We start from the raw sequence: 126478 nt of genomic DNA, 5'->3' as shown, positions 1-126478 counted from the left end.
CCTCAGGAATCGTCAAAGGATTTGCAGTCATTCAAGATAGAATCCTATGAAGAAGGTCGAGGCGGTGTGAGACCTCCCTCTTAACGTATGAGATTGAAACGGATCAATGAATTCAGTAAAAGTCCCATACACAAAAATTCCTGTTATTTCGAGAATAGAGATGAGTTGTTCTATAGACGGAAAAACGCAAGTTTGTACGCAACTACAGGTGACACACGACACTACCGTGGCTAAGGGGACAGCAGTGAGACGGTTCTTCTTCGAGTTTGTTCAACATGAAAGAACGGTCCAATATTTAAGTAAAGTGATGGTAAATTACTCCAACTAAAAGAAAACACAAAAGCGGATAGTATGGCTTCCAACGACCACCACAACTATTACAAGAAACATCCCTTGCACAAATTCCCTTAAAGTTCGAGAGACATCAACTTGGATATTAGCAAGGTCAATTGAGAAGTACTTTAAAAAACCATGCAAATGCTATCAGAAGTAGCATACAGAAGTAGGAAATAAAAATACTTCCAGGAATAATTAAACAGTAGAAAAAAACTACAGGATTTGTCGTTTAGGAAGATGAACTTAAACATAATGATATTCCCAATTATGAGCGTGATAATTCCTTTATCTTCGAATACACGCAGAAAAAAGTGTAAAGGAAATATAACGAAGAAAAAACAGAAAGAGAAGTCGACAGTGTATGCTATCAATTAATGTCGTCTGGATTATATTTTAAAGCACTAATTTGCATTTTCATTCTGAACAAACTCAGAAGAAACTCTACACGAGTGTTCGAACATGTCCTGATTCAGCAGCTAAAGAAGTAATAAAAAAAATAGAAGAAAAGAAAAAAAAACTGAACTGGGCTACTAGGCCATGACAAGGAATGTGTTTGAACTTTATCTTTTGTGTAGTTTATCTTATGATAAATTAAAATATTCATTGAGAAGTCTAGCTTCTAGGTACAAAAAAAACCTGAGAAGTGAGTATCAGATAAGTGACCATACATGCGCTAGTCGGAACCGGTGCTCCGATCACTTTCACTTTTGGACGGTTGGCGAAGGAATCTTCATCACATGAACTGCACTCCATGAGCGAGACCTCTACACATGAGGAGGGTCCGGCTCCTCCCTATTTCACCTATGTAAGTGACATCTTTTTAACTTAAAAAAATATTATGGCGCACTGGTGCTCAACTGCGCATGCATGGCAGAGCATGATCTAACCGACTTTTCCCAATCCCCGCAGAATATCCCTAGAGAATTTGGGTGATAAGAATACTCTACTACAACTCTTAATCGTACCAATTTCTCACATAGCTTCAGTCAAAGGAAGCACAACTCGTAGCAAAATCTAATCGCAACGACATACTAGAAAAAATGTTGTGACAACAGATGCACATTGTTGTATTGCTCCAATTTGTTCGCGTCTTGTGTTATGGATGTTCAATAAATCCTGAAACGATTCGTTTGAGAAAAAAAAATGAAAACATGAAGAACCGAGTGTTGTGGTAGAAATCTCGGCAGAACTCAAGGAAATCCAAGCTCGCTGTACGAAGAAAATATCACTTCGGATATCGCTGGATAGTCACAGCCGAGCGTGAAAATTAAAGACATTATCCCACGAATCTGAGGTGGTGCAGATTCCAGGTGGAGTATTCGTATACAGGATTGGAGACTACGGAGAGGGGGGTGATTCCGTCCATTTCTTCCTAATTGCCGTAAAAAACGGCCCGGAAGATACGGCTTCATTCGTTTTGGCGCACCATTTTGTACAAGAGGTTCGATTGGAGCGCGTCAGTCTTGTGCGGCGCCGCATCTTCCGGGCCGTTTTTTACGGCAATTAGCAAGAAATGGACGGAATCACTTCCCTCTCCGTAGTCTCCCATCACGTATACGAATACTCCACCTGAAATCTGCACCACCTCAGATTCGTGGGGTGATGCCTTTAAGCAACCTGTTAGCCTAAATCGAAGCGTAGTCAGACGATCATCGTTGACTAGAGTTAGCATTTATAGTCAGTACCAAAACTCTATGCCTGCAAATACTCAGTTTAAAAAAGGTGTAATTATCCAAATCTAATGCAATTTCTGCCGAATATAAATACGTAGCTGTGAAGAACGCATCTTCACACCTCCGAATACTGACTGTGCTGAAGTGGAATTAGGAAAACACAGCACATTCGCCCGAAAACGATTCGTGGACAGTCCTGTATGTCTTCAATTCGGCTGGTTTAATTGAACATTACAGTGGTTGATGTTACAACAACATCCTTCTTTATTGATTATTCCCTATCATCATCGATCTTGTCACCGCGTTGCGGTGCTGACAGCTTAACGAAATTCCTTCGAGGAGACTTCTAGAGCATTCCATGCTGAATTATAATATTTCTGGTTAAAATTCGTAGTCTTTTTTTCGCTCCAAGAAGGAAAAAACGGAGAAAGCTCTCAGACGGAAGAAAATGTATATTCGCAGTTTTGTTTATGTACGGATACACGTACTTGAGTCATATTTTGTTGTACAACAAAAGAACACAAACTGCTACAAATATGGGACATAATAACATGAATGTGTGGAACCGCAGTAGAAAATGACCGAATTGAATCATCCACAAGGGGACAAGATTGGCAGATGCAAATGATCAATAGCTTAATCCTTCTAGAACGCAACGTTAAAAAAGTGAAATGCTAAGGAGGATCTTCATACACGGAAAATAGGTTATAACAAAGAGACTGTAATCCAGAGTCACAATAAACTCGCTCTAAAGAATTGTAGAAGAACAACAGTGACTAACGAGCCTAATAGGAACCCAGCTGAGGCCAACCAGGACACGTGACAGTCCCTTAGAAATCGACGGCTGACCCTTTAAAGAATCATTCGCATACGTGCCCATTCATTGGGTACAGTAGAATCAGATGAGCTCAAGGAAGGTCCCCAGTCATTCTTAGAAAAAAATAATTCCGAGAATAAAATACTAGAGAGAGGAATCAAGAGCGAAATAGTAGTCAGAAGAGACGGCTCGAAGTCCACCTAACGACCGTAGCATATCGTAGCCGACTGCGAAGTGCTATTCTAACAGTTGTCACACGGAAAACGATCGATATTAAAATCATCTGCTGTGGTCCCATCGATCGCCGAGGGTTAGATCCGCAGGTGGCCATATGCCAAGCGTGACCGGCGCGACGCGGCTGTCGGCGCTAGTTTCAAATTCCCATGAGCATCGGTGACCTCAACGAGGGCGGCGTTGATGGGGCATTAGGAGCTCCAAGAGCTGCACCAGATAGCGGGGAAACGTAATAGAATCCTATGAGGTTTCTGATTTTAAAGGAATTATCTATCTAAGAAGTAAAAACAAGAGGTTGGTTCTCTTGCTTTTATTTCTTGTTTGCTACTTTTTTGTATACTGTTGGGAAGTACCACCCAGCGATGGTGGTCACTTATCGTGACCTCACTGCAACTCAAGTAGTTTGTGGGCGTGGCCCACTTATTCTAGTTGTTGCCTGGTGTGCTTTAAAGGCATCACCCCACGAATCTGAGGTGGTGCAGATTTCAGGTGGAGCATTCGTATACGGGATGGTAGACTACGGAGAGGGGGGTGATTCCGCCCATTTCTTCCTAATTGCCGTAAAAAACGGCCCGGAAGATACGGCTTCAGGCGTTTTGGCGCACTATTTTCTACAAGGGGTTCGACTGGAGCGCGCCAGCCTTGTGCGGCGCCGCATCTTCCGGGCCGTCTTTTACGGCAATTAGGAAGAAATGGACGGAATCACCCCCTCTCCGTAGTCCCCCATCCCGTATACGAATACTCCATCTGAAGTCTGCACCATCTCAGATTCGTGGGGTGATGCCTTTAACATAGTTTTGCTTTGGTTGGTACGGTGTGGTCGTCTCTATAATAAATATATTCCACTGAACCACCGACTCGGTTTGTTCAATTCGGGTACTAAAACCCTAAGTCTCTAGTCACCTAATTTATACGACGAAGATGTGTTTCCTTAGGAAATTCTAGTTAAAGGTTGCTCCATAGGTTTCTTTTCACGGTCGTCAACACTTTGATTTACAACAACCTCAGCTTCAGACCAAAAGAACCTATCACATCGATGGGCGAAGACTATTGACTTTTTCGCTAAATATATGTATTCTTGATTGGAAGATCTTTCTTGTGGAAGAAAAAAATAAAAATATTAGAAAAAGTACGAACGAAACATGGGAAAGCCTATCTTTTATTCTCATTAATTGTGCTACTGTCCAGCTGTCAAAGTGTTGCGGGAATGTAATTCATACCAGCTTCTACACCAAGGGCAAAAAACAGAGTTCACCTAAGGGTTGTAGGAGGTAGTGACGTTTTTTTTTTTTGGCAAGGTTATACATAATCTTTTCTGTGTCATTGGTGACGATGTTCATGGAAAGTGGATAAGGAGCTAGATAACCATACTGCGTTAAAAAAAAGTGCATTTAGAACTTGATATTTCAAACTATAACTATAACTTCTGCTAAGCTGCTTCTGCTACTTATAACTTATGCTCAAGTACATAAATTAGTCTTACTACAGACTATCTAAGGTTATCAGGCTCTCCTATATATTTCGAAGCAATCTACACATTTCCTGTGCACGAAAGTTTCACATAGAAATATACTTCAAACAATGTGTATTCATATCTTTCCTCTCGTGTTGGATCTGCTCAACTTTTTTTTTAAATCGAAGTTGAGGAAAATCTTGTTGGGGGAAGGGAACACTCAGGAGTGCCTTTTTTTCTGGACACTATCTTACTTTTTTCTCTTAGTAACTTTAGCTTGCATCCTCTAAGACCAATGCTTAGGTCATAGAGCCCTCGAAATCGTTATCCATCCAATCCGTTTGCCTATCTGTTGCGGGAGCTCTTTCCCCTAAAGAATACGAGAAAGGAACCATAAGATGAAAGGCGCAATCACGGCGTTCACTATCACTTACTGGTTACAATGTTACCTTAGGTTTCTCATAACTTGGGAAAATCCTTGAAACTGTCCCAGTGCCCACAACTGAAGCACATGCTCCATTGTTACGCTTCCTTCGATAGTGTGGCGTATTCAAAGTGCTACCTACAACTACTCCAAAATGGTACAACTAAGACGACCATCTTCGTTGCGGGACGGTCACTTGCATTTTGCACTCCTCTCGCAGCCCAGATGCCGCAGACGCTCGACAACGGAACTTGACAATGGAGCGTTTGGTTATTTCCAATTGGTTATTTCCACCCGACTTTAACTTTTTAGCAGCTGAGTAGATTTGTTAACTCAAACCCCCTATTTCTGGAATTTGATTATGATATTGCGCTGGATTGAAGCGTATTTTACAAGAATACTTTTAGTAGGCGCAGAAATGCATTTGCTTGCTGTGCTCGTCGTCACTGCAACTGTCATCTGATCTTAAGACCAGTTACATGAACTGCTCCTCCACTCAGAAGTCGACGCGGTGTGTAATGAATTTGAAAATTACCTGACTGACTACAAACAAGATGAATTTAAGAAGTTCCTGTCGAGTTCCCGTTGTGACCACAATTTTCCTCATATCTGGATCGGTACCTCCAATTCTAGTCATATTACCCTTTGTGCACAATTGCATACAATCTTTCCTTTATGTACACATCTGTTCGGCATTGTAAATAACAATTGTGACATGGCGGCATCTTATGATGATGATATATGCCGCACACGAAGCTTCTCTCTTGATGACCGCCCACTACGGGCATTCCTGGTTTTGTGGCTCCTAGTGAGCACACTGTCATCGTTTGTCTGCTAATAAATATTTGACCACTGAACCACACTGATGCTCAGCGAAGGAAGAACCTCTATCGTACAATCTGCTTGAAACAACTTGTGGAGGTGGAACCATCGCGAATTGCAGCGGTGACTGTTGCTAACAAAGGTCCCTCTCGATCATAATGGTCACCCTCCACCGTTTCGATTCGAACTCACTCCCCCTCCCACAGCGGCTGGAATCGAGGTGGGACCACCGCGAACTTCAGCGAAGTGTGGTACAGTGTGATATGTACTAGCAGAGCTCCTTCCTCGATTCCAATCGCTACGCTCTACCACACCACTTTAAGCGCAGCCACTTACGCAGCTGCACCGAGCTTCAGCTCATTTTGAGCCGACTATCTGCTACAATATCACCGTAGGGCTGGTATAGGTACCTAGGTTTGAACCCGCCCTAGTGCTCACCAAGCCTTTCATCCCTCCGGCATCGATAAATTGGTACCAGACTTGTCTGGGAGGAAAAAACACTGACCTGACACATCGCAAGTCATTTTATGGGCCAGTTACGTTCGTAAACCTCAACCGATTCTAAATTGAAGTGGACGTGGGGGAGGGGGGTGCATCCCAAGCGGATTGATTAACGCTAGAAATCTTATCCTTCATTCTTTTAATATCACCGTAGCTAAGAGACAGCGCACCAGCTAACCTCAATTCTCTTGAGATCCCTTTGCAGTAGTATTTTTTATTCGTATCGAGAAAGGCGATGTTACAGATAAACTTACCGCTTGCACTGTATTCACATAGCGCCATATGACCTTGGAGAGTAGATGCCCATACTTCCGGTCTTTCGGTTACTTCCTGTACTTCCTCATTATTTTTATCTATGACCTCAATATGTCAAGGTTCAGATCATTCACGATTTGCATCGAAATGGGTGAGAGTAAATAATACTGAGGAGTGCACCGGACAGACAGAACACAAAGCGCGGAATTCCAGCGGGTGCGTTGCAGCCAGCTGAGTCTCCACACTGTTCTCTGTTCAAAGGAACAAAACACCAGAAGCTACTTAAAACAGGAAGTGTGTTTGTCTTGAAGGCGGACTACCACGCACTTGGTGCAGTAACCACGGGGAAAATGTAGAATTCAGGTTGATAATTACGGGAACAAGCGTGACACTGCTTAATTCCCCCTAGTCGTTCTAGAAAAGCAGCTCGAGAGCCGCTTTAGTCCGTGCGAGGTACTTTAGAACGCGCCCCTTTCCTTTCGCTCCGTTTCCTGCAGTTGCGGTTTACTCGTTGGCTTTACTTGAATAAGTTGCTGAGGAGACCTCATTGGTCCTCGATCGCTCGCACGTGGATGCGGCGCGAGCGCAAAGTTGGGGAGTTGCAACTGATTTCGTAGGAGAGGACACCGTTTCTCACGGCGATTGGGGAAATCTGAACAGACCCGGTGGTTTCCATAATATACAACCCGAACTCTACGTTACCCTAGGGTTTTCGTACCACGCCAATTTCGTGATACCGCCGCCTTTGAAACAAAGCGAAGCAAATCCACCTTGGTTGCCCCAATAAGTGACAGTGTGTGTTTCTATTCATACACGCTATTGTGTTTCCATTATTCGAAGCAACTTGTGTAGTGCATAGCATATTTTTTTTGTGTGCAAACTATTCACATATCCATGTGAATAGTTCGCACAAAAAAAAACAAGCAAAATCACCCTATTCTTCCAGTCACTATCTACTTCTTCATTCATGTTATCTCTAACTTTGATTAAGCCTCCATCTAATTATTTTTGTACAATAAATGCTCATTTACTCCTTGCAGTTACCGATTTCTACGGTAGCTTTGTTATAATTAGCGTAGGAACTGAGCTAATTATATTAGGGTCAAAATCACATGAAGCACGGTGCAGTTGCGCATCAAGCGGTGCGGTGGAGAAAGCTGCTGGAATCGAAATGGGACCATCGCCAACTCCAGCGAAGTATAGTCTTAGCAAGAGTCCTTCTTCGATTCTAAAAGCTACGCTCCAATCATTTCAAGCGGAGCCGTTTACGCCACTACACTGTCCTTCATTTCGTTTTGAACCCACTACAGTTTTGAACTCAGTGAATGCAACGTTAACTATTTCAAAAATTTCATCCGTTGCACATAAACAACAACAACAATAACTCATTGCAAAAATGACAGAACTAGAACAGAGTCGGCAACAAATCCGTCAAACCAAATGCATCCACAGCAACTCACTCCACTTCTTTTGCTCGGATTAATACATTCGCTGCCGAATGATCATCTGAGTATCATCTCGAGTAAACTCTACAAAATGACAAACAAATTGTTTATTTTGTTATAAGAAATCGAATTCACAGCAATGTAGTCCAACACTATGAGATTTTTTAAAACCAATCTACTAAAGAAGTAAGAATATACGTGGTTCTGACTTACAAACATCTTTCATTTTCATAGACCATGAGGATATGTAAAAGTGATGAATAAAAGTCAATTGAATACAATGTAACAATAAGAACAGTGCTTTCTTTCGAGTATTTCACACCGCACTCATACTTTCAGCAGCATATAAATAGATATTAACAATTATGTAGTACAGTTGAACCTGACAGAGAACATCATAAATTAAAACAACGTAGTTCTTACAAAAGAATGAAAAAACAGTTTTGATTACAAGACTATAAGTAATCTTAACAAAATTATTATGAAGAAAATGTTTCAGCAAATGCACACGAGATCAGCAAATTTCCGTTCAAAGGAGTAAGCAACAGGAAAGAAAAATCAAGGTGTTCCGTATTTCTGGTCACGGAACACTTTGAGTTGTTCAATGGCAAGATGTAATTTCTTCGCTGGGCCAAATGTGAACGAAAGGTGACTACGTAAATCATCGAAACCCATCATTAGCATTGCGTCGCCGTCAACTTCCTCCCGTCGGAAAGTGGCCGCACATGTTTCAGAACCAGTGACTGCTTGCGCCCAACGAGCTGCTACATCAGGCTGTAAACATGGCAATTACTGCAGAGAAATGAGAATACCAAGCACATCATTGTTCAATGAAATTTCCATTATTAAGGTCATGACATCTCATCAGTTGAACTTTTCGGAAAATTTCTCGGAAGTAGTTGAACACTCAAAGACCCTATATCACGAAATTGACGATGTTGGGGTCTCTGTGGGACAATATAGAGTTCGGGGTGTAAATCACGAGTATGAGCCTAGCAACGCGCTGTTCCCCTAATGTCTTAAAAGCGGCGTGGAAAGCGTCTCAGTTCCCACGAGAAACGTTAGAAAGTGCCACCCTTGTACAAGCTCCGATTCCCTCAGCAACCTATCCATTGGTTCTACTTTAATAGACTGCCGAGGAGACCTCACTGAATTCGGTCCGTTCACTCGTGGACGAGATTGGCAGGTCCTGCGCATCTCGTAGGAACTAGGGCCATTTCCCATGCCGTTTCCCAGAAGATTAATGGGAATTGAATCTGGGCATGCCCACATCTACAACTCCAACTCTTTGTTTTCTCCCAGAAACTCTAACATCGCTAATTTTGTGACATGCTGTTTTTAAGTATTATTTTTGTGGCTCTCTACCGGAATCCTTCAAGATCTATGAAACTGTCACTTGTAATTTATGTACTCCGACCTATAAAACTAAACCACTGAAAGTTATCAAACTGCTGTTGGTAGTTTAAACCTGAGTGTCATTACAAACACAACAGTAGTAAACATTTAATCTACTTCTTATCATTTAATCTATTCTACTTAAGCAGTAATCAACCAGGAATACTTACTAGCTCTGCCTAAATAGCTTTCGAATTGTTTATACGTGCTTCTTTTTAAATTCGTTCTTTTCGAGTCACATAAAAGCATTTCAACTTTCTATTCCTCAAACTTGTGGGGCAAAACACTTCAGCGCTAGCTATAGATAGTGGACCCCGAAAACCTCAAAACAAACCGTCCACAGCTTCGGATCAACGTCATAGTCAACTCCAGGGACGCAAAGTGGTCCACATGACGCTGCTACAGGAGTTGTCGTGCCAACTGTGGGTTCCGTTAGTGGGGAGTGACCATTCGATGTTGGCGAAGTCATCGATGCAAGCAAAGTGGAAGGCTAAACATATGTTTCAAAATTTCTGTAGAAATCCAATACAAAAGGAAAGAAGTAGGCGATAATCTGTTGCTGTGTGGATGAAAAGAGTATGGTCAACCATGGTCAGTTGTTTGGATCGTGTCAAAAGTTTGACATGACTATTTCGTATTAAGAGATAATTTCCGCCTTTGAAAGGAAAATAAAATAATGAAATAAAAATATGATTAAAAATAAATAAATAATGGAAATATTGATGACTCACAAGAAAATCAAATAGAAAAGCAACCGCTGTTAACCTCACCTGCACCGATGCCGGCGAAACTACTCCACGTGGTGGAACAATCATTGCAACTTGTGGGGGATCTATATAGGCACTGTAACCTTTCTTTGAATAAGAAGAATCCTCAGTCCTCTTTCCACTTGAAGATGAAGATGGTGGAGTGGTCTCATCCTCAAATTTATGTCGCACTGGAATGAATTTCTGTATTGTGAGTTTTGTGAATTTAATTGATCAATATAGTTGTGAGCCAAAACAAAAGCAGATTCCGAACGCACTATCGTTGAAACTTGAGGAAGACGATAGCGTACCTTCCGAACCACCAGACACTCGTTTTATGGATTCCGCTGAAATTAATAAGCTGAGAAAGATAGTAGTGGCAAGGTTGAACAGGATAGTGGGAATAGAACACTTGAATAGGACTTATTTCGAATATGGAAAGTCATAATGGCACTAGCTTTAAATTTTTATTTCCTTGGCATATGTACAAGTAAATTTAGATGGTACAATATTGGAAATGTTTGAGCTGCATTCTTTAACAATCGGAAAAAAAAACCACCTTGATATATTTCTTGTACAGTTCTTGATAAGTGCATTTCAAAGTAGCTAGCAATTCCTACTCTCCAATTGCGTCCTTAATTCGTCAAAGAAAATATTTAACTTACAAAACTTTCGACCCATTTTTTCGCTAGCGATCATTGATTGATATGAACGACGACATTTTGTTGAACAGTATTGTGGTGTTGAAACTGACCGTTCCTTCTTAAGCAATAAATAAAACTAGACGGGAACTTAAAAAAAGACTTATGAAAAACTCACCTCTTTAAAAGAGACCTGACAAAACAAACACCGGTCCTCGGGTGAGTCCTCCGATGAAGGCAAAAGGCGCATACTTATTGTTGGAGTGCTAAGCACCGAAGATTCCTTCTCTCTTTCCTTTTCTTTTTCTTTATCTCTTGGTCTATCGTGCCTTCCACTACCTGACAATATCGATAGCTCAACATATTTGAATTCATCGAAATCGAGAGGAGTCCCTAGACAACGTAAAATTGTTGAGTCCTGTCAGGTTCATAGTTGCATGATTTTTTCTTCGAATTGTCACTTTACTTCGACGGATTTAACTCTTCAGCGCTGGGATCTACTTACTGCGCCTTTAACGTCCAATACAAAATCTTTTTTAACACCGACAAAAAAGCCTATTTGATCTCAAAAGATTGTTGCTTATGTATATTTAAAAATAGTGTGAAGATGTGCAGTAAAACGCTTAAGAATATACATAATTTGATATATCCCTCGGATCTGGGCATCGCGGTCACAATTATGAGCCTAAGATGTCCTATAGGATAGAGGCTACTATACATGGTTCGCAATCGCTCATGTTGGTAAAGAATGAAGATCAGCTAAGTATACTGTAACCTAAAAGAACTACCACTTCAGTGAGAGGTAGATTTATTCCAAAAGCTGATAATAGATTGTGACCGATCCGAAATAACGAAAGAAGAAAAGGAACAAAACTGGGCTTTCTCTGTTTTCTCCTAAGTTGTTATACCCAATAAACACTCGTGACACTCACTTCTTTTGGAGGAACGACTATGTGTATCTGAGGAATCCACTGAGGAACGAGAGCGTTCAAGTTTCGTCGGACTGTCAGTAGCTGACGACTGTGTGCTACGTCGCTTTTGCTTCGATTTCACCTTATCCGCTGACTCCGCTTTGTCGTGTTCGTCGCCAGTTTCTGATGAAAGACGTTTTTCCTTGTCAAGTACACTTTTTCGCTTCTCCGTATCGAGGATACGCCTTCCACAATCTTTTGGTCCAAAATCCATACTTAATAGTAGTTCTAATTCATTAGTCCTTCTTCTTGGTGGATGATGTACTGGTGCTGGTTGGCGACGGTTCTGAACAAAATGCCAATTTTACACTGCTATGCACAAAGCAAAACTAAAGGTAAACATAAATAAGTAAATGTTTCAAAACCTTGGACTGTTTACGTTCTTCGACGCGATCTTCACGAGAGTGATCGGATTCTTCCTTCTTCACCTTATTAATATGAGCTTCGCTCTGAGTTGTTGATCGTCTGGTCCGAGCCGGTACTTTTCTTTTATTTTCATTTTCAGAATCCGCTGCAGTAGGAGTGGCTGCCTTGGTGGGCTTTACAGGAGTATTTTTTTCCTTCATTGCTGAAATTTTCGATAGCAACACCAAATTCTTTCCATAATGCAAAATAAAGTCTTTGGCGAACGCTCACGCTTCTCTTCCACTTTATTTTTCACATCAATATCGGCGATTAGAGGCATTATGTCATCAAGTACCTCTGAAGAGACTAACTCCGTAATTTTATCGTACTGAGCAAGTGGGAATGGAACATCCGATTCCTGTAAAGAACGGTGAGGAACGTCAAAAAAGAGAAAGAAAGCGGAACGATTCCTCAATAAATATGAAAGAATCTAGCTCTAAAAATAAAAGCTATTTTGGAAATTAAAAACCCATTTTGAAGTATGGTACGCTTCCTCAATGTTTCCTGCTGATCCAAAATACAAACCTCGATAGTGAAACCATCCATATAATGGACCAGTGGTTTTCCACATCCTCCGCCTCTTGCTCTAAAGGCCATCGCTTCTCTAACAAATATAGACTCTAAAGATTTTGCGGAATCCGTGACCGACTGAGGCGACGAGTCATCCAATGAATCTCCTGTAATAGAGCGTCGATGGGTCCTTGGAATTTGTGAGATATTTCAAAACGAGGTTGGAGTAAGCTATTCTCAATATGGTCAGCAACCTCTATCCAGCGCCGGCGGGGCATCCCCTGCTGTATCTGGACTGTCTGTGCCACACGATCCGCTATCAGCTCTTCCTTTCTCATCCATTCCCAAAGCAAGATATTCTCCGACACTCATTTCTCCTGATCCGCTCTCGGGACGCCGTTTCTTGCACCGACTCGCCATTGTTTTCTAAAGAATGGCTTCAAGAATCGATGTTACAGTGGGATCAAAATGACATGAAGCTCGACGCAGTTGAAAGAGCTGCGAGGAGGAGCGTAGCGATTAGGATCGAAGGGGCCCACGCTAGCATCACTCATCGCTGCAAATCACGACGGTCCACTTCTATTCCAACCACAATCCTACCTCGAACGCACCGCTTACGCGACAGCACCTAGCTTCATGTCGTTTTTCCCTACTATCCATCTCGTATTACACCATGCAATACATAACCCTTAGAAGTCGGTTGTCGCCGTACGTGCGACATTAAAAATGAACTAATGTAGTTTAAATTCACTGTCACGGTAGCCGCGACACACTTGTTTAACTAATTTCAGCAAATCTAGATCTTAAGAAAATGAAATTCGACCGTTCCTGAGGTTTTCTTGCATTTTTACTTTTTACTTCTTTTTTCACTTCTCATACTGCGGTATAGGAGAGAAAAGAGACTGTGTCATATGTTCAAACAGGCAAGAAAAGTGGAAAGTGGACGCGAGACTAGCGAGTTTTGTGATACTTGTCTTCTGGGAAGGTTCGAATGCATATGGGTGTTTGCTTTCAAAAATATTATACTTTCAGAAATTTCGGAAAAGAATTAATTTTGTCACTATTTTATAAACTAAAATTAGTTAGTAATAGTGTTTACAACAAATAGTGTTGCAACAACAGTATTTTCTGCTTTATAAAACATGTGACTTAGGATTAGGATAGCATGTGTAACGAAAAAGTGTTGGAGTTGCTGGTGTTCAATGTGCCTGACTAGACTGGATGCAAACGGTTAACATAACAACATCGTCTTATAGTGAATTTAACCTTCGAAACGATTCTTGAAAAATAATAGTTTGACTATTGCCGAGAAAAAAGCATTGCAAAAAATGGAAATGTGCTCCTTTATACTTGAAACTGAAAGGGATGTTCCGCTTGTTCATTTAGCAGAGAATCAGAAATTTGCAAGTTTGGCTAATTACACTTCAACGGTAGAACTATTATGTAGTTCTCAGTTCAAAAATGCCAGTGCACAGTATTCAGTAAACCATCGAATATTGTTATTTGCTAACTCAAATAATTCGAACCTAAAGTACTACAAGTCAAACAATGATTTTAAATACAAATTGAGTATAAAGCGAGTAAAAAGAAGCTGCAACAATTTGTCAACACTTCTCCAACAAGAAAGGTTTTTAATCATACCATAATGTGTTATTTCATACGTATCAAGCAAGTTTTTCAATAAAACATCGCGTTCATTCGTACCAGCTGGATATGCTAATAATTTCATTTTTGAATCGTAAATGAGAGTAGAACAAAACAGTTTGGTCTTTTCCAACTTCTTTGTCCTATAAATAACAAAAAGTGACGGATACCCCACTCCTGAAGTGAATAAAAGCTCAAGAGAATTCCATAATGAAGAACTGCGCTCCAAAACAGTTTTCATGAGTTTACATGCGGCAATGAGAGCTTCTGCTGACGTCATGGCAGCCCAGTTTCACAATACACGCTTTTATCGCTGACAAAGGACTGACGCTTGTTTGCCTCATATGAACATTATTAATTTTACAGTCTTTTTTGTAATGAAGGACACAGATAAATTGAAGAAGGTCGTCACTAAGCCGAATCCAATGCTGTAGTTCTTTAAGCGAAAGGGCGAGATCAAAAAGAATAATCAATCTAATTTGTTGACATTTTGGGGGTACAAACCAAAACCAGGAGCATTTTTCGACGAATCCGAAATGTAACATTATTAGTTGTGAACTCACTGCATGTTGTTGTATCTGTTGTTGATGTTGTTGTTGTCTTTGTACGTTCGACATAGTCTGCATACCTTGAATTCCTTGTGCAATTCCGACTGGGACGAGATTTTGCGGTATCATACCAGCTGAAAGTCGGTATCATTTCCTTAAAATGGACGCATGGATCGTTTCCATCCATGTTAGAAATTTGACTAAATTAGTTCTTTTTAGTGAAAGAGAAAGATAGTATAACGACGAAATAGCTTCTGTTGTTTTTTTTTTCTAAGTCCCCAATCAATAATACAACTTTCAAGACTTATGTAATGCCCAAGTGCAATTCACGCGTTTCCGATAAAAAAAAGCGCAATCATGCAATTAGCAAGTCACGAGCAAAACCCTGTGTTCATCCAAGAGAATTGATTTGTGCCGCAGAATGGCGACGGCCGAAACGGATATTAGTCATCGACGTGAAGCGGTACACGGCATTAATCTGTATTGTAAAGAAATCTTGTGATTTCTATAACAACATAGTTTAAGTGGAAAAGAGAACTGGTGCGATGTCACGTGTACGCGGTTAAACTACACTCACACTTCAACACGTCACAGACTGGCAAACAGTTGCAGGGTTTTCTACTTGTTTTGCGACGAGAAAAGGACAACTTATTCAGCAACTCACGGTGCATTGCTGACGTGTTCAGAACCATCGGTCCATTTGGCCCTTGAACAACCATTAAAGCAGCGTTGCCAGGTCGAAGTGCACTCTAAATTATTTTAAAAATTGAGGAGAAATAGCAGTCATAAACATTTCTATAGCACAGGATCATCAATTAAACATTAAAAATTTCTTACTACCATTGCAGCTTGCTGTGAGGCCACATTATGAGTGTTTGAAGCATCGTTCGGATCTGAAAGAAAAGAAACGATCAATAAAGAAAGATGTTGGTTTAGCAAGCAGATTAACACCTAGTTATTTACAGTAATTGAGACTATATGTAATCATCGCAATCTTCAGAACATTGTCAAATTAAATGACCATCAAGGGCGCAAATGGATAGGAAACAACAGGAAGATATCAAGTGTTTGAGATTGTTTCCAGAAGAAAGTGAAAAAAGCAGGCAAAAGATCACTAAAAATAGCTTCAAGTGGAATAAAATAGCTCCTAAGAGTTTTACGATCAACTTGAATCAAGGATAAGCAGAGGTCATCAAAGCAGAATTGTTTGAATCTTTGAAGGCAGTAAAGGGAAATCCTATGTTAGATCCTTAAATTAGAACTGCAATTGTTAGTAATCTTGTGGAGTAAATAGAAAAGCGAATAAAGCTGCTAAACTGAAACAAAAAAACCATCCCACCGCAAACAATTCAGAAAGAAGAATAAATAAATAGTAGGAATAATATAATAATAATAATAATAATAATAATAATAATAATAATAATAATAATAATAATAATAATAATAATAATAATAATAATAATAATATTATTATTATTATTATTATTATTATTATTATTATTATTATTATCATTATTATTATATAATAATAACAATAATAATAATAGAATAGGAAATAGTCAAGGCAAGAAAAAAGAAATGATTAACGGTATTTAGTATTGAGTTGAGTTGTGAACTGAATTAAAGATAGTAAAGCCAGCTGAAAACTAATGAAAGTTTGCGGGTAGCAAGAAACACACTGCTAGAAAGAGAAAACAAATATATAACGCTAAAAAACGAATATCCACACATCGAAAGAAGAGCGTAAAATGAGGCAGAGGAAAGTAAAAAACACACATAAATCACTAAATAAAATGAGAAGGTAATAAAAGGATACTTTTATTACCTTCTCATTTTATGAGAACTGCTAGGACTGCTGAGAGCTCCTGATATTGAGAGTTTTCAGAAAAAGGACAAAAAAGAAGAAGTGATGAAGATGTATGAAAAGAACTTACGTGGCATGAACCTTATATTTTGTCCAATACGAGCATTTGCGGGAAGGAACTGCGGCATCAGTTGGATTGAATCTGTAGTGAGAAATTTTGAATTACTTCCAAAATACAGTCGGACGATCTAAACACTTTTGCAATTTTAAAGTCAAACTAAGTTTTGTATTTTACATAATTTTCAATCGACTGGTTACCAACATTTCGGAGAATAAACAGGTTTGTACGAAGTGAAAGTTTTTATTAAAATATACCTTAATATTGACGACATTTTCACCAGTACAATCTTTCTGGACATAACGACTGACTTTTTTGCATGTATTTTTCTTGTCAAAGCGACGATGCTCATGGTGTCTGCAACGCTCCGGAGGAAGTAAATGAAAGGACTATAGGCAACTATGCTTACGTCCTCGAATGTCGCATACGACGCATCGTGTACTCAGAAGGAAAGTAATACGTAACGTAGTATTGCACAAAATCAAACGATTCATCTTCTGTACTACGCGGTGATGCAAAAATGGTTTCCATTTAAAGGTATCACCCCACGAATCTGAGGTGGTGCAGATTTCAGGTAGAATATAAGGGATAGTAGATTATAGAGAGGAGGGTGATTCCGTCCATTTCTTCCTAATTACCGTAAAAAACGGTCCGGAAGATTCGGCGCCGCACAAGATTGGCGCGCTCCAGTCGAACTCCTTGTGGAAAATAATGCGCCAGAACGCCTGAAGCCGTATCTTCCGCTAAAATCTGCACCACCTCAGATTCGTGGAGTGATGCCTTTAAGAACAGCTCCGATACTTCCACACGTTAACACCAGCGCAAACTATTATGCGAAAGCAAGCATGAGTTTACATTTTTATGGGTGCAGTTTAGACATACTTAACCAAAACTATGTTTTAAAAAAATTGCAAGTAGCAGGATAAATGGGTGATCCTCTTTATCACTGCCTTTTCTATCACAAAATTGAAGAGGTTTTCAAAGTTTTACTTGGTAAAAGAATAAGAACCTCTATAATATAGAAGAAACATCAGATGCAAAAACCTTCAAATATTATCATAACATAGAACGAACTTTTTCTCTAAAATAAAGCAGAACTGTCTGAGAAGTTCCGAAGAACGCTCAAAACCTGTATAGGCCATTTAGGTCGTCAGTTCGGAAGACAGATCATTTAGGAGAAGAACGTTCCACAAAGAGTCCTCTTGCGGTATCAAGGAACTGATCTTTGGAACATAACAATCAAATTAATGAATTAAAACACAAACTGGGAGTCTGTTGTCCATCACCCAACGTTGCACCATTGGAAACCATGCGCATGGGAACAGGAATAAGTTGCTGCGGGGCCTTGGAACGGAAAGGATTAGTGGAAATCAAAGCATTAAGAAAGAAGGAAGATTACCTGCATTGAATTCATGGTAATTACACGTCCTGTCACTGGAACTTGTTGAACCTGGTGTAGCTGGACCATTTGAGGAGTTCCTTGAGAGCCTCTCATGCTTGCTTGTGACTGTGTTTGTAGCTGACGAGGAAGAGTTGCACCTAGAAGGGAACGTTAGGAATTCTAGCTTTTACCCTAACGTTATTACAAATCTTACAACAAAAATGAAAGACGCAAAAAAGTGCATCCCAAACGCTGAGTTAGGAAAAGCAGATACACCGTCTAAAAATCCCACATAATGTTTTTTAAGTGATTTATACAGTGCAAATTAACCGAACATTAGCATATTATTTACTCCCTGAGCTCTAATATTGGTTCTTTTACTTTGGTTTATTTTGCGAAATAAAAGAAAAATTCTGACGGTTCACTTTAGTGCTAGCCGGATGTGTAGTTCAAGATCTCTTCTGAGATTCCTACATACGCAGAACCCAAAGGGCTACAATCAATACTGTACATATAAGAGGAGAAAATGTTAGAGAGGGTTTTTTTTTTAGCTAAAGAAATATATAGGCAAGGAAAAAAAACTGTAAAAACTAAGTGCAAATGGTATGTAAATGTGGCACGCAAAGATGAAGAATAGAAATCAAAAATAAGAAAAAGGAGAATGTAAAGAAAAACCTACAGACTTTGTGTATTGCAAAATATGAGCAGAAGAACAAAAAAGAAAGAGTAATTAGCAGGAGAATTCATAAAATGTAGTCGACATCGAAGATATTTCGCCTCCGTCGAAACGACTATGCCGTCGGCGAAATTGGTTAAAAATAAAACACAGCTACTACCTCAAAACATTCAGTGAGAAAAATGAGTGATGTTGGAAGTGTCAGAATGCGAAATAGGCCGTGGAATTTCCCAGCACGCTTTATAAAAACATGTTTGCAATTAGGATCTCACCTAGAACCACATTTGGATGGTCTCCCATAGTGCCAATAATTCGAAATCATAGGTGCGATAGGAAGTCGGACCTCCTCAGGTGAAGGGGGTTAGCTCATGGGTTCAGCTCAAGCGAAGCGGGTCCTTTCGCCAACAGTCCAAAGTGGAGGGGGTAATTTCGCGAAACGTTTGACAGTTGAGGAGGTTCCCTCCACAACTGTACAAAAGTGAAGGGAGTCAGAGCACCGGCTCCGACTATCGCCTCTATGTTGGAAATTGTTATCTCATTCAAGTGAAAAAAGCGGTCCTTCCTAATATCTCGATGTGATTATCTTTGTGAAACACTACTTATATACAATATTCATTTATTTACCTCAAATGCGTGCCAAAAGAACGCCAAGTACCCAAAACGAAGGGAAATTTAACAAGAACGGACAAAAACGAATACAGTAACCAAGCAGTGAGAAGACGAAAACAGACGAGAAGAATACAGCAAGCATAATTTCGTGTACGATTTACCATTTACCGTGTATTGTTTACTTACATACACAATTTAGCATTTATACACATCTCACATAAAAGGAAACATTCTTCGAGTGTTCCCTTTGCTCCAGGGTTACACGAAGTGCCCTTATGGAAAGAGATGCAGACATAACAATCTCGAATCGATCATCTCTCTCATATAAGAAAGATCCATTCTCCCTGCAGGTTTAAAATCAACTCATCCAGAGAAGCAAATTGTTGACTTATTGTTATTGTTGTTGTGGAAAACAAACTCTCCGAAACATAATATCAAAACGAATCTTTTCAAACAAAGTCGTGAGTGATATAACGCATCAAAAAGTTAACGAATGCTTTCAGTTTAGCCACTTGTCTTTGAGAGAGTGTAAATTGGTGTTTCATTTAAATCTGCTAGATATCAACCGGTAGCTAGCATAATTTGAAGATGGCGTTTCTATCTTCCTTACCGCTATTCATAAAAAATGGCAGAAGCATGTCTATGCCGGAACGGCTACTCATACTTATAACCACTCTAAGGCTGGCTGTTGTTGAAAACAACAGCAATCAATCTCACAAGAACATGCAATGCATAAACAAAAATCTATGCAGCTACATCTGGAAGAAAACACACCCTGAGGGATTGTTCCAACCATACGCATCATATCCGTTGTTGAACATTGCTGTCTGGGTGCGAGATTCCGTAGACCTGCCGAGCCGTTAGATGAGCGACTTTGCTACAAGTATATTTTGCTTATATTTAAAGAAGCAAAAAGATCCAAATATGTATTAGAATAAACCGGCTTCAATATGAACTCCTTATTCATTTATGATAAAAGTATGTAAATGGATGGCTACCTGCTTAGCCTCTTGGGAAGCGGTGGAAGCGTTCGAAGTGAGCTTGGGAGGGCCATCGTCTGACATTTGTGGGGATGTTGTAAGCTCAAACGCCCATCCAACGCAACTCTGGAACAGGATTAAAGAGTGAGATAAATAACTGTGGAAGAGTATCATGAAAGCAAATATTTCTCAGGGCATATAGAAATGAGCTTCATACTACTGCGATCAACGGATATAAAACTTTTGCCCCACTCTCTATAGAATTTCACTCGGTTGATTCAGCGAAATCACAGAAAAAGAGTTTGATGAAAGAGAAATTCTTAATCTGATGCTAGCAATAAATAAACTTGCTTCATTTTCCCAGCGTGAGGTCCCATGTAACATATGTAATGTGCACTTGATCTTACGTGATTATGCACCAATCATCGTTGCTGGCTATTCGACCTCGTTGTATCAATGTTTCCCAATTTTTTTTCTGAAAGGCTCTGTGTAGTTGTCCGATAGTGTCGATTTCTACTTAGTTCTTTGCAAACGTGCTTCCTTTTCGTCCTTTCTGTCTCGTCGGTGTATTTTTGTATCCTTATATTTTTGGTTGTTGGAAGAGGACGTACATCACATACAACATTTCGAATTATCAGATATGGCCGCCTCTTTTGGTATCCCATACGATGCGAAGGCCGATCCGCTCCGAGAGATGAAGGCTTTCAAGGCAGCAATGGTTGATGCTAAAGCGAATCCCGACTGGCGTACTGCTCGTTTCATCGAACGTCAGCGATGGAATCCGTACTCTTTCGAGGGAGGGTGAGAATGCCTCAAAATTGCTGTCTAGACATAAAATGTGGAATGAGGAGTTCATAGATAGGTCTCATAGACTAGAACATGAATTCAAAAATCATGGAAGCTGGATCAGGCCAGCAATGGCTGGGATTCTATGTGTTCTATGTGCTCGCACGGTTTGTTCGCAATTTGTAAACCAAGGAACTTCAGGGGAATAGATGTAATATTTTTCTTATGGTGCTTTTTGAGTGCAACAGCAGATTTTCTGTCAAGATGAATCCAAGTCGCCGCCGAGAGTCAAAATATTTTAAATAACAGAAAGAGAGGGTTGTGTTTCAATAACAGAAAGGGTGAGTCGAAGCAAACGCGTCACGTTCAGCCGGTTGAATACATCTGGCTATGTAAGTTGAGCAATTCGTTGTGAGCAAAAACGCTGAATCTCTTCTGTTAACTTTGGTCGAGGATCCTACTGTAGACGTGAGGGATGAAGATTGTTGCTTAAGGTCAACTTGTGCCATAGCCGGTGATAACTTCGCCATCGTGGCTAGCGACTCCCGCATGTCTCAAATGGAAATCAATATCCTTACTAGAGATGCCGAAAAGGTTCATGTGCTGTAAGTTTGATATTAACTTTATTTGCTGCCAATACTATTGTTTCATTTACTTTTTTTCAACATCAGGAATGACTCTGTCATTCTGGCGACTTCTGGATTCTACGGTGACGTGTTGCAACTGAAGCGAGTACTGCAGGTGAAGAAATGAAGCACTAAAAAATGAACGACTTTATACAAAGGGAAATTCTGGGACTGTTAGGCACAATTGCTCGTGGATTTTGGAATTATTGGGGATTTTTGTAAAGATTATGTATCCTTATCCGTCTTCGTTTGCAGTCTCGTCTTCATAAGTACCGCTTTGATTATCGTACTGACATGAGCGTTGATTTGATGGCAGAACTTCTTGCTAGAAACCTGTACTATAGACGTTTCTTTCCCTACTACACTGGTGCAATTTTAGCTGGCATTGATGAAAACGGTATGTCAATGTACACGTTACTTATCAATGGTACACAATAAACACTACTAACTGCTAAATAATAAACACTACTGTCGTGCATACTTCCAGGAAAAGGCGCAGTATTCAGTTACGATCCTATCGGTTGCATAGAACGAATTGCATATGCTGCAACAGGTGCTGCTGAACCGATGATGATACCGTTCCTCGACTGTCAAGTAACCTGCACTTTGACCTTTAACTCTTGCATCCTTAAAAAAGAAACTTGCTGACAGGTCGGTCATGTCACGCTTGCCGAGGAAGCTGAACGTCCACCGCTCAATCTGCAGCGTGCAGTTTCTCTCATGAAGGTATGTGCTTTGTGTATAAGCTGGTGCCAGTCTAGCCGGCGAGAGGAGAGTAGTTAGGACTTTTTGAGCATTAAATTGTAGGACTGACCTTTGAGAAAGTAACGCCACTTATATTCGCAAAAGATCTCGTCTTCAGGTTTGAATTCAGTAACGAAGTTGAGCCTAAGCACAGGTCATGGAGGGAATTACTGGTTATAAGTCGAAAAAGGCTCTCTGTGATTGCACCTTCTACTGTCCTCCCTCCTCATAGACAAGCTCTAGACTTTCGTAGATTTTCTCCTTAAAGTGAACAAAGCTGTTACTGAACAGGATGCATTTCGTACTGCTGCCGAGCGAGAAATTTCCACTGGTGACAAAATTCACCTGGTTATTGCTGAGGCTGGGAAACCTATTCAACAGCTGCATCTCCCCCTCCGTGAGGATTGAAAAAGAAGTCGTGTGAACCCAATTCCTGTTGTATTATGTTTAATTAATTCTTTAATAAATGTCTTCGTAATTTTTCGTAATAACTCTAATTTGTACACTTGTTTAGAAGTGATGTGCATGTAATCAGTTCTCACAAACTTGATTATACCGATTCATGCAAGCTACTCAAACTAAACAGTTCTTGGGTCGGACTTTCTAAAATTACTTGATGTTGGCACTTCTTACAGGACAGAAGTATTTAATTGCGGCTGTGATCTACAAACTCCTGAATAAATGACAGGTGATCGCAGCAATAAGGTGCGAGCATCATTTCCCACAACAGGAGTACTGTTTACACTAATAGCACTGACGGAATAAAACCTTATGGAGATTTCACTGCATTATGGGTGGATTGACTTGCTTTACTGGAGAATTACACCTTAGTCCAGTTTACGCAGATTCATGTAGTCAAGACTATTGGTATATGAATAGCTACCCTGTAGCGTAGACGTAGACATAGGTGCCTAGATGATCTTGGAGACTCTTCTAGAAGCTTTTAAGAGGTGCAAAATGTCTTTTGTGTCTTCGCTGTGTTCTTTGCAGACCATTTCCGGAACTCTACTTACTAGTGGGGAAAATAGAAAATCTCCTCGAACATTACCTTTGAATTTTACTCTATACACTTCCGGCTTGTCATAAAAAAAAAGTCAGCCAAAGTTCATTATGAAGGAACTAAAGTGGACCCTTGACAGCATTTTCCTTCGTTCACAAAATATTTCAAAAAAGAAAAAAAAAACGTTTGTCATATGCAATTATCGGAGAGTTCGTCTTACGACTGCAAAAAAAAAACAACGAAACGCACGCCCGTTTTGAAAACCTGTCAGAAACATTATTCTCAAATATATCTTCGGTTCTCCAAGAGTCCAGTTTAAAATTTCCTTTTTTATCTCTTTTGGGTACATGGGTACACAGTCACTACAATTGTTTTTGATCCGCCGCTTTCTTACGACCGCACTGTTCGATGGGTGTATTCGGATCAAAAGGATAAGAAGCTAGGTACGAGTACGTAACCGGCTGCGCTCAAAACAGCGCGTTGAAGCGCAGCACTGAGCGTCGAAGAGTCTCTCTTGCTAGCACCGCTATCAGTGCAGTCCGAGTGAAGCTACCGACGGTCCTACCCCGATCCAAATCGCTCGCTGCACCACTCCGCTTCGAGAGCAGTCGCTTACGCAGCTGCAGGAGACCTAAGGTCCTACTTATTAGACTTCACGACTACACTATGTGTCAATAGTTTATAATGGATGTAAAGGCGTGAATTCTGAAACCTAAAAATGGGTAGCGAATCGCTGGGATTAGAATTCAGTGGTTGGTTCACCCCTCTCGTCAATAGTACGGTAATCGATGGGATGATGACAACGATGACGACAAGAAAACAATTGTGGAACAACTACAACTACTAGAAAAAACCTTAGTCATGCACAATTACATTAAAAAAAAAACTAAAACAAGAAAAGAGCACGGCGGGGTTCATTCCAGCCATCGTCCTTCGACCATCGTCCCACCGACTGAAGGAGAGAGTGTCCACCCCCAAGGAAGACGTAACGCTACAGCACGTTCCAATGTATTCTAGTTATAATTACCCGATGAATGAGTAGTCCATCAGAGCAAATCAAACTGTGAATTTATTTCACACGCTGTTGGGAAACGAAGTTTGTTTGCTGTTTAGACAGAAAGATAGAGATATCGTTTTAGCCATTTTTTATGGGGAAAATTCTCATTTAATCTAACCCATTTTCTTCCAAAACTTCGGATTCTAGGAAGCTGTTATTTATCTCTCCCTATTCCTGATAGTAACAGTATAGCGAAGTTTAGTTCTTAACAGAAGAGAACAATGTCTTCCTGCTGCAAATCCTACCTCACGCCTCAAAGCGGCGCAGCGGTGGCCCTGGCCAGCTATGGTGGCGAGACTTCGTCTCGGCAGGTTCAACCATGCCACAAAGGTGTCCCGCTAGTAGCCCGGTCCTTGGGCTAAGGCTACAGGTTAGCTAAGTGAGGGGGTAGTACGACGATTCCGGTGCCAGGCTGCTAGCTTGCTAGTGCTACAAGCCGACCGAGGACAACACCCCCGTCGCGTCATACTGCTAATGTCTACTATGTGTTCTTCAGAAGCTAGGGCGTACCCCAGAAACGACGCGCATTGCCCTCGCCCGGACAATGTGGCAAATATGCGAGGGTTACCGGCTAGAGGACGGAGCCAACCAAAGAAGCTAGTTCGCCATCGGCAGCAACAACCAGTGCGCTTGGCAACACTTAACGTTGGAACGCTTACTGGAAGAAGTCGTGAACTGGCAGACAGTTTCAGAAAACGCCGTGTTGACATTTGTTGTGTACAGGAGACTCGCTGGAAAGGTTCCAAGTCAAGGGAATTAGGCGATGACTACAAGCTCATCTACCACGGCACATCAAATCGCAATGGCATTGGTATCATATTGAACGAGTCGTTTAGAAATAGCGTCACAGCGTTGTATCGACTATCGGATCGCTTGATGGCTCTAAAAGTAAATACAGGAAAAGTGGAATTGCGAGTCGTCTCTGCTTATGCGCCACAGATGGGCTGTAGTGAAGAAGAGAAGGCGTGCTTTTGGGAAGATCTGGAGCAGTACGTCCAATCCCTGGAAGGCGAAGAAGTACTTCTAATCGGAGGAGACTTCAACGGACATGTCGGTTCTCGGAAAGACGGGTTCGAGAGTTGTCATGGTAGATACGGTTTTGGAGCTGGCAACGACGACGGGTTGCGACTCCTGGATTATGCTGTTGCAAGTGACTTGATCATTGCTAACATGCATCGGAAAAAAAATCGCATTTGATCACGTACACCAGCGGCGGTCGTGAAACACAAATAGATTTCTGGATATTACGCCGACGAGATCGCCGACTTCTGCAGGATTCAAAAGTCATCCCTACAGACCATGTCGCTGCCCAACACCATCTGCTCGTTATGGACTTGAAAATCCCCCGTCCAAGGAAGAGACATCCAAGGACTGAAACACAGCGCATCAAATGGTGGAATCTGAAGGATCAAAAGGAGGTATTTTTCGCGTCCGTGGCTCCATCTACACTTCCCCACCCTACTCGTAGTGTGGAGGAAATGTGGTCGTCTACTTCCAGCGTCATACGCTTGACCGCGGAGAACACTCTGGGAAAGACGACTCCCTGTAAGCCCAAAGTACAGTAAAAGGCTACGTGGTTTTGGAACGAGGAAGTTCAGGCGGCAATTCGTGAGAAGAAGTCCAAGTATAAGCTCTGGTGGAGGACACGTCAGCCTGAAGATCGGGATGCTTACCTAGCGGCGAAGAGGGAGGCTAAGAAGGCAGTTTCCAAGGCGAAGTCGGACCGCTACAACGCTGTGTACGACATGCTTGATACCAGAGAAGGGGAGCGGGCAGTGTATCGTTTGGTCAGAGCGCGACATCGCTCAACGTTGGATATGGAACACACCAAGATCGTTAAGGGAGCTGATGGAGCCGTTCTGCGCCGCCCTGGTCAGATCCTGGAGAGGTGGCGAGAGCACTACAACCACTTGTGTAACGAAGAGTTCTGTCATCCTCCGATCCCAACTGTTCCCAGCGTCGAGGGTCCTGTTCTACCAATTACCGCCGTCGAAGTCAGTGCTGCCCTCGCAAAAATGAAGTCGAACAAGGCAACCGGTCCTGATGACATACCTTCTGATGTCTGGAAGCTGCCAGGAGATCGAGGTTCCGCAACCCTATTTAACAAGATCGTTGCAGAAGGACGGACTCCAGACGTTTGGCAAACTTCCGTGACCGTGCCTGTCTGGAAAGGGAAAGGAGACATTGCTGACTGCACTTCGTACAGGCCTACACGACTGCTGTGCCATACGATGAAGGTTTTTGAGCGTATCCTGGAGGCTCATCTGAGGAAAATTGTCGGCGTTTCACTCAACCAGTGCGGTTTTGTGAAAGACTGCAGCACTATAGATGCTATCTGTCCGTATCCTTCTGGAGAAACATCGAGAGAAGAACCGCAGTGTGCATCTTGCTTTTCTCTATCTCGAGAAAGCTTTCGACCGTGTCCCACATGAGCTGTTATGGATGTCCATGAGGTCGCATAGAGTACCAGAACAATATGTGCGGGGGACAAAGCTGCTTTATGCGAAGAACGCCAGCGTTGTCCGATGTGCTGCTGGAATAAGCAGGCCATTCCCTGTAGAAGTAGGGGTTCACCAGGGTTCATCCCTCTCACCCCTACTGTTCATACTGTGCATGGACACAATAACGAAGGAAATCCAGAAGCAGCACCCGTGGACTCTACTCTTTGCCGATGATGTCATGCTCGCGTCGGGGTCTCGAGGTGATCTTCAGAAACAAGTACGGTCTTGGAAGGATCGGCTGCAGAAATATGAATTGCGCCTCAACACATCAAAAACTGAGTACGTGGAGTGCGGACCAAGGATAGAGGATGGTTCAATTCCTGTCGATGGCACCGAATTAAACAAGGTGAGCTGTTTCAAGTACCTTGGATCCAAAGTGACTTCCACAGGCTACATTGATCAAGAAGGTCGAGCACGTGTTAATGCGGCATGGATGAAATGAAAAATGGCAACAGGGGTACTGTGCGACGAGAAAGTCCCTGTTCGACTGAAGTCGAAGATCTACAGGACGGTTGTGCGTCCTGTTGCCCTTTACGGATGCGAGTGCTGGCCAACTACGAAAGCCTTGGAAAGAGTGCTGCACGCTATGGAGATGCGGATGTTGAGGTGGACGATAGGTGTAACGCTAAAAGAGAAAGTATCCAACGACACTGTACGTTCCATTTTCGGCGTCGTCCCGATAACTGAGAAGATGAAGGAGGCCCGACTGAGATGGTTCGGTCACGTCTTGCAGCGAGAGGAAGATTCTGTGGCCAAAACAGCACTGAAGCTCGACGTTTCAGGAGTGAAGCCCAAAGATTCGCTGGTTAGACCGTGTGAAGCTGGATATGATAGATGCGCGTTTATGTACGGCTGATGCAATGGATAGAACCAAATGGAAGACAAGAAGCAGAAAGAAGAAGAAGAAGAAGAAGAGAACAATGTCTTCACTTTATTGGCCAATCATATGTTCTATCAAAATCTAGTGATGTAAAGGTGGTTCAGCATACAATCGAACATTTGTGAAGTAGAAAGGGTTTGAGTACTTCAGGGTGTGGGGATGCCGTAGGGAGATCACTTGAATAGTGTCTGTTGTAAACAAGGCTTTGTATATTGGCATCGTTTCGACGCGCCCAGATATTCGACCAGTAATCAAATCCTTTTCACCGTATTATTTCTTGATTTCTCTTCGAATTCTCCAGTTTACCATCGATCACGGAGGTCATCAGCTCCAATCTGTCCTTTTCTCTCCACTAAGAGGTCAGGTTTTGAAGAAGGAGTAAAGAACAACTGCCAATATCCAACGACAGAAGTCCATCTCCATACTAAAACCAACTAATATGCACATCCTAAAGAAAAATCCAGCTCTTCTTTGATGTCACAACTGCAAAGGCAGTCCTCAGCCTTCAACCAGAGGAAAGACATGCAACGCGAAACTTCGGACAACAGAACGTTCCCAAAGTGCTCCCTCTACCTCCAATTCTTTGGTACGAACTCTCATCACAACAGCCTACATTTTAGCAACGCTGGACACAGTTTGCAATTTGTTGCTTCGTCAGAAAAGTTGAAATTGATTAAATGCCGGCAGTCGTATCTCAGTGATGCAGTTTCGTTTGTTGCGGATCATAGTTTTTCTTCTTTTGATGATTTCTTCTAGTGCGAGAGATGCGTTCATGTGATGCGCTTGTACCGTCGGTCTTCCATCGGTCTTGTTTCGCAACCGTAAAATGATCGATAATTTGGGGACCTCATTTGCGTTCATTGCCTGTATGAACTAATGTCTTTACTAGGTTCTCATTCGATGTTCTCTCTCCCTCTTTGATTGTTATGAGCCTATTCACAACTTGTTCGCAAATGGTCGTCTTTTCATTTTTAGGCTATTTATGTGCCTCTCAAAGTTAATTTTTATCAGATTTTATGCCCTCGATCAGTCATTGTTAACGAGAAAAGTAGTTCATCTTAAGTGTGTGCGTGAATTTGGTAGGAGAAGCCGAATGAAACTAGAGTAGAAACTTCTGAAATGTGCACACCGATCGCAGCAAAAGCTCTCACAGAATTCCAAGGTTTACCGTTAGAATATATGACTAACATTTGCAAATTATTATGAAATTCATGTCGGGCTAATTTAGAATTCGTTGGATTCTGTATTTGTTTGCTTCCGTGTAACTGTGAAGAGGATTTTGTTTTTTTTTTCTTAAAATTGCCCCATTTCTGTTCTCTCCAAATTCGTACCTGATTAGTTCTATCAGAACTAGTGCTTCATCTCTTGAATCTTACTGTGACCTGCTAGACGACTTAAAAATTGATCTCAAGATCTCCCCCATCTTCCTCTGCGCTTGTCTAATTAAATCCAGCTTGAGCAAGCTTAATGTTCCTGATTGCTAGCAAAACCTTTTTGTGAGGTTTAGTTCACAAACGTAATGCTTCGCACACCAAAATCAGAACAATTTGTTCGGTTACCTTTTCTTCCCTTGCTTTTCACTGCTGTGGTCCTCTTGCCGTCAGGATTTTACGGCACCAACAATTCGGCGTATCCATATTCATGGATGTGATAGGATGTGCGGAATATTTTTGTGTTGGATACATTCCCTTTAGTATTGGCGGATTTGCTCAATCTCAGGGATAATCTTGCTGCAGGCTTCTCATGTGTGTTATCTGGAGCGTTGACATCTATGTAGAATGGACAAAAGCCTCATGGATAATTTTTTTTTAAATTATTCCACATTTTTCGCTATTCGGAAACATTTCGAGCTAAATTAATTGCATAGCATTAATTTTGGGTGACACGTTGAATGTGCGACGTTTATTCGAACCCATTTTTTAGCTTTTATATTATTATAACATTTTCAAACATATTCTGTGAGATCACATTCCCAGGTAGTTATTATCCTCCATGAAATACACTTTTGCTGTTTATCTTCCTCTATTTACTTCACTCAGGGTAATTTAAATAAATGACAATGTTTCGAAAACAAAATGTAAAGTACAGGTTATTTTATGCTATATTTTTAATGCATTCTCATTTATTTGATTCATCAGCCGTCCGCTGTACTCCATAAACGTTGGGAATAGCTATCAACATCGCCGTTGGTGACTTCATTTCCCATAGTTATGGATTGTGGGTGGAGCGTTCGTAGCGATCGCTACGAACCTAATCAGTAGCTATCAAAAGTGAAATCGCAAACAATGGAGAGTAGCGGTGGGGTTGAGCGAATGAGTTGCTGCTCATTCGAAGGTGTTCTAGTTAACCGTCCTTTCCCGAAGTTACCCTATCAAAACTAGAAGTCGCAGATTTCTCCAGGATCTTAGCATCAGACTAAGAATTGATGAAGCACAATTTTTCATATCTCAGAATTATCGATCATTTTGGAGGTATCTATTGAACTAGTATTCATGAGATTTCGGACCAAATACCTTGACTGCATTAGACCATATTTATCCCATGATGAATGATTCATGGTTTTTTTTTTCTTTGGAGAGGCTCTGAAAGTTAGCAAAGAATTCATTCCCCTTTCTCAAATAGAATTTAGTTTCATCAGATGAGAACTTTGATATTAGGGAAGGCTTTGTGTTTCTGTGCGATGATGAAAGTTCTCCTTTTGATTTGAAAATCAGGTGATTCGCGTTCTTTTTTTCGTTCGCGATGAAAAGGTGTTGCAAAATCAAATCTTGTCCTTCTTAAAGGCTGTTGTTGTCAATGTAAATTTCATCGGCTTATAATTTATTTAAGAAAAACTGATCCGCTTAGAGTATAGGGTTGTTGGGTTCTATATGACTGTCGATATATTGCTGCATGAAGTACAGGCAAGCCCATGGTGCTGTGTCAGGCGCACCCAGTTGCTTTGAATAACAACAGAATAGCAACAGTCATATTGCCTAACGGTTGTCATTGCAATTTTCTGCTATTTTACTATTCTTATGCAACTTAGTTAGAGTTAGTTCGCCAATAGAATCCTCTACTCAACTCTTAATTAGACAACACTTCTAGTCACCAAAGATTACCAACTAAACACCAATAGTTTACATCAGAAAACCACTTTATGCTATCGCTAGTGAACAAAGTCGCTAGACATGATTTCTAATTAGAGGGGGAATGAGAAAGAAGAATTGAAAATGGTTTCATTTCCCACCACACGTTTTTATTTTCTTGCCGTAAACGAAAAGAAAGAAGAAGGTGTAATCATTTGCAAGACGTGCATATTACAAAAAAAGAATATAAGGAAAATTGTGAAATGTCATCTACTAGCTAAACATGAATAATTCTTGTAAACACACCAAATAACAGCAGATCATTAGATGGATACTATGGCAATTTCAATTTATGGTGCAAGCGTCTAAACAGAGAAGTGATTGGAATGTGTATCATGTTTCAAGTCATTCGTCTTTGTACACAGAAAGATTATCGCACAAAGATGTGGTGTGGTGATCATGCGAAATCCCGTTCCAGCGCCGACTCTCGTCCAGAGACACCCCACGCAGTGTTTCTGAAGCTAGAGATACTCCTCAGTCGGCAAGAGTTGAGATCCCAGACCGGAAAAGGTGTTTATACGACCTGTGGAAGCGGTGAGAGTAGGAGCAGTACAGAGACCGCACAGCCGCTATATTAAATTAAATAAAAAGGACAAAGTCACTGGCGTATCAATCCGCTTAGAGTGCGCCAACGCGTTTCACTGCAATTCGTAATCGTTTCTTCGAAGGTTGAGGTTTTGGAAGGCGTGTTGACCTGTACAATGACTTGAGGTGGCCAGCCAATGTTCAAGTCAGCGTTTGACCGCCCCATCAGATTAAATAGATTAGACTAAATTGTTGCCTTGTGCTAAATTTCTGACTCTCAAGAATTCTAAGCCATGGTAAATGCTTAATTGGAAATTATCTCGGCCTTCTTTTCTTTTTTCATTGAGTCCTTTTCTTTATCCCACTTTATTTGAGGCAAGATATAAGATATCAATTTTTCTCGATGTGGGTTTAAGCGATGTTACTTAAATGGAATTGCTTTAGTAGATCTTAGTAGTAGACAAAAACATAGTTATCAAGGAAAGGTGTCCTCTCTCCTCTTGATATCTTTTACTTTTTTCCTCTTATGCAAGAATATCTCCTCCGTCTTCCAGTGCAGTGTGACCTGTTTAAGGATGAACTCTAGAGTGGAAGTGCACAGCGGCATAGATTTTTTGAAGAAACCCTTCAAAGCGGTTGTAGCGAAGAGGGACCTCTGAATGTTGACTCAGATTAAAACATGGGTGTTTACTGTTCTTGTTTTCCGGGTATATTTCTGACGTATATGATCGATTTGTAATGGATATCCTGAAACGGAAACTGGTATACTTTGAGGTGAATATCAGTATTGAGCAAATATTCGAAAAAACCGTACACCCGTACATTCAGAAAAACGATTTGTAAATGAACCTCATATGTTCGGATGTCTTAGCTTGGTTTACTGTTAAATGCTGGTCGTTGCGCAGTGATAAGAGGTCACTAGTCTGCGCAGGGGACTCGATAGTTTGAAACCATTCCAGACCAACTGAATTTTTTCCTTCTCCCTGGTCGATAAATTGGTGTCAGACTAAGAGGTTAGTGACTGGACACATCGGTCAATCCCGCAGGTCATTCTATAGGTTTTATGACCATTCGTAAACCTCTGCTATTTGGGCTCCCTCATTCCGAACAGATTGACCACTGTCGAGCACTTTATCCTCTATCGCTTTCATTCGGATGAAGAAACGTCATCATCGTGTCGAGATTTCTCAGGTTCTGAGAAACTTAGAGAAGTCTAGCAAGAGGAATCAGAAACTATCTGAGAAGGAACAAGAACAAACTTTTTGTCGCAATATTTCGGAAGTTTAAAAAGACTTTTAATGCACGAAAAATGTGTAAATCATGCGATTGGATGCGGTGTTCCGACCCCTTTCACTTTTGAACGGTTGACTAAGGGATCCTCATCACTTGAGCTGCACCCACAGGTGCTCCTTCATCTGAGGAAGGTCCGGCTCCTTCTTATCGCACCTATAGTGCAAATCGTTTCCTATTGCTGGAGTCACTCTTCCAAGCATTGACAGCTTTGTTTCAAGCTGCAGTTCAGTTTGCTCTAATATGGAGTGCTGTTGTAGTGACACTTTCCTTATTTTATAATTCTGCTCAACTAAATGTTCAAGCAGATACTGGTGATATATTCTACTATTCATTGCTATAACAAAAGCCCATACACTTACATGTATTTGGTTGCACAAATGATAAAAAGTGAATAAGTTAGTGATGATGTAAGTATTCTATTATGTTTTATCGCAACCACACGACATGCATGTTTACATCACCAGTTTGTTGTTATGTTTGTTAAAACGGCTTTGCTCCACCTCGAGCGACACCATGAGAAGGTCCAGTTACTGTTGCATTTCTACACAGATAATTCTCTTAAAATGCTTGCGTGAAGTCCCCATATCCTCGTCTTATTCCTCTCAGGCTTGTCTTTTTTCTTCTCAAAAGGAAGATATAACACACAGTTGTATTGCTTGTTTGTTCAGTTCTATACTATGCTCACTACGCATATTTTTGAAAGGCACAAAAAATGTAACTGCTTTTCTCTTGCAGTGTTTGCTCATCCAATGGCTATTTTTATTATCTTCCATTTACTCGAGTTTCTAATCGCGATGTAGCCCTTTCCCTTTTGGTCTTGTTTACTACTTTCAAATGCATGTGTTAAGAAAGTCCCCGGGAAAATGTAAGAAGGGGGCGGTAGTGCCCTTATTTTTTATTTTTCTATCTTACCTTTTTTCTCTTAGTACCTTTAGCTTACATGTAATAGATACTCTATGAGTAGTGCTTAGTGCTTAGGTCTTAGAGCCTCGGCTGGTTTAGTTATTTACTTCCAGAAACAAGGGTATCACTATGTGCTTCCCTTTTTTAGCTACATTTTATCCAAGGCTTCTTGAAGTGAATTTAGTTTGCCTTGTTCTCTCATTCACAGTGTGTCATTTTTCCGCATATTTTGTGGATTTTCGACTACTAATCTGTTGTAATTATTTTTTATCTGTCTGATATCGTGCCCATTACTGTACCCATTGAATGACAAACTAGGTCAAAAAAGGCGTGAATCTTGTGATTACCGTGAGATTCATTGACTTTCTATGAAATGTCTTCCTTTCCTTTGTTTTCCTTTCCTCTCCATCGTAGGAAAATCGTACTCTTTTCTTTTTTTTCTGCTCCGTATTTACAATTGAACTAATTTGTGTTCAACTAAACACAACAATACGTGTATAATTGTAGGAGAAGTCTCAAACTTCGGCTCGCATTTGCGACTTGTTTCTTTGATGGAAAGAGGATATTGCGATAATGACAGCGGTAGAAATGCTGCTGTGAACGACTCTGTAGGTGACCGCTACGTGCCTCCGCATAGGCGCAATCGCGGCGGGGGCACTAGCGATGCGCCGCGTCAGCCGCAACCACGCTACGAGGATAATGATCGCTCGTACGGAAGCGGTGGAGGTAGAATGGGAGGAGGGTGCGTTCATATATGTCGGGAAATACTCAGTTCCAGTTGTTAAAATTTGCTTGTTTAGCTACCGCGACGGGGGGAATCGTCGTGGGAATTACGGTGGAAGAGACTCCTTCGAAAGAAATGATCGGGGCAGCGAAGGTAGGAAAAGCGCTTGAACATTATATCCTTTTTACATGTCTCCTTCTTCTTCTTCTTCTTTAAAATCTGTTATGAAAAGTGAAATCTGCTCACCAGCAAAAATTTGATTATTTCCGACTTTCAAGTATTCGATAATTCTTCTCCGACTGCTCTAATTTCGATTACTCGAAGAATACCATTCTTTTTTATCTTTTTTTTTCTATTTTGGTTAGGCTGTTTGGTTTGCGTTTCTTCAACACTCGATTTTCACTACAAAAGAGTTATTTTCGAATCTATTCGACAATTTTCCACTGTACTGGAAGATCAATTATGGATTGATTGTTGTATTCACTCCGCTCAAAAATAAACTTTGCTCCAAAATATTGGGTTAGATATGTAAAAATGAAAGTAAGTATGTTGACATTCTCCTTTACAATAGGATTTCGAAAAATGTCCTTGATGTCTGTCTGTCTGTAGACACAGCTGAAATCATATGCAAATTTCCTTTCGTTACTGAAAACTATTCATTGTCGGGAAAACGAGCCAGAATTCTGGTTCTGTTTCGAACTGATTGTGTGACAGAGGCGAATAGGAAGGAGAACTGAAAAATGAAGGGTATTGATCTCATAAACGTATCTCTTACCTCGACTGTACCTTATCCTTGAGTTCAAGAGGTTATGATGCCAATTTAACATCTTACGTCGTGTATGGTGCTTCAGTATTCCATAGTTCATCATTTTGGAGGATACCATTTACTTCTGGAGAAGAATCACTGTTAATTTCATAAATCTATCCTTATTTCTAGAACGTTGTGTCTAAAATTGAGAAAGAACTGTAAATTGGAAAAGCGGTTTAAAAACAACACTTAAAAATAAATAAAAGTGGTACTATGCGTAACGTAATGTATGGTATTTTTTCCTGTTTTTTCGACATTGTTCAGAGTTCCATTCTATTAGAATTTTTGTTCTTCAGGTCGTGGAGGTTTTGACCAAGATCGTGGCTACAGTGGTCGTAACAGTGGACGTTTCTCTGATCGTGGCTATGGCCAACGTAATGGTGGTTCGTACGGTGCTGGTCGTGACGACTATCAAAATTCTGGTGGACGCGGTTTCAGCCAGAGGTGAGTGTTAATGTTTAATTTCTTGTTGTGGGCTGGTCCTTCATGACATTTTTAGGTCATTCGACTCTCAACCAGTGCGCAGAGATAACGGCGATCGCGAAGATGCCAAGTGGGTATTTGACTTGAAACTAGGAGCATACACGTGTTTTATTTGCGCTGAGCGAAAAATGGGGGCAGCAAAAATTAGAGTTAACACAGTTACAAAACAGTTCTATGCTTTGGACTGGGTTGGTGGGGAAATGTAAAATGTTACTAACTCAGTTGATTCTGGATTTGCTGTTGTGTTCTTCTTGTGTTTCTCTTATTAGTATTATTGTTTCGAATATTTCCCGTTGTACAGTTAATTTGGCTGAATCGACTCTAGCACTACTGTTCCAACACAAACATCCTTTTTCTCTCCTTTATTAAATTGTAGCTTTTTTACAGACAGAATAATGATCTAAGGAAGATTTCATTATCATTCTAAATTGTCTTTGTAAAATTGTACATTGTAAATCAGCCTCTGTAGAGCACAATCAGTCCAGTAGTAAGCAACTGATTATCGACCTTTAAAAATATGCATTTTCGTTAGGGGTTTAGAGGGTTGAGACAGTTTCCATAAGAAGTTGAGGCGACCTTCGCAGTCATTCCTGAAGTAGTGCTCATATTTTTGATTGACTAACTTTGTTGTGATAGCATTTTTCTAATTCATTCGAAGATTTACCAATTACCCTGACGAACAAATTTACGAGATAGTTTCATTCTTATTTCACAGGACACTCTTAGAAGCATGCCAAAGGCGTCTGGATTAAACACCTATGACAAGTACTTCTAAAAGATCTTGGATTTTTTCCTACCGAACTAGAGAGTAGAGGATCCTTTTTTCAAATTAAAAAAATAGGATTACAAAGTTGAGAGAGGAACATTAAGCGAGTATTGGATTTAATTCCTTTCGCAGTATTTGTTGTTGGTTATGACACATTAGGGTTTCCCAGAATCATATTGTGTTGATTTTGAATTGCACACAGGTTGTCAAAGGGAACGTTTGCTTTTCCATGTTTGTTTCTTGCCATTGGAAAAAGACTAGGTGGAACTATGGTTTCAGGAAGTTTGCGTAAATGTACAACTTTTCGAATTTCAGAGGACGTTGGGCAGGCCTCCGTGAAGATGGTCCTCCGCCCGGAAAGTGGGAACGCCAGCAACCACGCGACGAGCGCTTGGAAGCAGAGCTATTCGCAGGCCAGTTGTCGGGAATTAACTTCGACAAGTACGAGGAGATCCCTGTAGAGGCAACAGGAGAGGATGTGCCCCCGCCGATCTCATTGTTCTCTGATTTGAAACTTCACCCTTGGATTGAGGAGAATATTCTACGTTCTGGTTACAATCGTCCCACACCAGTGCAGAAGTATTCGATTCCGGCGCTTATGGCCGGACGCGACCTAATGTCGTGTGCCCAGACAGGATCAGGAAAAACGGCCGCTTTCCTTGTCCCTCTCATCAATGCTATTCTGCAAGTGAGTTCACTTGATTTCTGTGTGAAAGATTTTAACTTTTTTCTTTTTCCTTGCCATTCTCCATCGCAGGTATAAATTTCAGTAGTTTTTACATCTGACTTGCACCGGATTTCTAAAACTTTTTTTTGTGATGTCAAAGACAAACACGTGCAAGAAATTGAGTCGAATATAACATTCGAAGGAGCGTGTTACGTATTTCACTCAGACTTTTCGCTTATTTTTCAAATTCGAGAGTAGTGTAATTCGGGCGTTCACTCCTGTTAAAATTCCAGAAAACCGGAACTGCCGCGAATTTCACTGTAGATAAATACTGAAATAAAACTGTTTAAATAGTAAACGAGTACTGTTTATCTTACTCTCACCTTTTGTTTGCCTAGAGACAGTTTGTGGTTAATAATGTTATCTAGCCTAAGAACCTTGTTTGTGAAAGTCATTCATCTACACTTTTTTGATCTATTTCGATTTTCAGGATGGTCCTGGGGCGCAGCACCCTCCAACCATGTCACACCATGGCCGTAAGAAGCAGTATCCGTCTGCATTGGTGCTCTCTCCAACGAGGGAACTCTCTTTACAAGTTTGTCCACTGACTGGATCATAACACAATTGGATTTACGTGTTGTTGTTCAGATCTACAACGAATCACGCAAATTCGGTTATCGTACGCCGATCACCTCTGCGTTACTTTACGGTGGAAGAGAGAACTATCGAGATCAGATCAATAAACTGCGTGTATGTTTATCTTAGAATTATTGACAATACCATTTTCTTCTTGCGCTTATTTCTGTTATTCTGAAGATATTAAAGGACAGTAGCAATTAGGGACACAATCATGCTCGTTTGATATTACATCACCGAAACCAACTTACTTAACATTGGTGCTGGAAGTACCAGCAGTAGTGTAACTTCTTTATCTGCGGGTAGATGATGAGAAATATTTTAATAAAATCAGTGAATTTCATGGAATTACAAATTTATTCTTTCATTTGTTAATTTTAGCTCGGTTGTCATATTCTTATTGCAACACCTGGCCGTTTGATTGATGTGATGGAACAGGAATACATTGGTTTAAAGGGATGCCGCTACTTAGTGCTCGATGAAGCCGATCGTATGCTTGACATGGGTTTCGAACCGCAGATTCGTCAGGTTTGGTTGAGAAGCTTGAGGAAGGTTGGTGGTTCTCAAATCACTGTAATGTATGTAGATAGTGGATATGTCGACGATGCCACGTAGAGGAGATCGAGTTACGGCAATGTTTTCAGCGACATTCCCAAAAGAGATTCAGGTGGGTTAAACTAAGGACAGGGTTTCGTAGCAGTTCGCAAAGTACTCATTTATAGATTCTTGCACAAGATTTCCTTATGCCTAATTATGTCTTCTTGGCTGTGGGCAGAGTCGGGTCAACCTCTGAGAATATTATGCAGAAGGTGGGTGCAGAATTCTCCTGTGGAGAAATTTGAAAGCGTTGAACTTTACTAACTAAAACTGTAACATTAATAACTAATTAACAACGTGAACGTCACTTTGTTAAGTAGTTATCAAAATTTCTTCTTGGAAGAGAATGTTGTAGCGCAAATTGAAGTGTGTTTACAAAACTAATGCAACAAAATCTCGGTTTTATGTCATTTTTGCTCATAACTTCAGTATGAAACAGACTGCAAGATCAAAATTTTAAGTATTCTGCCTTATAATAGAAATTCGATAGTGTACTTCGTATAAAATTACAAGAAATATTGAGAGGAAAGCGCATTTAGGCTATTGGATCAGTCGGTTTTTTCCGATGTTATTAGTGTTCCAATGGAAGGAACAGGTGACGGTTGGAAAGGGCTATGTCGTCCACTTGGGCGAGTCGACCGTCGATTGTTGACCAGATGACAAACAGAAGTTGAACAAGTGGAACAAATTAAGTAAAGCGGCTGAGCTCATCCTCCTACGTGATGGATTGCTGCTTCAGTCTTTTTAATCACTGAAATCAATGTTTCCTAATTTGGAGAGCAGCGATGAATTGTCTCGCGTGATACCACTTCCTCTATAGCAGAGTACTTGCCTAGGTTTTCGATTCGGTTGGGTTGGTGCCGCGAATGAAATCGTAATAAATCACTGACGGAAGCTGGCAGTCGCTAATCAGAACTATTTTAGCTTGTGTTCAGAATAGTCGGGTGCATTTACTTTGGAAATATCTCTCCACTTGACGGGAAGCTAATTTTTTTTCCAACCGCTAGCTCCATATCGTCGCTTCGAGCGCAGCCGCTTACGCACTGCACCGCAACTTCTTGTCATTTGAACCGACTACAGCGTTTTTTGTGCGGATCTTGCGCGGATTTTTTTTGTCCTCACAGTAATGCTGTTCAGGTCGTATGGGTTGAAGAACACGAAAAACGTTCGTATCTCATGGACTTACTGGATGCTGGAGGTCAAAATTCACTGACGTTGGTGTTCGTCGAAACGAAGCGAGGAGCTTCTGATCTCTCATATTATCTCCAAAACTCCGGTTATGAAGTGGTGGCGATCCATGGAGATCTTAAACAATTTGAGAGGGAGAAACATTTGGACTCCTTCAGGTTCGTTCAGTCGTTTGTGGATATTTTGAAGTCGAATAACCAGTGTGGGCTTGTTCCAGGTCAGGTGCCACTCCAGTGATGGTGGCCACAGCGGTGGCAGCCCGAGGTCTTGATATTCCGAATGTTAAACACGTGATAAATTATGACCTGCCTGCAGAGGTAGATGAGTATGTGCACCGTATCGGACGCACGGGACGTGTAGGAAACATAGGTATTGGTTGCAAGCGACAATAATTTCGAGAAATAAAAATGTATCAAAATGTATGTTAAGGTCTTGCAACATCTTTCTTCAATGAGAAGAACAGAAATATTGCGAGGGATCTCATGGACCTCATTGTCGAAGCTAATCAAGTACAGTACAAAGCATTTTGTTGCTTTAAAATAGCGAAATATTAAGTTCTTTAGGAGTTGCCTGATTGGTTGGAGCGCGTCGCGGGCGATGTTGCTCGTTATGGCACTCGTAGTGGAGGTGGTCGTGGAGGTCGCGGCGGTGGTGGAAATAAGTTTGGAGGTTTGTTTAGTCTATTTCGAGCATCTATTTCGAGTGAACAATTGTTAAATTGCTAGAAACCGACCAATGAGTTGGCAAGCAAAAGGGATTTCAATGCATTCTGCTTTTTCTATTTTTTCTTTTGGCGAGTAACGAAGCAAAATGTCTTTGTTTTTCTGCTTTGGAATAATGATGGTACGTTCTTACACGGGACACTATAGAATTTATAGTCTTGATTTTCAGGTCGCGATCACCGTATTCAGTACAGCGGTGGTGGTGGTCAGGGTCCTGGTTTTGGTGGTCAACGCGGCTACCAAAGTGGCGGCGGCGGTGGTTTCGGTGGTTCTACACAACGTCAGAATAATCGTGCTCCTCCACAAGAGGATTGGTTTGGCAACTAACCAGGTGTTGTTCAATTCTTGGAAACTAATCGATTTCTACTCTACTTCATTCTCGATTTATCGTCAAGTCTTTGTGCTGCATACATTGGATTTTCTCACGTACCTTAAGTAGCTAGAGTTTTCACGTTTTGTTCACCCTCTGTGTGTGTGTGCGTTGTCATGAAGAGGCCCGTGTTCGGTGGGCGGTACGCGTCGCGTTTTGTGGAACGACGGATCACTGTATTTCGTCCCGTTGGAACCCCAAGAATTCGCTGCTCGACACCAGAAGCTCTTACGTCTGTCTCCACCACCAGCAGTGTGGCTAGTGAGACGCGACGTTGGCGCTTTGTCGGCTCGACTATCTGTGTGAAATGGCTCTGTCTCTACTTTTGTTCCTCCTCTCCGTCTCATGGTGTGCTATGGATTCGGCTGGCCCTCCCAAAAATAATGCTGATAATAATCCTTGGTTGTCAATTCTGTTCTATGTGAACAATAGATTCTCTCGATTGATTTGTTTGTTGAATGTGTTGCAATCATTCGTTGTCATTGTAATGATTATTATTATTTTTTTCTGTGAACTGACAAATATGTTTCTTAAGATTAGCCATTTGTTTACCTTCGCGCGACGCGTTTTGATCCCATTGACAACGGGTCTGCTTGTGTAATCTTAATTCTTATTGAACATTCTCCTTTATTTGAAAATTGTGGTCCCTGTAGACATTTTTGTAATAAAGTGTCCGATATTGTGCGCACTTGAACTAACACTTTACTTGAAAACGTTGTGTCGATATTGAAAAGGTTTAATCTGTTCAGTGATATATCTAAAACTTAGGCATCTAAACCACTGTGGGTAAGGTGTCGAAGATAATTGATGTCGACTAAAAGTAAAACTAGAAAAAAGTGATTCTAAGTGAGATAATCAAGCTGACCAATCGGATTGATACGCCAGTGACTTTTTTACTTTAATGACGCAGCTCTAAGCAATATCTCATGCTGCACTTCTATTACAGGACTTTTTTCATAGAATAAGAGTTTGATTTAAAAAAAAAGTAAGAATTATTACGTATATAACACAGCAGAAGAAGTTCGGACTTTTCTATATTTGCAGCAATTAAAGGAGTGCTATTGCATTTAGAAACAATTCACGAGAATATGGTGGTGTTATATCATTGGGCTGAGAGGTTTTCAAACTCAAGAATGTACATGCAAAAAATCAGAAAATCGACAAATTTCATGTACTCTTTAATAAAGATGTTTTCGCTCTACAAGATAACGGTGTTAATCAGCTAACCCATTCTGGCATTCATAGAAATCTTGTTCTAGTAGTTATCCGTGCTTCACCTTCGACTCGCGAATTTAAATCACTAAAGGAAATATCTGCATTCAATAAAAATAAAAATATTGGAAACACGAGTATGGCTAATGGAAATGGTTGAGTGTCTTGCCGTGACACCAAGACAACCGATGAAGACCATCGGCAATGAAAACCTGGTGCTGATAGTCAATGATAATTGGTTTGAGTGTAAATTCCTATATTAAAGCTAGCGGTACTAGTGGTGCGCTAAGTTATGCTGAAAATAACGACTGCATCACAAAACCAAAGTAGTAATAAGCAAAACTAGCGAAATAGGTGAAACAATTCATACCCGTATGATGAAACAAATGATAATTCTTCTTCCAGAGCATGGTCGAAGATATTCATGATTGTGAGGCATCAAATGTCACTGATTAACAGAAATTAAACCAACAAATATACAAAACATCATATAAGTGTTCTGTTAACTGGCAACATAGATGGATCTCGTAGCAACCGTGAAATCACTGTGATAAGGTCCACCGTCGCTGTAAGAACAGAAAGTACACTGAAGAAATACATATTTAACCATGTGGTTACCTCTTGCTTTTTCTGGTGAAGATTCGGGAACAGTCTTTACCACTCGGTAATCCAACACGAATCCTCTTGGTGATTCCCCTGAAGCGAAAAAAATCTGTTTTTGATATAACAGCCAGAGTTGTTTGATACATATTGAGGACCTATTTGCGTACAATATTTTAACGAATGCTCTAAAGCGTTTTATAGTTAAAAAAATTATGAAAAACTATGCAAAAATATGAAAAAGTAAAGAGAAATAGCTGGGTCTTTCGATCATAAAAGTAAAATGAAACCACTGATCTATCCCTTTAGAATGCAACTACCTATCCCACTTTAACTCGAAATCGTTTGAGATTTGTATCGCACGCGAAGGGATGGTTGGCTCTGGGGCAGTTTCAAACCATCCTTGCAGTCCAAGTCAAAGCTTCTATCAACTGCGCTATGCGCTTATTAAACGGCCAGTTTGCTATTCAAATGCATTTCAAAGAAGAATTAACCCAAACGTTGATTATGGTTCCTCTGTGCGAATGTCGCACAGTTGGTAATCGGTTCCCTGCGAGTGCACCGTGGACGGTTCGAAGCCACCCTACGCCAGCCAGGTCTTACATTATTCTCAGTCGGTGATACATTGGCACCAGTATTGTCTGAGCGGCTAGAAACATGATACATGACTTGTCCTTCCAAGTCATCGAGAAATCTATTTGCATACCTTTATCCTCATGTTCAGGGGATGCGTCATCAAATTTTAGTGTTGTGGTTGTTTGATTCCTAAACGAATGTTTTTTTTTCCAATGACAATAGGCAGCACATAAGAAAGTAAGGAAAAAAGTTATGATAGAAAAGACAAAGACCGTGAATCTTTACGGAGTTTATTTTTATGACGCGCTTCAAAGTGTGAGGTCTCACGAAAAATAACTACGTCAAGCATAAGAAACTGGAAAACTGTGAAAGCATGTGAATAGAACGAAGATGTCGACTCAGGTTAGGATGAGCACACATCGAACAAAGAACCCTTTGAAGGCATCACCCCACGAATCCGAAATAGTACGGATTTCCGGTGGAGTATTCGTATACGGGATTGTAGATTATGGGAAGGAGGGTGATTCCGTTCATTTCTTCCTAATTGCCGTAGAAAATGGTCCGGAAAATACGGCTTCGAGCGTTCCGGCGCACTTTTTTCCACAAGCAGTTCGATTGGAGCGCGCCAGCCCTGTGCGGCACTGCATCTTCCGGGCTGCTTTTTACGGCAATTAGGAAGAAATGGACGGAACCACACCTCTCTCCATAATCTACTATCCCGTTTACGAATACTCCACCTGAAATCCGGACCACCTCAGATTTGTGGTATGCTACCTTTAAATCTGGCTGAAGCAAAAAGATGCTTTTAAGAACATAATTTACGTACATGAAATCAATTGTTGCTATTGTATCTTGGCGTAATTAAAAATATTAGATTGTATTCTCAAACTCTATTCAGAAAAAATGAACTATACAAATAAAACGTAAAATGAAGGCCAATTCGGATCGAAAATGAAGAACAGAAAAGTAAACATTAAACGTTTGCGAAAGTAAATCTGGGAAGTCGATCGTGATCGCGATTTGAAATGGAGGAACATTTCGACGCGATCGAAAAAAAAAATCAAAAAGTGGAAAGTGATATTCTGAGAAGCTGCAGTAGCCGATTTTACATTCGAAGACAACGATTATTTTTGATTCTAAGGAAAGTAGTAGTAACTCACAGAGAGGAAAGTAATAAATAAAGTGTGAGGACATAGTCATAGGGAAGGAGCCACAACGAACATTGCACCAAAAACAAGAGAGAAAAAAAAAGTAGAGTAAAGAAACGAAAACAAACCAAATCCGAAGACTAAAAGTCAAAAAAACTAACCTCTTAAAAAAAACTTACTTCACAGGAGTACGATCACATTCATCTTGGAAACCACCTATGTCTACAATTTCGGAGGAATGGATATCAGCGTTGTAAAAGACACGAAAATTAGCCAAATCGCCAGACAAACATAAAGTGCAGATGCTATCACTGAAATCATAGGAACATATTAGAGATAATACAACGTCTAACTTCAAGATGATGGTGAAATTGGGAAACTGCGAAAACATGTGACTGGAATTAAAGAGCCGACTTACATTAGAATATCAATTTTCGCAACAGCACAGAGTTGTCGTGATGGATGATTTGGTGCTCTGTTTGCATGATAGCTACAACATATGCACGTTTCCCTCAAACGCTGGAAAATAAAAATGCCATGGGAGGCATATTAACAGCAATAAAAGCACAAAAGATAGCAACATTGCTGGTATTTATTATCGGTGACCAGGACTACTTACTAGCCAATGAATGTAGTTGAACACCGGAAAATCCGCTAGAGAAACGAAAATAAGATTTTCGAATGTGCGATTTGTATTCGTGCGCATAATATTAAGAAAATGTATACATCCATGCGCTTTGCGGTGTTCCAGGAGTGCTATGTCTCACACATGCATTTCGTTTAAGTGTTAACTAGTAGAATTGCTGAGTTATACCATAAAAACTTTACTTTTCGTTTTAACTGTGTTTTTGTTTAATACACGCTTTTGCCGAGACAACAAGTGCATCCAGCCAACTAGTGCAATTTCTAGTAGCTAACATTGATGATCGTTGCTTCTTTTCTGTCTCCCCTAGATCACCTTATCGTCTCACCTTGAATTCTTTTTCTATAGAATCATCAGTGAGGATTTCGGGGACTGGATTATGAGCCTTTTTTGCTTTGTGCAATGCTAAGACAGCAACAAGGTCTTGAGCAGTGACCATGGTAGATACTAACTCTGGAAGCAACTCTCACTATAACAACAATAGGAACATGAATTTCCTTTAAAAAAACCTTCATGAAGAGGTAGCTGCGCTTCTCCTGCAGTGCAGGCCAAAAAGAATAACGCTCTGTCCACCATTAACATTTGGTTAGCATCACAGACCGTAATAGCACGTGCACTTCGTCGCTCGCATAACATCTTCCACACCTGCTGTGGTGCTGTACCGATGGATTCTTTCAAAGGAACATCAAGTGAAGTAGCTAAATATAAAATATTGACCTACGAGACCCATCCTCACCTAGAATCACTCTCATTTTCTACAAAAGTAATTTTTGTACGTTGATGTTCCACTTCAGTGAATATGTAAGCTGCACGAATACTCTTTTTAAATGATTCGTGATGACTTCTAGGTACGAAGTAGGAATTTTGGCTTATTGATAGACTTATACCGTTATGAACGATGTTGTTCTGATCCCAAACAGGAATTCCTCCTCCATAGAACACGTTAGAATGAAAGCTGATTAGCTTAGACCAACATGCACTCTTCCCTTAATTTGTTTAATCATCCATAATACCTGCAATAAGTACATCACATCTGAAAAGTCTTCTTAGCTACGCACCGCTTGCAAGCGTGAAATGAGCAACGGCAACTTCAGCGGGATAAACGAGGATGTCTCCAACAGACGAGAGAGCAGCAGTGTATGGATAGACAGCAATAAACTGGAGCACTTCAGATGAGAAGTCCACTGGAAAGGCAGGTTCAAGACGTGGTGAATATAAACTGCAGAGAAGCAACCTTTCCGAGCATCAAAAAATCTTAATTTATCCATCAAATCACGTTTCCCACACTCTCGCCTCGCGCGAATATCGTACTGTTCCTGAGATGAGACTTGAAAAAAGAAACAATATGTCGGTAAGAAAAGAAAAGATTACGCTCACAATAGATTCACACCGACAGATCGGTAGTGGGAAGTTGGGCGGCCGCTGGCTCGTTGACCTTCTCTTCACCACAGACTGATTGGCCATCTAAAAACAAAATTAAAAACATAATTTCAACAAATAAGACATCCCCTTGAAAAAAAAGACAAAAATACTACTTGCCCTGTCATCCACATGAAACTGACGAATGACTCCTCTCATATCTCCACTTTTGTTCTTTATTTTATTTTCCCATGCCTCTTTAACAGGCTAAAATGATGAATTAAATAGTGAGGACAACAAAGAGGAAAGTACACGTTTACTGCTTTTCTGACATGTACACACTAATATGTAATTCCAAACCACCTGTTACAAGAATGCATGGGAATCGCGGTCCTCGAATCGAGCAGTGATATATTTTATTTTTTCTTCAACAGAGGAAACGATAAACGTCAAAAATAGTGATTAGAAAGATTTCGAAGATTTTTGTGTCAAAAGCGTAGTGAAACTACCATCTTTAGTTTAATCTTCTTTAATATTTAGAATAGGAAAACAAGATTGACAGAAACTAAGACAGATAAGAAATGGGAAGCAACAATACTAATACCACAGAATAAGAAGCACCAGTGCCAGAGTGAAGAGCAATTGTGTATTCGGCCATTGACGCACGTAACGCTCATTTTTTATAAGGCACTCAATTGAAAAAAAAAATTAAAAATGCAGTCTGGAATATATCCTTAAGTGTTTTTGCTGACTTCCAATCTCTTATACAAGCGTGCTATTCTGTATGGTCATGTTTGATGATACCTACACCTTCTTTTCATAAAATCGAGGTAAAGCAACTTAAATTATTGTTTCGAGCTGCTTCAAATCGTCGAAATAAATAAATTTTGGTTTTGGAGAGGCATCCTAAGGTACATGTAGTCAACGCCAAATTCGTTAAAGTCGGTGCCCACGACTCCGCCGCAGTGCACAGACTCTCTCTACTTGGCAAAAAGTCATCCCTTCCTCCTCCACACTCCAATCACTATCATCCGGTTCAACGTTCAGCAGAGACTATAAGTGGCACCCGGTACTTTTGGTTTGTCAGAGAGAAATAATGTATCAAAGTTGACAGGATGCTTGGTATGGTCAAAACGACATGAAGGTCGGTGCAGTTACGTAGGCGTCTACGTTCAAAGCGGCGCGGTTGGGATCGAGGTGAGACCATAGCAAACTATAGTCGGGTCAAAACGTCATGAATCACGAGTGTAGTTGCGGTGCATTTGCGTACGCGCTCGAAACGGCGCGGTGGAGGCAACAGGTGGAACCGAGGTGGGACCGTCGCAGACTGCAGCGATGGGTGGTGTCAGTAAGGCTGCCCGCAGAGTTCAGAACGCGGTTTGGCGGCTCAGTGGTTTTGGCGATTACTGACTGACCACAACAGTGCTCTCAATAACCATCAAGTGCAGACCTGCACGTACGGCGCCGACCGCGCGGCTGTGAACTCTGCGGGCGCCTAAGGGTTCCAGTAAGCTCGTAACCGCCACGCCCCATTGCACCTCCTCGAGAGAAGACGCGTACGCAATTGCACAGTGCTTCATGTCGCTTTCATCCCACTATACATCGCGATGAATGGTGCTAGCAGAAATCTCTCCCTCGATTCTCACCGCCATCCACCACCGCAGCACTAAAACTATAAACTAAACCAAAGTAAAATAAACTACTAACGTAAGAGCTTAAAAGCTCTCGACAATATTTAAAAGTGAAGTGAGGTCGGTTAGAGATTGCGATTAAGAAATTCATGAAAAGGATAACGAAATAGTCAACGCAAAAGTTGCAGGATGAGTAGAGAACGAAGCATTTGTGCATGAGTGGGCACTGGTATTAGTACACCAACAGAGGTGGGACCTAGACTTAAATGCGAATGTACAAGACTCAAGGAAGAAGATGGAACCTACATCCCAAAGCTCCGTGATGAGTGCTTTGTCATCATCACAATCCTGGTTGTATGCTCTCCCGTATTTTCGATAGAACTGACTCCTTCCTATCTCGAGATACCAACACCAGTATGGACTCATGTTTTTGTTTGACTTCTTCGCTTTTCTGAAATAGCAGAATGAAGTCGATTGGAGCAGTACAAGTTCTAGCGCAAGCAGAAGAAAAATAAAAACCGAACATGCAGTACTAAAAAACAAAGAAAACCAGCTTTAACATCGAGACATAATAATTAGGGTTAAAAGTCTGCGCTGGTAAAAAGCTTCAAAAAATCTACCACCTACATCCTTTCCTTTCTTTGAAATGTCTGCTTAGATGGACCATATCCAAAAGAACATCCGCTCATTGATCGACTCGAATGTTTGGAACGACGTCTACAAACACAAATATGTACTTGTACGTATACGTATTTCAAAGATTCTGACGGAACCAGCAGAGTGCGAAGAATAAATGTACATGAAAATAAAGGAATAATTAGGGAATGACAATATCACAAAATCAAAGGAAAACAGACAATGAATGATTCGCGTATTCACTACACGTGCATATGACGAGCTCCAACCTGGAAAACCTGCGCCATTGTGACATCCACAAGTCGTCTATTCAAACACCAATGGCCAGGACTTGCTCTTGTTGTTATTTCAGCTCCTATTATTTCGTGTAGTTCTTGGTACAATGGATTGAAGGGGATTTCTTAGCAGGAATGGTTTGTGATGACTTACGCATCATGTGTCACGGAAACCAGTGGAATTGTAGGTCTTTTCACTGTTTTTATGAGAGCTTTTCGTGATCTTTGGTGAGACATGCTTTTGTTTTTTTTTTTACTTTTTTCTTCCACATTCTGAGCAGCACAAAGTCACCTTGTGGAATTCTGAGCTGAACTGCAGATAAAATACAGTGAGGTTCTGCTAGCCGGTTTTAAGTTTTGTTCAAATATGAATACTGAAGGAATCTTTACTTTTGCCCTTTGGCGCTCCTGCACCTGGCGAGCATCAAAGCCAACTCTCTACCATAGTTGTTCATTGACTATAAACGAAACTGGACTGAATTAATTGAATTTAAGCTGCTTTGTGCTAGGCGGACTACTTCTTTGTTCGTAATTCGACGGGGTTTTTTGTGCCAAAGTACGAAATGCATATTGAAAAATTTTCTGGCGTTCGAACGCCCACCTAGTGGTCCTGTTCCTTCACAAAGTCTTTCGAAGAGAGAGGTAATGGTCTTGTGATCTCCGTCGCAAACGAACAAGCAGCAAGGAACATTTACACATGATCGGTACAGCTGTAAGTTTTGCTGGTGCCCACTCGAGCACATCAACGACCAAATGTGGTTGATAGAGGCAGCAGGAACTTCTGTTTTAGTACAGGGCTTTGTCACATCGGAAGAGAAGCAGGAGAGCGCTCTGCTCAGGCATATTTTTACTAGAATTGCCAGAGCTTTAGTTGACCCTGACTACTGAGGGATACTCCAGCAAACCCGAGGGCATGAAATGGCTATATAGTCGGCTCATAACGACTTGAAGTTCGGTGCAGTAGCGTGGACGGGTGAGCGGCGCAGTAGACCGAGAGATTAGGATCGAATCGGACCCTCAATAGCTCCACTCATTGCTGTAGTCCCAATGAACTCAGCGAGAGTCCCATCTCAATCCTCAATCCTAAGTTGCATAAACAGCGCAACCGCTTATGCAACTGCACGAAGTTTCAGGTCGTTTTGATCCGATTATACCACATCGATGTATCTTTTGTGTACTTGACAGATGTTAGAGTTCCGAGCTATTTAAGACAGTTTTCCTAAGACAAGCAGAATATATCAAGGGGTTCAGTGGTGCTTTTTTTTACAAATGTGCTTTTTGTTGCGGTTAAAACCTAGAGAAGACCTTGCAGACACCGCTGTAGTTCGCGATGGAGCTCCATCTCGATTTCAACCACTGTCTCTACCGCGCTGCTTCGAGCGCAGCCATGCATCATGGTTCATGTCGTTTTGACCGTACTATACACTTAATGAAGCGATGAAATTTAGTCATAGCAACCAAGCCATGCCATTTCTATGTACTAAACTTCTTAGCTGTTAGAAAATTTTGCATTTATTCGACGATGCCAATCTTCCTGCGACTTATAGAAACTCCTCCTTGGAAAAAAAAAAACTAAAAAATGGAGGAAAATTTCAGCGCTTCTAGGCGCAGTTATAGATTAGTCCGATATATCCGCATTTGTTCTGAAGAAATACTCTGTTACTTGGAATTTCTTCTGCTTTTCAATCTGTTCCTCGGATCCTCTCTCCTTGAAGTCGCTCCCTTTTACTGAAATATTTTTAAAATCTTTGCCTATCGTTCGCTTCCTTTGTTCTATGTTCAATTACGAGAATATCCATGAGGAATAAATTGATGTCGATATCGTTGTATATGATAAGCTGTCATTATCCTTGTTCGTGTTCTGCAATGGTCACATGTCCATAAGTGTCGCTGTTGTCATGGGAACAGGTCTATAAATGTAATTTTACGCCATCGCAGTCGTGCTTTCGTGGTAGTCGTTACAGCTTGATATGTCTTAGATTTTAAGAAGAAATTCTGATGCATCCGTGAATAATGTTCCATAACACATTCCAAAGTGGACTATTATCTGTTCTGTACAGCGTTGGCAGCAATCCACTGCAGCTTTGGGACAAACAGGTCAGTGCCCCCGTATTCATAGTGTTCAGGAAGAGTCTTTTGGTTGTTGGAAATCATGCATCCTTCTTTTGATTTCCCTTGACTTGTTTCCTTTCTGTAACTATAATATGAGAACAGAAGTGCTCGACCGTAAGAATGTACCCCCAACTTCGTTTTAGCAGGATTTACGTCCATGTAGCTGGGATCCCTTGACTTGTTTCCTTTCTGTAACTATAATATGAGAACAGAAGTGCTCGACCGTAAGAATGTACCCCTAACTTCGTTTTAGCAGGATTTACGTCCATGTAGCTGGGATCCCTTGACTTGTTTCCTTTCTGTAACTATAATATGAGAACAGAGGTGCTCGACCGTAAGAATGTACCCCCAACTTCGTTTTAGCAGGATTTACGTCCATGTAGCTGGGATCAAAACGACATGAAGGACAGTGCAGTTGCACAAACGGTTGCGCTCGAAGCGGCGCGGTGAAGAAAGCGACTGGAATCGGAGGTGGGACCATCGCGAACTTCAGCTAAGTAGTGTTTTAGCAAAGGTCTTCCTTCGATTCTAACCACTGGGCTCCACCTCACCGCTTACGCAACTGCATCGTGTTTCATGTCGTTTTGATTTTACTATAGATCCTTTCATCCTTTAAGTAGACAATTTCTGGTGATTGCAGAAAGCTCAATTAAATATAATGGATTCGAAGGATAGGATAGTTCAGGTCTTAAAATATCTTGGTGCAGGCACTGATCTCCGTACGAAACTTCTTGTCTACCCAGTACGAAAATAATCATTATCACCAGTTTTTTTTCGTATTTTTTCTACTAGGTTGTGAAAGCAAAAAAGCTCTGCAAATTAACCAAACAATTCATGTGATTTGACTAAGTGCTGGAACGAAGTGCCGGAGGATCAAAACGACTTGTTCCAATTATAAATGGTTGTGATCGATATGAAACCCTCGCTATCTCCAGTTGGACTGCAGAGACTTGTAAGGTTTCCACCGCGCCACCTTGAGTATTGTTGAGTTTGAGTTTGAGTTGAGCACTTTGGTAGCAATAGCACCAGACTCTAGTTTGTCTAATCCCCATTGTAGGTGCTTAGTGGCTAGGCAACACCAAAAAACATTTGCTAGCTTTATTGCAGCTCCATTATTTCATTGCCTAAATTTGGAGTAGAAATCAGTTTTTGTTACAGGTTAAAAACGGTCATATAAAGCGGGTCACAGACGATGAAATTCAATCATTGATTATTGAGATTATCGGAGCCAACGTAAGGTAAGTCATATGAGTATTATTCATTTATAATTTCGAAATTTTTATCAACTAATTTTGTTTGAGTAAATTGTATTCAGCACTTCCTACATATCATGTCCACATGATCCAAAGAAAACATTGGGGATAAAATTGCCATATTTCGTTATGGTTGTGAAGAACCTAAAGAAATACTTTACTTTTGAAGTACAGGTGAGATTTGGGATAAAAGTTTGCTTTGACGTTAGAATTAGTTATGACTTTGCAGATCTTGGACGATAAAGGAGTCAAACGACGTTTCCGTGCGTCAAATTATCAGTCGAGTACACGAGTTAAACCATTTATCTGCACAATGCCTATGCGACTCGATGAAGGGTGGAACCAAATCCAGTTCAACCTCGCAGACTTCACGAAACGTGCATATGGGACGAACTACGTAGAGACATTGAGAATCCAAGTGCATGCTAACTGTAGGCTTCGTCGGATCTATTTCGCTGATCGTTTATATGCAGAGGACGAGTTGCCCGCCGAATTCAAATTATATCTTCCAATAAGAGGGCGGTCAACTTTGCCGATGAGTGTGAGCGTCTGAAGTTATGATATGAATGAATTATGATCTCTGTTTGCATCTACCCTCCAGTCCATCAAATGGCAGCTCCGTTGTTTAAATGAGCTACCTCATTAAAACAGCTCATAAGTGACTAGTCTAGAGCCCACATAGTCGTCATCGTATAGTATTCTTAAGGTTGATAAGTCGAATGTATGTAACTACATCAGGAATTTCTCAACATTTTAACCAGTGCATCCATGTCCTTTGCTACCCAAAGGTAGTAGGGCAAAGGAGTTTGGGAAGATAATGTAAACAAGTCAGAAACACAACTACCATTTTTATGATTTATTCCACAAATGTTATGATGTGCAAACGTAGACTGCGATTGCTACAGTATTTTGTTTTCAGAAAAGTACAGGGGGATTGAATTGATGAAACTCCTCCGAGATGAGGGACACATCTGCACCTTGTGTTTGCTATCAACCGCTCAGCATTTGATGAATTCGGATCAGACCTCCAATCCTTAGTGGCCTTCGAATGTTTGGATCTGAGTTTATCGTGCGCGGCTTCGATATAAAGAAGGGTCAAAACGACATGCAGCAGGGCGCATTCCAGGCGGCTGCGCTCTAAGCGACGCAGTTCAGTTAGCGGTTGGGATCGAAGTGGAACTATCAAGAACTGCATTCCACTCCACTGGTATGGCTACTCTCCAACATTTTTTAAAAATTGGGCGGATTAAGCGCTTCACTGTTACCGTTATATTGTTCACATGCGGTACCTGCGATATTTTATAACCTGAGAAATAACTGTGGAAGATACTCCGACGAATGACGAATACTAGGTAACTCAAGTTTGACATTCCCAATAACTTCATAGTTTCGGAAGCAATCGTTCTTGAGACAATGATTTAGTAAATATAGTAGGAAACGTCATGAAGCACGGTGAAATTGTGCATGAGGTTTCTCTCTCGAGGCGGTGCGCTAGAGTGTAGCGGTTTGGAGCGTACTGGAACCCTTGCTGGCGCCGCCCATCGCTGCAATTTGCGATGGTCCCTCCTCGGTTGCAACTGCTCCACCGCACCTTTCCAAACGCGTACGCAAATACACTGTACTTCATGTCGCTTTGACCCTATTCATAATAGATTATCTTGAATCTCGATTTTCTAGAACTAGAATGCGAGGTGTTCTGGATCCTTCTTGTTCATGTTCAATGGCGGAGATGAAAGTTTGATTGCGACAAAGAACAGCGAGTTTCTCAAGTTACAGAAATTTTAATTTGTGAAGCAATTTACTTCATCGAAAAATACAAAGCAAACAACAGAACCTGTATATTTACTATGCCAACGTTTTGACAGTTGTTGAGTTATAATGAGCTCCTAATTGGTAAGCATGTCGATGGTACACTATTATCAAAGGTTTTGTCTTCTTATAATCTTCGCCGAAGATCACTGCCGGTCCTACTGGTTGGATAAGCTGAACAGATATTTGCTGCAATAGGTGCATCTTTTTTGGAGGCTATGGTGCTTACCTCTATACTTCTCTCAAGGCTTTGACTGAGTGCATTCAGTTCTGGTTCTCCTCCCCATACACCACCATCTTTGCTTTCATTTTCTACTCCAAAGCAATATTTTTCGAATTCAAACTCATCCAATGGATCGTCGCTTTCCTGCGGCGTATAGATTTCTAGGCCAGATCCGCGAAGGAAATAATTGGTAACAAACTTACATTGGTTAGGAACGGTATGAAAGCATCCTTATTTTCCCTCATGTACTTCGCAGCCCGGCGGCGCATATCCTTACCGGTGACCTTAAGTAAATAGCATTTCACAGATGTATACAATCGGAATTGTATATGAGCAAGATTTCGCATGCATGTAATATGTATGTTTTCATTTCACACAGGCATTAGTTATCTTTTAAAATCAAAGAATGCGGGGCAAGACGGAAGGAAAATCATTGTGAAGAATAAAATGCAACTTTTAGGGAAAAGAATTTCTAGTTGCTAAGAAAAAAAAAAGATGACCGACCTGTTCATAACCTTTCACACGGGATAACTGGTTAGCAACTGCATTATAAAGACAATCTCCATCTGGAGCAATATCAACCAGGCTGAGTCCGCGCTCATCGAGAATCTTAACGAGTAAAACTTTGATATTGCGAAAAAGAAAGTTATTAAAAAAATCACAGCTTTTCTCGTAGCCATGATCTCCTTTCTTGCCTAGAAAAATGATGGGCTACCGCAAGAACGATCCACTCGTTTTAAATGCCTAATACAATTAAATGTAACTGTTTTATTTAAAACTACAAAAGAACCTTCTGAATAGCAGCCATTTCTGTAACGCGTAATGAAGTTGCGGCATTCTCGCGATCCTTCTGCACAGCCTCCTGCATACGACGAACTGCTTCATCTTTCTTGGCCTGTAACTAACTGATGGGCATGAAATATCTTCACCACTCATTATGGCTTATACAAACCTGCTTTTTCTTGTTTCTTGACGAAACCTGAACTTCCTTATAGAATGACTGTTCCAATCCGTCTAAATCTGATCTGGCAGGTTCAGAGGAAGAGTTTGGTTTAGCGGAAGGTTCTTCACATTTTGAGGACTACAAAAACAAGTGAATAGAAATGAAAAAAAAAAAACAGAAATCACATAACTCGCTCTTTCTATTTCAACTAATCAGAATAAAGGAAAAACTTGACGTGACTAGTGGCTACGATAACAATCGCATTCTAGCTTAACATGGTGAGTACAGGTAATGGATATACTATTTGTAACATCAAGTTGACCCAGAATTAGGACGCAGGAATAAAACTAAGAATTAAAACACGAAGAACGCAGGCTAGTTGGTTGTGATCCTCTTCACTTTTTCCATCCATAATCTTAGTGATGTATCTCAACCTACCTTCAGAATGGCAATCTCTTTTTCGTGTCTAGCAGCTATTTCATTTTCTAGTCGTTCAATCTCAGCATTCGTCTCCTTTTGCTTCTGCTTATTCCCAGATTTCGCGGTCTTTTTCATAGACAATGTTTTTTCTGAAAAAAAAAACAGGTTGCATAAAACTGGGTCTACTATTTTATTTTGCTACTATTTTGCTAATTTCTTATTCCAGTTTGAGAAATCAGCTTTACTGTTCGCGCTCCACTCTTCTGTGCCTTAACAAGTAATGTAGAATGTACAGATTAAGCCGAATGGTTGAACAGGAAGGGGCGAAAAGTAGCTGGGGAACACTCAAAGCTGTTCTAATTGTTCTGCGCTCATAACGCAAAAATCGTCTTTGGGGTACAAAAGTTGTTGAAGGCAGCTCATCACGAATTTGATGGTGAAGGAATCCGCGGGAAAAGCTAGGGTTAGGTTGCTGATTACGGAATCTGGAGTCGTTTCTCTGATCTCTCCCTAATCGTCGTAAAAAAACGGCTTGGCAGACGTTTTTTTTTAAACGACTATTTCAGTTGCAACGCACCTCCCTTCTCCCACGGCGTTTTTTTTTATGAGGATTAGAAAGAAATGAGCGGAACCGTCCTGGAGCCTGCAATCCACAACCACATCTATAGTTTCTCCGGCAGATTCCCTCACCACGCCAAACTTGTGGTATGCTGCCTTCAATTGTCAAAAGCGGATTGCGGAAAAACTCTCAGACCATTTTCTTTTTTTCCTCTGAAGTATTTCTACACTAGAACATGATACGACAGTTATTTACTTCCAGTAAGCCTGTTTAGAGAGTTTCGTAAAGTTAAAGCGTTGGGAAATCCAGTTCCATATTCTTTTTTCCTTTTAGCAGCTTTAGTCTACGTGTCAAGATCCTCGAAGACTAATGCTTAGGTTTCACCCGACTGAATCATCTATTCAATTCCAGTGATGAACTGTCGATTGATGAACTATCGCTTTCTCAAATAAGAAAGCCAATTGACGATTAAAAACGGTTGGTGTGCTGTAAGAACCATTTTGTGCCCAAAATGCAGTTCAATTAGAGTAGTTTTGAGTGCTCGGCACTATCTTTACATCCAAGTATATGAAGAGAGTCATAAATAAACCTAACAGAGCACCTTTTAAGGCTTTCTTTTCTTTCCTGTGCCGGGCGAGCAAGGCCTCCATTGGATCGCTTTCATCATTGAAGTCCTCAGCCAAACATGTACACTCCGCCATATCACGCCTTGAAAAGAGTACTCACAGTATATGAAGCTGTACAGTATGTCCAAAAGGGAACGGGCAATCTGCACAGAATATTTTCATAAAAGATGCAAAAGACTGATCTTCGTGTTTTGCTTTTACAGCTAGCAGATTCTTTAAATGCAAATTCGAACGGCATTGCTGCGGCGCAATGGGACTTTTCTTCTTATTACAGCCAATATTGCACCGAGATATTGAGTACAATGTAATGACTGTTTTTTTTTATTCAAAAAGTTTTCTCTTCTATTAAACAGCTAACTTCTAGGGAATTAGAAAGGAATAAACAAAAACAAAGAAGATGTAAACAAAACCTTAGCGCCATACCATCGCATTTCTTATGGTAATTACTCTCAGAATGCAAGACTGGTAACCACAACATCGTAATAGTCGTTAGATTTGGCAACAAAGTTACTTGGTTCAATGACTTGCCCACGTCAAAAGGAAAATCACGCATAGGCACTGTCACGTGTGCATAAATTTGTGAGCCATGTGAAAGATAAACAACAAGTCTTCATCTTGAATGTTTGGATTACAACTGTTCTTTGCACACAACTCCGTCAAACTTTCTGTATGTTTCACTTTTGATCGCGTTTGAGATAACAAGATTTTATTGTCTGCATGATAAAAAGTGACAAAGTAGATTCGAGGTGATGAGTCTATAATATGTATTCAATGGTCACATTATTTTTTCCAAATTAAAACGCCAGTTTTCACTGGACCCGGGTCGCAATCCGGAAGGCCCTTGCTTCCTTGACAGCAAACTTCACGAATTAACTGTGAATTGAAGTGTATTCTCTTCACATTGAGAGAAAAAGACTAGCAACGAAAACGACCATACAACTTCAGTATGTAATTTTCTTATTTCACTTGTGCTTTCAGGGTGGCCTTCTTCCCTTCGTATGTATTCCATTCGATTTTTCCCATCCTGTTATGTCAGTAGTGTTCTCTTCATTTTAATAGCCTTCCGTTCTCATGCTGCGACTCATCACACCAGTTCCTTCAAAGGTACGCCATATTACTGCTGCGGTTGCCGAAATTTCTCATTGAATCCGTCAAAATGTCACCGCTCTGTTGAGAAAATTGTACGCAGTTGTAATGTTCAGTTAAAGGCTATTAAAAACTAATCTGGAAGGCTTAATTCAAAAAGAAATGTTTTATGAAAGCCTACCATGACCAATTTATACGGTGCGATACGACTTTCGCAGAGAAATCTATGACGAACGCTTTGACCCGTTACTACGTCACAACTATTTCTAACTGAACCATAGAACTAAGCGAAACTATCACATGAACTTAAAAAATTCCTACATTGTTCACCTGGTACCTCGTATCAGTAGAGAAAACAAATAGTAGAAATTACGCACACATGAACCGTATAAGGCAATAGTACGCGCGCTTCCGTGATGGATAACAACTGTCACTGTTATCACAACCACTCGCATCCGAACTGCTACGACAAAAACCCGATCCAAAATCTCAGGACGTAATGGATTTGGAAAAAATCCGTTCTTATTCTTCATTTTTCCTGTGGTTCAGTGCAACAAAAAGCTGCACCTCAATGAAATGAAATCAGCATTTGAGACAAAATTTCTACTATTGCTCAGAATTTGGCTTAAATGAAAAAAAAGCGCAGTGTGTAAACGAACACTAAATGCAATGAGACATGACTTACAGTTGAACCGTTAATTATATAGAAAAACTTCTGCATCCATACGCGGCTCTCACAATAACCCAATTTTAGCAGTGTAAGAAGAAGTAATGTTATGTCATCAGATACATGTGCAACATCTCACAACTCTCAAAACTTATTACCTTTTATACTAGGAAGAGGTTGGAATCAACTTACACTTACATCTATCTAGTCATAACAATGCGAAAATAAAAAGTAAAACATATAATATACAGGTTAAATGTGTACAACATTATTCGAGAAAGGATGTGCAACACGACTGACTGAGAGACACTGTAAATGGCTGTGTTGTGATATATTCTAGACTACTTATAGTGGTCCGTAAAAGAGTAAAGTCACATATGAAATACCCGTGTGCAAGATATAGAATTGAAGACGGACATGACAGCTGCCAAAGATGACAGATAATTGCAGAAGATGAAAAATATTTTCAGTGAGAGTAGATCGAAAAACCATAATAAATCGGCCGATAGACATTTTTGAACAAGGCTATTGAACCGTAATTTCGCTACCTGTCGAGCTGATTGAAACACGGTCTAGATCTTCTGGAGATGTCTTATATTCGTCATCCTGAAACTACAACGACCAGCTAGTTGAAAAGGAAATATTGCTTACTAAACGGATAACTTAACAAGGAAAGTTAGCAACCTGGTAGCCTGATTCAGGAGATTCAGCCTCCTCAGTTGTTGTGAGGAGCATTGGACTGTTCGCCTTGTTCAACTTTCTCAAGCCGAAGAACGGTAACCCAGCTGACTGAAGGTTCTCCGGGCGAGAGGTCTTGAGCTGCGGAGATTGTGGACAGCAGGTGGTAGATTGATGAGACTGTAAACGATGAGGTAAAGAATTACAGCACGAAAAAGAAATCACAAGTGAACAGCTGGAGATCTTAGTTACTCATGGCTCATTTACAATAACGTTGTTAAAATTCGACAGAAAGCGAGAATACATCTTCTAAAAAGGATAAAGTATTAATTGTCAACTTTCCCATCAGGTTTCGGTTGTGAGTCACTCAATAAGCAAAGGGACAACAAGTAAAAGATTTGAATAGACGTCTACTTCAAATAAGTAATGAGTCAGTTTGTTTTTACTCAATGCCGTGTCTTTTTTCGATTGTGCCGTTTTTTTCATGAATAGAGATCCCAAGGATTCCATGAAAGTGCCACTTTTCTCCGTATGTGGATTATTACTAATCAAACCTATTAGAAAACACAGCAAAAAATGTGCAGGTTTCATTCCAATAAACGCCCGATTAGATAGATAACATAAAGGTTATTGTTAATTGTAACTGGTTCGATTGCAAAAACAAATGAACTCGATGTCAGGCCGACGTTTTGCCCTCGAAACACGTTGAATTTAAAACATGCACTTTTCAGGAGTCCCTGCATAGTGGTGCTTTCTATAAAAATGGATACTTCAATATTTCTGTTTAGAAGTAACTTTATAACATGAAGATGGGAATAGCTAGTCGTACAACTTCGGAAAAAAATCTTGATATCTTAGACTGATGAACTAACAAGTTTTAAGGTGTACTTCAAGAAGAATATTACCCTTTCTCGTCATTCTGCATCTACTCTTTAACGAAATATGTTCAAAATGGAAGATCAAAAAAGGACATCTGCAACTGCAAAACTGCAACTATCTGCTTCTCCTTCGGATCTCATTTATATCCATTACAACAACAGCAACACGAAGGGATAAAAGTAATAATATAGTGAGCCCCACCTTGAACAATGAAACGATGCGGTGCTTGAAGTAGCTACGCCGACTCGTCTCACACTCCTCGGTATGTGTACTCGCTGCCTCCGGATGAAGTGCTTCCCGAGTCGGTGAAACGAAGCACGGGTTTGACAGCGAAAGACTTGCGTGATCAACCATGGGTGAAGACGGTGAGGGCAATCCACCGGCAAAAGTCAGCTTGGACAGCTCCGTTGACGGTGACGGCAGTTCTTCCGCGATGTGTCTTTTCGTGTCAGCGTTATACAACCCGAGGACTTTCGGACGATCCAGTGAGTCGTTCAGTCCGCGTTTACCGTTCTCATTCACTCGTGCTGTGGTGGTTATGGAAAAGTCACGTGGCCGATCGAAAAACACACAATGAGTAGAGGCAGATTTCGGGACTTTCGTTGCGGGACCAACAGAAGAGTCATTGTCCTAGAAAAAAAACGAGGTAAATATATGAATTTCATGGGGATTTTATCACATTTTCACTCACCTCTGAGTCGAATTCTTGCTTGAGCGAAAGTGGTCGATCTACCCGTTTTGACGAGGCCTCTGCTGACAAGAGGCCTTTTTTGATTAACAACTGCTCATACTCAAGCAGTTGACCCATGAAATTGAAATTTGGCGAAATCGACGGCCGCTTCTCCTTTACCAACCTGAACGGGGAGCTTTGCGTAACCATTTTTCATAGTTTTGGAATAATTCTTAAGCAGATACTGAAGAGTGCATCATCCTACCTATAAGCATCTTCGGACGACATATTCTTGTACCGCATTACATATGAAATAGCTAAGGTAGGACTACGTGATATGCCAGCTAAACAGTGAATGAGTACCACATTCCCAGACCGCCGAACTCCTTCTGCAATTGGTTTTCATTTAGGTGTTTCTGGGGACGCTGATTTTTCCCATTGTTTGCGTGAAATCGCTTAATCTGATTATTTGATTCTGATTCTGATTACTAATAAAGAGACATTTTTGGTGGAACTGGCCAAATTCTTGGGAGTTAACTTTACAATTAGTTAGCTCCACCCAGTTCTTCCAATTTAAGCAAATCATGCGAATAAACAGGATGTACTAAAATTTGCAATTTGAAGATAGGACAGAAGTTTCTTAATAAAACTGAACAATAAATGCTCTTGCTCTCACTCTTGATTCTGTTTACTTGCCTAAACCAGCACTGGGACAATTCAATCCCGAAAGTAGTCTCGACAACAACGCCGCTCAAAACGTTCTCGTGACTCACCCAGAAATTCCCACGCGGTTTCAAAATGTGGCGACAGCTTCTCTTGATACGAATCGTTCACAGGGATTCGGAGAAAATTCTCATCGCTCGTGATAGATGATGCACGCGGACATCCAATTGACAAGTTGACCACGTGTGTTATGCCTCGTTTCTGGAAAAGGATAGCTGAGAAACGAGATGAGACAACACATGCATTATAGCAGTTGAAGTAGTTCATCTGCAACTTCCAAACGCACCCTCATTTGTTCCGTATCGAGAGCGTCCTGTTGACTGCCGAGGTACATGAAGGGAAATATCTGCGTAGGACCATCCGGAGCAGATTGCAGGCTGATGGATGAAAGGCACGGCTGTGAAATGCTAGCCGACAAACGGCTCATACCACAAACACCGCTTGAATGTTCGCTTTCGCACTGTTGTGGAAATTGCAGTCGGAAATTTTGGAATCCACCTGAAATGAATGTGTGAGTTTTGATCTCGGAGAAAACCTAATTATAAAACAGCAAATTGAGTTCTTATAGAAAAACTTGAACATAGTCACAAAATATCGACTAAATGTTTAACTTGAGATGAAGAAATTCGATTCAGTCTGGTCCCGTTAAGCGTTATGCGCTCTTTTCTCGCCTCTCTTTTTAATCAAAATGGAAGAAGTCTCAATGTTTTGAAATTAATTAAAATTAAAAGAAATCCAGAACGTACAACCTATAAAAACTAGCATGTGAAAAGAAACGAGTAACAAGCCGATGCTCTCTGTAATTAAAAAAGTGTCGATAGAGGTTGCAAAGATTTTTGTTCACTATTACTCAAGTATAACAAGATGTTCGTGTAAAGCGAAAATCCAGGCAATGTTGTGCGAAAGTTAAGGCAACTTCTTAACTGTAAGAAATAAGCCCTGCGAATACAAAATCATCACAAATACAACGTCGAATGCTACAATAAAGCATCCATACTGCTCTACCAGCACTACATTTTCGTATTTTCGCACCTTACAATAGATTTTCTTCCACATTTATGAACTGATTACAGCTGCACATAAGAGAAGGCAGCTCTCCGGACAGTGTCACCGATAACGTTTCCATCTCAAGCCACTATGAGCAAACAATTTAGAAATAGTCGTAAATCTACGTCCCAAGCGGATTCTTCATACAATTTCTTAATCAGGTGGATTAACGAGGCACCTAGTTCAGATATATAAATACGCTGTACCTAATCTACTTGATTGGTATAGTCATACAATGACGCCAACGGAATCGCTATTTTGGAGCAATTGGTACGTCTAAGTCATCACATGAGCCGTGAATCATCGCAACATGTGATTAATGCTTCGATGCTCGAAAAGCGCAAAAGCGCATTACGTTCAAAGATCAATAAACAAATTTAAACCATTAAAAACAATTAGGTACAAGTTTTTAGTTACATAGTTCAAAAAAATGAGAAATCGTGATAAAACCAAAATAGCACGTCGCTAAGTGGGGAGTGGCAGTCATCCGATGAGAAGGAATGAGGATAATTAAACCATTTTTTACATCTTTTGCATTACGAAACATAGTAAAACAACGACAATTGTGCGCATTTCTTCAACGAGTGATGAAAAAAGTGCGCAAGGTGATTACCATAAAATGAGGCAAGTAACTTGGTAGCTGACGTTAGTTGACATAAAAAAAATCCTGTAAAATGTTCGACTAGCAAATGGTATCCGAATTTTCGTGACTAGGAACAATGGGAAACTTTCGATGTTAGAGAATGTTAGCAATGTTCACAGACCATGGCTCCTTATCTGAACCCTCAATTTCACTTGTAATAAGATAGGAATAAAGGATATGAATAAATGCATAAGGAACTATAATTTTTCTACTAAAGAACGATATAAAAACCATTTCCACGACTAATGAATGACCCTTCCTTCATATGCCCATCACGAATTTCTAAGAAACCTCTCGTCTTAACCTCTACGCTAATGTGGCCTGTCATCACACACAGGTGCACTGTCGATGATAAAAGCCAACAGCGTTCAGTGAATCATAGACAGACTCACACCGCTAGCTATTCAATGCTCCGTATAGCGAAAAGGGTGAGGCATCGTAAAAATTGCAACTCACAAGTGTTTCAGGGATTGCTAGACAAGTAGGCGCTAAGACCTCTAATCAAGGGAAATAAAAAGAGAGGTGGATCTCTGGGAAATGACTACTCTACTTCCGAAGGAATCGGAAAACATTATGGTGGCTGACTATGTCACAGAGTTTTACTTTAGGGATCAATATCGCCTCACTAATCACAGTGGTGTAATTTACGCTCAACACATCTAATAGCAAACAATGTGAAGACGACCAAAGAACATCATTTCGATGGGACAGATTACAAACTCGCTTCCACCCCGTAGGAAAGCAGCCATTAGATGATTGTGGGGGAAAATTACAAAGTGTCTCCAATTTCATTAACTTTTCAGGTCAAGAAACTCGTTATCAAAACGTTAAGTAGAAATCACTTCGAAGAAACTTATAAGTATTAAAGGAAAAGTGGTTGTCAGATAGCAGTACTATTCAGCATTACAATATAGAAGGAAAAAACAGACACACACACACACACAACAGTGCAACTTTTTAAATTCAGAACATCACGCAACGCTATTCATAAACGAACATATTTCCAAAAAACGTCCAAAAATAACATCGAGATTTACGAGACCTAACTGTGCTCTGAAAAATTACAAAAAAGAACTAGTCTTCACCTTTCTTTCCTTTTTTCAGAGCAGGTGGTAGTAGCTATTCGGACGAAAATCATCCAAACCATTTTCGAATAAGTATTAATGAGAAGTTCATGCACATTCGTAATTAGGATTTGAAATATAGAAAGAGTTGAGTGCTACGTAAGCCTCATGGAAGAAGGATAGATACTAAGCATGTTCCTGCCCATTATCATGACAAATTTGAATTGTTGGAAGTCTGAAAACTTCATCTGGTTGGAAACAACATAACACGCTACAATTTTTAGTCGTAAACTGTCATATTACCAGTAGTGATATTACAACTGACAGCAGGAGAAAGTGCACTTTTTTTAGCTGCGGCACTCTAGTGGTGTGGAAGGCTCATTGTGTGGTCAAAGTTCCAAAAGCAACTATGACACCAAGAGGAAACAAATTTCGAGGGAATTTCACTTTTTCAAAAAAAAATCGCAACAATCACTTTAATTGTGAAGAGTTCGATAGAGTAAAAAAAAACTATGTAAAAAGTATCTCAAGGATGAGTTGGTTTGCCGGTAGCAAATCAATGCGCGGCGTTGTATGCGCACTGAGAGTGAGTCATCAACACACAGGTGACATCGCTCAGATCATCTCTCATCAATTACTCGTTCCTTCACTTTTACGTCACATGTTGGATTTCAGGATTAGTCCACGAACGTTCCACTACCTAGGAAATGGTAAACATTTTCAGTATCACTCTACATTATTAAAATGCTCCTTTAAGAAGGTACAAATGCATGTTGTAGCTTGTAGAAGTGACAGTAAGACTTCACACTTCAAGTTCCACTCAGATTACAACATGAACATTTCTGCAGCGAACTGAGGGAGCTATGACAGCATGTGGACCACAAAATCGTTGGTAAGACTGCTCAACAGAGAAACAAACGGATTAACACATACTGTACTACAAAGCCATCGACAAACAGATGCAACGATGAAAATGAAATTCCTCTTGGCCGGTATGAAACATAAGATTCTTCCAACAACAAAAAAAGAGAAGGAATTCGTAAATTAAATTGAAAGGCAAGAACTGTGGGAAAGGAGTCTTATTAAAACCATTAAGTGAAAACTTGACACCATAATTTTAAGCTATTCAAGATTTTTTTAATAGCATTGAGGGGAGAAGTTCGCAACAATGAATTCATCCAATATTTTAAATCTTACACAGTATTTCCACAGTAAAAGTGAAGGAAAACAATGGCAAAAGATACGGTATCCTGGTTGTCCGTAATTACAGCGTCATATTAGCTACTATAAAGAAATGGATGAAAAGCGAAAAACTTTGGATGGATGAAGTTATATATCAGTGAGGCCTGAGTCAGCACGACAAAGATAAAATTTTGAAAGAAAAATGTCAGGCTACCGTCACAACAAATTGTGGCTGTAAGGAAGAATAGAGCTTTTTGTTGGAATTTGTAGGAGCTGCCTCCTTATTGTGCTCCTTAAACAAATAATAATTTTCGTAGTGGGAATATAACACCAATGACGCCATCGGAAAACTCTTCGAGGGGACAACTCAATACTATGTCGTTATGGCAACCTGAGTCTAGAACCATATAAGACACGTTCTACCTTAGTTTAAATAGTGTGCGTGAAATGCTCACTTGTGGATGGTTCCTCGCTCCCTGCACTCGCTTCCGCGGGCTGTAGTGTTGCAGACTTTTGCGGCTGCTGAACCTGCAGCTTCGCCTTGGGCCTTCGGGCCTTTTGCTTGTTCTTCTTTTTCTTCTTGTCTTCTCTCATTTTCGGAGAATGAATCAGTTCAACACCTTGTATAACGATGCGAAAGCTCGGCGAGAACACGAGCGCGGCGGTTGTTAGTGGAACGATGATGAGGAAATGGCCGGGATGCCGGGCCAAATATTCAGCAGAGCGTCGCTGAGGAGGAGGGGAAGAAGTTGCGACGGCTTATGCCAAATATGAATCGCGGATTTGCGTCAGTGCACAGGCCAGCAGAGTTGCACACAACATGGCGAAAAGGGACGCAGACACGGGACATTCGCCCGCTGCGCCATCATTGAAAACACGCGGGCCGCGATCGATGTGCGATGACTCATCCTCTCGACGCTCAGGACACGCCCACCCTCGAATGTCCTCCGGCGCTGCGAAGAGATACTGGCGTTGTCGTGGCGGCGAACAACCTTCCACAAGGGGGTCGAGTGACATTTATGAACGACCCATTGGCGCACGCGGGTGGACAACTGTCACAGACCAATAAATTTCGGACCGGCTGCGTCACTATGTGAAGTTTAGTCATTCAAACCTGATCATCTTGCGCGCGAATTTTCTGATTTATAGCCCAGACGTGACGGAGACATTTCCAAGATTTAATTCTCCGAGACCGCAAAAACTAGACGATGTTCATTCTCGTTAACGGCTAATTTTCATTTCAAGAAGTGAGCAAGTCGCTGGCACTTTACTGCATAGAAATGATAAATTTGAAGAGAAAAAAAACTCCAGTGGGAGTTGTTCATAGGATTTTGTATAGCATGAAAGAACTATGAAAAACTCGTAGCAAGAAACTAACATTGAATCAACAAGCGTTTACCGATAAATTTCCTAAACGTAATACATATGCGGAAGAATTACGTCGAGCTAATACGAAAAACGCACCAACTGTACGCTGTCACCAACAGGACAGGTGAATAAACTACTCAGACTAATTCAAAACCTTCACAACCGTTCGCTATATTAATCGCAGTCCTGAAGCGTACAGTGTCAATGCTAATGGAGAAAACGATTCAAAACTTTCAACGAAAAAAAGAGCTTCTAAAACTATTCCTCATCTACTATGGAATAAAATTGTGATGAAAAAAAAAAAAAACTGGAGATCTTAGACAAGGACAACAGCTCTAAAAATGGACGATGTTCGATTGCTGTCAGGTCAGAGAAAAAAAACACTCAAAAGACTGGAACCGCTTGAAGTAACACTGAATAATGACAGATTTCTCTAGCTTAGTACTGCAAATATCCTTAACATAAAAAGTGAAGTCGTTAAAAAAGATGAGAAATGAAAAAAATTGGTCAGCAAGGTTCTGCGTGACCGTTAGTCTTCGGAAGAATCTCATATCCATAAATAAACAAATGAATCGGTGAAGTTCAAAAATGTTGGACGGATTGTATGGTTGAAAATGTGCCTAATTAGCAAACGGTTTCAGGAGTTAAAGGCATCACCCCACGAATCTGAGGTGGTACGGATTTCAGGTGGAGTATTCGTACACGGGATAGTAGATTATGAAGAAGAAGTGATTCCGTCCATTTCTTCCTAATTGCCGTAAAAAATGGCCCGGAAGATGCGGCGCATGCACAAGGCTGCTCCAGTGGAACTCGTAGAAAATAAAGCGCCAGAACGCCCGAAGCCGTATCTTCCGGGCCGTTTTTTACGGCAATTAGGAAGAAATGAGCGGAATCACCCCCTTCTCCATAATCTACTATCCCGTATACGAATACTCCAATTGAAATTCGTACCACCTCAGATTCGTGGAGTGATGTTTTTAACAAAATAATGTGGAATGAGTGCAGTAATAAGATATTATTAATTAATGAGCGTTGCACTTCGTGTTGAAAAATTCTTAATCGAGCTTTTTTATGTGCGGAAACGGATTTTCTTGTTCAAGCACGGACACAGAGGAAGAAATATGAGTGATCCACTCATGAGTAATGAAGACGGCGGCGCAGAGCGAGTCCTCGTCAGCATCATCACTTGCGAAGAGGTTCATTCAATTAGCGGAGAAAGAATTTGTATCAAACACACACTTCTCAGCAGCAGTTTCAGCTATTGCGAGCGACAAGAGAAGAACCAGCAACAACTTAGGTGATTGAATTAAGTAGAAATAAAAATAAATGAAATAATAAGTAATAAATAGATAAATAATAAGAAACACAAATGATAAAATAAATGAAAATCATATGAATTTTACCGAAATCAGTGAAATAGAATGATTCTGTAACATTTGCGAAGATCGAAGGGTTTTCCAAGCACACACAGCAGAAAAGCCGCAGCTGATAAATGAAACAATCCAAAATTTTCAAAATTTAGCACGTAATTCTAGCATCGAATTCCGATCAAGAAGAGTGAGTACCGTGAAAACTTCTCGAAAGCTATGGCTTCCATATGCCAGATATTAGAGAAGGGTTCTACTATACCCAACAAGGCCGTGTCCGAATGCGACAGCGTTTGATCGAGCCTCCCAAGCGAATGGGCGTTTGATAGCGAATGTGGCAAGGACGACAAAGGTTACGGGATAAAACAAATTCGTCTTCATAAAAGCCAGCCACATCACGGTCTCGTGGGATCTTTGCATTCGCAGACAGAATCTCCCACACACTGTTATAAGTGGAACAAAATAGGAACAAGCATAAGCAGAAACACTCCTTCGCCTCTCTGTAGTTCATTTGCGGAAAAGGAACGCATCAAGAAAAATAGTTAGTGATCAATTGAGATTTGAGAAATGGAACTCATTTGACTTCAGAAAAAGCAATATAGAAGCAACTTTCGCTACTACACGAGTTTATCCTGAAGAAAGAAGAGACAAAAAAAAGGACTTAGTGGAAGGGAAGAATAATCGTACTGATGCATGATATAGTTTAAAGACCTCCAAACTACGACACCGTCCTCATTCATTCATGTGTAAGAGCAAAAACACGACGTTCATCACAAATGGATGTTTTTTTCGGGGAGCCCATCCTGTTACAGAGATGGATGTCAAAAACAGATGCAAACTTTTGAACATCTCTGCTGATATAAAAGAAGACGACATTAAAATGTATATTACGCGAAAATGACCAATGACTAGTTTGAAATCTTAATATACTCACCCTCGAGCACTTGGATCTTCCCGAACACGTTCGTACACTCCAGCTGATCTCGCAATTTCCGTAGTATCTTCACCGGACATTCCGTCTGCGCACTCGCGTTAATTCTATGAAACAGAAGAATTTCATCGTTGAACCACTTCGTCCCATGCACATTTTTTCATTTCGTAGCCGAGCTAGATCACGAAAAAGTAGTAGTGATAACTCGACGATGATGCTAGGACGGGCTCACCTCCGTTTCGAGCAAAACCGCGTAGACTGTTTTTCTGGTTGTTCATCTGCGTAGAGCACAACGTCAACCATTCCGTTCTCGAATTCTTTTCCACACAATGTTGAGCGTAATTGATTGGCGAGACGGACGTGGTCGACCTAACAAAAACAAGTTTAGGGGAACTAATCAGAGAAGTAGACGGCTGAGAAACGAGAATGACCAGACAGCAGAAAAGAAAAAAAACTGTCCATTGTTCGATCAATAGACCAATGCCAGCAAAGAACGAATAGATATACTATCTACTGGACAAGAAATCAGAATCCATAGAGCGACAGTTTTTGTGAAGGAAAGGAATAGTTTTCTGTTATTGATTGCAGCCGGTAGGTGGCTAATCACACTAGCTGAGGTGAGTCACAAGCATGATACACACGAAACATCAGACCCAACAACTTACGTTATAAAAATGAAATCGTAAACCGGTTGTCACGCAAATCATTGATCATATTTTCTATTCGTTACGTAAAACATGGTGAGTAACTGCCCTAGATCTGCACTATTTTTTAGATGAAATCAAAATCAACAGAGTAGTAACAACAGGTGGCTGGTGACACTTAGAAGAGTGCATTCCGTTTAATGTTTCTCATAATTCCAACCTAGACGTAACTCTGGAGACAGCAAACAACTTGAAAATCTCTCCTGTTCAAGCACAGTCAGCTCTCGCATGAGCGAAAAAAATCACAATGCCAAGTCAAAGTTGTTTTTATAAAAAAAGCGGTGTGAGTGATACTTCCCACGATTTTGAAGTGTTTTTTTTTTCTCTGAACCACTGTTTATACAACTAACTTCAATAAGAGCAAGAATTTGTTTCTCGATCAAACGAAGAAGGTCGGGACTGTATCAATAAGTAATCAGCTGGGAAACTGAACTGCAAGAACCTATATACTCAAACATGAAAGAAATTGGTAATAAGATGCCCTCAACCCTCCTTTGCCTCTCTCAATTAAAGGACGTATGCCAGATATTCTAGGCTGGCAGAATAATGGGTGCCACTCATGGAGAATGAGAAGTGTACATAGTAGAGGCTTCATATCATTATCATTAAAAAAGTACGCTGCGATAAACGTTGAGACGAAAGAGATTAGAACCGCGGAAGGGAAATGTTCGGTACTCGTCAAAGAGTGGCTATTGAAAGGAAGAATGACAGTAATCAATAGAATCCGTCACAGCAGATTGGGTAAAAATTGATGGTGCAACGTTGTTATTACGCCTGGTTTCAACAACACCAAAGAAATGATTTTACTCTGAGTAGGAGATGGATGCCATGAGAACAGATTATCGTGCACACTGAGGAGGCAGAACAGAAAGGTCAACTGGAGATGACGGTCAGCAGTGAACCGGCGAACCCACATAGATATGTGGGTGATGACGCACATAGCCGGTTCATACGTAGTAGCTCCGCCCCTTGCGAAACGAGAGCGGTCAGTGTGAGTCAGGCACGCAAGGAGGCTCTGATGAGTCACAACCATCGTCTGAATCAGAGATCCGTATGGTCATTGTTGGTAATGAAAAGAGCCAGACGCACACCACAATGTCTCGAAATCTTGTCTGATTCATTGAAAAGCACACGAAACCGTGAAAGTGATGAATAATCACTACAACACGCAGCATGAGTACGGACACCCGCATGTTTGAGTCATGACTGTGAATCCAGCTGACCAGCAGTCTGAGTCTATCCCATTCATAACAGAACTAAACCTCAGCAAAAACGTTGTATTTCCAATTCATCATCGCCAACGCGATGTGAACATAAACTATGGTTGAAATGAAAAAAGGAAAGAGGATTCGCGCGTATTTCTACTCTAACAACGTGGTCTGCTTGGAGTCAACCATTAGTAGCTCAAAAATTACGCAGCTGAAACCTGCAAATAGATAAAGGTGCGCAAGTCCAATGAGTTACCTTCACACAACCGGTAAGTGCGTGTATATAACGTGCTGCAGAAAAGGTTCGTGGGTACTACGTCCTATAAACACTATACTTTTCTATTTATAAGAATTTTAAGAACAAGAAGTAAAAGGTGTAAGGTAATGTAAGGTCACATTTCTGGACAGCGATGCAAGTGCGGGAAATTTGCGCAAACAAAAATTCCCTGGAAGTGGCTATTGAACAAGACGAGAACTTCTTAAAAATTAGAGTGCGCACTCATCAACGAAGACCTTCACGCTGAAGGATGTTATAGCACTGCGAATTAGTGACTCATGATGAATTTTCTAGAGATAAGAGAGAGAAGAGCGACACTGCAGCAGCATGCAAACGGCATCTATCGGCAACCTCTTCCTGAAGACTGAGACGAATTTGGGCGAGGAGAAAAACTGCAGCTCAAGTTGGAGATATGTGTGCTCCAACTATGGGAACCAGGAGTTGCTAGGGCGACATTTAGAAGCCAGTGCTCTAACAAGAACACCTGCGTATTCACAACAGAAACTGGCCAATCAGAAAAAAAGCCCAATGTCTGATTAATTTGTTGATTGGACCCGGTCAACACTGCCGACTGTGAGTCCACTTTGTCAGAACTTTTTAGGATGGTGGTACAAGAGCACCAAAACCCAACACAAATGCAGGAAAAAAAAACTTCACGTGCTGTTCCCTCACTGCTTTAGAACGGAAACGTAAAGAGAAGGATAAAGTGTCACTTTTGGGATGCGCCAACGCGATCAACTTCAATTTAGTCTTTTGACATTCACCGAGTTAGATGTATGGGACCTATATACCTGCGGGGGTCAACCGGTGTGTCAAGTCAAAGTTTCTACCACGCTGGACAAGTATTTTGAACATTATCAACAGCGCAAGGATGAGAGGCATGGTTGGCCGGGCGATTTATCGAACCATCGACTGTACAGATGCAGCGGAACATCTTCCCACCGCACCTTTTTTTACTATATGTAATATGACCCTGAAGAGAACTACTACCAAAAAATGAGTTTCTACTAATACAGGTAATAAAGGGTGTCCAATAGAGAATTGAAGGCATACGAGAATAAGACAGCAATTCACTTGTTTCACTGCTCCATCGACATATTCAGCACCGAATGTGTTCATCGCGCTGAGTGCGTCGTGGGCACTCAATGCGACGAACACATTCAGTGCACTCCTCTGCCCGATTCATCTCCCCTGTACCTTTCTCGGATCAAATGCGTAGCTCGAGTGAGCACAAATTTACCTACTCCACCTATGTATTGTGGCAAAATTTGATGGAGGCATGTGGTTAGCAGGAAATCTCACTCTGGACGAATGACGCAGATCGCTCATTACTGTTCTAACTTCTTTGAGACACAAAACTTTCGAATTTTACCTTAAATGAATTGCTGGATACGTGAAAAAAGTATCGACTGTCAACGTGGTGAACTTTTTGCTGCGATCATGTTTTTTTTTCTGCAGTCACAATACCGTCGTCACGAGGTAGTTAGAAATTCCGGTTACACCCAGGTACGTGAGAAAAAAAGATTTTTGGTTGAACTGTGTGTAACGGTTTGCCGTGTATTGAGTTCCAACCGTATGCATGAACAACTGCTCTTCGTGAGAAGATACCTCATTTACTCGAATTTGATGAATTTCACACCCTGATGTAGCTGTGGATGGGACAAGTTAGGAGATCGATAGAAGAGTGTAATCCATATGAAGAAGCGATGAACGTCGAACACGAAAGTAGCAACTGTTTAGAATTTGCCGAGATTCCTAACTGGAATAAGAGAGTTCCCTAACATGGACGAGAATCGAAAACAACTATACAACCCCTCTATCGTATTCGAATTGAGCGTTAGTTGTGATTATCTGTAAATGCAAATCTCCAAAATAACAAGTGGAAGCAGTTTCTTTCCAAATCAACAGAACTAGTGTCTTTCGGTGCCGGCCACTGCCACTTGTTCCACTAGAAACCAGAATTTTTCGTGTTGAGTTTTTTAAACTCTGACGAATGACATGAAGTAGAGAAAAAGAAGGTTCGGGTCTTTCTCAAAGGGACGTTATGATTCAGCCCACTTTTTCGGACATAGATTTAATGAGCAATGTAAACTGGATTGTTTAAACGGAGGCTGTAGGCAATAACTCAAGCACATGACAATTCTTCACAGGAAACAAAGGTCTTAGGTGGGATAGAGAGTAAGATAAAACTGAAGAGGAAAAGAAAGCTCCACAATATCATAATTAGTAATCAATCGGAATGTTTGTCTTTGCGAACAATAACGGACGACCTACGTTCCTCTAGAAAACAAGGTCATTTGTGAACCAACTAACTCTCATTCTGAAGTCTGAGATGACAAGGGAAGAAATTAAGACTGTGACTAAGTCTGAGCAGCGAGATTCTCCGGACACTGCGATATGCGACTGACAACAAATCGCCATGCGATCGAAAGATACAGGAATGCAGGCAAGCCGGTGAATAGAATCTGATTTCACAGATAACCCTTGAAATCACGTGATGCGATGATGGCTGTGATGCGTAACGAAAGAATATCCGATTTTTTAGGAGGCATACTCTTTTCATCTGAGTTACAGTACTGCATGTTATCTCCCAAGAAAACGAAAATTTCTCAGGAAATAAGAATTGCCAATAATGCTCGCGTTTATAACAGTTATTGAAAATGAAAGGAGATCGTACATTTCTTTACTGTACCCTGATAAACGCGGTTGCGGGTGTGGCGGAGTCAGTAGGAGTTTCGGCTGCGGCTTTAGGGTGAATGGTTCCAAACACCCTAGAGCCAACCAAACCATCCATCACTACGGTACCAATAAATTGTCACGAAACCTGTTTCTGCACGCTTTAGTACTTATGTTCAAAGATGGAGAATCAGACGATTCTTTCCTGCAATCATACAGTTTATTCCTTGGAGTTGTTCGTAAGCATAAGGACACCAAGTTAATACTTTAATGTAAATTGAAGTTGAATCTAGGCGCATCCCCAAAGAAGCTGGTCAAAATTCTGCAATTTATCACTTTATGAGGTGAAGTAACCGTAATACTATCTAAGTCGTATCCAGAGGAGTTGACAGTAATAGGAACAAAGCGTTTACAGTATCAGTCTAAAAAAACTTTGGACTAACATGCTTAGACAGACATTCCTTGCATGAATATTTACCTATAACAAAGTAACTTTGGATGAATACAAGTGGTTGCGAACAGAGAAGGGGAAGCATTGAGCGACGTGATAATAGTATGTACATGAGTAAACTCGCATATGTTAAAGAACAAGTCCACATGGAGATCACTGGGGCCGCTAAACACACAGTTTCTCCATGAACTTCAAAGCAGCTCACAAGAGTCCTATACGATGACGCATGCAAGGACTGAACTACCTGGTCATGTGACTAGTCGGGACCACTTAGGAGGTTAGAAAGTACAAACCTTATCCTCAAGGAGACGACGTTGAAGGAGTTTTGAATAGAATGGATTCGTTGCACGACATATGTGCGACTGTTTGAAATCGGCTAGGCATCGACAATCCACGATGAGCTGGAAGATGGAATGATAAAGCGCTCAAAGAATGAGGCTTGGTCATAACCAAGCGTAAATGCAGTGAGAAACGAAATAGCGGACTCACTGTCGTTGCATCCGCATTACGAACGATAGCTGCCAGAGACGCTGCAGAGATCTCCATCCCCTGTAGCGAGACTGTCATTCCCTGAACAGCGAACACTTTTTTAAAAGTAAAATCAATGTTCATCATTAATCCAAGTATACACGGATTATTTTTATTTATAGTTTGTACAAATTGAAATCTGATGCACTAAAAAGAAAAGATCATGTCCTGCCGAAACATGAGAAGCTGGTAGTTATACCTATTGCACTCTTAACTAATGAGTGCGCTAGTGATAATAAAGACACATTAATGCATCTACATAAACACCGGATAAATTCCTTGAACTTAAACCGACTAGCAAACCAGTACGGATACAATCTACTTGTTAAGAGCCACAGTAAGCTGCAACACTGCGACAGCATATGTAATCATTCAAAACTACTCAGTGAAAGTCTGAAGAGCAACAGGCAAGTATAGTTCATCCACCGGTAATACCAACTGTTTCTTCTCCGCTCGGAATATTTATATTGAATATTTTTGTGGAACATGAGTAGATGCCCTTTTTAGGGGGAAGGTGTGTGTGTGTGTGATCTTGTCATGGAAAATGATGTCACTGCTGTACTTATTTGTTTAGGTTTCACATTCTACAAACAGGATCGGCAGTGACATCAAGTTCTATGACAACATCTCTCACTCTATCTAAAAAAGGACATCTAGACACACAAAGACCGCAATAACTCTCCGGAAGCAAAAGCTCCAAGTGCGAAAAATAAGCGTGATTTTGTTAGTCACCCAATTTCGATAAAAAATATATAAGATTACGAAAATTTCAGTTCAATTCAATTGGAAGCCTAGTCATACTAGTGCAATTTAAAACACTTTCACAAAAAGTGGCAATGACTAAGGCCATACACATGATTAGACCTAAAAAAGTTGTTTAGAAAATATGATGTCAAAAAATTGTTATAGCACAAGGAACCCGGAAAAAAAGTTCCAAAATTATGATAACCAAAACATTCACTCTTTTTATACAGGGGTCTACATCAGTAACGAATTGTGAAATAAGAATGTCTCGTGTTTCTACCGTTGAGTCAAAACCACTAACTCGTGATACAGTGTCACTGCGAATAAGATAAGTGGAATTCCAGATATTTCCGTACGAAGAGAGCATGTCACTACTTGTACAGTCAATTTTATAGACACATGACAAGGCTGATAACGGTAATTTTCAATGATCCGTCCATGACACCAATAGAATGTGATCTCCTTTCAACAACTTCTCTAATTTTCTGCATACTTTCAAGTACTTCTACCTTGGACTTTTTTTTTTATAAATGCTCACTGCTAGCAATAAATCAACCGATCACAAATTGCACGCTTACCGTGAAGGAACGGCGAAAACGAAAATATTTCTTTAAGGCTACTAAGAAAATACGAGAGATTTCCTTTATTTCTGTTTATCGGTGGATGGGGAATCACAGTGCAACATTTGCTGGGATCTGTCGCAGTTATAGCTAGTAGCTGAATGGCAAACAAAGAGCCACTCAGAAATGATAAACATGAATTCTGCGGACAGGGACGACGAATCAAAAATAGAATTATGAAATCGCAAACGAAATCAAACGATGACAGATTAACAGTCTTACGAGAAAAAGGCATAGCAAAACTACACGTTGCCCCGTATCAGTCAAGAACAAACTTCTAATTAAAAAAAAAGGAGAGGAAAAAAGACAAGAGTAACAAATACTGCCATATTAGTGATACTGAGCTGCTAACATTTTACACAAACAAAACAGTAGTAAAGATGATTTCACTTCCGTGAATAATTAACGATTGCCGTGACGAACAGTGACGCATTTAGTAACGTAGAAATAAAAGAATGTTAATGCAATGGAAATGGCCAGTGCAAAGAAACCAGCACCTGAAAAAAACGTAACTCCTATTACTGAATTATTTTCAGCGCACCAAAAATGATGTGAAGTGACGTGTGTTTGCAGCAGTTTTTAACACTTCCTGGCGACTCCAACATAAACAATAAAATACTACCGTAGTTTACGTGCATGTGTGAATTTTTAGCCCGAATTTGTGGATCACGGGTTCTTTACAACCAACTGTGTATAAAGATTCAAATGGATATATTTCGTTATGTAAATAAGTCATATCTCTCAGAAAGAAACAATTGTAGGGCATCAGCAATTTTTTTAAATGACAAAAGTCCGATAATAAATCTGGAGTTTTAACTTTGCTAGGTTTCAAGACTCTTCAAGGAAGCTTTAGAGATGGCACTAGGACGGTAACCCCTCCAAAAAGTACAATACAATACGACAACCCCCAGTGGTTAGGAAAGACATCTCGACGAAAGCGATAATTTTAGGAAGCTTTGCTGCGTTGTCCTAGTCAAGAGTTCCAAAGTTGAGCAAAAGAAAAATACTGAATCAACTTTAGATACAACTGTAAGTGTAACCATAGAATCAAAGGAAAAAACAGCACTAGAAATGCAAGGCGAAGAGATAAATAACTGATAGTATTGTGCGTGACAACAAAGAAAAGCCTGCAGCTGTCTGTGCATCGCTTTCGTTACACTTTCAACGTAACCAGACTGCCAACTAAGGAAGAGTTCTGTAATCTTCGTAAAATATTCCTTTCTTAGATAATTTACTTGGGTGAATTTACGCCAGAAGTATATTTTTAGTCAAGTCTAATTCCCATGATTTCATAAAGGTCATCTAAGTTATGTGTTATATTGTTTACTCTAAAAATAGTAAAAGGTGGTAGAAACCCGATATACGTAGATATGTATACCATAGATTCATAGAACGGCCACAACGCAAGCACCATTCGAATAGGACAAGTGCATGACTTCCCACACCAATAAATATGTGAGGAACAAGCACGACTTGGTAGCGATATCAACTTGACCAGTTGGATGACATCATCGAAAGCAGAAACTATGTTTAAATACTCAAAAACTTGTGATATAGACGCACAAAATTCGTTCAAAACTACAAAGTTCTTCCCAGATTCAGCATCATAGAACAGTGTTCTAGCGCCAATGACGGGATTTAAGAGCAGCCGCGATAAGATAAGGGGAATGTGCTGAGATCTATTTCATCGAAAGTTGGCATGTGTGTTAAAGTGAAATCACCGCTGTTACGCACCGATCTAAATTTTTGATTTAAGAATCACTCAAAGTTCAAGTAGCATCTCCTAAAGAAAGTGAATAGCGAAAAACGAGACTGTAATATATAATACGCTGATTTCAATAATATTTCTATCCGGAAACCTTTGTGCTATTCTTAAAAAGACCACGTAGAACATTTCATCAACATTCACCCCGTGCTCATCAGATTTCAACACACATAGGCTTGAATTGGTGGAAATGGTTTCGCAATCCAGAAATGCAATTTCGAAACATCATCGAGAGCGGCGTAAGGGGTAAATGGGAACGAGATATGGGAAGAAAAAGAACAATTCCGAAGAGAAGATTCGGAATACTTGATAAGAGCAAGACATTTCACCCTCAAGAAACTCTCCAAGTTTCAACCCGTTCCTCACTCACACCCTCTTCGATATAGAATAAATAGAATCAACAAATGTTCTGTTTAAAAAAAAACAATTCCAATAGTTCTGAAATGGAAACGAAATGGAGCATGTAAACACGGTGATAAACGAATTGGTGATGAACTCAATCAACTTCTGACTGATTATAGAAGTCATGATCACATCAAGTTCTTCTTAGAGAAACCTATGAGGTATAGCAGCAGCCTCTTTAAACCCCTTTAAGTCATCGCATCGTATACGAATACTCCAACTGAAATCCGCATCACCCCACGAATCTGAGGTGGTACGAATTTCAGGTGGAGTATTCGTATACGGGATCGTGGATTATGGAGAGAATGGATTCCGTCCATTTCTTTCTAATTGCCGTAAAAAAACGGCCTGGAAGTTACGGCTTCGAGCGCTACTTTCTACGATGAGTTCGATTGAAGCGCGCCAGCCTTGTGCACGCGTCCCATTTTCCGGACCGTTTTTTACGGCAATTATGAAGAAATGGATGGAATCATGCCTTCGAAGAACAAAAGGAAAAAGAAAAAAGGATGTTCTGAATATTTTATTTCATGCAGTGTTTCCTATTATTACCCCCGAATTGAATCTCACACCGAGTTCTTTCAGTGCATGCTTCGCAGTATTAATCCATTCCTGGGAGCGTGGATTTACATTCTTTCAATAACTCACTCTCCCAATGGACGCTCCAAAAAAGTAGTGTGAAAAAAGAAAGCAAGTCTCCCTTAGGTAGATTAGTAGCACGTTGTATACGGTCATACCGAAAGACAATGTATCCACGCTAGAAGTTAGTGTTTATGGAGTAGGTCATTTCCCCCAGTAATCCATTGAACATCATTCACAAAGCGATTGTCAGAGGCAAAACTACCCGCGTCCGCGTCTTGCGTGAGTTAAAGTGCGCGTTTTATGAAGGAGACGGAGTATACCAACGCTCGGTTTGTTTACCTATGACGAGAGCCATAAAAAACGAGTGGATTACGTTCGAATAGAATTTTTTCCCAGCGTCTGGCTGCGGAGTCAATTTCAGAGTACTGACGTTAAGCCTCCTATATTTACCCTGTTCTTGAATGTAAACCTTAACACGTAACTTCAAAATTACCGATGAAAAGAAAAATAGGTATGGACGAGCTCGGTCGTAACCCTGCACGTCTTATCTGCATGTGTACTGCATTTCTGTCGTACGTACTCGTATGTTGACAACAACGAAGACAGTACATACGTAGATAACCAACTGAAAGCATCTTACCAATTCACAAGGGGGAATTGCGAGCTAGGTGACTGGTGCTAGGTGCTAAATCGGGATCTCACAAAATGCTTCGATATCTTTCCACGGAAGAGATAGCTCCTGTCTACATTAACGACCAAAACCTCTCGATGAAAATCCATTTCAATGCGCGATACATTCCGGAAACGCGTGAAATCAGTATTTTATTGACATCATAGATACGCGAAAATTGGTAATCCATTCTTTCCCTCATCATTCTTGAAGGTATTCATGAGAGGATAGAAGCAGCAAAAACGTGAGCTGAATGTATTAATAGATGGTTCTGTCGCATTTCACTCGAAGTGTAGTGCAAAAATTAACGCAAGCAGCTTGAATGGATATAATACCAAAAAAGGAATACCCATGGTGTCGGCACTACACATCTCTAGATAGTGTGTTTTGCTCCGCTCAGTGGAAAGGAATTTCATGCTGTGGATACTTCCAACTTATTACTTGAAAACCAGTGGAGGTCTATTTTTCCACTATTAGTGGTTGTCCGTGGTATAGCTGCTGATCTGCTGGGATGTGACCTCTCCAACTGTCACTGAATGCCGATGAACAGAACTGACAACTGTCTGCACCTGGTAAATGAGTCTTATTCAACCATGTGTAGTACTGTTTCAGTTAACTGGATCTATAAGAGTAATCGCTTCATAGTTCAACCGCAGGTACTGTCTATCTATGTATCTATTGCACATGGAAGGGATTATTGAAGTATAACAAAAGCAGTACTATCAACTATAAAAACAACGTAGAAGTACATTTCCAACTATAGATTTTCTCAATTAAAGGCATCATAGCAAGAATTTGACGTGGTGGGGGAATCTGTGGGAAAAGCTAGAAATGGAGTTGTAGATTGTGGGAGCGAGGTGGTTGCACTCATCTCTCCCTAATCGTCGCAAAGACGGCGTGGGCACCGCTTCAACTCCTACGAGTTACGTTGGAACGCTCTTCTATGGAAGATAAATGGTGTGGAAGACGATTAGAGAAAGATGAGCAAAACCACCCCGGATTAAGCAATCTGCAGCACCACCTGTAACTTTCTCCACAGATTCCCCCACAACGTCATCTTCGTGGTATGCAGCCTTTGAAATTTTTAGGAAAAAGAAATGTCCTGGAAGAGTTATTCGAAACAATGTTAGTCACTATAGCACTTATGTTTGCGCGGTAGACCGCGACGCGTTCATGCAGCTTCCGGACAATCCTTGCCTGAAACATCTTTGCAAAAACAAGTAGTTACTGGTACCTAATATAAGTTACCAGTACTATAAGCTTCCAGACTCGAACACGAACGCTTCGGACAATGAAGTACCGCAAATCGCCTTATTTTTCGTTAAAAACAACAAAACCTACTAGTACCTCTAACACGATCAAAATTTCAAATTATTAGGACCTTCTCATCTGTTATCATGGTTTGAGAAACGCAGAAAACTTGTTCGAACGAATTCACATAACTAAAATCGAATGAAAATGTCAAAGAATAAAAACGCTCCTATTCTCTCTCGACTTTCTTCTTGCAAACATCCGGTGCATTATATGAGAAGAACTTAGTTGCGCAAAATGTCAAGTGTTAACCACCATCTGGCGAAAAAATTAACTGGAAATTTCTTAGAAATATTACGACAGCCATTTCACTTTTGGTTTCCGCGCAACAAAAAAGAACAACAAGAACTGAATGGTGACCGCTGAAAGAATGTGAAACTCGTAACACGCGTCATATGATGTATGTGTGATAATTTTGGCACTTTACAACAATTCTTGTGCAGCAGAAAAGTGCAAAAATTATGTAGTGCCGAAGTCGAGCATGGATGAAATCCCTGAATTGGAAAGGTTTTTTCATAAAATTCATGCACGCATGCATTAATGCAGACATAAATAACTCTGAGTTGCGAAATATTGGAATGGAATGAAAAAAAAACAGTTCCTCCACGGACCAGAGTCTACAGATAATTTGTAGGTGTTAATAAACAGTACAGCAAGATATTAACTACAAACTATGTAAGGAGTGCATGTTAGAAACGGCAACGTCACCCATGGACCGAAAAAAAGAAAAAATGTCCATGCGCTTTGATAGCACAGAAAAACCGCGTGTTAATGGTAGAGGACAAAATCACACGCTCTACGTTATCCATGGAATTAATCGTGAGATCTATAAATGGCGCATATGCTATTTATAGAGTATTTAAACAGTGTATGAAAGGAATGGGGAATTAATAAAGGGTTGGTTGAAGCTTAGGAAATAAAATAGATGAAATCCCCGAACGATAATAATGTTGACGGCTGTCAATGAATAAATTACGAACTGTGCATCTCAACGATGACGTGAAGTCTTCGCGTCTATCTCGCGTATGACGTCATCGTGCCAGTGATGAAAAAGGCCGAATCCCTCCGACGGACTCAAATCCACTCACCTGGCCATACTGAATTCGATTATTGATCGATCTGGAGGAGGATTGTAGAACAGGTGCCGGTGGACTAGCTGTGCGACACCACGCACAAAACGCGCACCGACGCCATTGTTTGGAACACTCCGCGCCTTCGTACGCTCTCACACCATCGCTATCCACGGCTGCGCCTCCACGAAGAATGTTGTGTCTGATTCCGTCGAAAATGACATCATTCAGTGATGTCATTGCGAAATAGTCCAGCTTTCATAATAATCGAGGAGGCTGTCTCCCTTCAAGTCGCTACGTACGATGATGTCAATGCTATAGGCTTGTTAGTGACGGATGTGCGACGTAGTACGTTCCTACCATATTTTTCCTTGTATAAAACCACAAAAACAAGCCATCCCGCGAAAGAAACGTCTTACTGGGAGTTTCCTAACCAACGCGCGGGCCTAAACGATCTTGTGCTATTTTGACAAATGCAAAATGGTGAGGAATTGTACAGACTTAGTCTCTAGGTTTATGTGTAGGTTTTCGTAAAACATAACCTGAATCCTCCCGGTAACGTCAATGGGTATAGGGATCGCGAAAAAGCTTTTTAGGATCGAGCGTAGGAATTATTATATTTCAAAAACATTTTCTTTTTACAGGAAAAACAAGAAAAGTTGTGCAACGGAATTGTGTAGTGATGTATTGACCAGGCCCCTTTCCTGGAGAAGGAAGTGGTCCCTGTTTTCTCTGCGTGGGCGGCCTAAGCGATCAGTAGCTGTTCTGTTCGTATTCGATAAATAGTTCGTAACTGATTTCTATGTGTTTTCCGGACATCAGACATCATGACGGCTAGCAAGACTTTCTTAACCGGCGCGCCGACGATTGGCGACTTCTCGCTATCTTGCGTGCGAACGAAACAATGAGAGAATGCTCAAACTTCGTTGTGGGTTTATGATTTATAGAACATGACTCCAACTCCATGACTAGTAGTTCCGCCGTTACCTGCCATTAGGGGTAAAAGGAGTTTTTGGTGGTGAGGGATCAGCGAAAAATAGTAGCGGAAAATAGTTGAGAAACTAAAGGATTTCGAAATGATTTAGCTGATGAACCATCACCACCCTCGGACACCCATGGCTCATCACTGCTCGTGAATATAGGATTAAGGAACAGACTTCTCGTGTCGATATACGTTCAGAAAATCTGGGAAATTCTTATAAATCAACTGAAAGAAGAGAATTTGCTTTTTTCTGTTCCTTCTGTTTCTCTATTCTATAGTGGCTCTTTGAATATTTACCCTTATTTGAACTCCTTTCTACAATTCTTCCCATTTAATGCTTGAGGCAACTTCCGTCTACAGTGGGGATGTCTAAGAAGCACATCTACTGACTCAGCGGAAGCACTGTGCTCGCCCTTAATCATTCAACTAATTTTATGAGGAATGTTTCCGGAAAGTCGAAGTTGTTTGCTGATGGTGGACATATCCTCTCTGTGTGAGGGGAAAACAGCGCGGCATGAGACAGCTCTAGTTGCTGTTGTGCACTTGTTGTGAGTGTTTTCTTGATATCGTAGGCGTCCGCGGATATCTCTTTAAGCAATTTCTTTAGACGCACCTATTAGATTAGCCGAATTCTTGATGACTTAGGATGTGGTAAGATCGAAAATCCGCGACCACGCAGCATTGCACCATATGTCAGGTTATATCGACCGCTATTTATAGATTGGGTCTTTACATATCATTTGTCCCTCTTTTGATTCTTCCAGTTTCTGATTCGCAAGGTGTTCCGTTCTGGGAACTGGAGGAGGATAGACAGACAGTAAACGCCAATTTTTACATGAAACAACTTCGGAAGAGGTGCGAAAAACGCACAAAGCAAAATCGAAGTCACATTGCTGCATAACAACGCGGGACCTCACACAGTAGAAGTGACGTAGAAGTGACGCGTCTTATTTTGGAGGGCGTGCGTTGCACTACCGTGTCCCACTCTGTAGGCGGTGCTCCGCCCATCCGACTATCATCTGTTCCGGGCCCTCTAGCAGCATCTGCGCGAGAAAAGAAGTCTTTTAAAGACATCTACGACCTCAAAGAACGTACTCAACAAATTTTTATCGTAGCAACACTTCTTCTTTTGAAAGAAGAACATCGAGACCTTGCCAATTAGTTGGCTAAATGTTGTTGATAATCATGGTAATTACATTGTTTGCATTGCTGACCCTTGATTTGTACTAACGAAATGAATTTTTTAAAATGTTTTTCTTCAAAAGTGGGGAAAAAAACTCATTTATCTAGGCAACGTTCCACTGTGCATAACATTATTAATACCGTGCAGTACAGTGCAATCGTACTTCCACCATAAGAACCACGGTCTCTGAGCGACCGGATAGCACAATGGCAAGAAGTCACCTGATCATCAGTTGGATTATCGTCACTATCACTATCGTTGGATAGACACCACCGCCGATTGCAAATCCTTTTTACCTTTGTGAAGTCTATAGACTGGCACCATACTCATCCGGAAGGATAATGACACTAATTGGGTACATCGTATGTCTCCTGTGGTTTATTGTAAAGGTCGCGTAAGCGCCCACAAACAGCTACTATTCTAAACTTAAGTTCGGATTTGATGAGTCCCAATGGGATTGCTTGAAATCGTGAAAAAAAAATTGTTGTGAAAAATCTGTTCTTTAGCCCTCACATCAGACTAACAAAGTTTGCACTACAAAGTGGCTAGGCTAGCCTTACGTGTACGGGGATGACTACAGTTCCAATCAACTGAGGTGAAGATAACAAGATGTCGTAGACAAATACTGATTATCAGTAGAAGGTCACGTCATGTTTAAGTGTTGGGAACCGTTAGTGCTGTAGTGCGTCCCGTTTTGCTGGAATTTTCCACATGCTTATTTGTCCGACTACACAAGTGTGTCTCCTTTCGTAGGTTCAAAGCCTCCCGAACTTTACAACTATTAGATGTCCATGCCTTAGTGCTTTTTCAAACCTTCTAACCAAAAAAAAAAAGATCAGGAAGTGGGAATGGTTTCTGGCTAAGTGCACAGTCGCGCTCATTTTTGAAATAATCTAATAAGTCATAAAATTTGCCGAGATCTTGCAGCATTTTATAGATCCCCTTCTATAACGCTCGTCAACGAGCTGCCAGCTTTGCTTGAAACCAGCTTTCGTGGAAGCTTACGACCGTGGAAAAAAAGAAAAGAGAAACGCGAAACATCGCTTACGAAGACGGCAATGAAAGGACTTATAAGCGCACAGCAGCCTCAGATGCATTGTTGATGGAGCGAAATCTCGTAGAATGGGTTTCATCAGATGTAAAAAGTTGCGTCGTCGGGCGAACTGAGGCTTCTGATCACTGGATTTGAAGCAGAATTTTTGCGTTGTTCTATATCGTTGCAGAATTTGGTTGCTGAACATATCTACTAATGGAGAGAAACAATTAGAAAAAGAGAGAACATTTCCAAGAACACCAGTACTGGACGATCAGCCAATAATAAGCCGATAGATAACAGACGATAACAGATCGATGAATAATTGCTCGGGAAAAGACTTCATCGTGTTTTGAACTAAGATGTTAAACGGGTGACCAAACAAGAGAGATTGCTTCGCTAATAAGCATTAAAAGCCATATGCAGGCGTATTGCCTCAATAAGCCACGTGGGAGGACGATCCGTGGACTCAAACGAAATGAAAGACCGTGACGTTAAGGAATGAGTTTAAACCATATGTGGCTGGTTAATGGCGTATTAAGATCAGCAGTTCTGCTTAAAAAAATATAGGTCACTTAAAGGAATACAAGAACTACGAAATGCCTTTGCAGATTTAGAAGTAACGAAATCTGTTGGCTTTCAACATACACTGGAATAATAAATAAGAGGGAATTTGTTGTGGGACGTCATTGTTCCTTGTTTTTCCAGCTGTATGGGACTTTCTGTCTTTTGCAGCCAAAATGACAACTTCGACGTGTTTATTATTATTTAGTGCTATACTTGAAACTTCCTGGGTCTATGATATTCTAACATGATTGAGTCATATAGAATTGTAAAGAGAGGTAAAAGGTGAGGAATGTATTAGCCGAAGCGATTCGAACATCTCTTACTTCTCTTGGTCATCTAACCTCTCTTGAAATTGTAGTAGTGCAAATGTCAAATTGAAGGCTGCACCCGATCCTACTGTATCCTATACCATTACAATATCATCGTAGCAAGCAGGAGCAGATGGATGGTGTATTAGGTATCAGGTACCATACTCGCTCACTTCCAACCCCTATTGTTATTTGCATCGAGAATGGTGCTCTCCTTGCTAATGAAAACCTAGCTAATGAACTACGTTTTAATCACGTAACGCAAGGATTCTGTTTCCAAGAATCGCTACCTGGAATGAGAAACCTCAGGAACATAGAGGTCTGATTCCCCAACAAGACAGTAATGAAAAGGAAGCGCATGAAGTGGTGGAACTATCCGACCAAGCAACCGTTTGCACCCCTGCGACTGAAGAAGTTTAGTCAACATTATTTTATTTCGTCGTTCCAATGACTGTAAATGTTTCATTGAGTGAACTGAGGACTCTGGAGGTTATAAAGCCTCTGACTCTTGGGTTAGCAAAGTCTGCTTTGCATTTTCGCTGCGAAGCTTCCAGATTACACCGTATTTGTTACGTACCCTGAGAATTTCCTCAAACATCATCTTCAAGTAGTACTAAATTATTCAAGTTTGCGTGATTTAAAAAATGCAAGAAGATCATATATTAGTTGCACTAACGCTCTGCTGTGGATTACCTAAGGATCAGTTTGATTCTACTCACTCGTAGTAAAAAATAAGAAGAATAACATTTCAGAAGAAAATGTAATTGGATAATTTTGAAGTGTTTTCTCCTATCGATATAAGGTGAAGAAATCCAATACCAAGTGAATACCGGGGCACTGACGATTTATGAGTCTTTTGCCGATTATCCACAGGAATATTGGAACGAAGACGCGAAAGAACGCAACAAGGAAGTGATTTCATAGTTCGTAAATTTCCACTGAATTATTCCAGATGGTCAGCTACTGGAAACAGACACTGCTGTTGTTCATATAATGTGATAAAATCGTAGCGTCCGCCGAAGTATGTGCAGTTTCCTCGGCGCCCACACACGCCGTGCAGTAATCGAACGCATATTGCGGTAGCCTGGGTGAACATAAGCATCGACGCCTGACACCTTCTCAGCGATTTGCTTTTTCGCTTGATGTAGGCATGCACTCCAAAAACACCGTGGTACTTCTGCATCTCAAATCTAGCTCAGTAATGAACCCGTCCGTTGTGGAATATACTGTAGTAACGATTTTTTATTATTCTTTTCAAAGAGATGTGTGATTTCCTAGCCTTACTTTAGTTTTTTTTAAGCCTAATGTGTTGGGAACGAAGACACGAACTCTGGCACTGAAGTGTCTTAAGAGCAGCATACCACTAATCTGGGGTGGTACGGATTTCAGGTGGAGTATCCGTATACTAGGTCGTAGATTATGGAGACGAGGGTGGTTCCGCTCATCTCTCCTTGAATCACTGCAGGGATCCGTCCCTTGAATGCTGTTTTGTACGGTGCCTTCTATTGCAGCGTGCCGCCCTTGCACGCGTAGCGTCCCTTACTGCCTATCGGGCCAGTCCGAATTGGTTTTCGACGAATCGCAGGGCGGAGGCGGCGCAAGGGGTGGAGCGTTGCAATAGATGGCGTCGATGAACGGAACTACTCCCGTCTCCATAATCTACAACCCCGTATACGGATACTCGACCTGAAATTCGCACCACCTTAGATTTGTGGTATGCTGCCTTTAATTCACACTCTCTCGCTAACATGACTCTCTTCTGCTCATTTCCTGACAGCCATAAAGACAGCGTATCATGAAACTGACGATATTGACGTTTCTGTGGGGAAATGTAAAGTTCGGGGTGTAGATTACGTTTAGTAGAGAACTCAATTCAACTCTCTTCGTTTAGTAGAGATCTCAACTCAACTCTTACTCAATTCCCCCCAGTCGTTCTCAAAAATCATCTGTGAAACTGCTTTCTCAGAAACCATCTGTGAACTTTGTTCCTACGGGGTACGTGAAAACGCCTAGGGGACTAAGGGGAATTGAGCGGAGTTCGTCTCTGTAATCTATAACCTGAACGTTTTTCCTGGAGTTTGGGGACGACACCATTTACGTGATATGCTGCCTTTAACGTTTAGATGTGCCTGCAAAGAGGCAGTGAAGTACCTGCAGGTAACTCCTTGGTTTAATTCCTTGGATTGTTTTTGTCCATCCTGTTGATGGTGCAGCAGGCTAGGGGAAAATGTAATTGGTGGGCGAATGAGAGGCACCTAATGGCGCCCTTATTTCTGGACGTTCTTTCTTATTTTTTTCTTTTAGTAACTTTAGCTTACATGTCATAGATCTCTGTCTCTAAAACTAATGCTTACGTCTTGGGGCCCAACTGATTTAGTCATTTGTTTCCAGGAAGGGCGCCACTGATTGCCCCCTTCCATTACATGAAACCTCGCAACAAGTACATTTTCTCAAAGTTGTTTCATGTATAAGCGAGAAAAAAAAGTATCATTTCGTCCTCTTACTAACTCGTTTAATTGTTCTTTCCGATGCCTTCACGTTAAATGAGGGAACCCTCTGAATGGTCATTGTTTTAAAGGAATAAATCCACAACATAAAAACAGCGTTCTGACGCGTAAACACCTATTACCTTAGTGTTAAAAGTATTCCGGAACGAACGCTCTACTTTTACCGACGATTTTTTGCTTGGTAATCTGTAAAGCTCGTGATTTGTCGCAAATTCTACGTCACGCGGTTATGCGGCAACTTCGTGGAAAGAAAAAACCTCTCCCGCCTCCTCGGCTGTTTCTCCAATTGTTGAGGAACACTGGCATGATTTAATCGCTGTCCTGATTTCCTGTGTTGTTTTCTTTTTACTCATATATGCTATGCGCTGTGAATAGTAAATACACCGAGAAACGCGCCCTGTTTTCTGCCGCGTGCGGCTCCCGCGACGTTCCGTGGTTAGTTTTTGGAGCGAACATGTTTCATCTCTTTTCATTACGTACTAGTCATTTCGCTGAATTTAACGTTCATAAAGTTTGCGCATTATTCGAAGTGTTGTCGAGGGTCGTTTTACGTCATTTGTTTTAGGTTATATCCGTGGAATTTGATGAGCCAGACGTCTAAGTTGAAAAGTTTGTTTTTCTCGCTATCTTGTTTTGTTTAGTGCTACTGTTAGATATTGTACCTTCATTTGGAGAGTTGGCTAGAACAAGCAATTAATAGCTTCTATCAGCCTTCCAAAGAAATCTCTTTCAAAGTCCTTAGTCTATTGTGCATGAAAAACTATTATTCTAGATGATGCGACGACTTCCGATTCACAACAAACGACTGAAACAAAGGTTGTTTGCTTCTCATGTTGTAATGCCGACGTGGTTATTTTTTTTTCTTTTTAAGGTCTACTACTATCTTGACGATGATCCCACTCCCTTTGTATCTATTCTTCCTGTGTCGCAGGATTTAGCGACGTTAAGAGACTTTAAGAAAGTATTTACTAGGAAAGGTTTCAAGTACTTCTGCAAAGGACTAGATACCGATATCAATAGGTTAGTTTTGAAATGATGCTTCTTTGTGTTTTGTTTTATTTTCCACCATTGTTCTAATTTGTTATGTCTGTCTTTTGGTCATTACCCGGAAAGCATTCTGTTGAGTCCCTTTCTATCTTAGATTTCTAGTTTTGACTGGTGAGAGTATATTGCTTTTTAACTTATACATTTGAAATGCTAGTGAATAGTGTATAGATCTTTTTGCAGGGGAAGTGTAATATGGATGTTTCCTAAATGTGCAATTTATAGAAGCCCTTTTTCAGGGAAGTGAAAATCGAGCTTTGTGACGATTCAGCTCCTCTAAAGAGGTCAACAAATGGTTTAATCGAGCTATTTCTGCATAGCTGTGGTGGTCCAGTTGGGATCCCTCGCTCTGGTACGCTACCTAGAAGGGGTCAGGCTGAATACGTGCATAATGTAGACCTTTTGGACAAGGTGAGAAATTGTGATGATTACAGTAAATGAAATAAAGCTAACAACTCTTCGTTCTCCGAATTGAATCTTTTTTATATTACTTTCGTAAAGTATAGACGTAAAAGTTATCATATTATGTATAATTCTGATTTTGGGCTTTCAATGTACAGGGATTTTTTCGCTAGTGATTTTTATATTCAGCCTGGTAGACGACGGTCGCTTGTTAATTTGGATTTGCTCGACGCTTCTGAGAGTACACATCCTGCCAGCAGCGTAGGAGGGACGATAGTTAGCAGTACGTTACACCTTCTCTTAGTACCCTTATGGACCTTGTGCTCCACTTGTATGTCATCACCAAAGTTTTACTATTTTAGGACGAGCTGGTGAGCACCTCGCTGAGGTCTACACTTCTAATTCCGAGAACTTCTATAATGATTCTACTAGGTAAGCAACAAACATCTTTTTGTGCTCGTCTCTTTCGGTTAAGATAATCGCTTCTTCACTTTGGCGATCATGTGGCTCTTAACCAAGAAAGGTTTCTCATCTCACTCATGCGCTTCTAAATGGAAAGAAAAAAACATTGCCTGTTTTCTGCTATGTCACAGGGATATTGTTACGCTGAGATTGTTTGTCAAAGATCAATGAAACGTACTCACCAGCCTATTCAAGAGAAATCAATGAATGGGTTCCTAAGGAGAGCAGATCATGTACTAGGATGTATTAATGAACCTCTTACGAAATAAAGTGGTTCTCACGCCATTTTCTAGGAGCACGGGGAATTGAACGGGGTAACGCTTGACACTACGTTTTTTTTCTGATGCTTCCGTACCACATCAATTTCGTTATCCACTACTTTTAAAGATGAATGCATGTCTGTATTTGATTACATTACGACACCGATTCCGTTGCAACACCGACATGAAATTTTGAATGGGGCTAACAGTCTCCAGATTTTCATTACAGGTTTTCTGCCACAGCATCATCTTCTCTTTACGAGCCGCTCTGCGCTAATGGTGGCTATAACGACGGCGTGAAAGTGCGAAGGCGAAAACCGCGGAAGGAGCGATTCCGAAAGGCATATGTTCCAAGCACTATTAGCTCTATTACTGAAAGCAGGTTGGTTTTGTTTGATATTTGTTTGTTAATATGTAAGTAATATTCTTGATAATCTGTCCATGTAATGATATCTGTTGAAATATTGTTTTCAGTATGACTAGCTTATCACTCCCTCGTATTCTGGAGGTTAATCTTTCGATGAGAACAACGCCGTATCTCGGAATATCCGTAGGAAGTTTCCAGGGGAGCATACTTGTCAGCGAAATCTTGCCAGGTAAGACGCTTACACTACTATAATAAAGTGACTGTATAGTTTGATGGAAAATATTTCAGACGGTGCTGTTGCTAAAGATGGTCGCATTGAGGTTGGCGATCAAATCGTACAAGTCAACAACAAGTCATTTGAGAACTTAACGGAGGCTCAGGCAGTTCGCTTGCTAAGAGAAGTAGCAGCTGCAAAAAAGTGAGTGGTTCCGCTGGGTAATCCTGTTATTTCAGGGAAGCTTTTGCGTGCGTTATGAGTTTGCGTTAGTTCTCATATGATTTCGTTCATTGTAAGTGGGTGATGAACAACAACTTTTCGAACTCTCTAAATTCTTTCGAGATTATTGTTAAGGTGGCCTCCTTTTTGAAAAGTGGACGGACCAATCTTGGAAATGAAACATGAAATAGTGGTGTTTGCAACATTTCATGTATTGTTTCTGTGTTTAAAGTGATATTAATTCTCATCAAGGTGATGTTCTGAATCAAAGAAAAACAAAAAACAGAGATCGTCAGCTTAAGGTGAGAGGAACTTCAAGAGGAGTTCAATTTCGTCAAAAGTTCGAGTAAGAGCAAAAAAGTTATTCAAATTGTGAATACAGAGAAACATATAGAATACATTTGTCAATTTCAAGAAACCTTGCCAATTGCCGCAGAAGAGACTAATTTTTAACAGTACGGAGCTTGAGAATATGCCGGAAAATATGAATGAGGGCTAGTATAGTTTATTTTCTTTCACCGATTAACTTACCCAGACCCATCCAAAAAAAGAACTTCGAACCTAATCCGTAGTCAAACGAATGAAATTGAAAAAACGAATGAGATAAGGAACGTTTCAAGATTTTCTGAGTAGAGTAATTTTCACATTTCATCTAACATATGGCGTAATGTGCAGCAAGCACAGCACAATCCACTCACTTTTTTTATAACACACAATTGTGACTCCAATCTGATGTCTTTTTGCCCAGGTTTAGTATTATTTAATTCCTAAGCTGACACTGGACACTCCCATTTCTGTTTCGTTCCTTCAACATGGCTTACCATGCTTGTTAGTTGGCATGCCCTCTACTACAACAGCAGTACGTTTTGTTCTCAGGCCTTTGACGTTGTTCGTTGCGAAGTATTCTCGCGGTAATGACTACGATCCCTTATCAACTCTAGCGTCGGAAACACTGCCGCTCGATGTTTCGCTCTGGGTCCAGACAGCTGTGTACGTTTTCGATTTTCTCATCAGCCAAATATTTTCCACTTTATTTCTGAAATTCAGCTCTTAAAATACGCAGATCTCTCTATTGTCTTTTTTTTACTGTTTTACGGTCACACTTAAGGTTATGAATGAAGATTAAGGCTGCCCGCAGAGTTCCTTCATTTTTTCAGTCAATGTTCTGAAAGACAGCGAATTTATCGGGAAAGAGGAATTCCTGACGATTTGACACAAACATTTGATGAAAATGCTTTGGCCAACACCGGAGAAACGGATGACGAAGAGGTATCAGCGATTTTACATAACATTGTTGGTCGAATCGTGTATCAATAGTTAAGCTATGTGGCACATGATTTCATGATTTCCTACAGTTCGCTACTTGTCATTAACATAACTTTTTTACGACACCCATTCTTTCGGGTTCACACCTTTCACATGGATTCATATGAAAAAGTTTTTTCATAGATTTACATTTCTCATTGTCCAACGCTCAGACAGTCACATATCATAAGATTTCCCTATGATTTCATTCCTTCAAAGGCAAGATTTTAATGCAGGAACGTGTTCTTTACGAACAACGACGTCATGGCGTACCAACGGCGCAAGCAAACATGGAAGAGTTGGAACGACGAAGAGAAAATGAACAAAACGGTTATCCATATCTCCTATTTAATTTGCTTCTAGAAACAAATTTAGCTGCTCACTAAGTTGCAGTTTTTTAGAGCACAAAGCTACTCAACGCTTGTCAATAACTATGGACCCTGTTGTGATCTTGAGAGCACTTGCGCGCCCGGACTCCGGACTCCAGGTGAAGAACAGGAAATGGCTAAAGATACTTGTCCCCATGTCTTTCATAGGTGAGATAGTCTTTGGATGTTGTGCTCTTCTTTCAGTATTTTGGGAATTAACTGCACAGGACCGGATGCATGCATAATTTTTATTTTTATAAAGGTCGAGACCTTGTCGATTGGCTCTTGGAGCACGTTGAAGATCTAAGCGATAGGAAAGCTGCTCGACATTATGCTGCCGAACTCCTTAGAGCGGGACTCATTAGGCATGTTGTAAGCAAGCTGACATTCACCGAAAAGTGCTATTACGTCTTTGGCGGTGAGTGCATATCGTTAGTATTTCTTCCTCGTTCTTGTGAAATTAATTTCAATATCCATCACTGCTACATTGCTTAGAGTATTCTGTTGTTCAGACGCCGTCGTAGGAATTAGGGGTGCTGCAGACAGTACCCAGAATAGTGGAGGAACTATGAAGGTGGAGGCAACGACGGAAGTCACTTACGTAGGCTCACCAGCTCCTACTGGTATGTTGCTGTGTAGTGCTTAATTTCGGTTTCCAAACAAGCAACAAGTAAAACAACCTTTTTTTGTCTATTTTGTGTTTTTCTGATAATTGAATTGGATGTAGTTCAACAAAATGTTCAGTTTGTTATTAAAGGAAATCATCACGGCAATTTGATTCGTACGCACGTGCAACCTCCAGCGGGTCCACATCAGGTAGCGGATCAGACGTGGCCGTTCAGTCCAATTACAGCGTTTGAGTCCACACGGAGATTTAGAAACGATTGCGAGAGTCCAGTGGTAAGTTTGAGTTTGGTTCTAAGCTTAGTTCATGTTAAGGAGCTCGATGCTTACAAGATTTTCGTCTTTCCATCACGTTGTCTAGGACTAGTCAAATTTCATTGTTTTTAAGACGAATGATTACGCATCGATGGTAGGAGGTGAAAGCAGTGCTTCCTATGCAATAGGAGTTGGTCGAGGAATCCCCCGAGTGTTGAACACGCCTGTAGATGGAACTTCTGATCTGCAGTCAAACCTCGCTCCTCCTCATCCAAGCCCTTGTGAGACAGTGTTCGAAGACGATGACAAAAGAAGGATTCTGAGACGATAGTTTTGTATATGTTTTGAAATTTTTTTGAGGCTTCAAAGAAGCGCCTAACACCAATGTCAACGTGTATTTTTAGTTTAGCATTATGAATATTTATGCTATTATGTTTATTTGTTAAAATTAAAATATCAATTATATGCGATTAAATATCTCCAATGTTGCGTCAAATCAATTCTAGCTGTTTAGATCGTTTATAAGTCACAGAATTTGCTTCGAGAAAGCAAAGTAGACGCAGTATAACAATGAAAACAAAACAAAATGGGCACGAAAGGCAAAACAAAATGGCTCGTATGTGATAATGGTTGATGATAAATTGATTTGAGACTGTTTTTGAAAATTAGTATCCAATTCGTCCATATTTCATGCCCTTCTAATAAGAAGAAGGACTACCTTTAGTTATAAGTTTTGCGCCACCAAAGCTTCAGGAATATTCATGTAGTTAGAAAAGACAGTCAAAAGATTTGTAACTATTCTACTGCAAGCTTTCTAAAAGCTGGCGAGCGTCTAACTTCTGTTTCTCTTGCTATTTTCCCTACAGCACTTCCTTCTTACTTTATGGTTACTGCTTTTCGGGCGAATTAGAACAATTAACAGCAGTATACAATTCTACGACGGAGGTTCACTGAATATTTTAATATCGTGTGTATCTGGTGTTTAATTCTATGGACATCCTGTGGGCAACCACTGGAGTACGGATATCCCTCGAGAATTGGAAGTGCTGCTTCATAGGGGTCGCGAAAAATCCCGAACGACAACGTCTCGCTCTACCTCCCAACTCCCACCGAACATTCATAACCCTGAATGCTTGAACCCCAGGCTAGTACTGAGCGGTAACTCGAGAAAACACAACTTCAACGTACTGCAACGTAATAATATAATAACTATAGCAAGTAGAGTAGAGTAGTAGAGGTCCCACCCCACACCTGGAGAAACGTATTTTGTTCATGAAAAAAGACAAGCTCCATCAAACCAGGACCTTGTTAGCTCCACCACCACATGCCTACACACACAACTCAATGTCGTCGGATACGACCTCCCACACAGCCGCAGGGAGTGCGCAGTTGTTGCATTTAAATGGGTCCTAACAGGATTTCGTGCCTGTGGTAGCATTGGCTTCTTTCCAGAAACTCTTGCGGGAATTTTCTGAAGGACACTTCAAGGTCTGTGCGGTGTTTCATGTTCACTTTGATTGCTCTTAGAATTTCTTTGGAGGTTTGGCTCATGGGGCGCAGCGTACTTTTTTTTTCATTTCAGAATCTGTAAGTAACTTTTGAATAGTATTTGCAGGGATTTGCCTGAGAGCTTTTTCTTATGGCGTCTGGTGCGGACTCACTGCTCGCCCTCACGGGTAAACGTACCACAGGTCAAAGCATTCGTACGCAGAATGGTAAGATTTTCACTAGATTAATGTGCTGTCGCGTGTGGTCCGTAATCCTCTGTGGTCGGTGCAACAATTCCTTTCAGTAATGGCCGCTGTGGCTATCGCAAACATTGTCAAGTCTTCCCTTGGTCCCGTTGGTCTTGACAAGATGCTTGTAGATGATGTTGGAGTGAGTGTGAACGGGTTTATTGAGTATTCCATAGTTTTTTGTTTCTTTACGTGATATGTATGTGCAAGAGTGTGTATTTTGTACTTCTAGGATGTTATTGTGACTAACGATGGCGCTACAATTCTCAAGCAACTAGAGGTTGAACATCCCGCTGGAAAAGTTCTTGTCGAGTTAGCTCAGCTCCAGGATGATGAGGTAAACTGTCACGACTTTTCAACAATTAATGAGTGAAATGTCATTACTAAATACTTTAAGGTTGGTGATGGGACCACTTCGGTTGTTATCGTTGCCGCTGAGCTTCTTAAAGCTGCAGATGAACTTGTGAAGAACAAGTTGCATCCTACAACTGTGATAAACGGTTATAGACTTGCCTGCAAAGAGGCAGTGAAATACCTGCAGGTAAATCTTTGGGTTAATTCTCTGGATTTTTTTGTGTCCATTCTGTTGATGGTGTAGCGGGCTAGGAGAAAATGTAATTGGGGAGGAGAGCACTCAACCGCGCTCTTATTTCTGGAAGCTCTATCTTCCTTTTTTCTCTTAGTAACTTTAGCTTACATGTCATAGTTCCTCTAACACTAACACCTAACTCTTAGGGCCCCGACTGATTTAGTTATCTACTTCGAGAAATAAGAGAGCGATTGAACCCCCCAACTACATTTTACCCGATGGCCCCAAAAGAATTTTGGTCTCATTTTTCTGTTTTCATTATAAAATACCGTTCGGTCCTTTTATTGACCGAGGAAGTTACTTTTCTCGGATTAATGAGATGATAACGGGATTGTATAACCTAATAATTGGATGAACCTGAAAGTGACCTGTGTTCTTGGATCATTCATTTGGAAACAAGATTGAGTAGGGAAAACCTTCTTCCCAACTGTGTTTTTCTATGCTGTTAGGGCTTTGTTCATAGGGGACGTTGAATGTGCAGCCCTTTCTTTTTTTTTGTAGATCGCTGGAATTTTTAGAGCCATAATTTCATGTTTTTTTTTGGTTCTTAATAATAACATAATAAGAACAAAGTGTTTCTTGCAGGAAAACCTGTCGTTTTCTGTCGACGAGCTTGGCCGTCAATCTTTGATAGAAGCGGCGAAAACATCTATGAGCAGTAAACTTATTGGCCCGTAAGTCACTGTTTATACATTGGTTAAATATTAATATTTATTATGCGTTTGCCTTTGTTCTTATTATTCTGGTTTTATAAGTTTTTTTTATAGTGATTCCGATTTCTTTGCTTCACTTTGCGTTGATGCAACGGAAGCCATAAAAGTTACAGACTCTACTGGGAAGGTTCATTAGATTACGTCATCTTTTTGATCTCTCCTTGATTCTACAGTGAGTAATTTTTTTTTCAGGTGACGTATCCAATTGCTGCCGTTAATGTGCTTAAAGCTCACGGAAGAAGTGCTCGTGAATCGATGTTAATCAAAGGATATGCGCTGAATTGCACGGTGGCTAGTCAAGGTATGATGATAAGGATCCAGTATTTGATCTCTGATTGTATTCAGCTTTTTATTTAGAATTTACTTATATGGCTGAACATTTTACTAATTTAAATGATTATATTGAACATGTTATAGTAGGCTACTACTTTCTCCGCGCTTCGTTTAATTTATAGCCTGATGACCTGATTTGATTCGATTTTTAGTGAGCATAGGTCTTGAGTCTGTACCAGTCTTTCCTTATTTGTGACGCTCTTAATGTGCTGGATGTATCCTGTTTATAGCCATGCCACTTCTCGTTCCAAACGCAAAGATTGCTTGCCTCGATTTTTCGTTGCAAAAGGCAAAAATGCACCTTGGAATCTCCGTGGTTGTTGAAGATCCTGAGAAGTTGGAAGCCATACGGCGCGAGTGAGTTGTACTAGTCTCATACCACCGTCAGTAAATCACCTGTATATGTACTTTTTTTTTACAGAGAATATGACATAACAAAACGTCGAATTGAAAAGATTCTTAAGGCTGGTGCAAATGTCGTGTTAACCACTGGTGGTAAGTAGGTGTATCCCTTTTTAATTTCCAATTTCATAACTGTGCAACGGTTAGGTAGAGGCTTTCTTTTTAACAAATGATGGTTTCAGGTATCGATGACTTGTGTCTGAAACAGTTTGTTGAGGTTGGTGCTATGGCAGTGCGCCGGTGTAAGAAAACGGACTTGAAACGTATTGCAAAAGCAACTGGAGGTCCGTTCTGCATGTAAATCATTTAGAAAAGAAAATAGAAAAAGGAAATGAGCTCGATACTCTTAGAACTGATTTATTTTTAACTGTTGTGTCTGGACTTTTTCTCTTGTTTTAAATAGGTCAAGTTTATGGATATAGATGATGCGCTTACGATTTACAACCATCATTCTTTTTGTATTTGCAGCCACACTTGTAAGCTCCCTAGCTACACTGGAAGGTGATGAGGCATTCGATCCATCGCTCCTCGGTCATGCCGATGAAGTAGTTCAAGAGCGAATCAGCGATGATGAACTGATTTTGATCAAAGGACCTAAGGCACGCACCGCGAGTTCCATTATTCTGCGGTGAGAAACTTGTTTTCTATTCTTCTAGGTCCTCCACGGAATATTTTGAAGGTGGCAAACAAATTTGTTTAAGTGGAGCCAACGATGTGATGCTTGATGAAATGGAACGTTCTGTGCATGACGCACTGTGCGTCGTTCGTCGTGTGCTAGAAAGTCGGCGATTAGTGGTGGGAGGAGGTGCTGTTGAAACAGCATTAAATGTGTGGTTGGAGGCATTTGCAACTACTTTGGTAAGTTGGTTTGTTGGAAATGTAAAAACGGGCTGTAACACAATCTTATTCAGTCCTCTCGTGAGCAACTCGCGGTGGCGGAATTCGCACAAGCATTACTGGTTATTCCGAAAACGTTGTCGGCGAATGCTGCTAAAGACTCAACCGAGCTTGTAGCCAAACTAAGGGCTTTCCACCACAAAGCCCAAACGAATTTGCAGTTGCAACACTTGAAATGGTGTGTGGTTTTTGATTTAAGTTTCCTACAGTTTTTTCTTTCATTGATTCTCTAGTTTTTTGTTCTTCAGGTGATTTCTTATTCTTGCAGTTTTTTTTTTGACGATTTTTCCTTATTCGATGTTTCTAGCAGTAGCGAGTAATAGCAGTAATATGGTGTCAGTAATACTAATAACACCGATCAAGTATAACCGAGCACACCTTCTCCCTTGTACTTTTAAAGGAAGTAGGCAGGAGGTCAGAAACACAACTATGAGCAACAGAAAACAGGGAAGATTCTGTGTGCCTACCGTTGTGCTGACTGTAAACATAAGGAGGAGATCACATTCACTTGTTCATTGCAAAACTTATCTGCAGACTCTCTTACAGCAGAAAAAATTTTTGTTTGATCTCGTCTTGAATGGCTGCTAATTTAAACTAATGTTGAAAACAAACAAAAGACAGTGATGATGTTTATGAGAACAAAATGCTAGGCCATAGTCATAAAGTTGTCCTCCTAACAACTTGGTGGGTATTGCAACTGGAAGAGCATAGTATTTCATGGCAAGGTTTAGAGAAGGAAAGAAATGGGAATTAATAATTTCTCTGAAGAATTGCTCTCCTTATTATTGTTACACTGCGCATCTATTGTACATGAAGATGTTCTCGGTAAAAACAGCTAAAGAATTGCTTTAGGGCGGGCCTTGACTTGGAAAATGGTGACATTCGTGACAACCGTGTAGCAGGCGTAATTGAACCCCTCTTGAGCAAGGTTCGCTTTGATCTTCTTTTTGTTGGAATTCTTTGATTTGTTAAGCGATGGGTTAATTCTGTAAATTTAGGTGAAATCTCTCAAGTTTGCCACGGAAGCAGCGATAACCATCCTCCGCATTGACGACCTCATCAAGTTGGACAAGCCAACGCCAACAAGAGATGACGACGAATGTGGAGCGTAAGGAAATGTTCAGTGGTCGTCAATTGTTGTTTTGTTTGCATCCGAAGACACATGTAAAATTATGTTCCTGCGTGCCACTCAGATCGTCATTTTCAGCTTTCGCGCTCATTTTTTTTATGAACCATGTGCAGACAGTAATAATTGTTTTCGTTTTGTTTTTCTTTCTCGATCTTGTTTCTAGCTTTTAATGAATCATCCCGCTGGAGTCGAATTCAGTTGATAAAGGACGACAAGAAATTGAGCTCATGAGTACGAATTCGTGAGCGCTAGGAATAATATTTATTCATGTTTCGAACGGCTTCATTCGTACGAGCATATTGTGGTTGCATTAGAAGGCTCCTCAGACATCGTACTTGACTTGAGCACAAAACTGAACAAAAATAAGCTTATCTGTGAGGAACGCGAAGTTTTATTTCGAATGAAATTACGGTTGTTAATTGTAAATTATTTAATTGATACTCACTCATCGCCGAAGCTCATCACGTAGAACAGAGCGAAAAGTAAACTCGTGCCAACCAGATCACCAATAGAAGTTACCATTGGTATTGCGTGCATGTCAGGATCAACTCCAAAACGATGCAAGGAGTAGACGATAATTTGGGAGATATATACTAAGAAGAAGATCTGAATACGAATGATTGTGGACTATCCTACAGGTTTATTGTTTAATTACAGCTAGAAACATTGTACCACCTGGATAAGAACAGTACACATGTATCCAGCAATGAATACAAAGCTTAGTTTTAAAGGTTCGAAGGCGAGGAAGGCAATTGTATGGGATACAAAGACGAAAAGAAGGTGATAAGGTGGTGAAGTAAGCAGTATGAGCAGAGCGGTTCTACTCTCGGGATCTGAAATTAGTAGATATGGATGTAATTAGAAAGGTGAAAAAGAGGTGGCAACACAACATTTTCCGTTCTCAGATCACCATGCTTTAAAAAAATTGTGTATTTACTGTACTAATAGTGATCTCGTTTACATTTAAGATTGTCATAGTTCTCTGGATGGTCATCTTGTGTATGCCGCTAAGCATGTTTTTTTCCTTCAAAAACACATGGCTCTATATGCTGAAAATTTACCTGGGCTTGTGTAGTAATCCCATGGATCGAACCGAGGTGTCAGTTTCTCCACTCCCTGATACGTATTGATATATGAGGAAATTCTGGCAGACTGTAAACCGGCACGGTTACCAGCAACCCCTGCAGTGCAAGGCTTCAGCGGTGCTTGTTAAATGGAGAGGTTCTTTGATAAGATGTATAACGATTTAGATGTATGTACATCAGTCTAAAAGGAACATGAAAGATATGAAAATTGACAGTTGCTCGGAATCGTCTCTGTATAGTTGGGTCAAAGATCATAACTGAGCGTTCAGTAATCACCAAACCGCAGAGTCGCCAGATCGCGCTGCCCGCACCGTTGTGAACTCTGCCGGGAGCCGCGTCTTTCAACTCTCCGCAGATGTATATGACCGTATCTGCGAAACGCAGCAAATGCTTAGCTTCCAGCCCAAGGGCAGATTGCGCGAAGTTCTCACGCAAACATCAAACGCAATCGCTTACGTTACATTGCTCACTGTCATAAGTCAGATCGTTTTGATCACTTTTTTTTAATCGTGGAGAATCGAAGCAATCTCTCTCTCTCTGTCCTTGTTTTGTTCTTTCTTTCTCTCTCTCTCTCTGCAGGACAACGCTATCAATGTGATATTATAGAGGCTTTCAACCTGTGAAGGGGTGGATACCCCTTGGTTGGTGCGGAACGCATGATATTCCATACTACTGCAATGGTTCTTAGTAGTATTTCCAGAGTTGCGAAAGTTAGTAGATGTTCTGTAGAATTTCTTAAGAGCTAAGATTTAAGAGCTAATTTGTTGGATCAGATAACAGGCCATAAAGGATAGAGGATAAAGTGTCTGGCGTTAATCAATCCGCTTCTTATGCGCCACCACGTTCACTTCAATTCGGAATCGCTCGAGGTTTACGAACGTGTAACTGCTCTATACAACGAATTGCGGGGCCAGCCGATGTATCAAGTCAGTGTTTTTGCCCTCTCAGACAAGTCTGGTACCAATTTATCGACCCTGGAGGGATGAAAGGCTTAGTGAGCACTAGGGCGGATTCGAACCTCCGATCGGTCGTGTAGACAGAGGGTCCTCTTACCTACTGCGCTACACTCGCTTGTAGCAGCCCATAACGAAATAATTTTGACTTTAATTCATTTCTGCCAAAATTTAACACTACGAGACTTCCTCTGCAACTTTTTTGTTGCTTTCTTTATAGAGATTATATAACCGTTTATAGAATTAAACATTTCCACAAATTTAGAAGAATTGATATGACATTGAGGAGAAACATTACCAGTTATCAAAGGCTGATACACAGTGAGCTCGGGGAAACTCTTTAGAGCGAAAGCTTGAATGATTCCTGCTCCACTGAAAGTACAGCACTACAAGTACATCATCCTCAAAATCTCAAAGTTTCATGATAACAAATTTTCTAATGGGTTAAATTTAATAACCGTGATAAGCTCATTACTACTGTTTCGCAAGATGGAACCATAACCAAAACGATTACCTTTAAGAAGGCATTTATCAGCTCTGGTATTGGTGTATACTGTGTATCGGAAGTGGAAAAAGAGCGAACAGAAGCATTGAAACTTCCGCAAATAAATCAAAAATGAAGTCTACCGAATATGAACATGATCACTTTCCGAAAGTGGTCTTAAAGTGTTAGAGCATGTATAAGCTGCAAAAAGAATGAAAAAAAGGAGAGAAAAATAGATCTCCGCTAAATCTTTCTGAACTCTTTGTATTCTGAAAGAATTGTTGATTAGACGACATGATGTCTCGTTTTATTGTTCTGAACAATAAAACGAGACATCATGTCGTCTAATCAACAATTCTTCCAATCTCTGAAGCGCTTGCTGCGAGGAAAAATGTTGATACCCTTCATCAAACTTGGATTTTTCCCACATTTTTTGGATATTTCTAGAACTCTGGATGATAGACATCGAAAAGTTGGAAGATGGGAGAATCTCATCGATAATGATGATGATTATTATATTGTAGATTAGTGGTGATTACGAAGAAACCCATAGATAAAATGAAATAAGAGCTTCCATTCGGAATGTTCTAGTCATCCTATTACATAGCAGAATCAAAATGACATGAATGTTCAACTGCGTAAGCGAGTGCGCTCAAAGCCGCGCGGAGGAGCTTGCGGTTGGAAATGAGGTGGGACCGAATTGCGGCGCTGAATGGCGCTGGAAAGGGTCCCCTCGATCCTATTCGCTACGCTTCACTGCACCGCATCGAGCATAGCCGCTTACGCAATTGTACCAGTCTTCATGTCGTTTTGATTGGATTATATCCGCAATCGTCATGTCAGACCCACTGAATGAGTTCGACGATTGTACCCTAGGCGAGCCCTGTGGTCACAGTGTCATGTTGGATTAAGTCATGAAACAACTGTCGTAATAGGTGGAAGAATCTTTTTGAAGGATCATACAAGTTCTTTTCAACCCACCTTGACAAAATGGCAGCTAAGAAGAAGGTGGGTCCTTGCTGACGTGCTGCCACCCAAGCGTGCTCATCGTGGTCTGAAGTATTCGGATTAAACTAGACTATTGGGAATGGAGCTGATAAGAAATACAGAGACGATTTTGTGAAGATTGTTCTAGTGCGTATATTACCTGGAAGCGCTAAGTTTTTTTTTTAATGGAGATGTGATTACAAAAAAAACCCAAATAAATTCCATGTCGGGTCCCCTCCTTATAGATCAGCCACAAAACAACATTTTACTTAAGTTACAGTAACAAATGAATTGCTGTCGAGTGAATCATGTTATGTTGGTCCTACGTCCTCGTTGAAAACGCACACTGGCCCGCTTTATCGAGCACGACTCTTCGAAGCCTCTTTTTTTTGTTTTCGTTAGGTTTTCATCTTCTTTTCTACACTTCATTTACGTATGCTAGCTAAAACAAATCTTATTCTCGATTAAATTACTCTCGTCTTTCTACATCTATGCGTCATCATGTAAATTTCTTCAGCTACTGGATCTATAATCGGACAAAACGACATGAACGATGCGTCGCTCCAAGCGAAGCGGTAGAGATAGCGGTTGGAATCGAGGTCAGGCCATTGCGAACTCCAGCGATGATAGGTGCCAGCATGGTTCCAGCTTGATCGTAACTCTCCACACCCTACCGCACTGCTTCAAGCGCAGCCGTTTGTGCAACTCATCGTGCCTGTTGTTGTTTTGACCCGACGATATCGTTTTTTTTCTGTGTATAGAAAGATGAAACCTAGCGGATTTCGTGATCCGCACAAGTCACTTGAGAGTAAAGAGCAGTTCGTCGAAATATCAAGCGGTTAGTAAGAATCTCTGTGACGACACGATAAAATTGCAACTTTTGAGGGAGTTATTTGATTGCTACAGGCAGTTTCCGCGATGGAGTCTTGTTTAGTTGCAAACCTCTTTCGCATCTTCTTTCGTTCTTTCTCAAAACAAAACAGAAACTAGATTATATCTATCTAAACTCTTCCTCTTAAAATCTCTAATTGATCCCTCTTAAAATTTCCCGTTTCTTGACGAATGTTCGTGATGCTTTGCGGAAGATAGAGTCTTCTATATGATCGTTGTTCTAGTTCAAACTAAATTCCGCTTGAAACTAGTCTGATCCGTTGGCTCCCATACCCGCCACATAAAACGTAAATATAGTAGGGTCAAAACGACGTGAAGCACGGTGCAATTACGTACGCGGCTTCTCTCGAGGCGGTGCGTTGGAGCGTAGCGGTTAGGAGCGTACTGGAACCCTTGCTTGGACCATCCGTCGCTGCAGTTTGCGATGGTCTCACCTCGGTTCCAGATGCTTCCTCCACCGCGCCGTTTCAAGCGCGAACGCAAATGCACCGTGATTCACGTCGTTTTGATCCGACTATCCGACAAGACTCACGTGCAACGTATAACCAAAATGGCACCATAACAATAAAGCAGCATATAACTGATATAGGAATAACGATCGAAATGGATGCGAGTGGATGATACTGTGTAGCCACACCTATCTGAACGTAGAGTTTTTCATGATATCTCCCAACAGTTGAGGAATACAAAACCAATTATGACACACATGCCACCTCGCTCAATGTTCTTTTTGTCGCTCTAATGCTTTGGCTTTTTTTTTGAAGCATTACCATGTATCGTGTAAATATGTTTGAAGGCAGTATACCACGCTCTTCTCCCGAATTTCCGCCAGAATTGTGGTATGCTGCCTTCAAATGGTTTGCGCAGATTTCTTCCGAAGGCACGTGCTAGCACAATTCGCCGAAAATCACTAGGATGACTAAGATTAGATGGGGAACATGGATTCGAAAGAACCCACCATTGCTCCAATAGTTAGTAGATCACCAAAACTAGATGCGAGAGGGGTGGCAACATTGTCCGGATTGATTGAGAACGTATAGGTGAGCACAACAAGAAAAACCAACGCTTGAAAAATGAAAAATTAAGAGTTTTTTATTCTAAATAATCTGAAATGTAGTCGAGCCCTATAGCGTCCAAGCAGGTAAAAGGCTACACTTAAAAGGATATCTCAAAGAAGTGGAACTGTTATGCACCGAAACTTTGCTGTGTCGTGCTTGAAGTAGTTGTTTTGGTGAGTATGAGATGAACTCACGCCTTCCTTACCCGTTGACGATATCAGGCAGGCAGCAGACATAGCGAAAAGAGCGTTTGAACCGAGGAATAAGAAGTTTTTCACTGGTATTTCTTCATGTGCGTCTGTTTCTAGAGCGTTAAGAGCAAATGTTATCAAGGCAGCAAAAAGGCTTATACCAACTGCCTGGGCCTGAAAATTCGTAATTTTCATCAGCGGATCAATCGAATTAGCATTTGTGGCCACCTGTATTAATGCCATGTTCATCAAAATATGTTTCACAAGCCTAGAGCTTCTTTCAAGGCGTCCCTGATGTGCCTAAGCAATTGAAGTTAATAAGTTGAGGAACTCACATTTTTCTTTCCACTACGATTGCGGTTACAATTTCTGGTTACGAATAGGATTTCCCTTTAATGCTAACAAGCCTCTTGGTTATCTTTGTCATACCAACAAACTGACAAAGTTGGAATTACTCCATGAAAAGGTAGGATCAGAACAGTAGATCACAAGTATGAGCGCCATTACACTCAATTCGCTTTTACCGTCTTAGAAAACGGCGTGGGAACCAGCCTTGTTGACCGAATTTCCCTGCCAGGAACCTAATAACGTGTTCCGAGTAGGAGCGCAAGCACACGAGAAGTATCACTAGGTGCCCCGTGGGCGGATTCGATAAGACAGTTTCCCACACCGTTCCTCACAACAATGAAGTGGAATTGAGCGTAGTGCACACTTAACCCTATCCTTTCGTGGAGTTATCTCACCATCGTCAATTTTGTGGCATACCGCCCTTGATGTACCATCCTTGATGAGTTACACATTACTTATGAATTTACGGAAAGCGAAACCTCTGTGCTTAGCCTAGAAGTGAACGTCATGTCGAGATTTCCTTTCATACCCTGCAGTGGTGGACACATCGCGATAAATTGAGGTACCTGAACTCTTATCAATATAACTGGGATGTCTCTCCAGAGTTACTTTGAATCTCACCTCGCACACCAAATGCGTTTTCTGCACCCTGTTCAAAAGCAACCCAGCACAGATGGATCCTAGTCCCGCAATGATGAATGGGATCATTGTCTTAAGTAGAAACCTTAGATAAAATTTGACATTATTGTCTGTAGTGATGCCATTGAAGTATAGAGTGATCTCACATGGATAAAGTTTATGCAATCGTGCGTTCCCAAATTCGCTCATCTCTTGTACTTGGGTTGTCACAGCCATGTAGTCAGTGTAGTGTAGCGGTGGTATTAGCGCAGAACACATTTCAGGAATCTAGCTGGTGAGCGGTTTGGCTTTGATTTGAATAATGTGAATGCTATTCTCCTCATCGCTGGGACGAAATCTCAAGCGCTACTCTTTCAGGTGCCGAGCAACTTCTTAGGTACATTCTTGCATGATTTTGCAGAGAACGCGGACACGTGCAATCAATTATCCTCTCTGCTTGCTAAGCGAACTGCCCACGGGACTGAACACTGCACTGATATTCTTCAGTAATGGGGTTATTAGTTCATCGGATGTAACTCCAGGTATGTGCTTGTGCCGGCAATGATGTCATTCTTGGAGCGGCAGGTTAAATGGGGATACACCCGTCAATCGTAGAGAAGAGGTTCTTCAAAGAAGAGTACATCAAGGAAGACCCAAACGCTGACGATAACCTCCTCGTCGAAGGAATATGGACCTATGCTAGATACATCAAAGCCGTGCACTACAAACTAAAAGGTGAATGGTTAATAGAAGGTTCCGTTTAAACCTTTGTTTCGCGGATGACATCGTTCTCTTTTCGAAAAAATACCACTGAAGCAGAGACGATGCTGAAAGAATAAAACAGAGAAGAAAAAAGGATAGGACCTCGTATCAACAAAAAGTGAGATACAGCTCCTTAAGAACGTTTGCCGCGAAGGAAAAAAAATAAACTTGAAGGCTCTCAAATGGTAGAGACCTCATCGTACGTTGTCTTCGAACCGTCAATCAATACGGAGAACGACTCAAAGGAAGAACTGATTAGAAGGATGAGAGCAGCGTGGACAGCCTTCGAATCTATCAGGGAACGTAGAGGCGTAGTGACTTACCAACACTTCGGCAGACGCAGCTACCGCGCCCAAGATGTGGCCATCAACAGAGCGTTTGAGGAATGTCTCCGGAAGTTTGTCCAGCGTACCCGAAACCTAGCCGATACACGCGGGCTGGACATAAGAAAAATTCCCAAAAATCAAACACAAAGTATAGATAGATTGGTCATATTGTAAAGAGTCGACGATGAGTGGACTTAAGGAATGTTAGAGCACATTCCACGAAATGTTGAGCTTCTTCGAGGAAGGCCGCCAAAAAGATGGGCTAATGAGTTTGAATGGTGATGGGACAGCTGAGAGCTCAGCTGAACTAAACTACGAACATTTTGGGAGAAGGAAAGTAATGAATGGATTGTGGGGCCCTCACCATAACTGCAAACTGGTCTATAAGTATCATGTCAGTGAGTGAGGATCTGAGATTCGCTGTAGAGTTGTTTGTGGTTAACTGAATGCAGATAGACTCAAATGTGCAGAAGAGGACTTGGGTCGAAAATAAGTAATGTTTTCTGAGAGCACAAAAGGTGAGTATGGTTGATGAGACGGTTTTTATGTGTCTGTGAAAATACTTCTGTTTCTGTAGTTTCAGGTCTTTATCCAAGTTATACTGTTGCCATCTGGCCCCTAGTTAGAGTATCCTGAGTTGCTACTGTTCAGGTACCGTTCCAAGTATAGTATCAGGATTAGTCGGAATAAATTTGGGAGTACAAGATATTTATCTAACCTGAAAAAAGACTTCCACCGTACTTTCTTCTCCATGGGAACTGCGTTCGCTCTTTGGTTCGTCCTTTATCCAGAGAAATGACATAATCGGGCGCATTGAAAATAGTGGAATAAGCAATGTCAACTCACATGTGTGCCAATTTTCTTTCCAGCTTCGCTTTTTATTGTTGTGCCAATTCCAGAAATACTTGTATTCATTGATTGTAATATTTTTGGATTTTCTTGCCCGAGTTGGTTAAAATCGAATGCTTTCTTAATTTGATCATTATTTATTGTATGTTTCGATTTGTTATTTGTTGACATCTCGAACGAATAGTCGCTCCGCGTCATCTAATTTCCGGAGTTCTGAAACAAATTTAAAAAAATGTTCAAGTAGAAAATAAAAATGGTGATATTAGAGGAAGGTAATACATCTTTTTTGAAAGAGAGATTTGTTCACAGCTGAAAATCCGGAAATATTTGATCGCTTTCCTTCAAGAGGAAGTAGCTCTCTATGAATATAACGACTTTATCGATCTTCATTTCATTTTCTCAAAAGAAAACGCATGACATGATCAATGGATCAGGACAATCGATATCATCAATACGGTACTTCCACCCAAAGTAATTGCTGCATCCGTGTCTAAGTTGCTCCGCCCAGTGAAATTTGTGCACGGAACCAGGCAAATATTTGTACATCTCTACAGTTGATTTTTGCTAACATATTGCGGATTTGGTTTGCTTCTTGGCTTCAAGTAGGTTCACTAACCTAAATCACCAGCTTATTTGCACCGTTTATTTAAAGGCAGCGTATCACGATTTTGACGTGGTGTGGAACCCCAGTGGAAGCGTATCAGAGTCCACACTTCTATGTGCATGTTCCGGTCCCTTCAGCCGCATATTTATTGGCTCCACTTGAATAGGCTGGTGAAGAGACATCATTGATCATCGGTCGCTCGCCCATGGACGCGGCGCGTGAGCAACGGTGGCAACTGTGAGCAACTGAAATCGCAAAAACGGTGTCTTTCACGCAGTTTCTCACGACAATTAGGAGAAGTTTGGCGGAACCGCGATAGCCAACGATTTATTACACAAACTCTAGGTTTCGTTGTGGATTCCGCACCATTTAAAAAGTCCTGGTGCGCTGCCTTTAGATGGTTGCATAAAACGATAAACTTGCACAGATTTTTTAGTACTAGGAAACGACTGACAATCCTTGGAAGTGTTTTTTTGCAGGAACGTTAATCTTTTTGTGTTCAAGGTACTATTTCATTTTTGCCCACACAGCAAAGTCTGGTGGTCATTGCGAGCAGGAAAAGGTGAAAACGGTTTTCACCTTTGACTCTCCCAGCTGAGCATGAATATGTTGTCTGATTTTGGGTATGGCTAGCACTTCAGATAGTACAGATGCATAAGCGGATGGTGCATATTTCTAACGATCTACACACCAGATTCGAACAAGATGTGTCCTGGGTTTCGTTGACGCTATGTCTTCGGATGCACTCACATTGAAAACCTCATTCTGTATTCTCTCCTGTTTGGACTAGGCTGAGTCCATTGTAAGGTTTTTGTTGTATTTAAATTCCCCGCGTTTGAAATTTATACGATACACAAATCCAATTTCTCTTAAAATCATACTTGCAACTATCTTTTAGATGTGCCTCATATATATTGAAATGAGGCGAATCTTGTTCAGAAACAACATCATAACTATCGATTCTTCGTCTCGTCCTTGATGTGATGTGTGTACAGACACATCAGAATGAAAGGCGATTATTATACATTTTTGTGTGCGCTTAAATCAGACACAAAACGAATGTGATGTGGCCATGGGATGTGTAAATTTAAACAAAATTCTGCTCACTCTATCGTTTCCACATCAAATGAAAGCTGGAAAGGAATTTCAAACTCAAACCAGAGTATTTCGCTAGCTTAGCGTCGTTATTAGTTGGAACATCGTGAAAAAAGTATCAACAAGCTTGTATGTGTAGCATAACGAAGTGGAGATCCACAGAGGCGACTGACCTTCCTATGGGGTGTCCATACTAAAAATGAGACTTACTGAGATTTGTTTTCTAGAAGTCATAATGCAATTGTGGTTGGGATTCAAAACAAATAAAAAAAAACTATGCTTCGAATTTTTGAGCAAAGGAAGCTAAGGAGTTTCTTTCTCAAACTGTAGGATACACTTAGAGTGGTGAAGACAAGTCTATCGTTGAGAGGCTACTAGACTTTGATCAATTCCTTTTGAATGCACTAACGTTTCCTACTTCAAATCAAAACTGCATTAATTAATCATTAAAGCATTATACACCATATCAACTGAAAAGTCGTTACAGGCTAACTCCTTTAGTTTCTAAAAGTTTTTTTTTGCATCGAAACTTATGATAATATATAAACAAATGCAGTTCCTCAGCTGGTAGAGGTATTACACACTGGTTTTTCCAGTACCACATCCAACCTATCGGAAAATAAAAAGACGAGGAAACGATGAAGTTCCCCTCATTTGTGGCGGAAATTTAAAGGCAGCATAGGTGGCTGAGGTGGTGTGGAGTATTTATACACGGGATAGTAGATTATGGAGAGGGGTGTGATTTCTTCCATTTCTTCCTAATTGTCGCAAAAAAAACGGCCCGGAAGATGCGCGCGTGCACAAGGTTGGGGCGCTCCAATCGAACTCCTTGTGGAAAAAAGTGCGCCGGAACGCTCGAAGCCGTTTTCTACGGCAGTTAGGAAGAAATGTACGAAATCACCCTCCTCTCAGTAATCTAAGATCCCGAACACGAATACTCCACCGGAAATCCGTACCTCTCCAGATTCGTGGGGTGATGATTTTAAAGCGAAACAACCACAAGAGATTTGAGCAATGGTGGCTATCTCAACAAATACTAGCCAATCGTGATCGCAGGCGCAAGGAATTACTGGGCGTTTTGAGGTGTAAAATGTTAGGATTATTTCCTTAGCTTCACTTCACATCTCTACTCTCGAGCACCAGATTTAGAATCTTACAGGTCTAAGGGTACTCCACACAAGGGGTCATCTATTTTCTCCATCATTCGATCTTTTATATACGGAAATTCTCCAATTTCTTGAGCATATCCAAGCAGCAAGTTCATGAAACACTGCGCGTGAGGAGCGCGCAGCCGGGCCAAAACCACGTAAGCGGAAGCGGCTGCGCTCAAGTTGCGCGGTTGAAGTGGCGGTTGCGAGCGACCCGGCTTGCAAAAATGAGAGGAGATAGAGCTGGTGATCCATCCCGACACAACTCCTAACTTCAACACGGCAGCCACGAGCCGTTTTGAGCCGATTATATTATTTGTGCATACAGTAACTAGGGAAATGTGTTGAAACAAAAGTAACATAACAAATCTATGGTTTGAGCTGTAGATGATGATGCTGCGACATGACTCGAAGCGTCCTCAGTAACGGTGCGCAAATTTCTTCTCGTAAGGGTACGCGGAAAACTCCCCAAACCCCTTTTATTTTTGCTTCTTATGTTTTTGACTTTTTTCTCGTCCAGTAGTGCGTGGATAGGATTATATATTCTCGACAAGTCCTTATCTTCTTAGTTGGTTTTGCTCCTAAAACGCCTCCAAAAACTCAGTTTACAGGCACTCAATTATTTTTGCGCATGATTGGCGTTTGTCATAATCGTAGTTATGGAGAAATACTAAGGTAGTACCTAGGATGAGGCTAACAATGTGGACCCAGCTACACAAAAAGTAAGACAGCAATGCAGTTCCTGCAGAGCGAAATCTTTGAGGAGATGACGTGCAGTAATGAGGAAATTCTGAACTGGAACAATGGTTCTCTTCGCACTACGGTATTGAAGGATGAAAATCGTTCGCAGTTACTCGTTTTAAAAAGTGCGGAAAACTAAATCCTTGCGAACTATGGTGTTAGAGGCGAAATCAAAACAAACGCTCAGACTTGCGCAAAAGGACTTCTTTGAGATTACGTATGTTTATTTATGCACTATTACAAAACAACAAAGGAAAAACTGAAAAAAAACAAATAGAAGAGTTTCGGAGAGATTTCCGCATACAGTAGAGAAAGAACAGTGCACACCTACATCGAGAACGCACGGAAACATGGTATAACACATTTTCGCCGAATATAAGTGCAGAACCATCAATGAACATTTGTGTAGAAGGCGAGGAGGAGACAGAACCTCCCTACCCCAGGCAAAGCATTAAGGTGAGAACCATGATGGTAGTGGCTTCAGTTTGGCCTGTATGATTAGAGAATGAGATAGATTGAAATCAAACAATGAGAACATTACAGGGATTACTGGATTCTTGCTAGATATCTGAATACAAATATACAGATATCTGAATTCAATTCTTGACGACTACCAGTATCCTTCAGGCAATAGATCACTTGCAATCCTCAAAAATTATTAGCATCTCAGGTACAATGAGTGACAGTGACACTACCGCAGTGACGTCAGTGCAAACATTTTCCGCAACAAAAAGATGGAAGTGGATGGAAGATGGATTTGGAGACGCCTCCAATAAATATGCTTCTCCTGTCCACTCCGAGAGGATACGACGTCCTGCCGCAAAATACGTGGGGTTGAAGACCAGCAACTAGGAAGGACGGAGTTGCAAGAGTCATCTGGGCTGCCGAAACGGAAAATATGACTAAAATGATGATCTGTGTATACAATGCGCGTACAATTGCATAAGATGCGGTCATTGAAGATCTGATGATGCTAGCCAGAAACATTAAGTACGAAGTCATCGAACTGATAACATCAGGTTTGACTATCTTCATTCCTTACACACCAACATCACGTTACTTTGAAGTCGAAGCCGATGTCTTCTATATGTGATAGAGAAGACCTACAGAGAAGACGATACCTTCTATTAAGGTGCTCGGAAAGTATCTGCCGAAAATTTCGCAGTAGCGCAGATTTTTTGAGATGTTCTGGAAGTTCCCGTTTTAAATATATTAAATAAGGACACTACCACTTGTATACACATAACATATCTGGCTCCCTCTTCCTTGCCTATTTCATCCTATAATGGCCGAACATTCCACTCATATTCGACACGTACTCCTTTACGAGTTCGAATCTGGCCACCTCGCTGCTGAAGCCCATCAAAACTTAAGTCAAGTATTCGGCCCCTTCTGAGCGGTCTGTTCGCGCCTGGTTCCAGCGCTTCAAAGCCGGAAACAAGAAACTCGAAGATGAGCCTCGCTCTGGTCGATTGACTGCAATATCGTTCGACGAACTGAAGAATCTGGCGGAGCAGCATCCATATGAAGGTGTGCGGTAATTTGCTGCCAGTCTTGGCTGTTCACTGTCCACCGTGAGCAATGGACTGTGATCTCTCGGAATGGTGAAAAAAACTCGGTCAATGGCTCCCACATGCATAGAGCGACGGCAACCGCCAAAGACGCCTGGACATCTGCACTCAGCTGCCTTCCAGAAACCGCAGATTCGACTGGCTGGACACCATTGTCACTGGAGATGAAAAATGGGTCCTCTACGTCAACCACACCCACAAACGTGCCTGGTGCGCTGGCGATGAAATGCCGGATCCTTTTGTGAAAGGTGAAATCCATGAGAAGAGGGTCGTGCTGAGCGTCTGATGGGGAGTTCATGGTATCTACCGTTTCGAACTACTGCCGGACAACACGACAGTTACTGCCGTTGTCTACTGCGCTCAACTGCAAAGACTGGCCGGCAAGATCCGCAATAAGCACCCGAAGCTCGACAACGTTCGCCTGCTGGACGATAACGCGCACCCTCACATCGCGAAGAAGACTTCCCAGAAAATTCTGGAGCATCGGATGGGAAGTTGTGCGCCCACCGAATAGACCAGACCTGGCCCCGAGCGACTACCACCTCTTCCGATCGCTTCAGCATCACCTGGAAGAGAAGCGCTACGATGATCGTGACCACCTCAAAAACGACCTTCGCGCTTACTTCGCCTCCAAGTCGCCGGAGTTCTACGCCAAAGGAATCCGTGATCTTGTGAGACGTTGGCAGAAGGTTGTCGATGTTGATGGAGATTATTTCGTCAAATAATAAAATGTTGTTAAAAAGTTGTGTTGTTTTGAATTTTTGCCGTATTTCGGCAGATGCTTTCCGAACACCTTAATACAAGGTCTTTGTTGTGGATTTCAACTATAGAATTGGCCCTAAAAGAACGACCGAAAAACTTCACATCACGACCCACGACCTACAATGGAGTGAGCAAGGAGAATTTATCTTTTATATATTATTATTTTATTTATTTACTTTTATTTATTATTTATTTTATATTTTATAATTTTTTAATTTCAGAAACCCTCCTCTCTTCGCTAGACGTGGCAGTCACTCATTTTAGAATACCGTAATGAAATTGGCCAGATCATCGTCAGTAGAAAGTTTTGGCTGACTGGTGCGGCCGTGGTACCCGAAATCTATAAAGGATCGGACCATCGTCTACTTTGACGAAGATTTTACTTCACACTGAAAGGGGAAAAATCTGCAAAATTCGCAAAGCAAAGTCCAAAAACCATTATCGACTGTGATCTCATAGCTTCACCGTCCAGCTTTTTGAAGGATGTCTCAATGAACAACGTGGGCGACGAATATGATCGGCTCGAAGAAAATCTTCACGACTGTATGAGAAAGGCACAGAGTTCTAAAACTGCCAAGAGACGCCTGTCTCCGGAAACTCTGTTCGAACTAATACATCAAGAGAGCTGCAGGAGCTGTAGGCACAAATATTGGCTGAAGCAACAAAGGCGGAAAAGAGCATTCGCTACGCCCGTCGGGGCCTCGGCCACCGTAAAACAAAAAGGAGCGCCCTCTAGATCCCAGATTTAAGAATTACAACATTGAGATCGAGGAAGGTAATGGAGAAAGGTACTAACGAACTCTTCTCCAATCTATTAGACAGCCACTCCCACTTGGCAGTTCAATGCCCCAAAAATGTACATATCATCCCAGAGGTCCTCCCTTCCGAAATCCGACATGTAGTCGTGCCGATAGAAAATCGTACTTCATCCAGTCTCGAAAAGGTCAAGTCTTAACATCTGAAGCGCCTACCGCTAGTCCTTATTAACAAAGTAGCAAGACTCTTCATCTGTTACGTGTCGGGATGTAAGGTTCTTAAGCAATGGAAGACAAAATCGTGATGTTGTATAAGAAGAAAGCGGTAACTATCGCCCAATCTGCTTATTTTCTGTTATCTACGCGCTGTTGAAAAGAGTTACCGTAAAGAACTTTGAAAGAACATTAGATGAAGGACGATCATAGAAGTAACGAGGGATTTGAAAGGGGTTCCGCACACCACCGCGCACAACGTTTCAAAACTCATAAATCAGGAAAGTACCATGATTAAGAACCTTACCCTCAAGGAGGGCAGGAGGAAAGGAGAAGCTTGGTGAGCATAGAAGAGCATCGAGAATGTAATGAAGAATGTGATGAATGCTTCAGAAACCCTGCTATTTCGTAACATCATAGTACGCTCAATCGAAATGCTAAGAGCATCTCGCTTCGTTTCACGCAAGTGAAACAGGGAATTTGAACTTCAGTCCTATGTCAACGATCCAGGAATATAGATGTTGTCGCATATAACAAGGAAAATAAAATTGAGTGGGTCGAATACTTGTGAGTTTCAACGACAATCGTTGGAGCAGAGCCGTGACCGACTGGATACTGGGTGTTATCACAAAGGCACGCAGGACCCAAGTGTAAGAAATCTTTACAAAGTAGTTTGAGGAAAAATAGAATGATTTTTGATTCATTTGCGAGATTTGAAGTCATTTCTCTGGAAAATTAGGTAGAAGGTAACCTTTGCACGCGATTTGGAAAATTGAGGTTTTACCTGCGTCTGTCGCGAGCAAATTGACGAACAACGGGTGTTGACAGGTGATAGAAAATAAGACCTCATTGTGATTGTTAGCGAAATAAAAGATTGCCCCTAATAACCTTGGAGGCGCAGTGTATGTGATTTGAATGTGGACGATTCTTGGGTTTAAAGATTAGAGAACATGGACTCTGCTGGAAAAATTTCAATACTACGGCAGTCATGATAGTTGCGGTCCCAGAAGTCAGCGATAAGGTAGAAGTAACAACTAATCTGTTGCGTTGTCGTTATCGCATGAATGAGTGCCAATTTCTAGAATCAGAATAAATGTTTTCCGAAACCTCATTTTCAAAGCTTAGTCTGCAAGTGATTGTATATTTCTTAGTAATCAGATGCCATTAAAGTCATCAATAATGGGGTTAAAGAAGTGGATAGTTCTACAGTTTCATAGGTAGCATATGAGTTTTTAAGTGTCACATCCAAATCCAGATTGATTTACTTGACTCAATCTGATGGACTCGGACTGATGTCATCGCCTGACGCGATTACGCGCATCTTCGCAGAGGTGTGCCGTCCTTGAACATAGCTCTGGCCAATTTACTCGATCTTCTGCGAGAGTTACCACAGAATCAATCCATTCGTGGCTATTCCATACCTGCGAAACATTCTCCGTCTCGCCTAAACTGTCTACGCACGCCGACTGTCCTCGTGTCCTCTTCACTGTCTCAGTCCAGAACTTCCGTTTTCGACCAGGTGCTCTCTTCCAGCTTGAACCCGAAAAACTCCCGACAAATGGAGGTAGTAACCGCAAAATCAAAGAAAATGCTATGTGATAACTGGCTTACTCTCACATGTGTGAGTCAGCCATAAAATTTCAAAAAGTAGTGAGCTGTGTCCAACAGCGTCGAATTGCGGTGGACACCACAAGGCTACGGAGTGGGGTTTAACGGGTCTCACGGCTGCGAAATGGTGCAACGGCGCCAGAAAGCTATAAAATGGGGTGATATGGGTTCCAGGGCGTCGAATTGGTGCGCTGGAGCCTGAATACGGCAGAATTGCTTAGACGCTCCCAGAGCGTCGAACTGACAAATCGATGTACAGCAAATATGCCGCATAATAACTCCAAGTGAATTTGTTAAGAAGTAAGCGAAATGTTGCGAATCATTTTATGGCTGTAAAAGCTGCTGTGTTGCGTTTCATCCCTATGTACTCCACCGCATGCCAATTCTCACGGCACGTTTGCCTCATCAGGTTCGTGATAACTTTTCTTCACTTTTCTTCAGAAAATGGAAACACGCATGCAAAAGGCTTATTAAATAGTAGCTTACAGGTTACATATCTTACATAACAGACGTAGAACCTAACCTTTATTGGTATGGCGATAACGTTTATGCGATTTCATGTTAGCACATCATTCTGCGCAAATTAATGAGGAGAGCGAGGAGAATAATTCATATTCCGAATTATGTTTCCAAATTATTACGGTAGAAAAGCAATATATGTAGGTGTAAAATCAAGTTTGAATATTCTGCAAATTTAGTACTGACGCATTTGGGAAGAGAATCATGAAATCATTACCTAAATTCATCATCATTTCAGGAATGCTTAGATTCTTGAAATAAAAAAGACGAAGGAAGCGTCGCGGAAAAAAAAACAGATTCAATTCTAGGGAAAATGCCACTAAATTTAATTTCTACTGATCAGATGGACGAAGCGTGCAGCATAAGAAGTCTGATGTCCGGTGTTTGCCGGACGTTCAGAATGGTAGTAGAATAAATTTGAGGTGGGACGGTGGCAAAAGGTGATGAATTGATGTCATTCCGATCGATACCGCATATTTATTATAGCTATTAATGTGAATTATGTGAAAACACGAGGAAGAACGCAGAGGAATTTTGTTCATACACAACGGGGAACAAAGCGACAGCAAAATTTATTCATGAAATGTGTTCGGAGTACATTTATAAAGAAAGCAACACAGAACATTGACAGCTAACAAAATATCAGAATTGAATTTGATAACAACTACCAGAGAGGGGATGAAGAAGCATGAACTTTTAGTGCAGGAGTGGAAATATAACGTGATTTTGGGGTATACCGTACGTGGCTGGTGAACGGTAGTCAATGTCCACTAGAACGCTTTGCGTTTGAAGTGGATTTCACACCTTATGTTCAGTAGCATCAGAGTAGAAGAACTCTATAATTTGAAAAAATACATCTGAAGGATTTTTGATTTGTTTCGGAAATTTCCAAGAAGTCTTTCACTTGATTCTCACAACACGATTTCTTTTCGAACGACATTCTCAGACGTTTACTCCGTGCTTACGAACATGGCAACATTTTAATCCTTGTACTACGATGTGATCAACGTTATCCCGCGACTTACAAACAATTAGGAGTTGAACCTGGTACTTCTCGAATATTCCCTAATCCTTCCCAACCTTTTTCCGCACCATCATGCTTTTCCCGAGACTGTTCCACCGAATCCACTTTATAGTCGGGTCAAAACGACATGAAGCACGGACAGTTCCGTAAGCAGCTGCGCTCGAAGCGGTACGGTGGAGCGTAGAGGTGGGACCATGGCGAACTGCAGAGATGGATGGCGGTAGCGAAGGTCCTTACACGATCCCGACCGCTACTCTCCACCGCGCCACTTACGCAACTGTCCGTGCTATATGTCGTTTCGACCCAACTATAGTTTATAACAGAATACAACTTTTCAAGTAATGCGTGGTAAGGCTGACTTGGGCTGGTGAGCCGAACCGAACTCCTATGCTACTGCTGGGTTAAGTTCGTAGTTTCCAATTTAAATTCTCAATTCAAAGAATTTCGAATTGGTAGTTAAAGGCATCACCCCACGAATCTGGGATGGTACGTATTTCAGGCGGGTAGTGTCTATACGGGGTCGTTGATTGTGGGGAAGAGAATGAATTAGAGAAGGCGAATTACCGACCGACAGAAAGAAAAAAAAGGATTGTGCGTAACTTCAATTCCGACCTGACCTAAGCTCTTGATTTTATCGAGTAGCAGAGAAGTCGATTTAATTCTCGGCCCAAGAGGAAGGTGGACTACAGAGGAATAATTTCCCCCGGGTACATGATATAGCTGGTTTCGCTTTTCAATATCCCACTAAATTTTTGACTTAATGATATGATACAACTGGACTGCGGATCATCACCAAAGCACTAAACGAATAAGGTTCACCATTGGAGGAGCGTAGATTATTTCGTCATTCCACACACTGTATTAAGGGCATCACCCCACGAATCTGGGCCGGTGCGGGTTTCAGGTGGGTTATGATAATACGGGGTCGTAGATTATGGAGAGAAGGATGATTCCGTCCATTTCTTCCTAAATGCCGTAAAAAACGGGCCGGAAGATACGGCTTCGAGCGTCCCGGTGCGCTATTTTCAACAACGAGTTCGATTGGAGCGCGCCAACCGTGTGCACACGCAGCATCTCCCGGGCCGTTTTTTTACGCCAATTTGCAAGAAATGCACGTAATCACCCACTTCTCCATAATCTTCTATGCCGTATACGAATACTCCACCTGAAATCCGTACCACCCCAGATTCGTGGAGTGATGCCTTTAAATCGAGATCCAGGTGGTTACCGACCTTGGGGAAAAAATTGATTTGGTTCCTTACAAAACGTACTTTGCTCCATCATCTCTCGTTTTCTGGAAGAAAATATTGCCTTTTCCGAAGTCCATTGCCTATTCTCAAGCAACGGAAACTACCATCGCAGCTAACACCTCTACCTATGAAAGCGACGTACGCAACTGAAATCTTGAGTCTGTCAGATTAAATGCTACAATCAGAGGCCGCGTTGCGACGTGGGTGGTCTTTTGAGAATAGAGCAGGGAATTTCTCGCGGTTTTCATTTCTGTTTTTCTTTATTTTCATATTAAATTTCATTAACTTTGATGCTTTGTTAATTTATCCATATAGAGCATACTTCTCTATGTATCTATTGCTTTCTAATATCATGATTCGTTGATGACACTTCGAGTTCGGCTTTTGTGAGGCTATCACTACTTGCTTGCTGCTTGTTGAGAAGCTTCCCTACGGATATATATCTACTTCCCTTATATCATTCCATTTTCGTGTGTTTAGTTCACATTCTTCCGTCTTATTATTACGGGTTTCTCTTTCAGTCAGTATGGACGCTGCACGTGTGGTAAAGTTCGAGTCGCACACTGGTGATCCGGAAAGAGATTTGGCATATGAACGAGAACGAAGACGTGTAGGTTCGTTGTTTTGTGTTATATGTAGTAAAATTTTGCATGGAGTGCTTGAAATCTTCATCGAACGCTATTTTTTATGGGCTGGTAATGTTCACGCACAACCTAAGCACATAGCCACTGTATTTCCCAGAAATTTAGCGTACTCCTAGTTGTGGTTTAACGTTTTATTGTATTATGTAATGCGACTTTCTCTCAAATTCTCATGAAAAAAGAGAAACTTTCAGTGGACGAAGATGGTATACCGACGGAAGTTGCTGACTACTTGGATTATTTTGCACAAATGATCGAAAAGAAGGACGTTGCTGAAATCCATAATCTGTATGAGCAACATTTTCCCGACTTAACTGAAAGGTTGATGATTGCATTGCATTATCTTCAATTGTTCTCAGTACTAAGTTTTCCTCCATTTCAGATTTTACCGTGAGCGCATGTGGCCGGATGAACAAACTGTTGAAAGCATAGTTGGCAGCGGTAAGTCCTGCTTTTTTGTGATGCTTGCAAGTGCCCTACTTGTTAGCAAAACTCGTGAACGCGAAAATTCCTTTGAATGCCTCTTTTTAAAACGAACGTATATTGAAATCTAAGACTTTTTTCGAAGAGAACTGGAACAAAGCTGGAGATGGCATCGTACCAGTGTTCCGGAGAAGCTACTGTCTCTTTTAGGAAACAGTTTTTTTTTTCCAATTAGCGACTTTCTGTTTTAAAATGGCTCCTTGAACTCTGGTTCAAGGCATTTTTTGTCCTATCACTTTTATAAATTGTCTCTTCTTATACTCTTACATTGCAATTCCCGGAGAATTTTTCTTACAGTGGAACAGTTTTATTACTTTTTAGGCTTGATCTTTATATCTTTATAGGGATCAAAAATGTGTAGTTCGGTTTCTTTTTTCATATCTGTAGAGGATTTATATTAATTCAGAAAACCGCTTATTCATAATTCTGTACAAGGAGCTTTATTACCGCCAAGTTTACGCTCGTAATCAGCGTGGTCCATCTCTGTCACATCGTTTTGAATCATTTATGAACTATCAGGTGAGATATACTTTCAACAGCATGGATATATATATATATATATATATATGTTACACTTTCGAGATTTCTGTAGGATCTGTTCTCGGAGATTCTTTCAAGCAAAGAACCAGTGTCACTAGCTCTTCCAAATGTTTGGCTATGGGATATTATTGATGAGTTTGTGTACCAAGTACGTGTTTCATTGGTCATCCTTTTAAAAATGAAATTTGCAATGGAATCCTTCCATCCGTCTTTTAAGTTCCAAGCCTTCTGCCTTTACAAAGCAAACCCTGGCAAACGAAGCGTCGACGAAGTTGATGAGCTGATAAGCATTGAAGAGGCGCAGAATGTGAGTTTATTGTGGTTGGTGTGTTTTATAATTTAACCAATTACATAATTTTAGGCATGGAACATATATCCGGTGTTGAATATATTGTACTCATTGTTGTCAAAATCGCAAATCAACGAGCAATTAGCAGCTATCAAAGCACGGAGTACGCACCCAATTCCTTGTGACTACCTCTAGAATTTACATTAGTGATGGATTTTTACAGAAAACCCTGATGAAGTGGCCGACGAATTCGGACAGTCGGCACTTTACTTCAAACTGGGCTACTTTTCTTTGATTGGATTGCTGAGGACACATGTACTCCTTGGAGACTATCACCAAGCCTTGAAAACGGTCGCAAACGTTGAACTTGATGCAAAAGTAAGGCATTCTCATTTAGTCAGTCATCATTCAGTAAGTCTCATTTTTTTTTTGGATTCATCAGTTCAACGTTTTTTTTTGCTTTTACCGAGTACTGCGCGTAATTCTCTCCGGTGCTCAAAGGAAAAAAATTCAGGGAGAGGGTTTTAAAATAGTGTAATGTTTCAATTTCCTCCTGCAGCTTGGTTGTTCGTGGTTTCCATTTTTTGTATATTAGACTATATCTAAAAACGTGATGGTGTTGAGAATCTTCTCATATCTGAGTTTCTTCTTTTTGAGGGGCTCTACAATACCGTCCCATCATGCCTTGTCACCTTGCACTATTTTGTTGGATTCTCCCACATGATGATGCGAAACTATGGAGAAGCAACGAAGATGTTCGTAAATTGCCTGATGTTTATCCAAAGGACGAAGGCAATTCAAACTCAACAACAGAAAAAGAATTTCCAATATGATGTTGTGGGTGTTTCACGATAGTTTTCGTAAGTTACTGGGAGAATATTCTGATATACAGTTTTTAGATAGGAAAGACCTACGAGCAGCTCTTTCACCTGTTAGCGATCTGCTTGGCGATACAACCACAACGAATTGATGAAGCCATTGCATCCCAATTAGCCGAGCGCTGTGGTGATCGTATGTCACGGATGACGAATGGGGACTTGGACGAGTTTAGACTTGCTTTCCAAATGGGGTTTGTGTTCTCATTTTCTAAAAAATTTGAACAGAACCGTTTATAAAAAATGAAATCCAATAGTAATAAAAATAATGAGACTTTTGGAGAAGATTGTAGAAATAGCGGTGATAGGTAGTAGTTAATTCAGGTCAATACTTTAAAAGTTTTTGTACGTTTTCTTGTCTTATCTTAAGCGTTCAAATCTCACTCTGTAGTCTAATGTCTGGTATTAGTACCAGCTCTAGTGCTCTAAATTTACGGGTAAAATGTAGTTGGGAGAGGGAGGGGTTACTCAGTGGCGCCCTCATTTCCATAAGTAAATAACTAAATCAGTTGGGACCATAAGACCTAAGCATTAGTTTTAGAGGATCTGTGACATGTAAGCTAAAAATACTACCCCCTTCCTCCTCGTCAACATTCTCCAAATTTTCTTTATACTAATTATTGACATGTTCATCGACAAAAATCATCGAGTCACTCGATCCTTGCTCAGTCTGACACAAAACAGTGATCATCCTGTTGTCTCTCACCATATTAAGGTGCTAGAAATTGCATAATTTGTGGGAATTTTGTGCAAATGTTCGAAGTGAGGGATAGTAGATTTCGATGGCTCTCTTTTGATTCTCCGAGAATTTTTTTTTCTTTTGTTATGGCTAGTTTTTCTCTATAAATTCCCTGATCATCTAACCCTTGCGTTGTCGTGCTTTTTCTAATTTTTGTTATTATTTGTTGTTAATTTTGCTATTGTTTTATTTTTTCTAATTCTTAGTGTTTCAGTTGTCCTAAATTCCTTTCGCCTACCACAGTCGTATATGAGGGATCAAATCTTTCGAAGGTTCGTATTAGTGCAACGTCATTTCTGGAGACATTTTCCTTCTCTCATTAAACATTTCAGGAACCACTTTTGCGGCAGTCGCAAGCCTTTTTAGAAGGAGTTGAGGCTCAGATGGCCCTGCCGGTTTTACGTGGTTATTTGAAGTTGTACACGTCATTGCCAACCAAGAAATTAGCATCTTTTATGGACGTTGATGACGCGAGCTACGATTCATTCCTTGGAAAACTGCTAACTTATAAGGTTATGTTTTATCTGAGGATTCTTCAGTTTTAAGACTTTTCTTCAGCACCTATTCTGTGGTTATGATATACAACACCTTTTTCTGTCAGATGGTAGTGAATGAGCTCGGCAAAGACTCATTGACAACACCAAATGACGACGATGAACCAAACACTGACATTGACTTCTATGTGGACAAGGTAGGTTTAGAGAGATTAGTGCGGTTTGCTATTTTTAGAACTGTTCTAGTTGTTTGAAAAAATTACAGGATATGATCTGCATCGCAGATACCAAGGTAGCACGACGTGTTGGGGAGCACTTCATTCGACATATGCAGAAGCTACACGAGGTATGTTTCTCCCGAAGTTACCGAAGTTCTCGTGAGAAGCTAATGCACATGCAAAAATTAATATTTTGAAAATGAAATCTCTGCCCACAACTCTTCGTTTGATATCGGATTGCACAACCGTTTTTTTTTAATATAACGAAGGAAATATCGAACTTTAAGTGCTTAGGTGACAGGAGTGTTGGGGTGAAATTGACCGAATAAATAGTAATTTGCGTAGGTTCTGCTACCACGCTGACTCACTTCACCTGATTGGAGGGCAAATCTCTAACATTCAATCACTATGCGCATTTCTTTATTTGCTTCGCAGTAATTATGGAGGAGAGCTGAGGAATACATGTTTTTGTGCTCCTAATTGTCCATATTGTTCTCGAATGTTCTATTCACTATATTCAATGCGATCCACTGAAGACTAGAGCACTATAACATCGTTTTGTGAATAGTTAAGATCATATCACGATTTTCGTATACTTTTGCGAATCGATTTCATTCTTTCTCTTCACACTGAATACTATAGTTACAGCTTACATATCAAGAAGTCTCATAAAAAAAATACCTGGGCTGACAGTTATCCTTTGGTTTCTTTTTCGGTGCAAATGATCATCGATTCTGGAAAGTCTCTTGAACAAATGATTATCGGTCCTGGAAAGTCCCTTGAAATCGGTTCGAATGTCGGTTACTTATTCGAATATTCGAATGGTTTCTTCTTTATTTCGGAACATTAGAATGTAACATGTGGCCATTGTAATTACAGTGTAAAGCTGTCTTCGTGACTTTTCTTTATAGTCGTGAGCCTACTTATGAGTTCCACAATGCTCCTTATTTACGTAAACAAAACCCTTCGCGAAATTTGAATTCGAGGACTCTGAGGTCGTGCGCGGCGATAAGTTTTCGTTAGTAATGACGCACACCCTTCTTGCGTCTATCTACACTTCAAATATTTATTCGGCTTTCTTCATTGAAGATTCATGACTCTCTCACATGTTTAGCATAATCCTGAGTTTTTTTTTGTTTCAGGTCCAAAAAATGCTAAAGAAGTTGGAAGTGAAACCATAAAAGCGTTCTTATAGATTGTTATTTTTAAATCATGGTGATTACTTTTCTGTCTGACCTGGTTGTTTTCCGTTGTTCGGTCATAAATTAGCATCAAGAAAAGAGTTGTTGTTTTTCTGTGCGATTGGAATTTTCAGATAAATATGTTATTTGTATTTATGTTAAAAGTGTACGGAAGATTAAACTAGATACAAAATGGAAGGATCTAATTGTGGTGTCATTTCATGTTCAAAGAATTGTGGGTAAGAGCTAGATTGAGGCTTGCAGAAGTCACCTTATTAACATAATTTGTTTGCGCTGAAACAAAACAAAGGTTGAGTTTATGAATAGTCGAACTGAATGGAAATAGAAATGCGGCTGCAAAATTGTTCCTTCTCGCAGTTCGTTCCTTGTGCTACGCTTCCTCTTTGTTTAAATTTGGGAGCTATTTTCTGTAGTGATTTCATAACGGATGCTCCTTCGGCTACTTTTTCATGCCCTTATATTACTAGTTGGCTTTTTCCTATCCTATTATTGGTTCCATCCGGAGGAGAAGATATTTATTTTATATTTTTATTTATATTTTATAGTAATGGTAGAAATTTTAGGTATTAATTTGTATGAATTCCATGTCTAGAATCCTTCGGAACTTTGTTGTAGTATACGTAAGTTCCATGAAAGCGAAATTTGGAAATGGTGGAACAGTTTTCTGTGGTTGGGCTGAAGTGACCAACCCCAACCCCATTTTATGCTCCTGGAAGACGGCGTAAGAAGCGGCTTTGTCGATCGAATTCGTGCTATATATGTGACCACAGGAATACGCGCAGCATCTGAGAGCGTAAAAGCAATGGGCTGCTGGCACAGTCTCTTCCGCTTGCTGGCAAACGCAGCAGGTATGCTTGTGCTCCCACACGTAGTCAGTTGATAGTTGCATCGTAGAAAAACCCGACCGACAAGGCCGATTTCCACGCCGTTTTTCAGGGCTTTTCGTTGTCTATATTTTTAATCCTATCTTTTTGTGGGACACGAAACGTGTAAAGGATAGGACACGAACGTCACTTTCGTATTGTGCTGTTTTTAAGATGAATGACGAGGACGAGAAGTGTAGTCGGGTCTAAGCCACCTGAATTCTGGTGGTACGGTTGGGTCAGCAGCTACGCTCAAACTGATG

The 126478-nt window shown here is 40.8% G+C and overlaps 16 protein-coding genes across 25 annotated transcripts; 10 read left to right on the top strand and 6 right to left on the bottom strand.

The window, feature by feature from the left end:
* Positions 1-8518: 8518 nt before the first annotated feature.
* Positions 8519-20472, bottom strand: RB195_019932 (uncharacterized protein; the record flags this gene model as incomplete). Of its 4 annotated transcripts, none has more annotated exons than XM_064188006.1 (20): positions 8519-8734; positions 9690-9845; positions 10126-10292; positions 10380-10448; positions 10767-10863; positions 10921-11081; positions 11675-11836; positions 11930-11999; positions 12079-12281; positions 12350-12476; positions 12644-12795; positions 12883-13054; positions 14836-14954; positions 15485-15569; positions 15658-15713; positions 16755-16826; positions 18008-18086; positions 18142-18281; positions 20183-20285; positions 20407-20472. In XM_064188006.1, the coding sequence occupies 20 exons, from the start codon at positions 20470-20472 to the stop codon at positions 8519-8521; spliced, it is 2472 nt and encodes an 823-aa protein (XP_064043886.1). The 4 variants fall into 4 exon arrangements, with proteins under 4 accessions (XP_064043886.1, XP_064043887.1, XP_064043889.1 ...); XM_064188007.1 differs by having other exon boundaries at positions 10413-10448; XM_064188008.1 differs by having other exon boundaries at positions 10413-10448; positions 15661-15713.
* Positions 20473-21028: 556 nt separating this feature from the next.
* RB195_019931 (uncharacterized protein) lies at positions 21029-22952 on the top strand (the record flags this gene model as incomplete). The annotated part of the gene is made up of 7 exons (XM_064188004.1): positions 21029-21189; positions 21669-21779; positions 21846-21915; positions 22056-22197; positions 22288-22394; positions 22452-22526; positions 22836-22952. The coding sequence occupies 7 exons, from the start codon at positions 21029-21031 to the stop codon at positions 22950-22952; spliced, it is 783 nt and encodes a 260-aa protein (XP_064043885.1).
* Positions 22953-25084: 2132 nt separating this feature from the next.
* On the top strand, positions 25085-25798 carry RB195_019930 (uncharacterized protein; the record flags this gene model as incomplete). 2 transcript variants are annotated; one of them, XM_064188002.1, is made up of 1 exon in its annotated part: positions 25085-25798. In XM_064188002.1, one exon carries the CDS (start codon positions 25085-25087, stop codon positions 25796-25798), a length of 714 nt encoding a protein of 237 aa, XP_064043883.1. The 2 variants fall into 2 exon arrangements, with proteins under 2 accessions (XP_064043883.1, XP_064043884.1); XM_064188003.1 differs by having other exon boundaries at positions 25157-25798.
* A 131-nt stretch (positions 25799-25929) lies between these two features.
* On the top strand, positions 25930-27958 carry RB195_019929 (uncharacterized protein; the record flags this gene model as incomplete). Of its 2 annotated transcripts, XM_064188001.1 has the most annotated exons (4): positions 25930-26019; positions 26200-26838; positions 26930-27509; positions 27558-27958. In XM_064188001.1, the coding sequence occupies 4 exons, from the start codon at positions 25930-25932 to the stop codon at positions 27956-27958; spliced, it is 1710 nt and encodes a 569-aa protein (XP_064043880.1). The 2 variants fall into 2 exon arrangements, with proteins under 2 accessions (XP_064043880.1, XP_064043882.1); XM_064188000.1 differs by lacking the exon at positions 27558-27958 and having other exon boundaries at positions 26200-27033.
* On the top strand, positions 27548-27958 carry RB195_019928 (uncharacterized protein; the record flags this gene model as incomplete). Its single annotated transcript, XM_064187999.1, has 1 exon — positions 27548-27958. The coding sequence occupies one exon, from the start codon at positions 27548-27550 to the stop codon at positions 27956-27958; it is 411 nt and encodes a 136-aa protein (XP_064043881.1).
* Positions 27959-30407: 2449 nt separating this feature from the next.
* Positions 30408-40749, top strand: RB195_019927 (uncharacterized protein; the record flags this gene model as incomplete). The annotated part of the gene is made up of 16 exons (XM_064187998.1): positions 30408-30453; positions 34339-34573; positions 34632-34708; positions 35660-35807; positions 35863-35916; positions 36928-37300; positions 37770-37874; positions 37928-38029; positions 38297-38443; positions 38502-38582; positions 38638-38724; positions 39650-39858; positions 39918-40069; positions 40130-40209; positions 40264-40369; positions 40592-40749. The coding sequence occupies 16 exons, from the start codon at positions 30408-30410 to the stop codon at positions 40747-40749; spliced, it is 2160 nt and encodes a 719-aa protein (XP_064043879.1).
* A 1741-nt stretch (positions 40750-42490) lies between these two features.
* RB195_019926 (uncharacterized protein) lies at positions 42491-48650 on the bottom strand (the record flags this gene model as incomplete). 2 transcript variants are annotated; one of them, XM_064187997.1, is made up of 15 exons in its annotated part: positions 42507-42570; positions 42623-42700; positions 43208-43253; positions 43311-43369; positions 44508-44639; positions 44747-44847; positions 45300-45424; positions 45481-45669; positions 45859-45957; positions 46030-46155; positions 46206-46287; positions 46349-46435; positions 46511-46597; positions 48268-48412; positions 48589-48650. In XM_064187997.1, 15 exons carry the CDS (start codon positions 48648-48650, stop codon positions 42507-42509), a joined length of 1482 nt encoding a protein of 493 aa, XP_064043878.1. The 2 variants fall into 2 exon arrangements, with proteins under 2 accessions (XP_064043877.1, XP_064043878.1); XM_064187996.1 differs by lacking the exon at positions 43208-43253 and having other exon boundaries at positions 42491-42570.
* Positions 48651-50885: 2235 nt separating this feature from the next.
* RB195_019925 (uncharacterized protein) lies at positions 50886-52790 on the top strand (the record flags this gene model as incomplete). The annotated part of the gene is made up of 4 exons (XM_064187995.1): positions 50886-50969; positions 52143-52222; positions 52300-52411; positions 52467-52790. 4 exons carry the CDS (start codon positions 50886-50888, stop codon positions 52788-52790), a joined length of 600 nt encoding a protein of 199 aa, XP_064043876.1.
* A 1292-nt stretch (positions 52791-54082) lies between these two features.
* RB195_019924 (uncharacterized protein) lies at positions 54083-56892 on the bottom strand (the record flags this gene model as incomplete). The annotated part of the gene is made up of 8 exons (XM_064187994.1): positions 54083-54220; positions 54276-54413; positions 54473-54553; positions 54774-54878; positions 55060-55164; positions 55222-55350; positions 55651-55781; positions 56793-56892. 8 exons carry the CDS (start codon positions 56890-56892, stop codon positions 54083-54085), a joined length of 927 nt encoding a protein of 308 aa, XP_064043875.1.
* A 2203-nt stretch (positions 56893-59095) lies between these two features.
* RB195_019923 (uncharacterized protein) lies at positions 59096-82367 on the bottom strand (the record flags this gene model as incomplete). 3 transcript variants are annotated; one of them, XM_064187993.1, is made up of 13 exons in its annotated part: positions 59096-59176; positions 59255-59428; positions 60329-60757; positions 60819-60981; positions 61063-61186; positions 61571-61721; positions 61807-62018; positions 65912-66076; positions 69126-69229; positions 69355-69491; positions 74732-74839; positions 74928-75008; positions 82146-82367. In XM_064187993.1, the coding sequence occupies 13 exons, from the start codon at positions 82365-82367 to the stop codon at positions 59096-59098; spliced, it is 2151 nt and encodes a 716-aa protein (XP_064043872.1). The 3 variants fall into 3 exon arrangements, with proteins under 3 accessions (XP_064043872.1, XP_064043873.1, XP_064043874.1); XM_064187992.1 differs by lacking the exon at positions 65912-66076; XM_064187991.1 differs by lacking the exons at positions 65912-66076; positions 82146-82367 and having other exon boundaries at positions 59096-59182; positions 74928-75005.
* A 6924-nt stretch (positions 82368-89291) lies between these two features.
* Positions 89292-94561, top strand: RB195_019922 (uncharacterized protein; the record flags this gene model as incomplete). The annotated part of the gene is made up of 17 exons (XM_064187990.1): positions 89292-89316; positions 89480-89523; positions 89579-89727; positions 89991-90162; positions 90343-90436; positions 90516-90585; positions 91105-91257; positions 91350-91471; positions 91531-91660; positions 92555-92668; positions 92836-92947; positions 93220-93313; positions 93385-93519; positions 93614-93769; positions 93864-93974; positions 94109-94251; positions 94364-94561. The coding sequence occupies 17 exons, from the start codon at positions 89292-89294 to the stop codon at positions 94559-94561; spliced, it is 2022 nt and encodes a 673-aa protein (XP_064043871.1).
* Positions 94562-95869: 1308 nt separating this feature from the next.
* On the top strand, positions 95870-100012 carry RB195_019921 (uncharacterized protein; the record flags this gene model as incomplete). Its single annotated transcript, XM_064187989.1, has 15 exons — positions 95870-95945; positions 96023-96108; positions 96199-96303; positions 96364-96507; positions 97141-97229; positions 97323-97395; positions 97461-97569; positions 97832-97958; positions 98023-98096; positions 98186-98287; positions 98472-98631; positions 98705-98861; positions 98915-99078; positions 99753-99828; positions 99899-100012. 15 exons carry the CDS (start codon positions 95870-95872, stop codon positions 100010-100012), a joined length of 1656 nt encoding a protein of 551 aa, XP_064043870.1.
* Positions 100013-100311: 299 nt separating this feature from the next.
* Positions 100312-108779, bottom strand: RB195_019920 (uncharacterized protein; the record flags this gene model as incomplete). Of its 2 annotated transcripts, none has more annotated exons than XM_064187987.1 (14): positions 100312-100381; positions 100475-100635; positions 100705-100862; positions 101091-101210; positions 102366-102439; positions 103533-103605; positions 104962-105070; positions 105388-105494; positions 105693-105852; positions 105907-105978; positions 106506-106592; positions 106648-106737; positions 108451-108513; positions 108579-108779. In XM_064187987.1, the coding sequence occupies 14 exons, from the start codon at positions 108777-108779 to the stop codon at positions 100312-100314; spliced, it is 1545 nt and encodes a 514-aa protein (XP_064043868.1). The 2 variants fall into 2 exon arrangements, with proteins under 2 accessions (XP_064043868.1, XP_064043869.1); XM_064187988.1 differs by having other exon boundaries at positions 108579-108647.
* Positions 108776-113999, bottom strand: RB195_019919 (uncharacterized protein; the record flags this gene model as incomplete). The annotated part of the gene is made up of 3 exons (XM_064187986.1): positions 108776-108794; positions 110454-110473; positions 113667-113999. The coding sequence occupies 3 exons, from the start codon at positions 113997-113999 to the stop codon at positions 108776-108778; spliced, it is 372 nt and encodes a 123-aa protein (XP_064043867.1).
* A 37-nt stretch (positions 114000-114036) lies between these two features.
* RB195_019918 (uncharacterized protein) lies at positions 114037-114465 on the top strand (the record flags this gene model as incomplete). The annotated part of the gene is made up of 1 exon (XM_064187985.1): positions 114037-114465. One exon carries the CDS (start codon positions 114037-114039, stop codon positions 114463-114465), a length of 429 nt encoding a protein of 142 aa, XP_064043866.1.
* Positions 114466-120397: 5932 nt separating this feature from the next.
* RB195_019917 (uncharacterized protein) lies at positions 120398-125331 on the top strand (the record flags this gene model as incomplete). Its single annotated transcript, XM_064187984.1, has 15 exons — positions 120398-120485; positions 120707-120833; positions 120895-120953; positions 121402-121514; positions 121588-121683; positions 121753-121842; positions 121897-121987; positions 122048-122202; positions 122482-122661; positions 122724-122893; positions 123653-123710; positions 123771-123950; positions 124040-124129; positions 124198-124278; positions 125293-125331. The coding sequence occupies 15 exons, from the start codon at positions 120398-120400 to the stop codon at positions 125329-125331; spliced, it is 1617 nt and encodes a 538-aa protein (XP_064043865.1).
* Positions 125332-126478: the final 1147 nt, after the last annotated feature.

This window comes from Necator americanus, chromosome II (assembly GCF_031761385.1).
Source record: "Necator americanus strain Aroian chromosome II, whole genome shotgun sequence".
In the NCBI taxonomy this organism is placed as follows: Eukaryota; Metazoa; Nematoda; class Chromadorea; order Rhabditida; family Ancylostomatidae; genus Necator; species Necator americanus.
The sequence above is the reverse complement of the archived record's forward strand: the minus strand, read 5'-3'. Positions and strand labels throughout refer to the sequence as shown.